Here is a 144179-nt window from a genome sequence, read left to right as displayed (position 1 = left end):
AGAGAAATCAAGAGCCAGAGTCAGATAAGGACTGGGTAAAAAATAATAGGATAGGCAAAAAGAAAAGTTAAAAGTAGCCGCCTTAAGGTTTTGTACTTGAATGCCCGGAGCATTTGAAACAAAATGGATGAATTAGTTGCACAGATAGATGTAAAGGGGTATGATATCATTGGCATTATGGCGACATGGCTCCAAGTGAGCAAGGATGGGAACTAAACTAGAAAGTAAACTAAACAAGAAAGAGTGCAGAAAAGATTTACTAGGACGCTACCAGGACTTGATGGTTTGGGTTATAAGGAGAGGCTGGATAGACTGGGGCTTTTTTCTCTGGAGCGTAGGAGACTGAGGGGTGATCTTACAGAAGTCTATGAAATAATTGACAATATCTTTTCCCAAAGACAGGGGAGTCTAAAACTAGAGGGCATAGGTTTACGGTGTAGAGATATAGAAGTGTCCAATTTTTCACACAGAATCGTGTTGAGTGTCTGGAAAAGCTGCCAGAGGTAATTGTAGAGGCGGGTACAATTTTGTCTTTTAAAAAGCATTTAGATAGTTACATGGATAAGATGTGGATAGAGGGACATGGGCCAAATGCGGGCAATTGTGATTAGTGTAGGGGTAAAAAAAAGGGTGGCATGGACAAGTTGGGCCGAAGGGCCTGTTTCTATGCTATAAAACCCTATGAGTCTATGACTCTATAAATATTGACGGCTCTTCAGTGTTTAGAAAGGATAGACCGCAAGGAAAAGGTGGTGGAGTTGCATTATTGATTAAAGATAATATTGATATGATATTGAGGAACTATATTAGCATAGATGATGTGAAATCTGTATGGGTGGAGTTAAGAAATAACCAAAGGGCAAAAAACATTGGTGGGGATAGTATACAGACCACCAAACTGAAGTGGTAATGTTGGGTAAAGCATTAGGCAGGAAATCAGACAGGCATGTGTCAAAGGAACATCTGGGATTATGGGTGAATTTAATCTGCATTTCGATTGGGGGAGTTAAACTAGTCACAGTACAATAGAGGGGGAATTTCTGGATGGCACATGGGATGGTTTTCTGGGGCAATACATTGAGGAACCAACAAGGAACAGGCCATCTTGGAATGGGTGTTGTGCAATGAGAAAAAATTAGTTGGCTTTCTCTATAAGATTAGCCAGGATACTAGAGAAAACTCATCTCCCCTTCTACTAAATAGCACTCAATAGTCGTTTATGTGCCCCTGAGAGGGCCAGGGCCTTAGTTTAACATCTCATCCAAAAGATATAGAATTGACTATTCAGAAAGACAAACAGGCTCTATCTTTTAGTACAAGCTGCAACTTAACACCTTGTGGCTGGACTCCTCCCCTGCGGTTTTAGAGTGATTTTGTTTTTTATGGGATATGGGCATTGCTCGAATTGAGTGATTTTCTAGACCATTTCAGAGGGCATTTAAGAGTCAACCACATTGCTGTTGATCTGGAATCACATGTAGGCCACAACAGGTAAGGACGACAGATTTCCTTCCCCAAAGGAACATTAACGAACTGGAGGGATTTTTACAAAAATCAATGCTAGTTTCATGGGCACCGTTACTGAGACTGGCTTTATACTCCTGATTTATTAATTGGTGAAACCATTGTCAATTGTCACAAAAACCCATCTGGTTCACTGGTGTTTCTTTAGAGAAGGAAATCTGTTGCCCTTACCTGGTCTGGCCCACATGTCGCTCCAGAGCCACACCAATGTGGTTAACTCTCAAATGCCCTCCGAAATGAATGAATTTTAAAAAACTATGCCACCATCTCCAGCCCCCTACCTGGTAGACCCAGTCATTTTATGACAAGAATTGATAGGAGAGGAAATTCAGGAAATCCCACTCAGACAGCTATTGAGGTACTCGCACAAAGAGTAGGGATGGTAAATAGTCCTAGTTGTACCAAAGATAAAGCTGTTACCCTACATTTGTTCAGTAGAATTCTATTACGTTGGTTGGTAGGGAATGATAAAACAAGCCAGCTCACCATTTTTTAACAAAAAAGAATTTGGAAGTGGCAGCATGGTGGCACAGTGGTTAGCACACTTGCCCCACAGCGCCAGAGACCCCAGTTCAATTCCTCACTTGGATCACTGTCTATGTGGAGTTTGCACATTCTCCCCTTGTCTGCTTGGGTTTTCTCCAGATGTTCCGGTTTCCGCTCACAGTCCAAAGGGTTAGGTAGATTGGCCATGCCCAAATTGCCCCTTAGTGTCGGGGTTATTGGCTAGAGTAAATGCATGGGGTTATGGGGATAGGACCTGGGTGGGATTGCGGTCAGAGTAGACCCGATGGGCCGAATAGCCTCCTTCTGCATTGTAGGGCTCTGTGAATCTATAGGAATTGAATCCAAGGAGCAAATTTCAGTTTGAACCTACACATTTGTAACACCCCAGCTCTGAAGTAGCAGCTTGTTTCCTAAATGGCAGAGAACTTGCTGACGATAGCACCATGATGAATTATCTCGACATGGTCCAACATTCTAAAGTACCGCGTGGGAATTTATGGGTGGTACTGATTACCCCTGATTATATGTGAAAGGAATTTCTTTTCCAACAAAATATATGAGGGAAAACAGATGCAGGGATTTGACAATCCAGTGAAAATCTCACAGATGCAGCATCAATCATTTACGTACAGATTTAAATAGAGAACATATAAAAGTGTACAAGAATGAACAAGCCACCAGAGTCTGAATGACCTATTTAGCTGCATTACAGGATTGTAATATCATGGAAGTTGGGGGTGTGGTAGAGAGAATAATTAGAAATAAATTGTCAGTGTCAGTGTGTCAAGAAAATGTTTATAGAATCTCCACAGAAAGAGGCCATTCGGCCCATTGAACTTGCACCGACAACAATCCCACCCCGGCCCTATCTCTGTAACAGGGAGAATGTGCAGATTGTCACCCACAGCTGGAATCGAACCAGGTTCCTGGCACTGTGAGGCTAACCACTGTGCCACGGTGCCGCCCAATAAGCCTGGTCAAAGTTTTATTGAGAAAGAATGATGATCTCAACCTCACACCGTTGAGCTACCATTCCACATCACTTCAGAACGGGGAAAAGATTGCGCACTCAATTCCTTGTTCCATCACTGATGCTTACATCATATCTAAAAATGTCTGGCATCGAGAGTGTAAGGGAGGAGGATGAATATTCTGAAAATCAGAGAACGAATTACAATTGATGCCATGGAGTGCAGGAGTGTCCAGAGGCCCAGTAGGCAAATCAGTCTGGATTAGAGTCTGGAATAGAGAAGGCCAAAGAATAGAAAGGACAATGAGATCTTAACTTGTTGAAACAGGAAATGGCATGATGAGAAGAAGTAGAAGTGCACTCATATGAACAAGAAGAAGACCATCAATTGAATGGACCAGGAATATTGGTCAACATTCTCTGAAAAGTCAAAAGCTACTCTACAAGGTTCTGGAGAGAACATGAAGAACCCAAATCCTATGTAACCCCCAAGGGAGATAAGAACGAGATCAGGGATATTGGTGAAACTACCACAATACTTACCTCTGTGAATCAGGGATCAAGACAAATGCTGGAATCTTATCACCAGTCATGCCGGTAGGATTTTCCCATCCTGCCACAGTGAATGGAGATTTGGCTGGACACCAAATTCTCCGACTAGTGAGAGAGTGGCGTGAATGGCAGGTAAGGTCGTGCAAGAGACTTCGGGGGAGATGTAGGATAAAATGAAGAGTATTTACAGAGTCAAAAAACTTGTGGGGCAATGTAGTATAAAGGATTGATTAGTTAGTTATATATATTACTGTTTGTAATATATATAAATGATTTGGAGGAAAATGTAACTGGATTGATTAGGAAGTTTGCAGCCGACACAAAGGTTGGTGGATTTGTGGATAATGATGAGAGCCATCAGAGGGTAGAGCAAGATATAGATCAGTTGGAGATTTGGGTGGAGAGATGGCAGATGGAGTTTGATCCGGACAAATGTGAGGTAATGCATTTTGGAAGGTCTAATACAGATAGGAAATACACAGTAAATGGTAGAGCCCTTAAGAGTATTGATAGGCAAAGGGATCTGGGTGTGCAGGTACACAGGTCACTGAAAGTGGCAATGCAGGTGGAGAAGATGGTCAAGAAGGCATACAGCATGCTTGCCTTCATCGGCTGGGGCATTGAGTTTAAAAATTGGCGAGTCATGTTGCAACTTTATAGAACCTTAGTTAGGCTGCACTTGGAATATGGTGTTCAATGCTGGTCACTATACTACCAGAAGGATGTGGAGACTTTGGGGAGGGTACAGGAAAGATTTACCAGGATGTTGCTTGGTATGGAGAGCATTAGCTATGAGAAGAGGTTGGAGAAACTTGGTTTGCTCTCACTGGAGCGATGGAGGTTGAGGGGAGGCCCGATAGAAGTCTACAAGATTATGAGGGCATGGACAGAGTGGATAGTCAGAAACTTTTTCCCAGGGTGGAAGAGTCTATTACTAGGGGGAATAGGTTTAAGGTGTGAGGGGCAAGAGATGTATGAGGCAGATTTTTTACACAGAGAGTGGTGGGTACCTGGAACTTGTTGCCGGGGAAGTAGTGGAAGCGGATACGGTAGTGACTTTTAAGGAGTGTCTTGACAAGTACATGAATGAGATGGGAATAGAGGGATATGGTCCCTGGAAGCATAGTGGGTTTCAGTTAAGTCAGGCAGCATGGTTGGTGCAGGCTTGGAGGGCCGAAGGGCCTGTTTCTCAGCTGTAATTTTCTTTGTTCTTTGATTTATGTTAAATATTTAAATATATAGGTCTACATCATCAGTGACGCAGGATCACAGAGCACAGAGGGAGATAGTTATATGTAAGCATCACGCAGAGTCTACCTTGTAAAATAACTGGCATAATGCTCAATAAAATATAGACTTTGTTAACAGTATCACCTCAGTAAGCCCAGATAGACAACTACTATTGCTAAAATCCAAACAACCATAATGGAAAACAAGTAGGCACTTGTACAAGAGGAATGGCGTACTGTTGGAAGTGTAATCTTTCAGATCAGGCACTAAATAAAGGCCCGAATCTGGTTCCAATATAAAATGACATGATTTAAAGAAGAGCAGAAGAGTTTTCCCAATGTTCTGGCCAACACTCAACCAACTCCTAAAACTGAAAATCTGCTCACTTCTTCCATTGTGGACCTTGTTGTACTGAAACTGGCTGCCACCTTTCCTACAATACCAAAGTGACAACACTTTGTATGTACTCCAGCTGCTGTAAAATGTATTAAAATCCTAAGCTCAGGAAAGATTATAATAGTTACACTTTGTCTACACCCTTCATTGCTGTTCTGAGTACGCAGCGTTTCCTCAGCTACGTTAACATGTCCGATTCTTTCCGACTGAAAGTGGGTGGCCCAGTAGCTAATTCAATGGTATGGTGGCACAGTGGTTAGTACTGCTGCCTCACTGTGCCAGGGGCCCAGGATTGATTCCTGATAACATCTATATGGAGTTTGCATGTTCTCCCTATGTCTGTGTGGGTTTCCTCCGGATGCTCCTGTTTCCTCCCACAGTCTGAAAGATGTGCTGGTTAGGTGTATTGGCCATGCTAAATTCTCCCTCAGTGTACCTGTGATGATATCAGCCAGGCTAATGAGGTTGGCTTGCTTAAGTATGAACTACCTGATGAGTCCTTTGGGATGGCGGCCTCCTTGTTAACCTGCTCTTGGGCCTGGCGAGGCGCGCCATCAACAGGTCTAGGCATCCTGACTGTCTGCTCCTCTACTGTGGCTACATTTGCGGCCAGATGTCCCTGGAGAGAGAGCATGCAGTGTCCATGGGCACCGTTGACGCCTTCCGCGCCCGCTGGGCACCGCAGAGACTGGGTTGTCTTATAAATTCCGAAAATCACATTTTAATTTGATGTTTTAAGTTTCCCTTGTATTTTGTCTTTTATTTTGGGTGGGTCCCCCTCTTTTTGGGGAGCTGCCCCTTTAAGGTTGCCCCTGAGTTAATTTGATTTTGTCTAATTTGTTGATACCAAAAAGAACTTCCTGATGAGTCCTAATTGAAGGTTAAATCAGGGAGGCTCATGCTCCCTATTTAAAGCAGGTGTGTCAGCCTCCCAGCCTGTATTCAGCAGGGAGCAACTGGACAGCTGGCTGTGTACAGATGTATGGTGTAAATAAAGTAACTTGGTGACGGGACTTTTGCCTCTGTGGAGTTACTACAGTACCCAAACAGGCGCTGGAGTGTGACGACTCGGGGATTTTCATAGTAACTTCATTGCAGTGCTAATGTAAGCCTACTTGTGACGCTAATAAACAAACTTAAACTTAATTTTTGCACAAATTGCAAATTAGTCCTTAAATTGGAGATCCATTTATAACTATGGCTTTCAAGAAACTGTGCTCACTGTCTGAAAATGCGGCTTAAAATTTAGGATCCTGCAAAGCCATTTCGACAAATTGCACAGAGCCAAGAAGTTGTTGGAAAAAAATAATGCCAATAAGCTGATGTCATCAACAAAGTCATTGCCAGTTTGGAAATAGATCTTGCATGAAATTAATGAATATCAGTTTTAGTCAAATTGCATATTGTATGTGTAAATGTCATAGAATCCCTAGAGGGCAAAAGGAGGCCATTTGGCCCATGACTCTGCAGTGACCACAATACCACCCAAGACCTATCGCTGCAACCCCACATATTTACCCTGCTAATCCCTTAATCTTGGCACACTGAGGGAGAATTTAGCATGGCCAATGCTAATTCCTTAATCTTGGGACACTGAGGGAGAATTTAGCATAGCCAATCTGCCTAACCTGCATGTCTTACGGACTGTGGTAGGAAACTGGAGCACTCGGAGGAAACGCCACGCATTCACGGGGAGAACGTGCAAACTCTACACAGAAGGTCACCTGAGGCTGGAGTTGAGCCCGGGTCCCTGGGGCTGTGAAGCAGCATTGCTAACCACTGTGCCACTGTGCTGCCCAATGTCTGTAACACTGTGCTGCCCTAATGTCATTCAGCAGCTTGTTCTTTCGAGGATGGTTATAAACTCAAAACAATATTAATAGTTTGTTTGATGATTATTACCATGCATGAAAGGTCGGATAGATTGGGTTGGATGCCTAAGGTACAAATAACTAAACAATAATAAACACTTTCAGATTTAACCCCACAATGTAATCAATCCCCTTTTCTGTGCAATGAACAGAATGCCACATTTAATACCCCTGTATTGTAGAAATTAAAACATTCTTGTGTGCACTGATTTTTTGCAAATATCAATGGTTTAAAATAAAGTCGTGAATGTCTGTGTGAAATGCTTACAAAAGATCATACTCCAAGTATTTATGGAGGTGAGTTTGATATTGAGTAATGTTTAGGTTAGTTTAACCATTAGTGTCACAAGTAGGCTTACATTCACACTGCAATGAAGTTACTGTGAAAATCCTCTAGTTGCCACACTCCAGCACCTGTTTAAGTACACTGAGGGAGAATTTAGCATGGCTAATGCATCTAGCCAGCACATCTTTTGGACATGCAAAGAAAACCCATGCAGACATGGGGGGAACATGCAGATTCCACACACATCGTGACCCAAAACCAAGAATTGAACCTGGGTCCCTGGAGCAGTGGGGCAGCAGTGCTAACCACTGTGCCATCCCCTATTGAGTAAAGGTATAAAATGAGTGTTAAGTCAGCAGCCTGCTTACATCTCTCCTCATTTGCGATTGTGTTGATTTCAGTTGGGAAAGTGAGACAGGCTGGAGCACTCGCTATCCCGCTCCCATTTCACATTATCACACAAACGAAATGATCCAAGTGTGTTCATTTGTGAATTTGTCGAGTGGTACTTCTAGCATTTCCACATTCAACACTTAACATTAGATTCCTCTTAGAACAGAATAGAATAGACTAGAATCTCTACAGTGCAGAAGGAGGCCATTTGGTCCATTGAGTCTGCACCAACCACAATCCCACCCAGGCCCTATTCTCATAACGCCACATATTTACCCTGCTAATCCCCTGACACCAAGGGGAAATTTAGCAAGGCCAATCAACCTAGCCCACACATCTTTAGACTGTGGGAGGAAATCAGAGCACCTGGAGAAAATCCATGCTGACATGGGGAGAATGTACAAACTCCACACAGACAGTGACCCGAGCCAGGAATTGAACTCAGGTCCTTGGAGCTGTGAGGCAGCAGTGCTAACCACTCTTCTTGAACAAACGATTGAATATAAACTTTGTTGACACACAGTCTGTGCTGTACAATAAATTCAAGTTTGAAAGCTGAGAATGATTCACCGTGACTCACACGCATGAGTCAATGTAATCAGAAACTCCAACAGTAGAAATCCTACAGTTCGAAACTGTAGCATCATATAAATGATGCAGCTAGACTCCGGTCTATTGAGGTTAAAACAAAATATTGTGGATGCTGGAAATCTGAAATGAAAATAGAAAGTGCTGGAAAAACTCAGCAGGTCTGGTAGCATCTGTGGAGAGAGAAACAGAGTTAATGTTTCGACTCTCTGTGTGACTCTCTTTCAGAATGGAGTTGCTCCAGAAGTGACAAATTTCTTAAAACAATTGATGTAACATCAAGTTGTTTTTATATTTAGAATCATAGAATTCCTTCAGTGCAGAAGGAGGCCATTTGGCCCATTGAGTCTCCTCCAACTTTCTGACAGAACATCCCACCCAGGCCCTACCCCTGTACCCCATGTACTTGCCCTGTTATTCCTCCTAACCCACACATCTTAGGACACTAAGGGGCAATCAGGCATGGTTCATCTTTCGAATTGTGGGAGGAAACTGGAGCACCCGGAGGAAACTCACACAGACACAGGGAGAATGTGCAAACTCCACACAGTCATCCAATGTCTGAATTGAACCCAGGTCTCTGGCACTGTGAGGCAGCAGTGCCAACCACTGTGCCACCCCCTCCTTGAGAAGTGAGTGATGGTGACATGATTATTGCCTTGGGAAGGAGATTGTTGTCCTTCTCCTTGAATCACGGCATGATTTGTGCTCAAGTTCCTCTCACATCTCCAGTCTCTAAGCCAAAGAATCATAGAGTCCTTACAGTGCACAAGGAGGCCATTTGGCCCATCAAACTTGCACCAGCAACAATCCCACCCAGGCCCTATCCCCATAATCCCATGTATTTACCCTGATAATCTCACTGACAATAAAGGGCCATTTAGCACGGCCAATCAACTTTTGAACTGTGGAGGGAAACCGGAGCACCTGGAGGAACTCATGCAGACATGGGGAGTGTAATCATTCCACAGAAGCAAAAGTCCCGTCACTAAGTCACTTCATTCACACCATACATCTGTACACAGCCAGCTCCCCAGTTGCTCCTTGCTGAATGCAGGCTGGGAGTCTGACACATCTTCTTTAAACGCTTCCTGATTTAACCATCAATTAGGACTCATCAGGTATCTCTTTCAATACCAACCAAATAAACTAACTCAAATTATCTTTGGAACAAATTAAGAAACCTCACAAGTTAAGTTTGCTTATTAGTGCCACAAGTAGGGTTATATTGACAGTGCAATGAAGTTACTGTAAAAATCCCCTGGTTGCCACACTCCAGCATCTGTTTGGGTACACTGAAGGAGAACTTAGCATGGCCAATATACCTAACTAGCACTTCTTTCGGACTATGGGAGGAAACCCGTGCAGACACGGGGAGAACGTGCAAACTCTGAACAAACAGTGACCCAAGCCGGGAATCAAACCTAGAACCTTGGCCCTGTGAGGCAGCAGTGCTAACCACTGTGCCACAGTGCTGCCAGGACCCATTACGTAGTTCTTAAATATGATCTATGTCCCCAACTCAATATTTAGAACATAGAACATTACAGCGCAGTACAGGCCCTTTGGCCCTCGATGTTGCGCTGACCTGTGAAACCAATCTAAAGCCCATCTAATCTACACTATTCCAATAACATCCATTTGTTTATCCAATGACCATTTAAATGCCCTTAATGTTGGCAAATCCACTACTGTTGCAGGCAGGGCATTCCACGTTCTTACTACTCTCTGAATAAAGAACCTACCTCTGACATCTGTCCTATATCTATCACCCCTCAATTTAAAGCTCTGTCCCCTTGTGCTAGCCATCTTCATCTGAGGAAAAAGGTTCACACTGTCCACCCTATCTAATCCTCTGATCATCTTATATGCCTCTATTAAGTCACCTCTTAACCTTCTTCTCTCCAACGAAAACAGCCTCAAGCCCTTCCTCATAAGACCTTCCCACCATACCAGGCAACATCCTGGTAAATCTCCTCTGCACCCTTTCCAATGCTTCCACGTTCTTCCTATAATGCGGCAACCAGATCTGTACACAATATTCCAAGTGCGGCTGCACCAGAGTTTTGTACACCTGCAACATAATTCCATGGCTCCAAAACTCAATCCCTCTACCAATAAAAGCTATTCACATCGATTCACATAAAATCGTCCCCTCTGTTATTTTCATGAGAATCAGGGTAATCTGTTCTGAATCATGGCATCTCATACCTACCGATACTAACAGTCACCTACCATAGGCTGGATTTTGTCCGACCATCAATGTGTCTACCCCAGTAGGCCGGGAAGAAGTTGGGAATCAGGAGCTGTTTCCCAATGCCGGAGTTCTGGTGCGCAGCCTCCCTCGTGATTCTCCAAGACTCTCCGCCATCTTACCCACACTGACAGGCCCCACAAAGTCTAATGTCATGGGCAGAATTTTCCCAGCTTGCCCGCCACAGGAATCATAACGGGCGGTGGGGGGGGGGGGAATGGTTTGTTGGAGGGTGGGGTCTGTGGGCCATGCAAAGGTCCACTGACCTCAGGCAAGGGGGGGGAGCACAACTGGAAGATTCCACCCCAGGGCTGGAATTTTACCACCCTGCCCATCAAGGAACTGCAGCAGGTGAGGGGCAGGCAATGGAAATGTCCATTAAATCCCACCCTATAGCTCAACTTACCAACAGCCAGCCTAAAAAACAATAGCCAAATCCTTGTAATTCCTCAAGGATTCTGGTGTATATCCCACCTGGTTCACACCCTCTGCAGATATTTAATCTTTCCAGTTACAGCATAACAAACTCCTTCCCAATGTTCCTCTGTGCATTACGGATTACTTGGCCCCATGTGCAATGATTGGAATTTCCTCCTTTGTGGCAGCTGATATGAGCATGTTTTTGGTTGACTGTTGTTTTCGCTATTTCTTTGACATAATTGGGCTTTCACCCAACACCTTATTCATACTCACAAGGTGGCTTCCAGAACAGTTCACCTCTCTCTCTGAATTGAGATTTAAACAACCCACGGGGATTTTAAATGGTTTCCAGTCAAAGCTTGGACAGGAGATGGGAGGAGCTGCCAAACAAAGTGGTGGTGGTGGGGGGGAGGAGAGTGGGGGTGGATGATGGTTGGAGTGGGTGGTGGTTACCTAGTTATATGTGTCTCCAACACATATGACTTTTCTTGTATTGACTTGCAGCCTTCAGCATTTTACGTACCGTTGAATGGATTCAAAGCTTGCCTGCAGCACCTTACTCAGAAAGCCAGTGCCTTGTGCCCATGTATTTTTGCGATGCACAATGACCCTTGCTTGACCACAATAGAACTAAAGATGTCTGTTCATGAACCAGGCATTTTTTGTGATGGAAAGTTCCCATTAAAGTTTCCCCCATGCTAACTTCTCTTCAAGTACATCGATACTTCATGAACACCTGAGTTCACCTCAGGCTCCATAAATATTTAACATTTAGCAAAGTACTTTGCACTTTAAGGGATGGGGATTGGGGAAGAGACAGTATCATAGGGGTAACCCAGAAGCCCAAGACACCACAACTATCATTGAAACCCATCAGGTTCACTTAGGAAAGGAGACCTGCCATCCTAACTTCATCTGGCCCACCTGCGACTCCAGCCTCACATCAATCTGGTTGACTCTTTACAAGGGTGGCACAGTGGTTTGCACTGCTGTCTCACTGTACCTGGGACCTGGGTTCAGTTCTGGCTTTGGATCCAAGGATCCACACAAAATCTTCCGTGTGGATTTTACACATTCTTTGCGTGTCTGCTTGGGGTTTCCTCTGGGTGCTCCGGTTTTCTCCCACAGGTTAGGTGGACTGACCATGCTAAATTGCCCCTTAGTGTCCAAAGATGTGTAGGCTAGATGGATTAGTCATAGTAAATGTGTGGGTTTGTGGGGATAGGCCGGGGGGAGAGGGCCTGGGTAAGGTACTCTGTCAGAGACTTGGTGCAGACTCAATGGGTTGAATGGCCTCATCTGTACTGGAGGGATTCTATGTTTCTATCCTCAGCAATGATGTGGAAAGCCATTCAGTTCCAGGGAAATCAGGGACAGGCCATGCATTCTGTCCTTGATTGCCAAAAATGCCCACACCTCATGAAAGGATAAAAAAAATATTTTCAATGTCAGACTCATCAAAGTTAACCATGACCATCGCTCTTTCCCAATTCTTTCATAGCCTGTAACCTGTAGGGATAATTTAGAAAAGTGTTACATCAGCTCAAAATGATTTTCATACAAGTCCCTGATTTGTCTCTGTGTTATGATTGAGAATTCCAAAACTAATACAGGGAAAATTTGTTGTAGACTTGTGGAAAGAAAACTTCACTGGTCAGAGTTTTCCATAAATTCCTGACTGGAAATACATCGGAATGTGACCTGAGGTAAGCCATGAAATGCCTCAACGAAGTTGCAACCAGTGGAAAAGCAAGAATCTTTTCCACACTGAGACCTCACATTTTAATAATGACCAATAATGTCCTGACTTTAACCTAATCCGTCTGGTGAGGTTCAGGTCAGACATATCATTGAAGCTAACCCCTAGAGTTTCACACTATCCTTCTCTTTAACCTCTGCTGGTAGCCTTGGCTAAAATAGCAGTGAACTAAATCAAAGAATATCTGAATCCTATCATTCTATGGTTTGATGTGTCAATGAATGGGTCCCTCATGGTCTTCTCATCTATACTACCATAAGATTCCAACATGACACGTTCGTGTATGGAAAATCTCAATTAAGCACAACTCAAAGTTTACAGTTTATTTATCAGTGTCATAAGTACGCTTACATTAACACTGCAATGAAGTTACTGTGAAAATCCCCTAGTCACCACACTCCGGCACCTGTTCGGGTACACTGAGGGAGAATTTAGCATGACCAATGCACCTAACCAGCACATGTTTCAGATTGTGGGAGGGGACCGGAGCACCTGGTGGAAACCCATGCAGACACAGGGAGAATGTGCAGACACCGCACAGACAGTGACCCAAGTTGGGAATCGAGCCTGGGTCTCTGGTGCTGTGAGGCAGTAATGCTAACTACTGTGCCACCGTGCCACCCATATCCAAGGCTGTGAGTAATTTTAATACTATTCACCTTGTGGATTGTGGGAGTGGGGCACTGAGTGGGAGAGGCAGAAATGGGAGGATGGTGGGGGAGGGGTATGCTGGAGTGGGTAGGCAATGCCTCAGGTTTCTTGCATCCGGCCCCCCCCCACCCTCCCCAAATGAATCCTCTTACCAATGGAGCAGTCTGCATGGATACCAATGAGATCTGACCTTTATTTTGACTGTTGGCTGACTAGGAAACCTGCGGAGGATTTCCCGTTACACCAGCTCAGGGCTGAATATCATCATCCCCTTAGAGGCAGAACTTATTTTCCTTCATTCGTGTGGGCCAGGATAAGCAGGTGCTCCTTCAGCACACCACATGGAAATCTGAGGCCAGCTCTACCGCCAGGCACTGTCCCCTTCCCAACTAGGAGACCTCTGAAGACCAACTCCATCAGTTACCGTTTCAAGCTACTCTAACACCTGGAGTCGGCCAGTAGGATTTACAGGAGATCCAGAATCCTCAAGGAATGAAGGAGGAGTGGTGATTTTATTGGTTGATATTTTTTGGACGTCCAACAGCAGGTAGGAAATCAACTCTGCAATTTCTCAGCAGAATCCTACAGACGGTTAAAATTCGGTCCCAGCTCTAACACAATCTACCTCAGATACGTGGACAATAAAGGGTCTGATTTCTGATGTGATGTTCACTTTTTCCACAAGCTCCTATGATTTCTGAGAATCCTGGCTTTATAATACTCTCAGTCTGGTTGACGGTTTACAGCAGTCATTCAGAAGTCACTGGCAAATTCCTCACCCTTCAGAAATATTGAAGAGGTAGCTTACTGTTCTATTGATTTTGATCCAAGGCATCTGTGGACTGATTTAAAAAAGATGCTCAGAACTGCCGAATGAACCAACATTGCACACATCTGATGTCAGAATGATGGCCAAAGCTTGACGTGAGGCTGTGATCTGGATTTTCCTCATCCATCTCGTGCTATTTTTTGCTGTGAAACAGATGGGCTGTGAAAGTATACAGTAGCACATTTAGTCCCAATGAATTTAGCAACACACTGTTCCTGGCTTCAACTACCTACCTTCTCCCAATAATACCATGTTCTTTTCTGTTTATTTACAATGCACAAAATAATGACAGATTGTTGCAGCCATTAGGTCCAAGTTTGGTTTTCCATCCAGAATAATCCCCTCTCCGATTGTAGTGCCTAATTGTTTCTTAAATGACCTGGGGGTTCTTTTTTCCTCCCTCACTGCTCTATCCAGGGATCCACTCCATTCGTTGGTTCCTCTTCCTTAGTCTTAAATAATATTTGGAGGAGCCTGTCTGTTTCAATTCATTGTGCCAAAGAACAGGACGCTCCATGGTCAAATGTAATACTTGGATTATAATATCCTGCCGGATGCTCTGGAAACAGAGGCTCCTTGCTTCCTTGCTACAAGAGACATCTTGAAAAAACCTCTTTTCCCAGTTTGATCCTAAATCGTATCTGACTGTCACAATTTGGTTCAATTTGCCAGACTCTGACTCTGTCTAACTTCCTGCTGCCTCGGAAAAGCAGCCAGCGTAATCAAGGACCGAGGGCATTCTATCTTCCATCTTCTTCCATCGGGAAAAAGATACAAAAGTCTGAAGACACGTACCAATCGACTCAAGAACAGCTTCTTTCATCAGACATTTGAATGGACCCTACATTGTATTAAGTTGATCTTTCTCGACATCCTAGCTATGACTGTAACACTATATTCTGCACCTTCTCCTTTCCTTCTCCCCCATGTACTTTATGATTTATGCTTTGTCTGTACAGCGTGCAAGAAATACGTATCCCAATGCATGTGACAATAATAAATCAAAGCAAATCATCTTTCTCATAAAATCAAAGATCTTGTGAACTTCAGTTTAAAGTTCATTTATTAGTGTCACAAGTAGGCTGCAATGAAGTTACTGTGAAAATCCTCTAGTAGACACACTCCAGCACCAGCTTGGGTACACTGAGAGAGAATTGAGCATGGCCAACGCACCTAACCAGCACGTCTTGTGGACTGTGGGAGGAAACTGCAACACCCGGAGGGAACACATGCAGACATGGAGAGAATGTGCAGTCTCCACACAGACAGTGACCCAAACCGGGAATTGAACCCAGTTCCCTGGGGTTGTGAGACATCAATGCTAACCATTGTGCCACCCCAATTCAATCCCTTCATGAAGCAGATGTGCAGTACGGAGCTTTCAATCCCAAGTTTTTCTCATTTGTTTCTCTAACACTCCGCTGCTGAAAATGTGAGTTGTGCAAAAACAGATTCTTAGCAACTTGGCACTGCATTGATGTTAATGAGGATTCGGGAGTTCACCTAATACATGGAGGATGTACCATGACATGAAGAAGTCAGCTGTAGGTTACTGGGGTAGTGTTGTTTGGGGAAGAGTTTTTGTGGGTTCTGCCAATCTCGGTGTAACTTGGGGGAAATTCCTGGGTCAACAGCAACAATGGATATTCCAGTTGTGACAGTGGCGTACAAATCTGACCCAAATTCATACACTTCTTTCCAATTCTCTTGAAATTTTTCTTTATATAGAATCAGGGAAATATAGAAATGCTAGACACTGAGATGAATTTATCCTGATATTTAGTGATGTGGTTTATGGTCTGTCCATTGGAAGAGGGGTAATATATTAATTTCCTATTGAAGTAAATGAAAATGAATGCCAGGAGGGATGCAAGTTCATTATTGCCCATTTAATATTATCGCAGAGTCAAAATTAGCACTGACATTCTTCATAAACAATTTCCATGTAGCTGACATGTGTGGATTGATGCATAGAATAGAATCGAATCATAGAATCCCTACAGTGCAGAAGGAGATCATTTGGTCCATCAAGTCTGCACCAACAACAATCCCACCCAGGCCCTAAGCCTGTAACCCCATGTATTTAGCCTGCTAAACCCCCTGATAATTAAGGGGCAGTTTATCATGGCCAATCCACCTAACCCACGCATTTTTGGACTGTGGCAGGAAACTGGAGCTCCTGGAGGAAACCCACACAGATATGGGGAGAATGTGCAAACTCCACACAGACAGACACCCAAGGCTGGAATTGAATCCAGGCCCCTGACGCTGTGAGGCAGCAGTGCTAACCACTGTGCCACTGTGCCATCCATACTCTTATAATCTCCACAAATGTGCCAGTTGTCAAACTTTCTGTGGGACTTGACAACATTCTGGCAATATCACTGAAGACTTAAGCTCCAAACCCGGCATGCCACTATCCAAGTTGTTCCAGTACAGCTACAACATTGGCATCTACCTGGCAGTGTGAAAAATTGCCCACTTATGTCCTGTCCATAAAAAGGACAAATTCAACCCGGCCAATTACTGCCCCATCAGTCCACTCTCGATTATCAGCAGAGTGATGGGAGGGATCAGCAACCATGTGGCATGAAGACAGCAATAACCTACTCACTGATGCTCAGTCTGGGGTCCGTTAGGATTATCGGCTCATGACCTCATTACAGGCTTGATCCGAACATGGACTAAAGAGCTGAGCTCAAGAGCTGAGGTGAGTGACATTAAGGTTGTATTTAACTGAGTGTGATAACAAGGAGCCCCAGCACAACTGGAGTCAATGGGAGTCAGGAGAAAAATCCTCTGCTGGTTGGAGTCATACTTGGCACAAAGGCAGATGGTTGTGGTTGTTGGAAGTCAATCATCTCAACTCCTGGACATCACCTCTGGCCTGGGCCCAACCACCTCCAGTTGCTTCATCAATGGCTTTCCCTCCATCAGAGGTGGGGATGTTCGTCAATGATTGTACAATGTTCAGCACCATCCATGACTCCTTAGGTACTCAAGAGTCCGTGTCCAAATACAACAAGACCTGGAAAATATCCAGGCTTGGGCTGCTAAGTGGCAAGTAACATTTGTGTCATGCATGTTCCAGATTTCCAGCGGCCTCAACATTTTTGCATTTGTGCTGTTCAACAAACCTGCTCATTGCTGCCATCTAGTGATGAAATTGAAAAGACTGATTTGTCTGCCATGGGCCTGACCACAAGTGGTGGGTGGAAATCGAGAAAGACAGTATAATGTTCAGAGATAACTTTGTAAGTGCTGTAACTTTGAATAAAAATGTGTGAAAGTGAGTCATTTTAGCAGTCTGGAGACTTGGGAAAAATGGAGTTATCATGGTCAACAAATGTGTTGGAGCGGCAGTGTGTACCACCCACCACACTGCAGGAATTCACCAAGGCTCCTTAGACAGCACCTTCCTAACCCACAACCACTACCATCTAGAAGGACAATACCTGGGAACACCACCATCTGCAAATTCCTCTTCAAGCCACTCACCATCCTGACTTAGAAATATATCGCCATTCCTTCACTATCGCTGGGTCAAAATCCTTAGACTTCCTCCCTTCTACCACAGGGACTGCAACAGTTCAAGAAAGCAGCTCATCACCGTCTTCTCAAGGGCAATTAGAGAAGGGTAACAAACACTGAGCTAGACAGCAATGCCCACATCCCTTGAATGTATTAAAAAAAAAGAACAAATGGAATAGTTTGGATAAAGTGTGACTGGGGTGCAGCTGAAATGTACTGGAACAGCTGTATTTATACTGCTGATCTTGGGATGTTTAATCTGGACAGCATGATTAACATTTAATTCAGTCTTTAACATTGGAAATATTCGATTAGCAGATTTATTAATATTTCTGACAGAATTGTGGACTTTAGTGGATATAAACTATGCTAGAATGTTGATCAATATTCAGAATCAATATTCCCATTTCAAATACTTCTATAAGGGGGATACAGGGTAAATATGTGGGGTTACAGGGATAGGGCCTGGCTGGGATCATTGTCGATGGGCCAAATGGCCTCCCCCTATACGGTCGGGATTCTATGATTGTCTAAGTTGAAGCGAGTTACTGGGATAGCAGTAATAAGTTTGACTAATGCCAAATACAGCCACTACTTTGACGTCAGCTACAAAATGTGAACATCATTAGCATTACCTTGCGAGTGTTTTTTATTACATTTGGTTTTTGGGGCACTCTATTTGAACTGTGTTTTTGTACGAACTCTTGTAATTAGCAGTAATCTTGAATTGTTTAGCAATCCTTGCATGAGCTGTTTGCACCTACAAATCCACACAGCTGTGATCTGTGCAGCAGATCTGCTTTTCTGGAATGGTCCACAATATGTTCGGCCACCATGGAGCAGAAGGAATTCATTTGCATCCAATCAAAGCTCATAAACCCTGGCAGTAATTTAATTGTGACTGGTCTCCATGCCCTCGTTTCACAGAATCATAGAGTTCGTATGGTACAGAAGGAGGCCATTCAGCCCATCGAGCCTGCACCCACAACGATCCCATAAGGCCCCATTCCCATAACCCCAGATAACCCCCCCGACACTAAGAGGCAGTGATAGTAAGGCCAATCAACCTAATCCGCACATCTTTCATAGCCGGTTATACCTAAGAAAAAAAGCAAAAGCAGTCCCCATTCCCAGATTGTTTCTTCCAGCGGCAGCCCAGGGAGCATCTGGGGGGAGGCAGTGGCAGTGGAGTAGCTGGGGGTGGTGGTAGTGGAGGTGGTGGAGGAGGTGGTGAAGGCAGCGGTTACAATGGGAAGAACCACTGGCCTGCAGGAGACAGCATCCATGTTGAACATCATCAGGTATGATCAATGGATGAACTGAAGCATGATGTTCAGGCTCTGACATCAGAAGGACACAGTATGGGAATGCAGCTTCTTCCTGGTAAGAAATTCTGGAAATCCGATGATTTTGATACTGATTTGATTTGATTTGATTTATTATTTGTCACATATATATTACCATACAGTGAAAAGTATTGCTTCTTGCGCGCTACACAGACAAGGCATAGCGTTTATAGAGAAGGAAACATGAGAGTGCAGAATGTAGTGTTACGGGGTGTAGAGAAAGATCAACTTAATGTAAGGTAAGTCCTTTCAAAAGTCTGACAGCAGCAGGGAAGAAGCTGTTCTTGAGTCGGTTGGTACATGACCTCAAACTTTTGTATCTTTTTCCCAATGGAAGAAGGTGGAAGAGAGAATGTCTGGGGTGCGTAGGGTCTTTAATTATGCTGGCTGCTTTGCCAAGGCAGTGGGAAGTGTAGACAGAGTCAGTGGATGGGAGGCTGGTTTGCATGATGGATTGGGCTACATTCACGACCTTTTGTAGTTTCTTGCACTCTTGGGCAGAGCAGGAGACATACTAAGCTGTGATAAAACCAGAAAGAATGCTTTCTGTGGTGTGTCTGTAAAAGTTGGTGAGAGATGCAGCTGACATGCCAAATTTCCTTCGTCTTCTGACAAAGTCTTCTGATACGAACAAGGATGGACCTGAAGGGATACTTCTTGGTGATCAATGGCAGGGCAATGTATGGGGAGGCTTCAAGTAAGGAGTTTTAACAAGAAGCAAACTTGGGTTAGTATCTTTTAATTGTCAAGGATTAATACCAAAATAAATGGAATTAATATTAACAAACAATCAGGTTTGCTTCTGGATACAGATGCTTTTTAAAGCACCCAGTTGCTCAGAGTGTATAGGTTTACTGACACAACCTCCTGAAATGCCATTCAGTTGGATCATATTGCGAATTCTAACAGTAAATATATTCAACATGTGGTGGGAGAACTAAGTGAACCACTTTAAAATGACAAGTTTTCATTGGAAATGAAGCTGTACTTGACCCTTTTCTTCCCTAAGCCTCATGTTTATACAAATGGGAAAATCCATCATGCTTATTTCTGTAAAGTTAAAAATGTCTCATCTAAAATCTTGAGGCTCCCTCCAAAGTTCTTGGTTGATAATTCATTGTCTTCCTATGTGAGGAAATTTTTAAGTTCTGTTTTACGTTTATTTTTCACATTCAATTTCAGGCCTCTTGTCCTTGTAACTGAAGCAATGTACTGAGCAGCACGGCAGCACAGTGGTTAACACTGCTGTTTCACAGTACCAGGGAACTGGGTTCGACTCATGGCTTAGGTTATTGTCTGTGTGGAGTCCGCATGTTCTCCCTGTGTCTGCATGGGTTTTCTTCGGGTGGCCCAGTTTCCTCCCACATTCTGAAAGACGTGCATTGACCTGAACAGGCGCTGGACTGTGGCAACTAGGAGAATTTCACAGTAACTTCATTGCAGTGTTAATGTAAGCCTTACTTGTGACTAAATAAACTTTAAAATGCAGCACCCTGAAAATGTACAAGGATTCCCCACACACAGATCACCAGCATTTGTCTCCACATTTAGTGAATTCAGAGTAATTGATGAGTTCAATTTAGAAGCATTTTCTCGCACAAGGAGAAATCTGAAACTCTCTTGTCCAAAAGGTTATGGATGTTGGCTTTTTAGACTTAAGACTGACAGACTTTTGTCAGGTAGGGTTATCAAGGGATATGGAGCAAAGTATCATAGAATCCTATAGTGCAGAAGGAGGCCATTTGGCCCATCAGGTCTGCACCGCCCACAATCTCACCTAGGCTCTATCCCCATAACCCCATACATTTACCCTAGCTAGTCCCCTGACACTAAGGGGCAGCTTAGCATGGCCAATCCACCTAATCTAAACGTTTCTGCAGGGTAAATGAACTGAAGTATAGATCAGCCATGATCTAATTGGATGGGGGAACAGGCCCGAGGGGGGTTGAATGGCCCGCTTCTGCTCCTAATGTGCCTATAGACTAAATCTAAACTGTTCTTTTTGCTGGCCAGTCCTCCTGTGTAATGACGTTTCTCCAATCATGGTCTGAGAGGATAAGCTGGGGTCCTGCCTCCACACAGCTCATACCCATTCAGACACGATCATGCCACACAATATTTTTCACCCTAACCTGGAGCAGCTAAGATGAGAATATCTCTCAAAAGGCGGAGGGCTCTGAATTTAATGGTTAGATGTCCTCAGCTGCAAAGACATCTCTGTGGACACGGGTCTCCAGATTCCCGCAAGAGATGGTTGGGAAGGAGGTAGGGGAGAAGAGAGAGAGGAGGGGAATGATGTTATTTTCTGACTGTCCTTTCCTGCTCTTCGAACTGTTGGGTGTTCCAGGTGAGGTGTGACCAAAGATACAAAGACAGTCACCCTGACAGTATCAAAGACAAGTCTCTGGGTTTATTTTTGCTTTTACAGGTTCTAACAATGACCTTCACAGCCCTGGGTTAAGTTGGAGATCCCACCTAGGATTATTCCTGCTCTGGCCATGCATCCCTTCCCCCTAAAGGCACAACACAGTACAATGTAGGTACACTGCACCTGTTGTGTGTGCTTTTTAAAATTTATTGATGGGATGTAGAAGGAACAAAGAAAATTACAGCACAGGATCAGGCCCTTCGGCCCTCCAAGCCTGCATTGGTTTTGCTGCCTGTCTGAGCTAAAACCCCGTTCCAGGGGCCATATTTGTCTATTCCCAACCTAATCAAGTATTTGTCCAGACGCCCCTTAAAAGTCACTTTTGCATCTGCTTTCACTACTTCCCCTGGCAGTGAGTTCCAGGCACCCACCACTCAAGTGTAAAAAACTTGCCTCGTTCATCTCCTTTAAACCTGGCCCCTCGCACCTTAATCCTATGCCCCCTGGTAACCGATTCTTCCACGCTGGGAAATAGTTTCTGACTGTCCACTCTGTCCATGCCCCTCATAATCTTGTAGACTTCTATCAGGTTGCCCCTCAACCTCTATCGTTTCAGTGAGAATAAGTCAAGATGTACCTTGCTGGGCAGGCATTTTATTGCCCCTCCTTGAACTGACTGCATCCACTATACTACACTCTAAAGGGTTTTGTGTATGTTAGAATGTGAAATGCAATTGAGAAAGGTAACTAAACACTGAGCTGGATATTCATCGAAACTGGTCCTGCAGCTGTATTCAAAATTAGACCAGGGTAAATGCATGGCATAAGGGATAGAGCCTGGGTGGGACTGCTGTCAGTGCAGACTTGATGGACCGAATGGCCTCCTTCTGCACTGTAGGGAGCTGGTTGGTTGAAGTGCACCAGAAGCTGAATGGATAACAGGAGCTGGATCTGGATTCATCTACATGGGAATCAAGGGTTTGGGGCAACTGGAAGCAAAGTTGTGTTAAAGCCACAGTCAGATCAGCAATGATCTGATTGAATGGCAGAGCAAGCTCGAGTAGCCATATTGCCTATTTGTGCTCCTGTTTCTTATGTTCTCATGGGGGTGGGACTAGCAACAGTATCAGAAACAAGGGACTGGTGAGTGGCAGCATGATTTGGCCACCTGGAGGTTCCTCCTCCTCCAAGTCACTCAGTTGAGTTGGACATATTTCGTCATTCCTTCACCGTCGCTGGGTCAAAATCCTGGTGTTGCCTCCCTAACAGCACTATGGGTGCACTTACATCTTAGTGACCGCAGCAGATCAAGGAGGCAGCTCACCACCACCTTCTCAAGGGGCAATTAATGTTGCCCCAGCCAGTGACGCATGTAAAATGAATAAAAAGAAACAGAATGGAAAAAAATCTTGTGCAGTTTATCTGGGTTAAAAATATTGAATCTTTCCCCCAAACATGAACTAAAGTCCCTTTGGTGCAATGTGCAGAAGATATTAACGAGGCTGAGGCAGTCACTGAAATCAGTGTTATTGTCCGCACAGCGTTATAAATAACTAATGGAATATTTTCCTGTCAAAGAGCAACATTGCACAACACTGTTAAAATAAAATTTATAGTTTTTGCTTTGTTTAATGGTCACAGTGGGATTAGTTATAGGATACACACAAACTAACACTGCATTAGATTGTTGCTGCTCTTAATATTAATGACCCATGCTGCACAGATATCAGACAGTATTTGTAATCAGATGACAGCAATGGGTGTTATTATTTCACCCGGACCTTTCTGTGATTGTTTGGTGAATTGATTGGGCAGTAAAATATCACGCATGATTGAGAGGGAAGGTTAAGTAAGGGGAAGGTGAAAGGTGTCCGGAAACAGGAGAAGCAGCAGGGTCCGTGATTCCTCTCACTGACCCTGCTGGGTAGCATCTTGTTCCTTGCCAAAGGCAGATCATAGAATGATAGATACCCTACAGTGCAGAAGGAGGCTGTTTGGCCCATCAAGTCTGCACTGACAACAATCCCACCCAGGCTCTAACCCTTATGCCAAGCATTTACCCTGCTAGTCCCTCTGACACTAAGGGGCAATTCAGCATGGCCAATCCACCTAATTTGTACATCTTTAGAGTGTGGGAGGGAGCCGAAGTGCCCAGAGAAAGCCCACACAGACATGGGGAGAATGTACAACTCCACACAGACAGTGAGCTGAAGCTGGAATTGAGCCCAAGGTCCTTGGCACTGTGAGGCAGCAGTGCTAACCACTGTGCCATCGTACTACCCCTATAAAGTAATATAAAGTATTCATTTAATAAATGAACTAATTCAACACAGAACTGGATTAAACTTGGGCCTTCCAGCTCAGCAAAATGTTTGATGTTTATTCTGGAAGCGATTTAAAAACTAACAGTACAGAAGGAGGCCATTCATCCTCACATCCCTGTGCAGGCTCCTTAAGGAACAGTCATGCTTAGCCATGCATTCTTAGTATTTGCCTGTAATCCTGTAAATTCCTCATCCTCAACTGTCTGTGCAATGCCTTTTCCAAATTATTGATGAAATTTGCTTCCGCCACATTTTAAGATGGACTTTTCCAAATCCCAGCAAGGATTGTAAATATTTTAAACCCATTAAGCAAATTAGAAACAATCTCTTTGTTTAAATAGATGTAAACTGATATTAATACAAGTGGAATATAATGAAGGATTGGTGTTCAACAGTCTGAAATGTGACATCAACATGAGACAGGTCAATCTCTTTAATTCAAGTTATTCAAATGCTGGCATACGCCTAACGGCAAGTAAAATTGAAGAAGGCAATGGCAACTCTGCAATTTGGGCCCAGCTTACAGGATGCCCTGGTCTCTGGGAATCGATGACAAAGGCGATCTTTTCCTATGGCACCAATATCTCTTCAAAGCACTGAAATAGTCATTATCAGAAGTACTGACATTGCAATTTTATGATCCTAGGAAGACAGCTACCCTGCAGATAAATGCCACACTGAAGGTCTGGCAGAGCGCAAACTACAAAAAGTCAAACTGATGCATTTGCTTCAAAATCTTGGTCCATCACGCAATCAAACTCCTCCAACATTGAGCAGGATACATTAGCTTCAGTGGTTGGAATCATGTGTTTTCATATCTATCTATTTGATAGAAGATTTGTGATAGAGGCTAATCACAAGCCACTGGGGAAAATTTGGTAAAACCATTGACCAGTGCACTACCAAGATCATCACATCTCTTGATATCAAACAATTCAAGGTTGTGAATGTGAGATTAGGAACAACTCAAGTAACTTGATCATAACGGATGTCTGGGTTTGCCTAACCCAGTGAAAACTTTGAACTTGAAGATGTTTTCCGAATTGATCTGGTACTATTTCACTGAATCATAGAATCTCAACAGTGCAGAAAGAGACCATTCGGCCCAATAAGCCTACACCAACAACAATCCTACTCATGCCCTATCTTTGTAACCCCACGTATTTACCTGTAACACCAAATATTTAACCTGCTGGACCCCCTGACAATAAGGGTCAATTTAGCATGGTCAATCCACCTAATCCACACATCTTTGGGACTGTGGGAAAAAACCGGAGCACCCGGAGGAAATCTACAAGGTCACGGAGAGAACATGCAAACTCCACACAGACAGTGACCCAAATCAGGAATCAACCCCAGGTCCCTGGTGCTGTGAAACAGCAGTGCTAACCACTGTGCCACCATGCTACCTATGATCAGATTCATTCCAGCTCCTCAACCTTCCTAGCACTGCTGCCTGACAGTTTGGGTTTGATTCCTGTCTGTGTGGAGCTGCACATTCTCCCCATGTCTGCGTGGGTTTCCTCCGGGTGCTCTGGTTTCCTCCTGCAATCCAAAAGATATGCTAGTTAAATGAATTGGCCATGCTTAGTTCTCTCTCAGTGTACCCGAACAGGTGCCAGAATGTGGCAACTAGGGGATTTTCACAGTAACTCTATTGCAGTGTTAGTGTAAATCTACTTGTGACTAATAAATAAACTTTAAACTTTAAGAAGATCCCAAATTGAAGCAGAAATAACATCCAGGAATGACAATCTCACAGATTTCAGTGAGCAATCAAAGAAAACTCCAGACTAGGTCACCATTGCAAGATCTGGAAGTATCAACAGATTACATTTACAATTTAAGGGTTCATTGATTCATCAGCTCTTTACAATTATTTAATTATGATTAAGCAGGAACATGCATTGTAAGGGAGGAAAAGTACCTTTAGAAGAGAGGAGGGATGTTGTAATGTGTCTTTAAGGGATATCAGCATGACATCACCAGAAAAGAAATGTGTCATGCAATGTGGCCTTTGTTTCCCTTTTGCTTTGGGCAGAACATGGAACAATCTCTGATGTTTCCAAGTTATGCCTTTGTAAACTATTTCTGTGTGCTGAGTCTTAATAAATGAACTCACAATGTGTTTATGCAATCCCTTAGGAGCAATTAGATATTATATGATTATAATATAATGATATAATATATAATGATTATATCATTATAATAATTATACATGATAACTTGTTGTTATGATACTCCCACTGATAGCATTGCTTCCAAACCAGACTCAGAACCAGCTTCAGCTCCTACCCCATATTTGGTTAGAGGGTTTACTCTACATCCAACTTCAAGCCTAGGTCTCACTCCCCAGTGACACAAGATGCTGGAAATCACAACTCATAGTTAAGATGCTGTTTTCATGCAATCTCACTGAGAGGACTATAGAATCCCTACAGTGAAGAAGGAGACCAGTCAGCCCATTGAGTCCTCACTGACTCTCTGAGTTTGTCCTAATCCTGTGCATTTAGCATGGCTAATCCACCTAATTTACACATCTTTGGACACTTCAGCATGGCTAATCTACTTAACCCACACATATTTGGACTCTGGGAGGAAAACGGAGAACCCTGGGGAAACTCACACAAACATAGGAGGAACGTATAAACTCGACACAGACAATGATCCGAGGCCAGAATCAACCCGGGGTCCCTGGGCTGTGAGGCAGCAATGCAGCAGAAGAAGTTCTTGTAAAAATAAAAATCCAGATGGATATCTTTTTAAAAGTTATTTTATAGAATGTGAGCTTTCCTGGCTAGGCCAGCATTTATTGCCCAGCCTTAAATGCTCTCGAGAAGATGGCAGGAAGCACTTTCTTGAACAGCTGCAGTCTGTGTATCCTGGAACATCCACAGAGCTGTTAGGGAGGGAATTTCCAGGATTTTCACCCAGGAACAGCGAAGGACTAATGATGTGATTCAAAGAGAGGATGGTTGGTTGCAGGGAAATTGTAAGTGGTAGCACTCCCTTGCATCTACCACCTTCGAGATGGTAGTGGTTGTGGGTCTGGAAGGTGCTGCTGTAGGAGGCTTGTTGATAGTATACACTGCTCGCAAAGTGTGTCAGTGGTGGAGGGAGTGTCTGTTGAGTTAGTAGATGGAGTGCCAATCAAGTGGGCTGCTTTATCTTGGACAGTGTCGAGCTTCTTGAATGTTGGAGCTGCAGTCATTCAGGCAAGTGGAGAGTATTCCACTTCACTCTTGACATGTGCCTTTAGATGGTGGAAAGGTTTTGAAGAGTCAGGAGGTGAGTTACTCGTTGCAGAATTCCCAGCCCCTCATCCTCCCTTATGTATATGTATATGGCTGGTTCACTTCAGTTTCCAGTCAGTGATAACCCAGGGTGTTGATAATGGGTTTTCAGCAATGGTAAAGCCTTTGAATGTCAACTGTTGATGGTTAGACTCTATCTTGTTGGATATTTATGTGGCATGAATGATAATTGCCACTTACCAGCTGAAACCTGAATGAAGCTCCTCATGTCATTTGGGTTACTCACTACAAAAAGAGGCACAAATCTCCTGCTTCCAGCATACAGAGAACCTTTCCTTTCGCATGCCCTGTTAAAGATGGACATCTGCATATGACTTAATGCCAGTTGTCCACATCATTTGTACTAAATTGAAAACTAATACGATTGTAGAACCCCCCATCTGATAAGTGACTCAGAGCTTAGGTTTACCAAACATTCACATCACCTTGTAGCAAATCTGGAATAAAATAATTAATTATAATATCATTAACCAACCCAATTCCCCCACCAAATAGAACAGTTCATGAAGGTATTTGGATTTTTACTTCCAGTTTATCTGTTTTCTTTCCTGAAGATTGTGTCCCCAGCCGATTGTTATTCGTTATTATTTCCAAAATCCTCTTTTACTTGTTGACACAACTCTATCTTCCTGTTCTCCTTTATCATGCAAGTCTTAGCATTTCTCAACCATTAATTTATCGTTCTAGCTATTTCCAATTTTAGTCCAAATTGCGTCCATCTTTCTGATTGCTTTTACACCATTACTTACCAAAAAGATCGCATTCTACTTCACAGCAAAATGAAACTTCAGCTCCACGCAACCATAAACATTTCAGGTTAACACCTTTTAATTTCAGGCTAGAGATCAGCTATATGGGCAGCACAGTGGCATGATGGTTAGCACCGCTGCCTCACAGCACCAGGGACCTGGGTTCAATTCCTGGCTTAGGTCACTGTCTGTGCGGAGTCTTCATGTTCTCCCCGTGTCTTCATGGGTTTCCTCCGGCTGCTCCGATTTCCTCCCACAGTCCAAAAGACCTGTTGGTTAGTTGCATTGGTCAAATTAAATTCTCCCTCAGTGTACTTGAACCAGTGCCGGAGTGTGGTGACTAGGGGTTGTCACAGTAACATCATCACAGTGTTAACATAAGCCGACTTAATAAAAATAAACTTAAACTAAACCAGACCCCAAGTTGTTGGTGTAGTTAGGTTAAGGACAAATAACTTTTTTTTAAGAAGACAAAGTTTGAGACTCAAAATACCACTCAGTGAATAAAGCTACAATATCCATGAGTTTTGAACAAACATACATTTTACTCTGCAAGGTCAGACAGAGAAGGCAATTTATAGTATCTATTTTATACTCTAACATTCAGAGTCACTATGAGGTACATTTGAATTAACAGGCAAACTGTGGTCAAACACAGCATGCTAAACAATAGATGGCAAATGTGACCAGGATAGAGTCCACAGATTTCTCAGCACCCACACAGACATCAGTAAACACTGTGAATTTTCCTGTCCCGTCCACCATGGGAATCGTAACAGGCGGGGACAAAGATCTGTTGACTCAGGCAAGAAATTCCAGCCTTGGGGTGAGCGGAGTTGGAAAATCCCACCCAGAATATCAACCAATCTCACTGAAATTCCTTCTCTCTCATAAGGGACTCCAGTCTTCACCTTTGAAGATCCAAGCTGGGAATTCCCAAAAGTCATTCCAACTCAGATGGGATCAATAACAGCTCATTTCCCATGGTTTCAGTCACGTCTCCTGAGTTTCTGTTCATCTGGATTCACCTGTACTCTCTCAAGCACCAACTCACAAGCATAGCTTTATCTTTCTGGCTGTGTCAAACAGAACATTACTGCTCCAAAGGTATCCTTGTCCAAGGGCCCTCAGCATGCAATTAACAACCTTCTGTTCTCATCTTTGATCTTCAGGGCTTCTCCTCAGCCTTCTCCACCTGCTGCCTCAATGCTTTTTCCTGGAGCCAGTTTCAAGCCTCCTCTTCTTTTGACTGAACTGGAACTTTTTCCTGTGCCTGTCTCCTCTCTAGGGATTTTCCTCTGGGACTTCTTCCTGTCCACTCACCCTTTGGGACCTTCCCTTGTCCCCCCCCTCCTGCCTGAGACATTTGCCAGCAATGGCGCTCCACTCCTCATCACATGACCCTGCTTTTCTTGCCATTTTTCTTCATGTACAGGAATGCTGGGCCTAAAAACAAACTTTCCAATGTTGATCTGTGCATGTACAGCCTGCTCCCAGGCTGCACATGTGCAAAGGCTCCAAGGTCTGTTGGGAGTTGAAATTCCTGACCTTTGCTCTCAACACTGATGTAAGTTTGGTTTTTGTAACACCCCATGCTTGCTGGTACGTTTGGTCTTCAAGTGTTGATCTAATTCCTATTAAAATACTGTGAATCAAAAACAGATTCTGGCATCCACAGTATTTTACTGTGAATAACAGCTTTGGCCACTTCTTTCACATTCTGCGTTCAGGTAACTAATAGCTTCGAAACACCCATGTTAAGTTTCTGGAATAATGGCAATTTCTTTTCACAAGTTGTGCATTCCCCTAACCCCAATCCATTGCAATTGTACAAAAGCTGTTAAACTTATTTACCACCATCTGATTTAACTTTGTGATGAACAGCAAGTTCATTGCAAGGTCCGTTCACACTGAGCGTGGCTCCCCAACTCCAGCATCCAAGACTTGAGTGAAGTTTCCAACTCTGGGACTGTGCTACTTACCAAGCCTGCACCATGAAAGCTATTGGCCTGAACTTCCACACTGGGGAGCAACTTAATTTGCTGATGCACCTCAGGACCCTGAGGAAATACCAACGTATACAATAGGGTAACACTTCTGTGGGAAGTTTAAGCTTCGGACTGTTAGTTTTACTCTGCCCAGATTACTGTACTATTCCCTGCGACAGTGGAATCTGATGGCCATATCATTATCCGACACTGGAGGAGTGTCATGCTTGACAAATCTATTGGAATTTTTTGAAGATGCAACCAGTAGAGACAGAGCCAGTGGATGTTATTTATTTGGGCTTTCAGAAGGCAAAGTCCCACATGAAAGATCAGCATATAAAATTGGACCATATGAGATTAGGGGGAATGTATTGAGAGGATAGAAAACTGGTTGGCAGACAGGAAACAAAGAGTCGGAACAAATGGGTATTTTTCCAACTGGCAGGCAATGACTAGTGGTACTGCAGGAATCAGTGCTGACACCCCAGCTATTCACTATATATATTAATGATTTGAACTAATTGCAATATCTCCAAATGTGCAGATGACACAAAGCTGGGCGGGAGAGTGAGCTGTGAGGAGGATGCAGAGATCCTTCAGTGTGATTTGGACAAGTTGAGTGAGTGGACAGTATAATGTGGATAAATGTGAGATTATCCACTTTGGTAGCAAAAACAGGAAGGCAGATTATTATCTGAATAGATACAGATTGAGAGAGGGGAGTGTGCAAAGAGACCTGAGTGTCCTTGTACACCAGTCGCTGAAGGTAAGCTTGCAGGTGCAGCAGGTGGTTAAAGAAGACAAATGGTATGTTGGATTCCATAGCGAGAGAATTCAAGTGCAGGAGCAGGGATGCCTTGTTGCAGTTATACAGGGCCTCGATGGGACCACACCTGAAATGCTATGTGCAGTTTTGGTGTCCTTATCTGAGGAAGGATGTTCTTGCTATAGAGAGAGTACAGTGAAGGTATACCAGACTGATGCCTGGGATGGCAGGACTGAGGTGTGAGGAGAGATTGAGTCAGTTACGATCATGTTCGCTGGAGTTTAGAAGAATGGGGGGTGTGATCTCATAGAAACCTATAAAATTCTAAATGGGACATTCTAGTAAATGCAGGAGTAATGCTCCTGATCACGGGGGAAGTCCAGGACCAGGGGTCACAGTCTAATGATAAGGGGTAAACCTTTTAGAATTGAGATGAAGAGAAATATCTTCACCCAGAGAGTGGTGAACTTGTGGAATACACTAACAAAGGAAGCAGTTGAGGCCAAATCATTTTTCAAGATGGAGTTAGATATAGCTCTTGGGACAAAGAGGGGTCAAAGGATATGGGGGGGGGGGCGGGGTAGGTGGGCTCAGGCTATTGAATTGGATGATCAATAATGATTATCATGAATGGCAGAGCAGGCTCAAAGGGCAGAACAGCCTATTCCTTTGTTTCTATGTTTAAACTGCCCTGATTTTCCAGTTCTCTACCTGTCTAAACAGAAAAGTATTTTTATATTCTGAATTTCCCCTTGATAACTGATGGCGTAGTTTCCTAAACTTTTAAATTTGGAAATATTTCAATCCTTTGTTAATAACTTAGGCAGCAAAATCGCAATAGGATGAAAATAAAAGGGCTGGTTTATTTTCGCACGCACACACATTGATGGGAGGGGGTTTCAGAATGTCCATCCCTTTTAACACTCACACAGTAAGTGGGGAATAAGGGAAAAGAATAGGGTTCAGGGCACTGACACAATAAAAATACAAGTATCCAGCATCCGGAGTCATGAGTCATCTGAATGTTCCTTCCGAGGGGAGTTTACCTGATTGTTGGATTTGTCTTTCAGGAATGAGGCTGGAGTGACAGAAGGCACATAGAGTGAGTCACTCTGGATGCACGAGTTTGGAGGTTTCAGCAGTCGGCAGGTTTGATGATGGTCTGAGCTCTTTCTGCCACTGGTGTGAGGGTCGACAGCTCAAACTCTTGTCTGGAGTTCTGTTCACTTTGTTGATCAAAAGAGAACTGTCCAGGATAAGTTCCGTAAGAAGTCTCACAACGCCAGGTTAAAGTTGTGAGACTTCCTATTGTGTTTACCCCAGTCCAACGCCGGCACCTCCACATCAGGATAAGTTCCAACAGGCATTATCACAGTGCTGCTTGGAGAGAGAGAGGTCATGTAAACACTTCCTCAATGTTGGACCCAGGATATATATTCCCATGGCTGGGTTCTAGGGCCGGAATCTTACCACCGTTCGTGCTGGGGGGATTTTCCCAACCCGCCGCAGTGAACAGAGACGCCAAATGCTCTGACTTTGCTGCAACAGGAGTGTGGTGTGATCATCAGGTAAGATCACGCTCTTGATGTTTAATGGGAGTTGGGACTCCTTTCATTTTTGGAGACCCTGGTGTCAGGTTAACTGACTGTTCCTCCCTCCCTTTGCTGACTCTGGGTGTTAGGTCTGATAATGTTTTGACCATTAGCACCATGTATGAACGCTTGCCTTTGTGCAGAGGTTGCTGGTCCAGATTCCTTGTTACCCTGACGATGTTTTCATTGAAATTGCCGCAGGGCATCAGATGACTGGCTGAACTATGTGTCAGTTCTGCATTTTTCCATTTTTAACAGCACAGTAAAAAAAATTCTTCATAAAATATTCCAGTTATATATTTTCCATTACATCCCATGGGCAGCACAGTGGCACAATGGTTAGCACTGTTGCCTCACAGCACCAAGGTTCAATTCCAGCCTTGGGTCACTGTTTGTGCAGAGTCTGTATGTTCTCCCCTTGTCTGCGTGAGTTTCCTCTGGGTGCTCGGGCTTCCTCCCACAATCTGAAAGACGTGCTATTTAGGTGCACTGGCCATGCTAAATTCTCCCTCAGTGTACCCGAACAGGCGCCAGAGTGTGGTGACTAGGGGATTTTCACAGTAACTTCATTTCAGTGTTAATGTAAGCCAATTGTGACACTAATAAATTAATAAATAAATAATCTCAACTATGACGCCATGAAAACTTGTGCTGTTTGCCCTTTATTTACATGGGTTTTTACATAGATTTACTCAGAGCTTACCCACCAGGTGTAAAGCCTGTAAATCAATTGATAAAACCCTGATTCAGCTCACCCAACAATCCTCATCCCCCCGCCCTCCCTGACAGTGTTCATATCGTCCCCTCCATCCTCTCCCGCCCCGCACCCCCTCTCCATCCACTAGAATCAGAGAGCATAGAGGTTTACAGCATGGAAACAGACCCTTCGGCCCAACTTGTCCATGCTGCCTTTTTTTTAATCCCCTAAAATAATCCCAATTGCCCGCATTTGGCCCATACCCCTCTATACTCATCCATGTAATTATCAAAATGCTTTTTAAAAGACAAAATTATACCCACCTCTACTACAACCTCTGGAAGCTTGTTCCAGACACTCACCAACTTGTGTGTGAAAAAAGTACCCCTCTGGACACTTTTGTATCTCTTCCCTATCACCTTAAACCCTCTAGTTTTAGATTCCCCTATCTTTGGGAAAAGATATTGACTATCTAGCTAATCTATGCCCCTCATTATTTTATAGACCTCTGTAAGATTACCCCTCAGCCTTCTACGCGCCAGAGAAAAAAGTCCCAGTCTATCCAGCCTCTCCTTGTAACTCAAACCATCAAGTCCTGGTAGCATCCTAATAAATCTTTTCTGCACTCTTTCTAGTTTAATAATATCCTTTCTATAATAGGGTGACCAGAACTGTACACAGTATTCCAAGTGTGGCCTTACCAATGTCTAGTACAACTTCATCAAGACATCCCAACTTCTGTATTCAATGTTCTGATCAATGAAACCAAGCATGCTGAATGCCTTCTTCATCCCTCTGTCCACCTGTGACTCCACTTTCAAGCTATGAACTTGTACTCCTAGATCTCTTTGTTCTGTAGCTCTCCCCAATGTCCTACCATTAATTGAATAAGTCCTGCCCTGGTTCAATCTACAAAATGTATCACTTCACATTTATCTAAATTAAACTCCATCTGCCATTTGTCAGCCTATTGGCCCAATTGATCAAGATCCTGTTGCAATTGGAGATAACTTTCTTCACTATCCACTACGCCACCAATCTTGGTGTCATCTGCAAACTTACTAACCATGCCTCCTATATTCTCATCCAAATCATTAATATAAATATAGTATAATAACAGTGGACCCAGCACTGATCCCTGAGGCACACCACTGGTTACAGGCCTCCAATTTGTAAAACAACCTTTGACAACCACTTTCTGGCTTCTGTTAAGAAGCTAATTTTGTATCCATTTATACGCCTCACCCTGGATTCCGTGAGATTTAAACTACCATGCGCTATCTTGTTAAAGGCCTTGCTAAAGTCCACGTAGTCAACATCAACTGCATTGCCCTCGTCTGCCTTCTTGGTTACCCCTTCAAAAAGCTCAATTAAATTTGTGAGACATGATTTTCAACTTTCAAAGCCATGCTCACTGTCCCTAATCAGTCTTTGGCATCTCTAAATGCCTGTAGATAATGTCTCTCAAAATACCTTCTAACAACTTACCCACCATAGATGTGAGGTTTACTGGCTTTAGTTCCCAGGCTTTTCCCTGCAGCTCTTTTTAAACAACGGCACAACATTTGCCCCCTCCACTCTTCAGGTACCTCACCTGTGATTATCGATGATTCAAATATCTCAACTAGGGGACCCACCATTTCCTCCCTAGCCTCCCACAATATCCTGGGATACATTTCATCAGGTCCTGGTGATTTACCTACCTTGATGCGCTTTACGACTTCCAACACCTCTTTTTCTGTAATATGTTACACTCCTCAAGGTATCACTATTTATTTCCCCAAGTTCCCTAACATCTATGCTTTTCTCAATGGTAAACACTGATGAGAAATATTCACTTAGGATCTTACCCATCTCTTGTGGATCCGCACATAGATGACAGACATCCCCCAGCTAAGCTCACCATCCTTTCTGGCAATGTTCACTCCCTTCTGAAGATGCTTACTCTCCCTCCTGGCAATGTTAAACACTGACCCCACTCCCAGCCTGACAACGCTCGCCACTTTCTCCGACCCCAATAATGTTCACTCCCTTCCACATGCCGGAGATACCCACTCCCTTCTTGACAATGTGCAGTCCCTCTGCTGCCTCACATTCTGGAATCCCAGGCTCCTGTCCAGGCAGTGTCGAGACAGTCAGGGGGGTTGGGCAGGGGTGAATGTTGTTCTGGGTGAAGGAAGGTTGCCTAAGCTGAGAGTTGTGGGGGGGGGGAGTTGGTGAGCATTGTTGGGGGGAGTGAGTGAGTGAGAATAAACACTGTCGGATGTAAGGAGAGAGGTTGAGCATTGCTTGGGGTGTGAGGGTGGGGTATAAACATTGTTGAGGAAGAGGGTGGCTATGAGGGTGTGGAGCGAGCATCGTTGGTGGTGGATCACAGTTTGGGGATGAAGGAGGGCAAACATTGTTGGAGGTGAGGTGTTGTGAACATTTCTGAGGGGTAAGAGAGGGGTGGACATTATTAAGGTGAGGCTGAGCACTGTTGGGCATTTAAACATAGTGCAAGTAAATGAAATGAACACAGACCTTCCATTCATGATAAAAAACACAAGAGTCATATTTACCAGTTGGCTTCGACTCTGCTTGTCACCAGAACCCTGCTGAAGTCAGGACTGGAAAATCGTAAGTTACAATTGCAATCGTAGCGAGCACACCCACTCCATCACTGACAGGGAGATCTCCGACATTGTATTTTCAAGGGATGATGTGGGAAAGTGGAGAAGATCAGCTAACATTGAATAATGGAGCAGGCTTGAGGAGCCATATTATCTACTCCTGCTCCTGTTCTTACGTTGTTGTATTCTGATATTCAGAGTCTTGAATCTCAGCTCAAGGAATTCAGCAGTTTGAAGGATGGCCAGAATACCTCTAAATAAATGATTATGAATATTCCAGAGAATTAATTGCATGCAAATTTGGCAGATACTCCAATGGTGTTCCACTTCATCAGATTACTATCCAGGTGGTTCCGATGGAAATGGCCTCCTGTATCCATTTGATGCAGTTAGGGCCCAGGAGAAGTCCTGGGAAATTGAACATGTAGCAGGTTGGTGATTCCATGCTGAAGAAGCCATGGGAGCCAGTTACAGCTCAGTGCAGCCAGGAAACTGGAGTTTGGAGGAACCCAGGAGCAGTTTCAGTTTGGTGAAGCCAACAGCCTGCGAAAAAGCTGGAACAGTGCTGATAATAAGAAGCAGGAGTGCAGCTTTGTGAATCCTATGGAATGCAGTCTCTGGAGAGGAGTTTGATCATCGGAGGTGAGCAGTCATTGAGTAGCTGAAAGCCCTTATGAGGGAGCCAGAGATATGGAGATGCCAATGTTGGACTGGGTTGGGCACAGTAAGAAGTCTCACAACACCAGGCTAAAGTCCAATAGCTTATTTGGAATCACAAGCTTTCAGAGCGCTGCCCCTTCATTAGGTGAGTGGAGAGGTGGTTTCACAAACACAACATATTTGGGCAGAGACACAATTGCAGGATAATGGTTGGAATGCAAGCCTTTAGAGGTAGTCCTTTCAAGATCTTGTCTGCCTTCTTGAATCTTTGTAGAAACTTGTCTCCATTGATATGGGTGATCTTTTTGGAGACTCTCTCCACTTTGAGTTGGCAGCTTGCAGTGTCAGGGAGACAGAGTTAACACGATTTATGTGAATCATAGTGGTCTCTGACATCTGGGTAGATTGCTGAGAAAGCTACAGGTTTCATTTGGTCACATCTACCATTTAATGTGCAGTGTGGTGTGCTTGATTGCAGTTTTTTTATTCATTTATATTTACCTCATTAATTTTGAAGTTAGAATATAGGTAGACATTGTAAATTGCTTTACTGTTCTGACTTTGTATAATAATGTTTATTTTGTTTGCTAAAATCCGTGGATTAATCCCCTAGTGAGTAACTTGGATTTCAAATTTTGTCCACTTCAACCAAAAAGTTACTGGCCCATAACCAGATTGTAGCACATTGAGATAACCTTTCATTATTTTTTTCATTTTTACCTCTATCCCGAACAACATGACTTTTATTACATTAATTGGTTTTGGATCACGAAGAAAATCTACAAACGGCTCGTCTTAAAAAAGTTTTATGTTGTTTTTTATGTGTTTAAGACTAGTCATTAGTGTGAAGAATTTAAATTTCCCATAAATGCTGTAATGAGTAATGAAATACTGTCAGAGCGGCCAACTTTTCAAAGCTCAAGAGCCAGAAAACAGATTCGTATAATGATATGGGGCAGCACGGTGGCACAGACGTTAGCACTGCTGCCTCACGCTGCCAGGGACCCAAATTCAATTCCAGCCTCGGGTCACTGTCTGTGTGGAGTTTGTACATTCTCCCTGTGTTTGCGTGGCTTTCCTCCGGGTGCTCCGGTTTCCTCCCATAATCTAAAGGTACCCAGGTTAGGTGGAGTGGCCATGCTAAATTGCCCCTTAGTGTCCAAAGATGTGTCGGTTAGATGGAGCAGCCATGGTAAATGTGTGGGGCTACAGGGATAGGGCAGGGGAAGGAACCTGGGTGAGATAATCTGTCACGCAGTCAGTGCAGACTCGATGGGCCGAATGGCCTCTTTTGCACTGTAGGAATTCTATGATATGGAGCCACCCAGTTAAATGTAGCATCCTGGTGCTTCAAGTCTGTACATGCTAGGCCAGTATTTTTCCTGATTAACATTATTATAAAATTATACTTAACCCATTTACAAATGTTAACACTCACGTTAAAAACAAGAAGATAGAGATTTCTAATTCTCCAACATTGGATTATATTAGTGTGCTCTTGCTGGTGCTGAGCTTGAAGGTGGGAAGGGCATTTACCTGGGTTGAATGGTGGCGTCACTTTTCCACCTCCACTGCGTTTACATTCTGGGGGAGGAAGGCTCTTGGTCTACCTTCCTATCCTATCACCAACTGACGCCCTTCAATGACCAATTAATGACCACTTGAGGGCCTCGTCCTGCTGCTGCTGGTATTAACCGAGCTGCAGATGGGCTTGTCACCATGCGGTGAGTACAGCCAGCTTGGTGTGGGGCAGGAGGGGGGAAATCCCTCAATCAAAGGCATCAATTGCCTGATCAGGGGATCAGATATTGGAAAGGGGATGCCCATTGAGGCCCAAACCCCTGCACCCCTCTCTCTACACCGCCAATCCCCAAATCCACTCTCTGACATTACTTACCTGTGACCTGGGTCACTCTGCGATCCTTCTGGCAGCAGCCATTATGTTTAATTTTAATTAGCTTAAACTTAAGTTTAGTTATTAGTGTCACAAGTAGGCTTTCATTTACACTGCAAAGAAGTACCTGTTAAAATCCCTGAGTCGCCACACACCTGTTCAGGTACACTGAGAGAGAATTTAGCATGACCAATGCACTTAACCAGCACGTCTTTTGGTCTGTGGGAGGAAACTGGAGCACCTGGAGGAAACTCACACAGACACGGGGAGAACATGCAAATTCCACACAGGCAGTGACCCGAGCCAGGAATTGAACCCAGGCACTATGAGGCAGCAGTGTTAACCACCGTGCCACCGTTCCGCCCTCCTCAGTGGAGTTGCTGAGCTCCTGATTGGCCAGCAGCTCTTGGTAAAAAAGACCTCTGCCCTGGGATCTTGATTCAAGGGAAAGACTTGCCATTGGCCTTGCCAGTGCCTCATTGGTGTGGGATTTGGCTGACCTACCCAAAAAGAGTCAGCCTGGGCCTCTCGCTGGTTTTCTAGCCAGTAGATGAGACCTATCGCACCTCAATTAGATCCTGCCATTCTCTATTAGTCTTTATCCTTTTTTCTCAGTCTCTTTGTCTGACTGTCTTTTTTCATTTCTCTTTACTTCTCAATCCCACTTGCTTGCCTCCCTCTACTCTCCTATCTTATTTGCTCTGCAAATTCCTGTCTCTCCCTAATGCTTATTCTCGCCGTCTTTATAATTAACTCTATTTCATTTGTTCTTTCCTCCCCTCTCAGTCACTTCACCTTTTTACAATGTCCTTCTCTCCTTCCCTTCACCCTCGTCAATTATCCCTCCTCTTCCCTTTGCTTCCTTCCTTTAATTTCCTCCTATTTCCTTACGTTTCTCCTTTCTGCCTGACTTACTTTCCTTTTTCCTCTTTCTTCATTTACCTCTCTTTTCCCTTTCTAATTTTTTTCTGCCTCAGAGTTAGCAATTGTTTTGGAAACTCAACTCAACAAGGGTATGTGAACAGCAGGTCCCACTGGAGTGGCCTTGTTCAGTTCAAGGGAAATAAGGGATGGCCAACAGCGCCCATCGTAGTGGGTGGGTATCTCTGCTTCTAAGCCAGACACTCCAGGTCCCACCCCAGGATTTGATGGCCAAGGAAGACGCATTCATAACACAGCCGAACACGTTGAGTGTGTCCACCTTCCAACACACCAATGGCTGAAAGTAAGAGCGGCCAGGATTCCTGGTCAGCTATGTTTGCTGTGGAGTGGCACCCTGTAATCTATAAGCCCCGAGTGATAGACTAGCAATCTGTTCCAGAAATTTTTTTTGACACAAAACTGATTTAGTTTAATTTTACCCAGAACGTTAATACCTATTACTGAACTGCAGTTTATTAACATCAACAGGATAGGACACCAGTGCATGTGGCTCAGTCATGGGTATAATTAAAAGCAAACTAACTCCTGCACTCACTAATGAACTTGCTGGTGTTTAAACAGGTTGGATGACTGAGTGAATCCCTTCCCACTCTGAGAGCAGGTGAATGGCCTCTCCCCAGTGTGAACTCACTGGCAGCCTGTCAGTTCCCGGGAACTTTTAAAGCACTTCCTACATTCTGGGCATTTAAAAGGTCTCTTGTTAGTGTGAACTCACTAGTGTGACAGTAGGTTGCTGTGTGAATGAATCCCTTCCCACACTGTGAGCAGGTGAATGGTCTCTCCCTGGTGTGAACCCTCTGGCGTACCAGCAGATTGGATGATTGAATGAGTCCCTTGGAGGATGGCCTCGCTTCAGGGTGAACTTGCTGGTGTCTCAACAGGTTGAATGACTGAGCGAATCATTTGCCACACACAGAACAGGTGAACGGCCTCTCCCCAGTGTGACTGCATTGGTGTATTTCTAGTTTAGATGCTGCATGGAATCCTTCTTCGCGGTCACCTCATCTCCAGTTTTCTGCAGTATGGCTGCACTCGTAGTTTGCAAGGCCAGATGGAAGCTTCTGCCCACAGCCAGAACACGTGTATCTTTCTCCCCCACTGTGAAGGGAGTTTTTTTCCTTCCAGGTTTAAAATCCCTGAAATATTTGTACTGTTTTCAATTTTTAAATCTCCTGCTGGAGCCTGTAGCTGGAAAGATATCAGATGCACTCAAGTCAGGGAAAAATCTCACAGTCTTCAAATCTTCCTACAACTTGCTTAAAGAGTGTCTCTGAAACTCAGGCACATTACTATAGAATATAGAACATAGAATATGGAACATTACAGTGCAGTACAGGCCCTTCGGCCCTCGATGTTGCGCCGACCAGTGCAACGAATATAATGACCCTCTAACCTACACTATTCCAATATTATCCATATGTCTGTCCAATGGCCATTTAAATGCCCTTAATGTTGGCCAGTCCACTACTGTTGCAGGCAGGACCCTTACTACTCTCTGAGTAAAGAACCTACCTTTGACATCCGTCCTATAATTATCACCCCTCAATTTAAAGCTATGTCCCCTCGTGTTAGCCATCACCATCGAGGAAAAAGGCTCTCACTGTCCACCCTATCTAATCCTCTGATCATCTTGTATGTCTCAATTAGGTCATCTCTTAACCTTCTCTCTAATGAAAACAATCCCTCAGCCTTTCCTCATAAGACCTTCCCATCATACCAGGCAACATCCTGGTAAATCTCCTCTGCACCCTTTCCAATGCTTCCACATCTTTCTTATAATGCGGCGACCAGAACTGTACGCGATACTCTAAGTGCGGCCGCACCAGAGTTTTGTACAGTTGCAACATGACTTCATGACTCCGAAACTTTATCCCTCTACCAATAAAAGCTAACACACCGTACGCCTTCTTACCAACCCTATCAACCTGGGTGCCAACTTTCAGGGATCTATGCACATGGACACTGAGATCTCTCTGCTCATCCACACTACCAAGTATCTTAGAATTAGCCCAGTACTCTGTAATCCTGTTACTCTTTCCAAAATGAATCACTTCACACTTTTCCGCATTAAACGCCATTTGCCACCTCTCAGCTCAGCTCTGCAGCTTATCTATGTCCTAGTTATGAAATTAGACAAAAGCCTGCCGTAGTGTTCCACTAGGTGTAGGAAGAGAATTGGAATTAGAAAAATATGATAAAACATTCAGACTAAAACTCAATGATTTTTAAAAATCCTCCACAAAAAACCTTATTTATTTTATAGCTGGCTCATCCTGAATTCATTCAATTTATTGAGGAAGTTGGGTGAGGGGCAATTTGGGGAAGGAAATGTTCCTTTCTAATATTTTCACGCTGTAGGATTGGTTCTTGGGGCCGCACAGTGACACAGTGATTACCTCACAGCGCCAGGGACGTGGGTGCAGTTCCTGGTTTGGGTCATTGGGTGGAGTTTGCACATTCTCCCTGTGTCTGCTTGGGTTTCCTCCGGATGCTCCAGGTTTCCTCCCACAGTCCAAAGATGGGCTGGTTAGGTGGATTGGCCATGCTAAATTGCCCCTTAGTATCGGGGGATTAGCTAGGGTAAATATATGGGGTAATAGGGATAGGGCCTGAGTGGGATTGTGGTTGATGCAGACTCGATGGGCTGAATAGCCTCCTTCTGCACTGCAGAGATGATATGATTCTATGATTCTTACTCTGTTACAGGAGAGGAAGCTGGCTGCTTGGCGAGTGTTGGTGAGTAAGTATTTAAGGCCTTTTCTATGCCTAAAGTTTAATAAAATATATAAAAACGGAAAATAATTAATTGATTAAAATAGTTAATTGGTGAATTAAAAAAGATTAAGGATGGCAGGACAGGTGACCTATCACGGTTGCAGCATATGATGGCATTGTGATCCAGATTGAACACATCAGCAAGAAGTGTTTGCAGGTTGAGGAACTTAGCTCAGAATTATTGAGCTGGAGGCTAAGCTGCACGCATTGTGATAAATCAAGGTGGTGCAGGGGGCGGGGGGAGGAAGTTACCTGGACACTTTGTACTAGAAGGTGGTATTATATATTTAAGTGGTTGCATGATTGCTTTAAGAGCCAGTCACATGATTTGATGGTCGTGTCATTTGGGTGTTCCACGGGCCTCAGTTCCATTTTCTACTCTGTACAGGCAATAGCTCTGACATTTTGTTGTTGTTATTTTTAATCTACAAGTGCAAACCACATCTTTTTCTTTTTGTTTAAAACCTATAATCCCTAAAATAGTCAGGACATTTCAAAAAGAAAATTGGTGACAAAGAAGGGAGTTCAAATGAAATGCAAGATAATGCCAAATAATTAATCAAAAAGTCTCAAAGCAAGTGATAGCCTGAACAGCTACACGAGGGACATCATGGCGTAGTCTGGTGAATAAATTAGCATGTAGTTATTTTTGGTGGCTGGGTCTGGATGCTCAGACTGAAGAAGAATTGGGAAAGTGTCAATGTTGTGCATGAATAGGAAGCACACTACTGTCTCCTTTACACACTTGGGAGTGACCTGAATTGCCAGAGCACCAATTGCATGTAGGTTTTACTGGTGTTTGAGGGTTATATATTCTTAGTCATAATTGATGCACACTCAATGTGGCCTGAAATTGTTATCATGAGATCTACTGTATCTGAACAATCCATTGAAAAACTTGATGAAATTTTTGCAAGATTTGTTAAACGGAAACAAATTGTTTGAAATAATTCTTATAGTTTACTTCACAAAAGTTTGAGGATTATCTCAGAATAAGTGGTATTCAGCATATAGAATCTGCACCTTACCATCCATCAACAAATTGAAAAGCTGGAAGTTTCATACAATCCTTGAAACATTCTTTAAAAGCTTCAAGAGAGTGAAGTTTGTTATTGCATCCTGTGAATAGCTTTATGGCATCTTATAGAAACACTGTTCATGCAACTACCCAAAGTTTACCTGTATTGCTGTTCTTCAAGAGAAAGTTGAGAATTATGTTTGATTTGTTGTTACCTCCAGAAACGATAGGGATAGAGAGCACCAAAAACAATCTCAAGTTGCTCAAAGAGAAGTGAGGGCAAAACAACATTCATTGTTCAAGGAGATTTACTGTTGCTGCATATTTATGCCACCAGTGAGAAATGGCTACCAGCCTTAGTTTTAGCAAAAATGGGTCCAATTTCTTACACGGCTCAGTCTGAAGATGAACTAGTAGTTTAGCAAAACCATGTTATTGTCATTTCAAAATGATTTCTCAAAGTCCTCTCCAGAAGTACCAATTTCTTTAACTCTGAGTATTATGAATACTATTAAAGATTTAGTTGAATATGAGTTGCCTGATGATTATGTTTATGCTACTATATCACATCAGAATGATGCAGAATTAGTTCTAAGAGTGTACTGAAGTTCCAAATCATACTTCTAGGATTAAAGACATTAACACTGCAATGAAGTTACTGTGAAAATCCCCTCGTTGCAACGCTCCAGCGTTTGTTCAGGCACACTGAGGGAGAATTTTGCATGGTCAATGCATTTAACTAGCACATCTCTTGGACTGTGGGAGGAAACCCAGAGGCACTAGAAGATCAGCGCCTCAACTTCCGATTGGGCACTTTACAGCCTTCTGGATTGAACATTGAGTTCAATAACTTCAGAGTGAACTCTCTCCTCGACTTTCACCCCATTTCCATTAATTTTATTTCATTTTGTTTCATCTCATTCATCCATTTTATCATCCTTCTTTCTCACCTCCATTTTTCCACTTCCCCATTCCAGCTCTCCTTCTCAGAAATGAAATGATATTTCAATCAGTAAACTTCTGGCATTCTCAAACTGCCATGAGAAATGGTCATGCTACATTCTACAATGAAGCTCTCTGTGATGACTCTTAGCTACGTCACATTGCGTCATGGTACCAGCTCAGACACAACACAAAACATTTTACACATTATTACGTTCACAGTGAAGATTAAGCTCCTTCAGGCAAAACAAGCTTTGTCTAGTGTTCAAATGTTAATGAGGGGCAGGAGCATGCAGACACCGGGAGAACGTGCAGATTCTGGACAGACAGTGACCCAAGCTGGGTACTGATCCCTGGTGCTGTGAGGCAGCAGCGAAATCACTGTGCCACTATGCTGCCATGTTGGAGTAGTTCAGTCCGTATGAGTTTCAATGGAGAGAAGCTGAGGCAGCGACTGACATGGACACAGTGGCAGTAGAAATAAGGGGTCTTTGTGATGGAGTATGAAGTATAGCTCAGGGTTAGAAAGGATTCCGGAGGGGCAAAAAGTCTGCTTCAACCTGAGACAATAATAAGGAACAGGCAATGGAATCAATGGCAAGCGAGAAAAGTTTATGATGAGGCTTAAGATGGGTCTTTTTACAGATAACCTGGAGGACTTTACAATTCATCCAAGATTGGATCTTTGACAACTGGGTTGACAATTTTGCAGCACAGACAACTGGACCTGAGACGTGTATATTTAAAATAAAATTATCCTCATTGAGTGACATGGAAAAATTAATGAAAGCAATTTTGACCTTAAAAACTCCCCATATTTAAATGAAATCTAATAGTAGGTTCCATTGAGGTCATTACTAGACACTGTACATTGAGACGCCTCTCTCTATTTTATACACAATTATTCAAACCTATTACAAAATGAATCACTGCTGATTCAAGAAATGACCGAAGGCAACAAATGTCCATGAAAGGGCTAAAAATATACTTTGACTGTTTTTCAGTAAACACTACAAGGCACTTTAGCACATGTTTTTCTCCTAATCACCTGTCCCTCATTAACATTTGAACACTAGACAAAGCTTACTTTGCCTGAAGGAGCTTAATCCTCACTGTGAATGTAATAATGAGTAAAATGCTAGTGCTTGTGTCCTTGAGCTGGTGCCATGATGCAATGGTAAAGGGACAGGTGTTACTATGGGAAGGTGCTGTGGGCAGGAGTGAGGTGATGGGTGCGTTGGGTGCAATGTGACGTGGATAAGAGTCATCATGGAGAGCTTCATTGTAGAATGCAGCCTAAACACTGAGAATGCCAGAGGTTTACTGACTGAAATATTGTTTTATTTTTGAGAAAGAGAGCTGGAATGGAGAGGTGGAAAAATAGAGGTGAGGATGAAGAATGATAAAATGGATGAATGAGATGAAACAAAATGAAATAAAATTAATGGAAATGGAGTGAAGGTCGAGGAAAGGGTTCATGTTTTGAAGTTATTGAACTCAATGTTCAGTCCAGAAGGCTGTAAAGTGCCCAATCAGAAGATGAGGTGCTAATCTTCCAGTTTGCGTTGGGGTTCGCCAGAACATCATAAGGATATAAGAACATAAGAAATAGGAGCAGAAGTAGGCCATCTAGCCCTTCGAGCCTGCCCCGCCATTCAATAAGATCATGGCTGATCTGTCGCTGCTCAGTTCCACTTTCCCGCTTTCTCCCCATAACCCTCAATCCCCTCTCTTATCAAAAACCCATCAACCCGCGTCTTAAAAATATTTAGCGAGGCAGCCTCCACCACTTCAACGGGCAGAGAATTCCAGAGATTCACCACCCTTTGAGTGAAGAAGTTCCTCCTCAACTCCGTTCTAAACCGCCCCCCTTTTATCTTGAGGTTGTGCCCCCTAGTCCTACTGTCTTTTTTGAGCGGGAAGAGTCTCTCCACCTCTATCCTATCCATCCCATTCATCATCTTATACGTCTCAATGAGATCTCCCCTCATTCTTCTAAACTCTAACGAGTACAAGCCCAGTTTATTCAGCCTCTCCTCATAGCTCAACCCCCTCAACTCCGGTATCATCCGAGTAAACCTCCTCTGCACTCCCTCCAAGGCCAAAATATCTTTGCGCAGGTGCGGTGCCCAAAACTGCACACAGTACTCCAGCTGCGGCCTCACCAATGCCCTATACAGCTGCAGCAAGACCTCCCTACTTTTATATTCAATCCCCCTCGCTATGAAGGCCAGCATCCCATTCGCCTTCCTGACCACCTGCTGCACCTGCAAGCTGGGTTTTTGCGACTCATGCATAAGGACCCCGAGGTCCCTCTGCACCGTCGCCTGCTGCAGTTTTTCGCCCCGTAAGTAATAGTCCTTCCTACCATTCTTCCTACCAAAGTGGACCACCTCACACTTGCCAACATTAAATTCCATTTGCCATTTCCTGGCCCATTCGCCCAGCCTATCTAGATCCTTCTGCAGACTCTCCACACCCTCCGCACAATTTGCCGTTCCCCCAATCTTGGTGTCATCAGCAAATTTCGACACCCTACACTCGGTTCCCTCCTCCAGATCATCTATATAAATGGTAAAAAGCTGAGGCCCCAGCACCGACCCCTGGGGCACTCCACTAGTCACCATCCGCCAATCCGAATAGCACCCGTTGACCCCCACTCTCTGCCTCCTATTTGACAACCAATCCTCTATCCACGCTAACACCCTACCCCCAACTCCATGTCCCTCGACCTTCTGCAATAACCTCTTGTGAGGTACTTTGTCAAACGCCTTCTGAAAATCTAGAAAGACCACATCCACCGGCTCTCCTCTATCCACCGCCCTAGACACATCCTCATAGAACTCCAGTAAATTTGTCAGACACGACTTCCCTTTAATGAAACCGTGCTGCGTCTGCTCTATCAAGCAATTCCCTTCAAGATGCCTCGCAATTTCCTCCTTAATGACAGATTCTAACATTTTACCAGGACGGACATGTGGACAGGGTGGTCTGTTGAAGTGGTGAGTGACAGGAAGGTCTGAGTCCTGCTTGCAAATGGACCGAAGTTGTACAGCAAAGCGGTCATCCAGTCTATATTTGGTCTCTCAGATGTAGAGTAGAGTAGAGTGCATTAGGAGCAGCAAATTGAAGGAGATCCATGTGAAGTGCTGCTTCACCTGAAAAGGGTGTTTAGGACTTGGGACGGTGCGCAGGGAGGAGGTAATGGGACAGGTGTCACTATGGGAAGGTGCTGTGGCCAAGGGTGAGGTGTTGGATGTGATTGAGGAGTAGACCAGGGTGTCCAAATGTTGGCTTTATTTTCTCCCCACGGATGCTGTCAGACCCACTGAGATTTTTCAGCCTTTTCTGTTTTTGTTTCAGATTCCAGCATCCGCAGTATTTTGCTTATAACATGATTGAATCTTCTGAAGAGGTGATAAGGAGGATTGATGAGGGGAGTATATTTGATGTAGCCTATGTGGAGTTTAGCAAGACTTTTGATGAAAATTTAATGGAATCTAAGCTAACATAGCAAGTTGGATCCAAAATATACAGTAAATGGCAGAACTCTTAGGAATATTAGCGTACAAAAGGATCCGGGCATGCAGGTCCACTACTCCCTAAAAGTGGCAGCACGGTGGCCAAAGTGATTAAGAAGGCATTATAGCATGCTTGCCTTCATGATCTGGGACACTGAGTACAAGAGTTGGGAAATCATGTTGCAGCACGGCATGGCATGGTGGCACAGTAGTTAGCACAGCTGCTTCCCAGCGCCAGGGACCCAGGTTTGATTCCCGTCTCTGGTCACTGTCTGTGTGAAGTTTGCACTTTCACCCCGTGTCTGCGTGGGTTTCCTCTGGGTGCTCTGGTTTCTTCCCGTGCTCTGAAAGACGTGCTGGTTAGGTGCATTGACTGGAACAGGCGCTGGAGTGTGGCGACTAGGGGAATTTCACGGTAACTTCATTGCAGTGTTAATGTAAGCCTTACTTGCGCCTAATAGATAAATAAAAGCCTTGGTTAGGCTGCATTTGGAGTATTGTGTACAGTTCTGGTCACAATGTTAACAGAAAGATGTGGAAGCTTTGGAGAGAGTGCAATGAAGATTCACCAGGATGTTGCCTGGTCTTGAGAGGTTGAAAAAACTAGGATTGTTTTCAAAGGACAGACGGTGGCTGAGGGGAGACCTGATAGAGGCCTACAAAATGAGAGGTATAGGCAGGGTGGATAGTCAGAGGCTTTTTCCCAGGTTGAAAGTGTCAATTACAAGTGGGTACAGGTTCAAGACGAGAAGGGAAAAGTTTAAGGAATTTTTGTGGGGGAAGATTTTCAGGCAGAGAGTGGCGGGTGCCTGGAACGTGTGGCCAGAGGAGGTGGTGGAAGCAGGTACATTAGTAATATTTAAGAGACATCTGGTTAGGTCCTTGAATAAGGGCTGAAGGGCTTGTTCCTTTGCTGTACTTTCCTCTATTCCTTGTTTTTAAAGTAGACTCTGAGGCAGGAAGCATAGATTAATGGTAGATGAGTGTTTTGTGGTTGGAAGGCTGATTTCAGTGGGCTTCTAGGTGCTCAGTAATGAATCCCTTACATTTTGTGGAATATACCAGAGGTTTGGACCTGAACGTAGAGGATATGATTAAGATATTTGTAGATGATCGAAAAAGTGGTTGTGTGGTTGTAGAAGAAAGCAGTAGACTGTGGGAAGATATCAATGAACTAGTCCGGTGGACGGAAAAGTGGAAAATGATTGGATACCAGGAAGTGTGGAAGGACAGAAGGACCTTGAAGTGCATGTCCAAAGATCACTGAAGGTGGCTGATTGGGTAAGTGAAGTGGTACATGGAATATTTGCCTTTAGTAGTAGAGGTTTCAAATATAAGAGCAGGGAGGTTATGCTCGAACTGTACAAAACACCCTTTAGGCCACAGCTGGAGTACTGCATGCAGGTCACCGCATTATAGGAACAATGTAACATGGAGGGGGAGTAGTTTTCTAGAGACGTGGCCAGGACTGGAGAATTTTAGTTAGGAGGAAAAATTAGGTTGGTTGGAATTATTTTCTTTGGAATAAAGGAAGCTGAAAGAAGACCTAGCTGAAGTGTATAAAATTATGAGGGGGCTAGAAAGAGTGGATATGAAAGCCATATTCCCCAAGAGTTGTGGAGCCCATTACAAGGGAGGCATAGAGGGTTAGGGCAAGATGTAGAATCTTCAGAGGGGATCCGGGCGAATTTCTTTTCAGACAGAGGATAAGTAAAGTTTATTTATTAGTCACAAGTAAGACTTACATTAACATTTTCCACTTTTCTGTCCACCGGACTAGTTCATTGATATCTTCCCACAGTCCACTGCTTTCTTCTACAACCACACAACCACTTTTTCGATCATCTACAAATATCTTAATCATATCCTCTACGTTCAGGTCCAAACCTCTGGTATATTCCACAAAATGAGGTTTCTGTGAAGTTCCCGAGTCACCACAGTCTGGTGCCTGTTCAGGTCAATGTACCTAACCAGCACATCTTTCAGACTGTGGGAGGAAACCAGAGCACCCGGAGGAAACCCATGCAGACACGGGGAGAATGTGCAAACTCTACACTGGCCCAAGCCGGGAATTGAACATGGATCCCTGGCGCTGTGAGGCAGCAGTGCTAACCACTGTGCCACCGTACTGCCCCATAGGTGGTGGGAATCTAGAATTTACTGTGCACTTGACCCAGAGTTGGAAAGTGGGACTAAGCTGGAGGACCACTTCTGATATAATGGACTAAATTGCCTTTTTCCTGACTGTACATTTCTAGAATTCCATGATTTTTGAAAAAGTTCTTGCCTAGGGAGCATTGGTCCAGCATCACTTACGTATTTTCACCCAGGGTCACCTGCGATCTGGGTAAGCAGTTTAAAAGATTGCAGCCCTTTGGCCATGAGTTGTGTGCATAAATATCTCTGTAATCCGATTCACAGGAAATTTGAGCCTAACTTGAAATCAGCGCATGTTTCATTCTGACCTCTGGTTCAGATCCATGTGGAAACTTCCAAATTATTGTAAAACATTAAATGCGCTGCTCTTGTGAGAAGAAATCCAAATTAAACACAAAGTGAAACAAAACAATTCAAATATCAAAGAAACAAAACAATTCAAATATCAAAGAAACTCGTGTAATTGAGACCATGAAATATGCTGTGAAGTCCAACTCTCCAATATGTTATTAATTATTTAATTTCCCTATTTACCACAGACAGTACATCATAATTAGCTGATTAGAATGTAACCTTTTGCTACATTGGATTAATTAAGTGAGTGTTTAAGTGTATCTTTAAAACATTGATTGGAAGAGATTGATGGCTCATTGTAGTCCTTAGCTCAAACTGTAGCAAAACTAGTCATTGCTCCAAAATGTGTTGCAAGTAACTTGATTGTATTCTTATGAGGAATTTTATCCTGAGATTTTAACTTGTCTGAATATTTCTGATTCTGGCAATTCTGTTTTATTCCATATATAGAACATAGAATATAGGACAAATGATGTGTTATAACTCAGTTCTCTTTAGGAGAAAGCATTTTTGTAGCCCATTAGTGGAAACCTCCCTGCACTTTGCTCCCGCTCCCTCTAGGTGGTTTTCAGTGTGGATACAAATTCTGAGCATCAGGTCAGCTCCCCCTGCAATGCACTCTTGCCTTTGAGAGATCTTGCCAGAGGGAAGTCTATTGTGGCAGTGATGACCGGCCTTGCAGCCGCAGGTAGCCAACTAGAATCTTTTGCTGGACTAATTAGGGCCAAGTGCTGCTATGATTTTCCTGACATTGGGTGAAGCCCCAGCTGGGAAGGCAGTGGTGCAGTGGTCTTGTTACTTCACTAGAAATACAGAGACTCAGGGCAGAATCTGGGGATCTGGGTTCAAATCCCACCATGACAGATGAAAATCAATTGATGACCATGGAGCCATTGTCGTAAAAACACATCTGGTTCACTAATGTCTGTTCGGGAAGGAAATCCGCCATCCTTACCTGGTCTGGCCTATATGTGACTCCAGAACCACAGTTGACTCTCCAATGCACTCTGAAATGGAGGGCAGTTAGGGATGGGCAATAAATGCTGGCCCAGCCAGTGACACCCACATTTCGTAAACTAATAAAACAAGAGCTTGGCAGTTACCTGGTGGCAGCATCACTAAATCCTCCCATGCAAGGACCATTTGGATCAGAAGGCCACAGCCTCAGTGATACAGGATTCTGTGAAAGGTTCCACTTCCACAGCCAGGGTCTGCCATTTACAGCCATTCTTCTTTTTTAAATGTCCACACCACAATGGCATTCCCAAACAGCACTATAATGTACCCACACCACATGGACTGCAGTGGTTCAAGGATAGTAAGAGGTCTCACAAAACCAGGTGACTCACCTGATGAAGGAGAAACGTTCCAACAACTCGTGATACCAAATAAACCTGTTGGATTTTAATCTGATGTGCACACCCCAGGCCAATGCCAGCATCTCTTTTTTAAAGTTAAAGTTTATTTGTTAGTCATAAGTAAGGCTTATTTTAACACTGCAGTGAAGTTACTGTGAAATTCCCCTAATCGCCACCCTCTGGCGCCTGTTCGGGTTAAGGCACCTAACCAGCACATCTTTCAGAATGTGGGAGGAAACCGGAGCACCCGGAGGAAACCCACGCAGACATGGGGAAAACATGCAAACTCCACACAGACAGTGACCCAAGCTGGAAATCAAACCCGGGTCCCTGACGCTGTAAGGCAGCAGTACCAATCACCATGCTCACATCATGGTTCAAGAAGGTTTCTCATTCCCACCTTCTCCAGGGCAATTAAGAATGGTCAACGAATGCTGGCCTTGCCAGTGATGCCCACATCTGAGTCACAAATATAAAAGAAGAGATCTCTTCCATCTATGAGGAGATGCTGAATAAACTAGGATTATTTTCACTGGAAAGACGGAGGCTGAGGGGAGGCCTGATAGAAGGCTCGGGCTCCAGGTGAGAGGGGAAAGTTTAAGGGAGATGTGTGTGTGGGGGAAGTTTTTCACGCAGAGAGTGGTGGGTGCCTGGAATGTGCTGCTAGAGGAGGTGCTGGAAGCAAATACATTAGCAAAGTTTAAGAGGCATCTGGATGGGTACATGAATAGGGAGGGAATAGAGGGATATGGACCGACTAAGGGCAGAAGGTTTTTTTTAGTTTCGTTAGGGTATAATGATCGGCAGAAGCTTGGAGGGCCAAAGGGCCTGTTTCTGTGCTACACTTTTCTTTGTTCTTTGTTCTATCATAAGGCACCCTTGCTGTATCCCACTGTAATCCTGATGGAGCTGTTAGCCATCTGTGTCTTCCGGCTTTTTGAATGAGCCTCCTGCCTCAGAAACCTGTCCACTCTCCGCGGTAATTGGTTGGTGAACACGGAGGCAATCTTCCCTAAGACTAAGTTTCAGTTTATTTATTAGTGTCACATTTAGGTTTACGTTAACACTGCAATGAAGTTATTGTGAAAATCCCCTAGTCACCACACTCCAGTGCCTGTTTGGGTACACCGAGGGAGAATTTAGCATGGCCAATCTACCTAACCCACACATCTTTGGACTATGGGAGGAAATTGCAGCCCACAGAAGAAACCCACGCAGACATGGGGAAAATGTGCAGACTCCACACAGTCAGTGGCCCAAGCTGGGAATCGAACCCGGGTCCCTGGCACTGTGAGGCAGCAGTGCTAAACATTGTGCCACTGTACTGCCCCGCAGGCGGGCTGAACACACAGACACCCATAAATTGTCCCAAAGCCCCAGAACCTTTTCAGACCAGAAGCCTCTGCCTCTGGCCACAGCGGATATTGAACACTGAACATATGAGGCACCGTGGAGGTGATCACGTCATCTCACTTTCTGGCACAGTGCATCCAACCTACTGTGCTGCTGCTCTTCCTCTAAGCATGTCCGTTCTTGTACATCATGGCTTGCTTCTCTGTCTAGGAGAGGCTTGCTGACTCTTCAGTGAAAATAAGAACAAACTCACCTTTACATTGCATCTTTCACACCTCAGGAGATTCCCAAAGCATCTTTCATTAAATGGAATGCTGCTCTCAGAATCATAGCGTTTTGGGTAAGGGTTTTCAATATGAATTTCTGCCTAACCCTCAGTTGAAGGACATTCTCCTGACCTTGTACAAGAAAGGTCTGAGTGTTGCCGACCGCTGGATCTTAAACACTGAACCATTGTGATGTGAGGTAAGCTTTGCTTGATCAGCACTCAGTTATTTTCTTTTACAGTTTTTTTCAGTTATTAGCACTGGCCAGGAGACAGGAATTTTCTTGCTGCTTTCCTAACACTACAGCTCTTCTGGGGTTTAAGCAACAAGGGGGTGAACAGTTGCAGGGCTAAGGGTCTCCCTGAGGTGGAATGTTGAGAATTGGCAATAAAAGATTTAGCACATATTGGTTAGCAGAATCTTGTTTCCATTTCAAATGGGACTCAAGCCCACAGTCAGAGAAACATTGACCATGTGGTGATGATATTTTACTGCACAGCAGGGAAGGTATTCAGTTTATTTCAGTTGCCCCATCGCGGGAATGAACAGATGAGACAGTTTCTGCAGAATTGGGTCAAATCTACGAAATGCAATGTGGATCACTTTCACCTCATCAGTGGTTCGTAATGTTTTAGTTTCACCCAAAAGGCTTTTGCAGGTTAAACACATAAAGAGAAGACAGCCTTTTTGAAGTTTATTTATTAGTATCACAAGTAGGCTTATATTAACACTGCAATGAAGTTACTGTGAAAATCCTCTAATCTACACACTCTGATACCTGAGCAGTTACACTGAGGGAGAATTTAGCATGGCCAATGCACTTAACCAGCACGTCTTTCGTACGGTGGGAGGAAATCGGAGCACCTGGAGAAAACCCACTCAGACATGGTGAAAAGGTGCAGACTCCATACAGACAGCGACCCAAGCCGGGTTTGAACCCAGCTTCCTGGCACTGTAAGGCAGCAGTGCTAACCACTGCCATGTCTATTGCATACTGCTTCCACTTTTTGGTATGCAAGTAGTCCTGTATTTTAGGTTCACCAAGTTGACAGTCTGTGCTGCTCCTGGCATGCCCTCCTGCACTCTTCAAAAGGTTATTTATTAGTCACAAGCAAGGCTTACATTAACACTGCAATGATGTTACTGTGAAATTCCACAGTCACCACACTCCAGGTCAATGCACCTAATCGGCATGTCTTACAGATTGTGGGAGGAAACTGGAGCACCCGGAGGAAACCCATGCAGACACGGGGAGAATGTGCAAACCCCACACTTATAGTGAACCAAGCCGAGAATTGAACTGGGTCCCTGGTGCTGAGGCAGCAGTGCTAAAAAGTGTGCCCCACCATGTCGTCCATAAATTCAACCAGGATTGATTTATTGGCTTGACAGTAATGGTAGAGTGGGGGCGACGTCAGGACGTGAGGTTACAGATTGTGGTTGTATACAATTCTGTTGTTGCTGATGGCCTGAGGCACCTCACCCAGTTTTGAGTTAGATTTATTCTGAATTATCCCATTTAGCGCAGCAGTAGTACCACACAATATGGTGGAGGATATCCTCAGTGCGAAGGTGTGTTTATTCCTACATTACCTTTTGCGTCTAATGAGAACAAATCAAACATCCATCATAATGAAGTGCTTCGAAAGGCTATTCATGGCATGAATCAATTCCAGCCTCCTGGACTACCTGGATCAACTACAGTTTGCCTACCGCCGCAACAGGTCCACAGCAGACACTATTTCCCTGGTCCTGCACTCAACCTTGGAACACCTAGATAACAAAGACACCTGTGTCCGACTCCTATTTATTGACTACAGTTCAACCTTCAACACCATTATTCCTACAAAATTATTCTCCAAACTCTGTGATCCTGAACTTCCTAACTCATAGACCACAATGAGTAAGGATAGGCAACAACAACTCCTCCATGACCATCTGCAATGTCAGTGACCCACAAGGCTGTGTTTTCAGCCCCCTACTACACTCCTTATATACCTATGACTGTGTGGCCAAATTCCCCTCCAACTCAATTTTCAAGTTTGCTGATGATGCCACTGCAGTGGGTTGGATCTCAAACAATACTGAGACAGAGTACAGGAAATAGATGCAGAATCTGGTGAACTGGTGCAACGACATTAATCTCTCCCTCAATGTTAACAAAACAAGGAGATTGTGATCGACTTCAGGAAGCGTAAGGGAGATCATGTCTCTGTCTACACCAACGAGACGAAGTGGAAATTGTCCAGAGCGTCAAATTTTTAGGTGACCAGATCACCAACAAATTGTCCTGGTCCCCCATGCCGATACTATAATTAAGAAAGTCCACCAATGCTTCTACTTTCTCAGAAAGTAGAAGACGAAGGAAATTTGGCATGTCAGCTATGATTCTCACTAACTTTTACAGATGCACTATAGAAAGCATTCTTTCTTTCTTGTTGTATAACAGCTTGGTATGGCTCCTGCTCTGTCCAAGACCACAAGAAACTACAAAAGGTCATGAATGTAGCCCAATCCATCACGCAAACCAGCCTTCCATCCATTGATTCTGTCTACACTTCCTGCTGCCTCGGCAAAGCAGCCAGCATAATTAAGGATCCCACGCATCCCAGACATTCTCTCTTCCACCTTCTTCCATTGGGGAAAAGATACAAAAGTCTGAAGTCATGTACCAACAGATTCAAGAACAGCTTCTTCCCTGCTGCTGTTAGATTTTTGAATGGACCTACTTTGCATTAAGTTAATCTTTCTCTACGCCCTAGCTATGACTGTAAAAATACATTCTGCACTCTCTACAACACTGGCATTTACCCAGCAACGTGGGAAATAGTCGGTTTATGTTCTATCCATGAAAAAGGAAGATAAATCCAACCTGGCCAACAGCTGCCCCATCAGTTTACTCTCCGTCATCAGCAATGAAATGGAAAGTGTCATTGACAGTGCTATCAAGCAGCCTCTGGATTACTTGTCCACAGTGTTATCAGATTAAAGATTTTTCAAGATGGCGCTGGAGTGCCATGATCGAATGCATGGTAGCTAAATTGCTGATGACACAAAGATAGATAAGAATGTAGATTATTAAGAGGACATGAATCTACGAATGGATTTAGCTAGGTTACATGAGTGGGCAAGCATTTGACAGGTGGAATATAATGTGGGAAAATGTAAACTTGTCCAATTCAACAGGAAAAATAGAAAAGCAGAAATATTATTGAAGTGGACAGAGTCTGAAGAATTCTATGGACAGAGGAATCTGGTGTTCTGGTACATGAATTACAAAAAGTTAGCCAGCCGGTGATTAAAAATGCAAATTGAATGTTGGCATTTGTTGTACTGGAAATTGAATATAAAAGTGGGGAAGTGTTTCTACAGCTGTGCTGGACCTCAGTGACACCTTGGGCAGGGTTTTACCGTCTCCTCGACCCAAGACTGGAAAATCCCACCCGAGGCCAATGGAGCTTCTGATTGTCTGCCCCTCACCCACCACAGGAATCGGTAGAATTATCTGGAAAACTGTGTATAATTTTTGTCTCCTTACTTTTAGACAGAGTAAGACAGAGCACACTGATTTCTCAACAACCCACCCAGATCTCAGTAGATTGGTAGAATTTATAAGTTTATAGAATTTTATAAGGGATATGGGCCAAAGGCAGGTAACTGGGACTAGCTTAATTTACTGAGCACAAATTCAATATCCTGATCCCCCCTTCCCCCCATACCCCTTGATCCCTTTAGCCCCAAGAGCTATACCTAATTTCTTCTTGAAATTAGAGAACGTTTTGGCCTCAATTATTTTCCATGGCAGTGAATTCCACACATTCATAGACCCCTGCCCACCTCCATCCCACCACTCCCCCGCCCCACCCCAGGTGAAGAAATTTCCCCTCACCTCAGATTTAAAAGGTTTACCCCTTATCCTCAAACTATGACCCCCTAGTTCTGGACTTCTCCACCATTGGGAACATTCTTTCTGAATCTATCCTGTCTAACTCTGTTAGAATTTTATAAGTTTCCATAAGACCCTCTCTCACTCTTCTAAACTCCAGGAAATATAATCCTAACCGATTTCACCTCTCCTCATATGACTGACCTGCCATCCCAAGAACCAGCCTGCTAAACCTTTGCTGTTCTCCCTCCAAAGCAAGAATATCCTTTCTCAGTTAAGGACACTCAAACTGCACACAATACTCCAAGTGTGGCCTCACCAATACCCTATATGTGCCAACTCACACCTAATCTCAAATACTGTTCTACTACCTATTATTTCGGCTTTCTTAGCCCCTGCTTTTAACTGAAAGTCTTCCACTAATGTGGATAACCTAGCCTTGGTTAATTGTTGAAAATTGCTCAAAGATAAATGTTCCCTCTCCAGGACCGTCATAGCTATTGACAAAACCATTCTGCTTTCCAATCAGTATCGTGACATTCAACATGGAAACCTAACAACCTTAACCTCAGCAAGAACCAACAATGGTATTTGTCAGTGAATCTGAAATCTAGGACGTGACCCCAATTTATGCTATGATACTAGTCAGACCCTCAAATTTTTGGTCAGGTCCAGTTAGGGATCAATAATGTTTTGTTAAAATAGACAGAATTTGTTATTCGAGACACTTACTCAGTAAATAAACCTGCAACATTCCATGAATTTTGAACAAACAAACACAAACGTTACGGTGCTAGTTCAGAAAGACAAAAAATGTCTATCTTATACTGTAATGTTCAGGATTAATATGAGGTGCATATGAGGGCAGAAGAGTAACTAAGGAGAGAATAGGAACTCTTAAGGATCAACAAGGATCGATGTGCAGATCCACCAGAGATGGTGAGATCCTAAATGAATATTCCTCATCAGCATTCACTGTTGAGAAAAGCGTAGATGTTAGGGAACTTGGGGAAATAAATAGTGATATCTTGAGGAGTGCACATATTACAGAGAAGGAGGTGCTGGAAGTCTTAAAACAATCAAGGCAGATAAATCCCTGGGACATGATGAAGTGTATCCCAGGACATTATGGAAGACTAGGGGGGAAATTGCTGGTCCCCTAGCAGAGATATTTGAATCATTAATAGTCAAGGGTGAGGTGCCTGAACGTTGGAGAGTGACAAATGTTGTGCCTTTGTTTAAAAAGGGCTGCAGGGAAAAGCCTGGGGACTAAAGCCAGTGAGCCTCACATCTGTGGTGGGTAAGTTGTTAGAAGGTATTTTGAGAGACAGGATCTACAGGCATTTAGAGATGCCAAGGATTGATTAGGGACAGCATGGCTTTGTGACTGGAAAATCATGTCGCACGAATTTGATTGAGTTTTTTGAAGGGATAACCAAGAAAATAAATGAGGGCAGTGCAGTTGTTGTTGTCCACATGGACTTTAGCAAGGCCTTTGAAAAGGTACCACATGATAGGTTGTTGCATAAAGTTAAATCTTATGGGATCCAGGGTCAGGTAGCCAAAAGGATACAAAATTGGCTTGATGACAGAAGACAGAGCGTTTTTTTTAAACTGGAGGCCTGTGACCAGCAGTGTACCTTAGGGATCAATGCTGAGTCCATTATTATTTGGCATTTATATTAATGATTTGGATGAAAATTTAGGAGGCATGATTAGTAAGTTTGCAGATGACACCAAGTTGGGTGGCATAGTGGACAGTGAAGATTATCTAGGATTGTAATGGAATCTTGGTCAGTTAGGCCAGTGGGTTGACAAATGGTAGATGGAGTTTAATTTAGATAAATGCAAGGTGATGCATCTTGGTAGATCAAACCAGGGCAAGTCTTACTCAGTTCATGATAGGGCATTGGGGAGAGCTATAGAAAAAAGAGATCTAGGATAAAGGTTCAAAGCTCCTTGAAAGTGGAGTCACAAGTGGACAGAATGGTGAAGAAGGCATTCGGCATGCTTGGTTTCATTGGTCAGAACATTGAATACAGGAGTTGGGACGACTTGTTGAAGTTGTATGAGACATTGGTAAGGCCACATTTGGAATACTGTGTACAGTTCTGGTCACACTATTATAAAGAGGATATGATTAAACTAGAAAGAGTTCAGAAAAGATCTATCAGGAAGATACTGGGACTTGATGGTTTGAGTTATAAGAAGAGGCTGGATAGACCAGGACCTTTTTCTCTGGACCGCAGGAGGCTTAGCAGTGATCTTATAGAGGTCTATAAAATAATGAGAGGCATAAGAACATAAGAACATAAGAAATAGGAGCAGGAGTAGGCCATCTAGCCCCTCGAGCCTGCCCCGCCATTCAATAAGATCATGGCCGATCTGTCGTGGCTCAGTTCCACATTCCCGCCCTCTCCCCATAACCCTTAATCCCCTCTCTTATCAAAAACCCATCAACCCGCGTCTTAAAAATATTTAGCGAGGCAGCCTCCACCACCTCAACGAGCAGAGAGTTCCAGAGATTCACCACCCTTTGAGTGAAGAAGTTCCTCCTCAACTCCGTTCTAAACCGCCCCCCCTTTATCTTGAGGCTGTCCCCTAGTCCTACTGTCCTTTCTGAGCGGGAAGAGCCTCTCCACCTCTATCCTATCCATCCCATTCAACATCTTATATGTCTCAATGAGATCTCCCCTCATTCTTCTAAACGCTAACGAGTACAAGCCTAGTTTATTCAGCCTCTCCTCATAGTTCAACCCCCTCAACTCTGGAATCAGCCTAGTAAACCTCCTCTGCACTCCCTCCAAGGCCAAAATATCCTTGCGTAAGTGTGGCAACCAAAACTGCACACAGTACTCCAGCTGCGGCCTCACCAGTGCCCTATACAGCTGCAGCAAGACCTCCCTACTTTTATATTCAACCCCCCTCGCTATGAAGGCCAGCATCCCATTTGCCTTCCTGACCACCTGCTGCACCTGCAGGCTGGGTTTTTGCGACTCATGCACAAGGACCCCGAGGTCCCTCTGCACCGTCGCATGCTGTAGTTTTTCACCACGTAAGTAATAGTCCTTCCTACCATTATTCCTACCAAAGTGGACAACCTCACATTTGCCAACATTAAATTCCATTTGCCAGTTCCTGGCCCATTCGCCCAGCCTATCTATATCCTTCTGCAGACTCTCCACACCCTCCGCACAATTTGCCGTTGCATCAATCTTGGTGTCATCAGCAAATTTCGACACCATACACTTAGTTCCGTCCTCCAGATCATCTATATAAATGGTAAATAGCTGAGGCCCCAGCACCGACCCCTGGGGCACTCCACTAGTCACCAACCTCCAATCCGAATAGCACCCATTGACCCCCACTCTCTGCCTCCTATTTGACAGCCAATCCTCTATCCATGCTAACACCCTACCCCCAACTCCATGCCCCCTGACCTTCTGTAATAACCTCTTGTGAGGCACCTTGTCAAATGCCTTCTGAAAATCAAGAAACACCACATCCACCGGCTCTCCTCTACCCACCGCCCTAGACACATCCTCATAGAACTCCAATAAATTCGTCAGACACGACTTCCCCTTACCGAAACCGTGCTGTGTCTGCTCTACCAAACAATTCTCCTCAAGATGCCTCGCTATTTTCTCCTTGATCGCGGATTCTAACATTTTTCCTACAACAGACGTTAAACTAACCGGCCTATAATTCCCCGCCTTTTGCCTGCCACCCTTCTTAAACAACGGCATAACATTAGCCATTTTCCAATCTTCTGGCACTTCCCTGGAATCCAGTGACGTTTGGAAAATAATCACCAAGGCACCCACTATCATCTCCGCCATTTCTTTCAGGACCCTTGGATGCATTCCATCCGGTCGTGGGGACTTGTCCACAATCAGTCCCTCCAGTCTGTCGATCAGACAGATCAGCAAGCTAGGCAATATATTTTCCAAAGGTAGGGGAGTCTAAAACTAGAGGGCATAGGTTTAAGGTGAGAGGGGAGGGATACAAAAGGGTCCAGAGGAGCAATTTTTTCACACAGAGATGGTGAGTGTCTGGAACAAGCTGCCAGAGGTAGTAGTAGAGGGGCATACAATTTTGTCTTTTAAAAAGTGTTTAAACAGTTACATGGGTAAGATGGGTATAGGCAGATATGAGCCAAATGTGGGGCAATTGGGACTAGCTTAGGGGTTAAAAAAGGGGCAGCATGGACAAGGTGGGTCAAAGGGCCTGTTTCCATGCTGTAAACCTCTATGACTCTATGTGGATTAATGGGCAAACTGTAAAGTTTATTTATTAGTCACAAGTAAGGCTTACGTTAACACTGCAATGAAGTAACTGTGAAATTCCCCTAGTCGCCACACTCCAGCACCTGTTCAGGTGAATGCACCTAACCAGCATGTCTTTCAGACCGTGGGAGGAAACCGGAGCATCTGGACGGAACCAATGACGAGACAGGGAGAACATGCAAACTCCACACAGACAGTGTCCCAAGTCGGGAATCGAACCCAAGTCCCTGGCAGTGTGAAGCGGCAGTGCTAACCACTGTGCCATCATGCCGCTTTATGGATGAACACCCCACATGACATAATAAATGGCAAATGCAATCAAGACAAAGACACAAATTATTCATCAATTTGCTGAGGTGTCAGTAGCACTGTGAGTCAACCAATCTTACTCTAACCCAATCTCTTACACTCGCCCCAAGTCTGGAAAATCCCGCTCGAGGTCAACGGACGTTTCCGTGGTCCGTCAGTCACCCATTCCAATTCCATGGTGGATGGGGCAGTAGAATTCCAGCATCTGTCTTTCTCACAAAGAATTCCATGTCTTCACCTTTGAAGATCTAACCCGGGAATTATCTCCAAACGTCACTCCAACTCAGACAGCACCAATAATGACCCACCTTTCAGGGATTTAGTCATGTCGACTGAGATTCTATTCACTTGGAATTCCAAATCTGCGCCATGTGCCAACTCACAGGCTTATCTTCAGCTCTTCTGTCTTACTGAACAGAACACTACTCCTCCTTAGGGTTACCTTAGTCCCATCGGCCTGCAGCATGGAATGATCAACGTTCCACCAGCATCCTGGATCTTCAGAGATTCTCTTGAGAACCCCATCAATCACCAGACTCAGATGCCATCAACAATGCCCCAACTTGCAGGCTTTTCATCTTGTTTTCTGAGATTCCGTTCCCCTGGATTCCAGGGATTCCATTCCCCTGGATTCTAGGAATTCCATTCTCATAGATTCCAGGATTTCATTCCCCTGGATTCCTGAGGTTCCATTCCCCTGGAATCCAGGGATTCTGCTCCCCAGAGCTAAGCTCAAGTAGCAACTCATAGATAAAACTTTAGTGCTGGAGTTCTACTGTCTTGCCACAGAATTGGAGTGGGCATGGGGCCGGCCGTGGAATTGTCCGTTGACTTCGGGTGGGAATTTCCAGTCTTGCTTGAGTGAGGCCATAATATCCTGCCTCTGGCCATGCCTAACAGAGCGATACTGCTCCAACAGCCCCACAGCTCAGAGTCAGCAGCCTTTGGCTGCCAGCTTCAGTTGAAGTCTGCTCCCCACAGTATACATAAAATGGGGATACAATTATCTTCTTGCTTCCAGGTTAGACACACCTAGGAATCTTCATTTGTTCATTCCACTACAACTTCCATTATTCCAGCTTGGATCTCTGCTTTAACAGGCAGAGGAGCCTCCTTGCTTTTGCTCACCTCTTCTGATTACTGTTTCCATTGACCTCTTGGAAGAGGGAATCAGGAGAAGTGTTTGAGATTCGGTCAAGCCAATATTGTCCATTCTAAACCGTTAATGCCAGCTTCACTAAAATCACTCAACATTAACCACCATGCCTGATGTAGCGTTTCGTAAAATCTATTTCCACACTCAGTTTGGGTGTCCTCAACTCTTCATTGCAAGGAATCCTCTGCCAGGCTTTGTCTGGCACTGTGAAAAAAAAATTAAGCATTCCGGCATCTTGATTATTTTTGTGGAAATGCAGGACCCAATGTGCCAGGTTAAAGAGACAGAATCAGCAGAGTCTAATAAATACAATGGTGTAAAAATTCAACTGTTCCCAGTTGAATTAAGAACTTGATTATTGCTAATGATACAGTCCCTTGGTAATGCCTCAGTACATTCTTAAGTTGTCATGCTGTGGATATATGTATTCCTTAAATACTAGCTATTATACCCCCACATTAGTAAAATAAGGCTAATAATGCAGTTTAACAATCAGCCAGTAGTATAAATGTGATTTATGCAAACTATTAAAAGAAGAATTGGATGTTGTGCATTTCTACAAGAGCTATGGTCAAATATTACTGAATGCCTTGCCCGCAAGGGTACAGTATGAGTATTTTTTAGGTTTACAATTAGAACCAGTAACTGGGTCAGCTCCTCAGTCCAGATATTGCCCAAATAATGATACAAAATACTGCCAGTGAGATTATTGATCAGAAGCAATTCCTGGAACCCTGAAAGAAAACATGAAAAAGCTGAATATACAAGGCAAGTGTATAGGGCGGCATGGTGGCACAGTGGTTAGCACTGCTGCCTCACAGCGCCGTGGACCCAGGTTCGATTCCTGTCTTGGGTCACTGTCTGTGCGGAGCCTGTACCTTCTCCCCATGTCTGTGTGGGTTTCCTCTGGGTGCTCCGATTTCCTCCCAAAGTCCGAAAGGCATCCTGATTAGGTGCACTGGCCATGCTAAATTCTCCCTCAGTGTACCTGAACAGGGGCCCGTAACTTCACAAGCTTACTTGTGACACTAATAAACAAAAAGTGAGGGCAAGGGACAGTTGACACTTTGGCAGATTGTGTGTGGTCTCTTCATGAGTACCTAACATGTGAAGATACCTTCCTTGCATGTGGCGTTTCTCTAACCTCTCCAGATGTATTGGAGCTCCCTTTGCAATGGGAGAGAGGGCATTGCTTTAAGAAATTTGGCCTAGCCCCGATATTGAAAAAGAAAACAAACTACAGGGAGACATGGTGAAGAATAGGCTGCTTGCATCAACAACAATATGTATTCACCTAGCACCTTTAATGCAGTAAAATGTTCCGGGCCACTGAATTATCAAACCATGAAGGAGGTATTAAGGCAGGCTTGGCTAAATGGATAGGTCTTATCGAGCATCTTAAAGAAGGAGAGAGAGTGATAGAGAGTTGGAGATGTTTCGGAAGCAAATTCTGGAGTTTAGGACACAGTGATTAAAGTTAAGGAAATGGAAGAGGCTGGGACTGGAATAGTGTAGAGCTCTCAAAGGGTTGTAGGACTGTTGGAGGTTACAAAGATAGTTATTGGTGAGACAGTGGAGAGATTTGAAAACAAGCCAATATTGGATTGGGAACCAATCTAAGTCAGTAGGCACATGGCTGATAGGTGGACTTGCATTGGTGTGAATTAGGAGAGGGATAGCAGAGTTTGTGTTTAAGAAGCGCTATAGATAGGAAACAAACCAAGAGAGGAGCAGAATAGTCAGATGTAGAGTTAGTGAAGGCACGGTTTCAGCAACAGAAGCTGAGACAGGGCTGGTGATGGGCAATGTTACAGAGCAGCACGGTGGCACAGTGGTTAGCACTGCTGCCTCACAGCGCCAGGGACCTGGGTTCAATTCTGAGCTTGGGTGAATTGTCTGCGCAGAGTTTACACATTCTCCCCATGTCAGCATGGTTTCCTCCAGGTGCTCCAGTTTCCTCCCACAATCACAAAACTGTGCAGGCTAAGTGGATTGGCCATGCTATAGCGTCCCTTAGTGTAAGTCAGGTGGATTAACTATGATAAATACATGGGGTTGGGGGAGATAAGCCTGTGTAGGATGGACTTTCAGAGAGTTGATGCAGACTCGAAGGGCCAAATGGCCTCTTTCTGTACTGTGGGGATTCTATGGTTCTAGATGGGAAACAGATGGTGTTGGTTATGAGGCAGATAATGGAACAATGGGCAGGCTGCTGTTGAAGGATTTGAAAGCATGGCTGATGTTAGACTGTGAACCAAGCTAAGTCAGTGGGCACACGGCTGATAGGTGGAGTAGCCTTGGTGTGAATTAGGAGAGGAAGCAAACCAAGAGAGGAGTAGAATAGTCAGCTGTAGAGCTAATCATAGCAACAAAAACAGAAAATGCTGGAAAAACTCAGCAGGTCTGACAGCATCTGTGAAGAGAGAGTAGAGCCAACATTTCGAGTCTCAATGACCCTTCATCTGAGCTGATCATAGAATCCCTACAGTGCAGAAGGAGGCCATGCGGCCCATCAAACCTGCACCGACAACAATCCTACCCAGGCCCTATCCCTGCAACCCCAGATATTTATCCTGCTAGTCCCCCTGACACTAAGGGGCAATTTTGCACGGCCGATCCACCTAACCTGCACATCTTTGGATCTCAAAGGATCTCAGGGTTTGAATGGCTGCTGCAGTGCGGCTCAGGTGCTGGAAATGAAATCTGTAACACAATTTTTAAGACCTTAATGGTCTCAGCACACACCCGCGTGTAATTGTCAGGGCTACAGATATTTTCCTCACTGATTTATGCACATTACATGTAATGGCTGTCTGAGGCCTTGGCACCTGCCAATTTGTACTGCCTGCAGTGCACAGCTTCACACAATCACTCCCTAGATTGTTCCACACAATGGTGGAAGTCTGATTAGCTCATAATTTCCTGGCTGATCCTCTTCCCCTTTCTCGACCAGCAATATAAATTTGCAACTTCCAAGTCCTTTCACACAATTCCTGCTTCCAGAAAATTTGGAAAATGATGGTTGCTGTCTGCATTATCTATGTTCATTTACATTTGGAATGGATATCTTCTGGGCTTGGGAATTGCTCCATTTTTGATCCCATTAATCTTAAAAACAGTTTCCTTTTGAATATTTCTCTCCAGTAATGAATTTTCCGCAACTCCTCAGCTTTGTCCCACTTTCCCCTTCCTCTGTAATTCTGCGTTGAAGTCCTTATTGCCATCAGTCCTTCACTCACAGTTCAAGGTGATCTTCTTTCACTTTCAATGGTTCTTCCTCTGCCTTGAAAAATAGATTCATACAACAATATGGTGCAGAATGAGATCATTTGGCCCATTGAGCCTGTGGCATAACTTTTAAAGATAAATTCAATTGGTCCCACTCTCCAGCTCTTTTCCCTACAATTTCCCCTCCTTCAAATATTTATCAATCCCCTTCCTAGGACAAAGAAGGAATAAAGTACAAAGAAAAGTACAGCACAAGATTTGATTTGATTTGATTTATTTTTGTCACATGAATCAGCATACAGTGATAAGTATTGTTTCTTGTGTGCTACACAGACAAAGCATACCATTCATAGAGGAGGGAAGGAGAGGGTGCAGGATGTAACGTTACAGTCATAGCTAGGGTGTAGAGAAAGATCAACTTTATGCAGGGTAAGTCCATTCAAAAGTCTGACGGCAGCGAGGAAGAAGCTGTTCTTGAGTCAGTTGGTATGTTATCTAAGACTTCTGTATTTTTTTCCCAAAGGAAGAAGGTGGAAGAAAAAATGTCCGGGCTGCGTGGGGTCCTTAATTATGCTGGCTGCTCTTCCGAGGCAGCGTGAAGTTTAGATAGAGTCCATGGGTGGGAGGCTGTTTGCGTGACGGATGGGCTACATTCACAACCTTTTGTAGTTTCTTGCGGTCTTGGGCAGAGCAGGAGCCATACCAATCCATGATATAACCAGAAAGAATGCTTTCTATAGTGCATCTGTAAAAATTGGTGAGAGTTGGAGCAGACATGCCAAATTTCCTTAGTCTTCTGAGAAACTAGAGGGATTAGTGGGTAAATATGTAGGGATATGCAAGTAGGGCCTGGGTGGGATTGTGGTCAGTGCAGACTCGGTGAGCCAGATGGTCTCTTTCTGTACTGTAGGGATTCTATGATTCTAGAGACATTACCCCTCATCGAAGATCTCTCTAGTGGCCTGGTTATTTAAATGACATATTAATCGCAGGTGCCATGGACGAGGAACATTCACATAATCTGAAGGAGACACTGAAGAGGCTGCAAGAATAAGGTTTGCAAATTAAGAGAGATAAATGTGAATTTTTCAGAGACTCAGTGGAGTAGCTGGGTCATGTCATCGACGGTGAAGGGTCGCATAAGGCTCTGAAGAAACTGGATGTGATCATGAAGGCCTCAGACTGGGGAACGTGTCTCGGCTGAGGTCCTTTCTGAGACTGATCAATTATTACGACAAGTTTGTGCTGAACCTAATGAGGATATTTAAGCGTCTGCACCAACTGCTGGTGAAAGTACGGACATGGCGGTGGACACCAGAATGTGAGGAGGCCGACTGAACAGCAAAGGGGGCGTTGAAAGAATCTGGGGTGTTGATACACTTTAACCCAAAATTACCTTTCCAGTTGGCTTGTGATGCATCACCATATGGAGTGGGAGTGGTTCTCTTCCACATGATCGATAATGGGGAAGATCAGTCCATCGCGATTGTGTCACAATCACTCTTGAAGACAAAGGGAAATTATGTCCAAATTGAGAAGGAGGCACTGAGTATCATTTTTGGGCCAGTGAAATTCCACTGATTCCTGTACGGCCAGAAATGTATCCTATTAACGGACCATGGAGCACTCACAAAATTTTAGGTCCCTAATCGGGCATTCCATCAATGGTGACCGCAAGGTTGCAAAGGTGGGCTTTGACCTTGTCAGCACGTTAGTATGAGATCCGTTATCACCAGTCGGAATAACATGCCAATCCCGATGTGTTATTGAAACTGCCTTTACCAAGGAACAGCGAGGGTTACAAGGAGACGATGAAGACAATGTAGAGTTCCGACTACTGCTGTGGATGTTAAGCAAGCCAGAAGAAAAGATGCCATATTGAACTAAGTGATAGACTTTGTCCGGAGGAGAATGATTTGTCATGGAGTTGGGGGTAGGGTGTTAGCGTGGATAGAGGATTGGTTGTCAAATAGGAGGCAGAGAGTGGGGGTCAATGGGTGCTATTCGGATTGGCGGTTGGTGACTAGTGGGGTGCCCCAGGGGTCGGTGCTGGGGCCTCAGCTATTTACCATTTATATAGATGATCTGGAGGAGGGAACCGAGTGTAGAGTGTCGAAATTTGCTGATGACACCAAGATTGGGGGAAAGGCAAATTGTGCGGAGGGTGTGGAGAGTCTGCAGAAGGATCTAGATAGGCTGGGCGAATGGGCCAGGAAATGGCAAATGGAATTTAATGTTGGCAAGTGTGAGGTGGTCCACTTTGGTAGGAAGAATGGTAGGAAGGACTATTACTTACGTGGCGAAAAACTGCAGCAGGCGACGGTGCAGAGGGACCTCGGGGTCCTTGTGCACGAGTCGCAAAAACCCAGCCTGCAGGTGCAGCAGGTGGTCAGGAAGGCGAATGGGATGCTGGCCTTCATAGCGAGGGGGATTGAATATAAAAGTAGGGAGGTCTTGCTGCAGCTGTATAGGGCATTGGTGAGGCCGCAGCTGGAGTACTGTGTGCAGTTTTGGGCGCCGCACCTGCGCAAGGATATTTTGGCCTTGGAGGGAGTGCAGAGGAGGTTTACTAGGCTGATACCGGAGTTGAGGGGGTTGAGCTATGAGGAGAGGCTGAATAAACTAGGCTTGTACTCGTTAGAGTTTAGAAGAATGAGGGGAGATCTCATTGAGACGTATAAGATGATGAATGGGATGGATAGGATAGAGGTGGAGAGACTCTTCCCGCTCAAAAAAGACAGTAGGACTAGGGGGCACAGCCTCAAGATAAAGGGGGGCGGTTTAGAACGGAGTTGAGGAGGAACTTCTTCACTCAAAGGGTGGTGAATATCTGGAATTCTCTGCCCGTTGAAGTGGTGGAGGCTGCCTCGCTAAATATTTTTAAGAAGCGGGTTGATGGGTTTTTGATAAGAGAGGGGATTAAGGGTTATGGGGAGAGGGCAGGAAAGTGGAACTGAGCCACGACAGATCAGCCATGATCTTATTGAATGGCGGGGCAGGCTCGAAGGGCCAGATGGCCTACTCCTGCTCCTATTTCTTATGTTCTTATGTTCTTATGTCACAAAAAGGACCCAGAGTTGAGGCCCTACTTGAACCAACAGTGGAAAATGTCGGTACAGGGTGGCTGCTTATTGTGGAGTAGGCGGGTTATTATCCCAACCGCGTTGAGGAAGAAGGTGAAAAAGAGTGAAGGGCACAAGATGGACCTCAGATCGCTCGAGACTACAAGATGAATGCAACATACATAACCTACTCCCCCCACCACACCAGCTGCATGCTGTGCTGTGGGACTTATGGCCCTTCATCCCAACAGACTGAAGTTTGACCAAGGGAACGATGAGAGGCCGGGAGGAGCTGATGAAGACAAAGGGGGCAGTGTGAAAGGGGGGCTGTGTAAGGGCTGGGAGTAGGAAGGAAGGAGAAGCAAACGTGCAAGGAGATGGGTGAGAAGGATGACCAATGGAAGACTGATGGGAAGGAAGCTAGACACCAACAAGGCTGCATGAAATGCTCACATGGGGCATTACGATGGCACAGTGGTTAGCACTGCTGCTTCGCAGCAGCAGGGACCTGGGTTCAATTCCCGCCTTGTGTGAAGTCTGCGCATTCCCCCCATGGCTGCGTAGGTTTCCCCCGGGTGCTCCGGTTTCCTCCCACTGTATGAAAGATGTGTTGATTTGGTGCATTGGCCATGCTAAATTCTCCCTCAGCGTACCGAACAAGCACCGGAGTGTGGCGACTAGGGGATTTTCACAGTAACTTCATTGCAGTGTTAAGGTAAGCCTACTTGTGACAATAATAAATAAACTTAAAAAAACTTAAACAAACAAGGAGTCAAAGAGATATCACTGTTTCCTAAAAGGGGCTGCACAAAGAGTTCAGGTGGGTGGGTGGAAATCCACATGGGGTTTGAGCGCAAACAACTGATGGGCTCAGGGAAAGGTTGGGAACAACAATGACTTGAACCAGAACACCTGCAGGGATGCTTTCTGGGAGATATGAATTACCCATTTACAGTGATTAATGACTCCAATACGCCAGCCTCAGACTCATGCTGAGATAAAGTACCACGCTGCTTGCAGCTCCACACACTCCCTCATTCAGCAGACTATCGGACTTCTGAAGATGTGATTTAGATGCCGGGACTGCTCCGGTGGCTGTCACAGTGGAGAGGGTTTCCTGCATGATCACAGTTTGCTGTGTCCCTCACATCAAACTGGCTGTGTAAAGTGGTGAACATCACCCGCCATCAGAGGATGAAGTGTGAGCCACACGACAGATGAGATGCTGGTGGTGTGAAAGTGTATATATCATCTGCAAATGGATGTAAGAGATCCCTGAAGAGAGTAGCTGAGCACACAATGCCATGATGAGAGTTTGATTGTGGAGGGAGCTGAGAAAGCTAATTTATCCACTTCCTGCACTGCGTGATGCTTCTGGCACGGTGGCCAGTCACACTGATTGCCTGGGCAACAGTCCCCCAGATCGGAGGTGTGAGGTCCATTTCTTTCCTGAAACCAACCCTGGGATAGGGGACATGTCTCTACACCCACATTCCTGGAATCAAGGCTTTGAGATTATGATGGTTGAGTCGGGGTACAGACATTTTCTTGAGGTTACTACCCTTTCGCCTCTGCATTGTTCCACCTTCTTCCATCAGGAAAAAGAGACAAAGTTTGAGGTCACGTACCAATCAACTCAAGAACAGCTTCTTCCCTACTGCTGTCAGACTTTTGAATGAACCTGCCTCATATTAAATTGATCTCTCTCTACACCCTAGTTATGACTGTAACACTATATTCTGCACCCGCTTCTTTCCTTCTCTATGAATGGTATGCTTTGTCTGTACAGCACGCAAGAAGCAATACTTTTCACTGTATACTAATACATGTGAGAATAATAAAGCCACATCAAATTGGACATCTGTGATGGTCTTTTGAAGACTAGTGGGCTGGAGAAAGTGACACGAGTGTATTGGACTGATGTTTATGTATTGTTCCCAAACCATCGAACCGGCTAGCTAATGACGATCAGGCAAATCAGCTCCCAACCAGGTGGTTCACAGAGATTCTCGCACTCGCATAATTAATAAGGCAGCAATCCTGAATTGCGGCCGAGGGGAAGATGCTGCCAGAATCACCCGCCACTACATTTAGGAAAATAAACTGGGGACTGCCTAAGGACTGGAACAGCCACATTGATAGGTGCATTGTGTTTTAAAGAAAGCAGGAGGTTATAAATGGTTGCTTATCTGTAAATATCTGTGAACAGCTGAGACCTCATTGGCCAGGAACTAATTGTTTCGTGTAAATGTTCCAGGGGCCACTTCTCACAGTTGCCCTGGAGGACCATGTAAAAAAGTTAAAAAAAAGTTTATTTATTAGTCACAAGTAGGCTTACATTAACATTGCAATGAAGTTACTGTGAAAATCCCCTAGTCACCCCATTCCGGTGCCTGTTTGGGTACACTGAGGGAGAATTCAACATGGTCAATGCACCTAACCAGACTGTGAGAGGAAACTGGAGTATCCGGAAAAATCCCATGCAGACACGGGGAGAATGGGCAGGCTCTGCACAGACTGTCACCTGAGCCGGGTATCGAACTAGGGTCCCTGGCGCTGTAAGGCACCAGTGCTAACCACTGTTCCACCATGCTGCCATATGATGTGTAACAAAACCTAGTGACTAGTGGCATTCCTCAGGGATCAGTGCTGGGACCTTTGCTGTTTATAACATATAGTATATATATATATATATATATATAATAAATAAATGATTTGGAGGTAAATGTAACTGGATTGATTAGTAAGTGTGCAGACGACACAAAGGTTGGTGGAATTGTGGATAGCAATGAGGACCAGCAGAGGATACAGCAGGATATAGATCAGTTGGAGACTTGGGCAGAGAGATTGCAGATGGAGTTTAATACGAACAAATATGAAGTAATGCATTTTGGAAGGTCTAATAAAGATAGAAAATATACAATAAATGGCAAAACCCTTAAGAGTATTGATAGGCAGAGGGATCTAGGTGTACAGGTGCACAGGTCACTGAAATTGGCAATGCAGTTGGAGAAGGTAGTCCAGAAGGCATACGGCATGCTTGCCTTCATTGGCTGGGGCATTGAGTTTAAAAATTGGCAAGTCATGTTGCAGCTTTAGTGAACCTTAGTTCGGCTGCACTTGGAATATAGTGTTCAGTTCTGGTCGCCACCCTACCAGAAAGATGTAGAAGCTTTAGAGAGGGTACAGAAAAGATTTACTAGGATGTTGCCTGGTATGGAGGGCATTAGCTATGAGGAGAGGTTGGAGAAACTTGGTTTGTTCTCACTGGAATGATGGAAGTTGAGGGGCAACCTGATAGAAGTCCACAAGATTATGGGGGACATGGACTGAGTGGATAGTCAGAAGCTTTTTCCCAGGGCAGAAGAGTCAATTACAAGGGGCATAAGCGTAAGATGCAAGGGGCAAATTTTTTACACAGAAGTGGTGGGTGCCTGGAACTCGCTACCGGGGGAGGTAGTGGAAGTGGATAAGATAGTGACTTTTAAGAGGACAAATACATGAATAGGTTGGGAATAGAAGGATATGGTCCCTGGAAGGGTAGGGGGTTTTAGTTCAGTTGGGCAGCATGGTCGCTGCAGGCTTGGAGGGCTGAAAGGCCATTTCCTGTGCTGTAATTTTCTTTGTTCTTTGTTCTTTGTGAACGCAATTCAAACTAGCCCTTTAAGAGACAGCATGGCAAATATTAAACATTAGAACTCCCACCTTTCCAAACTCAAAGCATGATAGTTACTAACATCTGGGATCCAAAAGACAACAAAAACACCAGACAGGTGTCCTTCCTTAAAGGACACTGGTGAACCAGATGGGTTTTTACAACAATTGATGATAGTTTCTTGGTTAACATACCTGAGATGAGCTCTCAATTCTACTTTTTTCAAAAATAATTGAATTTAACTTTCACAAAGCTACCTTTGTGGGAATTGAATCCATGACCTCCAGAACCTGAGTTTTTGGATTACTTCTTTTTATTATTAATTATTATTAACAATATTATTATTTGTCCATCATTATCTGTTGTGCCACCGTCTCGCCCTCCCTCTCGCTGGAAATAGAGCTAAAGATTTAGAAGTAAATGACAACAAGGCTCACAACCTGATTATTGCATTTAATGTTGCCAACCTGCGACCTTGCATCTCCTTTCTCCTGCCTCTGTTAAAGCCACAAGGGGGGGTGGGTTGGATGCGGGTTCAAGTCAGGACTTTGATTTTTTTCTCTTAAGACGTTCGCCCCTCCCTCCTCCCTGCCACTGGTGCCAAAACCCCTCCCACAGAAATTGTTGACTGCAGGCTGAATTTTACACATTTGCACTCAGGGAGAACGAACCTGATTACTGTAAGTTCAAGATTGTAAAACTTAGGCTCTGCAGATGAGAGAAGGTTTAGCACATCAGCCAGCCAGTGATTTTCTTGCATCCTGCCAGGAGTGCAAGATGGGGAATTGGAATAAAGTACTTGTCCAGGGAAAGTTTCAGTCGAAAGGCTCATTAACTCACTGGACTACTCAGTCTTGTTATTATTGGGATCAGTCATCAAGCTGAGCAGACAGTATGGAGTCTGCATGGGCAGATTTTATAATTAAAATTGTCGAAAAATGGCAATCCTCCAATAGCTGTTATTCAATAAACATTTTTTTGCAATTGAAACAAGCTCGCCTGGCATCCCTTCCCTCTCAATGAGGAGCCGCTAGTTGAGTCGTGTACACTGTTAGGTTATTTTAAACACAATCCATTGCCAGACATATGGAATCATTAAGTGATTTTAGCATTATTTACTGCTGAGCTTTAACAACAAACCTCTTCCATGGCATATTCCACTTTCCTAGAGACTTCTTGTTTTAATATTTTAGGAATGCATGCCAAAGAATTTCCCTGTAATCCCGCACTGACAACATTCCCAAATATTAGCTGTCTTCTGTGAATACTGTCATATGTCAGAGACATGGAATGCAGCATGAGTTGACATCTGGTCTTGGCTAAAAAGTGACAAAATCCAGGAGTAGCCTTCACATAATCGAAAAAGTTGTTAAGAGTGTAGAGAATGGTATCAACGCATTTATCTATTCAGCTTAGCTGATCTGCAAGTCTCAAATATTGGGCTGGATCCTCCTAGCACACTTGCAGCTGGGGTTCTCCGATCCCGCTACAGTGAACGGAGACTTGCCTGAGTGCCAAATTCTCTATTCTCGCTCGCGGCGGCAGTGGGGTGTGAACTTCTGGAGAATTCCTTCCATCTTTTTTGCAATTACTTCCACCTTGGACCTCAAACAATGATGAGACAGAGTACAGGAATGAGGTAGAGAATCTGGTGAACTTGTGCGATGACAATAATCTCGCCCTCAGTGTCAACAAAATGAAGGAGATTGTCATCGACTTCAGGAAGAATAGTGGAGAACATGCCCCAGTCTACATCAACAGGGATGAAGTAGAAATGGTCGAAGGCTTCAAATTTTTAGGTGTCTACCATGCCGACACTACAGTTAAGAAAGCCCACCAAATCTTCTATTTTCTCAGAAGACTAAAGAAATTTGGCATGTCAGCTACAACTCTCACCAACTTTCACACATGCACCATAAAAAGCATTCTTTCTGGTTGTATCACAGCTTGGTATGGCTCCTGCTCTGCCCAAGACTGCAAGAAACTACAGAAGGTTGTAAATATAGCCCATCCATTGACACTGTCTGCACTTCCCATTGCTTTGGCAAAGTAGCCAGCAGCCATAATTAAGGACACCACACACCCCAGACATTCTCTATTCTACCTTCTTCCTTTGGGAAAAAGGTACAAAAGTCTGAGGTCATGTAACAATTGACTCAAGAACAGCTCCTTCCTGCTGCCATCACACTTTTGATTGGACCTACCTCGCACTAAATTGATCTTTCTCTACACCCTGGCTATGACTGTAACACCACATTCTCGTTTCCTTCTCTATGAACGGTATGTTTTGTCTGTATAGCACGCAAGAAACAATACTTTTCACTGTATACTAATACACGTGACAATAATGAATCAAATCAAATCTAACAGGCCATTCGGCCTCACAGCCAATTCAACGAGATCAATGTTGATCTCTACCTCAACTGTGTTTATCTGTCTTAGCTCCACATGCTTTGATTACTTTACCCAACAACAATCAACTGGTTAGTGCACTTGTGTCAAATTCACATTGGTTCTTTAATAAAGTCACTTACACTCTGTAGCTACTACACTCCAGTCCTGAGGTCTTGATCAATTGGGCTGACAAATGGCAGATGGAGTTTAATTTAGATAAATGAGAGGTGATGCATTTTGGTAGATTGAACCAGGGCAGGACTTATTCAGTTAATGGTAGGGTACTGGAGAGAGTTACAGAACAAAGAGATCTAGGGGTACGGATTCATAGTTCCTTGAAACTGGAGTCACAGGTGGTGGACAGAGTAGTGAAGAAGGCATTCAGCATTGGTCAGAACACTGAATGCAGAAGCTGGGATGTCTTAATGAAGTTGTACAAGACATTCATAAGGCCACACTTGGAATACTGTGTACAGTTCTGGTCACCCTATTATAGAAAGAATATTATTAAACTAGAAAGAGTGCAGAAAAGATTTACTAGAATGCTACTGGGACTTGATGGTTTGAGTTATAAGGAGAGACTGGACTGACTGGGACCTTTTTTTCCCTGGAGTGGGTGATCTTATAGAGGTCTACAAAATAATGAGGGGCATAGGTCAGCTAGATAGTCAATATCTTTTCCCAAAGGTAGGGGAGTCTAAAACTAGAGGGCATAGGTTTAAGGTGAGAGGAAAGAGGTGCAGAAATGTCCAGAGGGGTACTTTGCTCACACAGAGGGTGATGAGTGTCTGGAACAAGCTGCCAGAGGTAGTAGTAGAGACAGGGACAATTTTGTCTTTTAAAAAGCATTTAGATAGTTACATGGGTAAGATGGATAAAGGGATATGGGCAATTGGAACTAGCTCAGGGGTTTTAAAAAAAGGGGCAGCATGGACAAGTTGGGTCGAAGGGCCTGTTTCCATGCTGTTAACCTCTATGACTCTACGAGGTTAATGAGAGATAATCAAGTAGGCCATGTTCTACTGACTCCTGATGGGAGGGATTCACCTAGGTCATTGGACCGTTCATGTGTCTTTGCATAGATATGTTGACCAATTAGTAATGTGGCAGCTACAGGAGTTATAGTGGGGGGACTGGGCAATGTGTAAGAAGCTGGCCCTTGACTTGATCCTCTTTGTTGCTGGCTCTTTTTGGAAGAGAGGATGACAAGGGTCACTGATCCATTTTGTCTAGCCTACACTTAATGTAAATTTGCTCCTGTTTATGTGGAGAGTGGGGGAGTAATACCGACAAGCAACCACAGATCATGTACTTGGGTAAGTTTCCTGCAGCCAGTACTAACTCTACAGGATGTGTTGGAGGACTGAATCCAATTTCTTGGCATGAGGAGAATATGTCCCAGACAGGACATTTTCAGCTGCTGAGTTGCACTGGGCCAGGGCAGTTGTTTGGATAGAGCAATTCTCATTAACATGGTAGCAAAAACAAGTCCAAAGATGTGCGGGTTAGGGGGGTTGGCCATTCTAAGTTGCCCCTTAGTGTCAGTTTCCCATTCAACCTGGATCAGCTTCCCCTAAAATGTGATATCTGGCTGCCACGTTCACCTTTGCTTTGAGATCTTTGAACCTTAGAACGTGATTTAGCATTTTTCCAAAGTGCACTGGATTAAGATTGTGTGCTGACGTTCTAATGTACCAACCTGTATTAAATTTTCCCTTTGCATCCATATTCCTGCAATGACAAGAATTGACCTGTGTCTTTTCAGGGTTGGCCTGTAGATGGTTAAGGATGTTGTGTAACTCAAAGGGGATTTTGGTAGCAAGTGCATTCCTGTGCACCTGCTGTGTTTGTCCTTCTAAGTGGTGAAGGTTGCAGGCTTGAGGGGTGCTGCTAAAGAAACTATGAGAAGTTCATGGAATCATAGGGTGAAATGTTGCCATTCTGTCCACCACAGAAATTATAGTGGGTGAGACAGGACTATGCAAAGGTCTGTTGTCCACGGTGTGATTTTCCAGTCTTGGGGCAAGTACAGCTGGAAAATCCCACCCATAGAATCTCTACAGTGCAGAAGAGGCCATTCAGCACACTGAGTCTGCACCAACTCTCTGACAGAGTATCTTACCCAGAGCTGTGAGGCAGCAGTGCTAACTACTGTGCTGCCCCATCATGCATATAGAATAGAGCCTTAGGATGTGTTGCTGGAAACTAATTTTTTGTGAAATAGTGGGGTTTTCAGACTCATGGAATCATAGAATCCTACAGTGCAAGAAGAGGCCATTCGGCCCATAGAGTCAGCACTGATCACAATTCCACCCAGGCCCTTATCCCCATTACCCTATACATTTACCCAAGCTAGTTCCCCTGACACTAAGGGGCAACTTAGAATGGCCAACCCCCCCTAACCTGCACATCTTTGGACGTGTTTTTGCTATCATGTTAATGAGAATTGCTCTATCCACAGACACATGCACCGACAGCCCTATGAAGAGGTCGACTTTAAAGAATATCCAGGAATGTGGCAGCTCCAAAAGCATTTGATAATATTCTGCACAAAGGGATAACTCAAAGTTGTGGTGACTGCGGGTATTCCCTTTGCAAAGCAGAAGAAATTGCCTGGAGGATGTGAAAAAGAAATACCCACCCAGGAAGTTATGTCTGAGTAAGACAAAGTGTCTGAGGTGGAGGACTTCAGTGTCTGATTCTGCATGGGGCGACTCTCATTTCTAATTAACATCAAAGGATTGGATTCAGAGACAAACCAATGCAGAAAATATCAAACTAGGATGGGTAGCATGGTGGCACAAGGTTTAGCACTGTTGCCTCACAGTGCCAGGGAGCCAGGCTCAATTCAGGCCTTGAATTCTGTCTGTGTGGAGTTTGCACATTCTCCCCTTATCTGTGTGGGTTTCCTCCGTGTGCTCTGATTTCCTCCCACACTCCAAAGATGTTCAGGTTAGGTTGTTTAGCCATGCTAAATTGACGCTTAGTGTCAGGGGAACTAGCTAGGGTAAACTTGCAGGTTCAAGGGGATAGGGCCTGGGTGGGTTTGTTGTTGGTGCCTTAGTAATGCCCATGTGCCTCGATGGGGCTAGCGAGGGAACAGAGCTGCCGGCTTTCTTACTAGGCCTACAGAGTCCAGAGCCTGTGCATTGTCCTTAATAGGACGGCAAGTCAGTTGGGGCACCACCCCCTGAAAGATTGTGACACCAGTCTCCGGTGAGGTACAGGCTTGGCGGGGGGTGGGGAGGGGGGGGGGGGTGCGGGTTTCAAATGGCCTCTTTCTGTACTGTAGGACATTCTATGATTCTAAAAAAAAAGATCGAAAGAGGTAAATCAGACGTTTTAAAACGAGCTGGAAAAGACACATAAGTGGATAGAACAGCAGCAAATCAAAATTACCTTGACACTAACAACTGATATTTATATTGCTCTTTCAGCGTGCTTCAAATTACACTGAACATTACAGCTTGGAAGCAGGCCTAATGCACCACACAAGCCTCCTCACACCTTGTTTCATCTGAATTTGATGCACTGTAAAATATTACATACAGAAAGGACAAAACAGATGACTCACTTAGCCTAGTGTTGAAATAGCTAAGGATATCATGGAAAGGGAGCAGTCTTAGAGGAGTGTTAAAAACAATGCTGGGCAGCCAATAAGGTGTCAAACTGCAAAACTAAAGGGTCAAAAATACGTCAGAAGAGGTGATTAGCAAATGTAAGATTGCACCTTGAATACTAACCACCGGGATACAATCGGAGTGGGGGTGGAGGTGGTGATATTCAAATACTGGAGGCTATCCGAGACTTGAGGCTTAGCTTTGCTGTCAGCAGTCTGAGTAATGGCTGGAATAACTTGGGGTTTTCCAGCCTGCACAACAGTGACTAATCATCATATGTGAAATGTTTTGAGACCTTTCTGAGAGATGTGATCCGGCCCTGTCTAAACAATTATTTTTGAAGCATGGCTTATTGGTGGACGTAATAGAACGTAGAAGCATAATGCTGTGGATGCTGGAAATCTGAAATAAAAACAGGAAATGCTGTAAGTATCAGGTCTGGCAGCACTTGTGCAGAGAGAGAGAGAGGCGTAGTTAACTGTAAGTTAGCAGCATTGATGGAAGGTCTTCAAACTGAAATGCGGGGCAGGATTTTCCTGTGGGGTTTGGGACCTGAATTTCAGGACCACATTAAGGTTCCGAGCCTGTGCTTCACCGGAGATCGGTGTCGCAGTCTTTCAGGGGGTGTTTCTCCAACTGACTCACCACCCTATTAAGTGTATAGGCTCTTGACTCTGTAGGCCTAGCCAGAGGGCCAGCAACTCTCCTTCCTCAATAGCCTCACCGAGGTGCATGGGTACTGCCAAGGCAGTTTGGACACATCGAGGGAGCTCAACATGGAGGCATCCTTGGTGGTGTGGATCCAAATCAAAAATTATCTCTCCTGAAAGATCATAGAATCCCTATAGTGCAGAAGGAGGTCATTTGGCCCATCGAGACTACACTGAACACAATCTAACCCAGGCCCCATCCCCCATAACCCCATGTACTTAGCCCAGCCAATCCCGCTGACACTAAGGGGCAATTTACATTGGCCAATCCACCTAGCCCGCACATTTTGGAGTTTGGGAGAAAACCCACGCAAACATGAGGAGAATGCGCAAACCCCACACCGACAGTGACCCAAACCAGGAATCAAACCCGGGTCCCTGGCACTGTGAGGCAGCAGTGCTAACAACTGTGCCACAGTGCTGCCCATGCTGGGTTTTTAATACAGAATGTTATTTCACTTATACCAGTAGCACATAGTCTCAAGAAAGCACCAATAATATGACTGCATAGGCAAAAAACAAAACATGTTTTGTAAGATATTGAAATATGTTGTGTGAGACCCACTGATAAATTTGAAAATAAATTTAAGTGGGCCAAAGATTAGAAATGATTTTGGTGATTTGAGGGTAACATCTTGGAGCATGGTAAAGCACAGTGTTGAATGTCTCAACTTCTGTTTTGGCATTCGGGACCTTTTTGTTTACCCTTCAATGCTTAAGCATAATGGTCGTAGCAGACCAGATATGATGCTGACCCAGTTGTTCTCTATGGAGCTGCTGGGGTTGCATCTGGTATAGTTGCCCCAGGTATTCTGGCACAGGGAAACACAGCTGGAAACACATTTGCTTGGCCAATAACCTTTCCAGCTGTGTTACAAAGAATTCAATAATCTGAAATAAGAAAGAGAAGCGATTAACATTTTCTTTGAAAGCAGTGTGAGTGAGTTACCACACATCTGTAACACAATCAGCTGAGTCTTAAGCTTGCGATGCAAGAGAAGCGGGCGGTGGGTGGGGTGGAGGTCGGTGGAGGAAACTCAGAGCTCAGTGCAGTGAATCCGTCAATAGCTTTTCAAGATGTGGAGATGCCGGTGTTGGACTGGGGTAAACACAATAAGAAGTCTGACAACACCAGGTTTAAGTCCAACCAATTTATTTGATAGTAAACTCACAAGCTTTTGGGGTTTGTTGTAAAGACTAGTTAGATTACTAGTTGTAAGGTTAGTTGTAAAGACTCGCATTCTAATCAGTAATCTGTAAACTGTCTGTGCTGTTGTATGCTCTGTCTGAGGCCAGAACTCTCCATTCACCTGACGAAGGGCAAACACCGAAAGCTTGTGAGTTTACTATCAAATAAATTGGTTGGACTTAAACCTGGTGTGGTCAGACTTCTTACAATAGCCTTTCAACCCAGCCATTGTATTAACAGCCGATTCCCAGGTTTCCTGGCAGATGAGCACGACAACAATCTACATGACACCATTTCAATCCCAGTATTTAAAGGGACACTCCAGGTTTTCAATACAAAGGGGTTTGCAGTTGGGAGCCAGAGAGAAGGAAGGGTCATGCGTGGAGCTCAAATGCCAGAAGGTCAAATGTCTGTGCCTCTGTTCAATGACAGGAGGTACAGCCTGAGACAGTGAGGTTCTGAAGAGGTGCACTACACTCTAGTGACAGCAGGAAGTGGCTCACTGGGGTAACAGAAGAAGTTAACAACAAGATCATGGTACCATTATTCTGGATATGATGCACGAAGTTCATTGAGCTAAACAATGCAGGAAAGATGAAAGCAATAGTGTAGCTGATGTAACACCAGCTACATCCTGATGTTGAATTTGATTTGATTTGATTTATTATCGTCACATGTATTAACATAAAGTGAAAAATATTGCACGGTATAGAGACAAAACATTTCGTTCATAGAGAAGGAAAGGGAAGATTGCAGAATGTAGCGTTACAGTCATAGCTAGGGTGAAGAGAAAGATCAACTTAATGCATGGTAGGTCCATTCAAAAATCTTATGGTATATCCAGGGTGTGTGGGATCCTTGATAATGTTGGCTGCTTTGCCGAGGCAGCAGGAAGTGTAGACAGAGTCAATGGATGGGAGGCTGGTTTGCATGATGGATTGGGCTACATTCACGATCTTTTGTAGTTTCTTGCACTTTTGGGCAGATCAAGCACCATACCAAGCTGTAATACAACCTGAAAGAATACTTTCTGTGGTGCATCTGTAACAGCTGGTAAGAGCCGTAGCTGACATGGCAAATTTCCTTAGTCTTCAAAGAAAGTAAAGGCATTGGTAGGCTTTTTTAACTATAGTGTCAGCATGGGGGGACCAAGACAGGTTGTTGGTGATCTGGATAGACAAAAACTTGAAACTCTCGACTCTTTCTACTTTGTCCACATTGATATGGACAGGGACATGTTCTCCTCTACGCTCCTTGAAGTCGATGACTATCTCCTTTGTTTCGTTGACATTGAGGGAGAGATTATTGTTGCCACACCAGTTCACCAGATTCTCTACCTCATTCCTGCACTCTGTCTTGTCATTGTTTGAGATCTGAACCACTATGATGGTGTCAGCAAACTTGAAAATCGAGTTGGAGGGGAATTTGGCCACACAGTCATATGTGTATAAGGAGTACAGTAGAAGGCTGAGAACACAGCCTTGTGAGGCAGCGGTGCTGAGCATAATTGTGAAGGAGGTGTTTTTGCCTATTCTTACTGATTGTGGTCTGTGGGTTAGGAAGCTCAGGATTCAGTCAGAGAGGGAGAAGTGGAACATATGACATATGACATATAGAACAAATGACAGAGGTAGAGATCCTGAGGTGGTCCTCCAACCATATAGTAAGTGCAGGGGAGCAGGCTCTAGAATTCAGTGGAATTTCAGCAGGCCAAGCTATCAGAGATGGAGAAAGGAAGGCCTCTCAGCTACCTGGTGACACAAATAAATATTAATCACCTGCGCTACAGCACTCCTTCATGTTGAAATGATATCGACAGCAAGTAAAATACAATCATGTGCATAATGATAACTTCAACCATTCTTACCTGGTCAGGGACAGGAGGGTGTGACTGTGAGTGAGGCATAAAGGGATCCAAGGAATAGCACTGCTGGAACCTCAGTCTTTGTCCCTGCCCAAAAGATATGATCGAGATTCTTGCTTCTTGTTTCTTAGATGAGAGAGGGGACTCGAGGATTGATGAGCAACTGACCATGGCACTGTGGTTCAGGGAGTTGTTCAAGTGGGGGGTGAAAAGACAAATGTAGTATTGGTTGGGGATTGTATAGTCAGGGGAATAGACGCTGTTCTCTGTAGCCAGAATTGAGAATCTCAAAGACTGTGCTATCTGCCTGGTGCCAAGGTTCGGGACATCTGTTCTGAGCTGGAGAGGAACTTGCAATGGGAGGGGGCAAGATCCAGTGGTCATGGTCCATGTAGGCACAAAGGTAGAACAAGGAAGGAAGGTCTGCATCAGCAGTTTGAGGAGTTAGGCACTAAATAACAGGTAACGATGGCATAGAATAGTGAAGGGAACTTGACTGTCATGGTGTGACAGGTTGGTGCAGGAAATGTAAACAGACATATGTAACACAGAGCAAATCCAGAGTTGTAAACAACTGTAAAAAAATCAAAGGTCCTTCATCCAGGACCTGATGAAGTGATGCTAGAGTTTTAATGGAAATGGCTGCAGAGATAGTGGACTCATTCATTGAAATTTTTCATAACCTGATGAAGGGGCAGCGCTCCGAAAGCTTGTGATTCCAAATAAACCTGTTGGACTTTAACCTGGTGCTATGAGACTTCTTACTGTCTTTACCCCAGTCCAACGCTGGCATCTCCACCTCATAAAAACAAACAGTAAAAGCTTCTATATATAAATTAGTAGGAAGTGGGAGGCTAAGGTATATGTGGGACTTCTACTGATGTAGTCTGGTGAATTGATAACAGCAAACAAAGAAACGGCGGATATGATAAATAATCTTTTTTGCATCATCCTTCACCATGCAAGATATTGCAAATGTCTCCAAGTTATCAGGTGGGCTGATTTCCAACAATGTGGTAAAACTTACAAAGAAATCCCAATCACAAGGGATAGAGAATTGGAGAAACTCAAAGGGCTAAAAGTGATCAAGTCTCCAGGAGCTGATGAACTGCATGCTAGAGTTTTAATGGAAGTGACTGCAGAGACAGTGGAACCATTGGTTGGAATCTTTCATAAAGCTCACTGAATTCTGGGATGGTGAAGGTTGGAAAATAGTCAATGTAATACCCTTGATCAATCGGGGGAAGAGCAGAACGCAGGGATAGATCAGTTAGTTTAGCATCTATTATTGGCAAGATGCTGGAGTTAATAATCAAAGAGGAAACAGCTAAATCATTTAGGAAAGCTGAATATAATCAAATCTGGTCAACATGATTTTATGAAAGGTATATCATGTGTGGACTTTGCACATTCTCCTCGTGTCTGCGTGGGTTTCCTCCGGGTGCTCCAGTTTCCTCCACAGTCCAGAAGATGTGCAGGTTAGGTTGACTGGCCATGCTAAATTGCTCTTAGTATCCTGAGATGCGTAGGTTAGAGGGAATAGTGGGTAAATATGTAAGGATATGGGGGTAGGGCCTGGTTGGGATTGTGGTTGGTGCAGATTTGATGGGCCGAATGGTCTCTTTCTGTGCTGGAGGGTTTCTTTCTATGATTTCTATGTTGTATAAATTTACTCAAATTCTTTGAGGATACAACAGGAAGCATAGATAGATGGGAACCTGTAGATGTAGATGTAATGTATTTTGATTGATGTAGTGTAGATGTAGTGTATTTAGATTTCCAAAAGGCATTTGACAAGGTGCCACATAAGAGGCTGCTGCATAAAGTTAAAGCCCATGGAATTGGAGGAAGTGTGTTGGCGTGATGAAGAGGCTGCCAGCGCTCCGAAAGCTAGTGGCTTTTGCTACCAAATAAACCTGTTGGCCTTTAACCTGGTGCTGTGAGACTTCTTACTGTGTTTATTCCAGTCCAACGCCAGCATCTCCACATCATGTCAAAAAAAACAGGGAGTTGGAATAAATGGGTCCTTTTCATGAGTGGAAAGATGTAACGAGCGGAGCACCGCAGGAGTCAATTCTTGGCCCGCAATAGTTCACTATTTACATTAATGACCTGGAGGAAGGAATAGAATATAAGGTTTCCAAATTTGCCAATGATATGAAGATGGGTGGAAGGACATGTTGTGATGAGGATATTGTGATTCTGCAATAGAATATGGTAGACTGGGTGGCTGGGTGGAAAGAACTTGAAAGGAAAGATTTACAGAGCTATGGGGGAAGAGGAAAGATGGTGGGGTTAATTGCGATATCTTTTGAAAGCCTGCATGGATGCAGTGAGTCAGTTGCTGCCCTTCTGTGCTGTCCAATTCTATGACTCATACTAAATGGGATATGTGTTTCACAAAGTAGGCCACTTTGCAGGACTTTCTTTAGCTCAACAGCTTGCTTTGAACAGAAAAGCATTCAGGTCGTAATCAGAGATCAGTGAATGCTTCGAAGAGATTGACCTCCTCAAACTAACCCTTGGACTTCGTGGTTGTTACCCAGTGACCAAGAAAATGATCCCTGGGACTAAGGTCTTGGGAGCATGGGTGAAAAGTAGTAAAGAATACGGGTGGTTGTTGAGAGGGCTTTATAATTAAGCCTGCTTATTTGATGGGACAGGGCAGCCAAGCAGTTAAAATAGCAGTGGTGTACTTAGTGCTGCGTTCCTGGGTATGTTCTTGTCACTATTTTCATTTCTGTGTTTCTTGGAAACCTCAGAGATACTAGCACATGTATTGACTACACAAATATTTAAATGCCATAGGTCCTATAACATAGTTAGATCACTGATCATCGTAAGTCGAGCGCAGTAAAATCTGGCGGCAGCAGGAGCTACGGCCAAAAGAGGCCAAGAAGTGTTTTTATTTGTAATCCAGAAGAAGTGCGAGTGCTTTCCATGGATCCATGATGTAACCTTGGGCCTTGCCAACCCTGGGGATCTACCCTACCTCCCCCAATTATAATGTTTTCCTGACAATTACCCACACTCTTCATTACTTTCCCCTCATGCTCCCAAAACCTTAGTTCCAAGGACCATTTTCCTGGTCACTGGGTAACAACTTCTTGCCATCTGAAATCCCCCTTCCTTTCCAATTTAAGAGTCCGAGGATTTGGAAAATCAATGATTACATGCAAATCTGTCTTCATGCTTCTTGTTGCTGGAATTATGTATCTGAGATTGATATTTGATGAGGTCATGCTTTATGTAACAGTGAGAATGATTAATGAAAATGCTTTTGGGGGATTAGTTTAAGCATCTGGTTTTAGCTCACAATAGAATATCACTGGCAGTCATTGTCAAGCAGTCTTGCCAAGCTATTTTCTCATGTCTGGCCTTGAACTTTTACTTTACTACACTAAACGTTGGTCACACAGTTTACAAGGAGCTCTTGACAGTGTTTAATGGTTAGCAATTTCGGTAATCAATCGATACATGGAACACAGAGGCTGCAGTGTGTGCCAACACAGTAAAACATGGAAGCTTTGAGATAGTATCACAAGAGTGAAACGTTAGTACTTTATCAACACCATCCATTCATGAGCTATTCTCTGCTTTGGATACAGTCCATTGTCTTTCATAGATCATCATAGAAACACTACAGTGCAGGCAGAGGCCATTCAGCCCATCAAGCCTGCACCAACAAAAATCCCACCCAGGTCCCATCCCTGTAACCCTAGGTGTATACTCTACTAGCCCCCCGACATTAAGCGGCAATTAGGTATGGCCAATCAACCTAATCTGCACATCTTTGGACTGTGGGAAGAAACTGGAGCACCCGGAGGAAAGTCACACACAGAGAGAAGGTGCAAAGTCCACACAGACAGTCACCTGAGGCTGGAATTGAACCCGGGTCCCTGGCGCTGTGAGGCAGCAATGCTAACCACTTCATTCCATATTCACACTTAATCATTACGTACTTCTTGATCATCCAACTTTTTTGGACTTTCTGGCAAGGATACTGGGACAAAAAGTGATTGACGCAAAACTCCAGCGAATCAATCACTTGATTTGGCAAATAATGATGTTTGCCACATCATTTGGCAAGCAGCGAGTTTTATTTTAAGGTTGCCCATAAACATGCAAGCATCAGTGTGAAATTAATACCTGATATGTTACTCTCACACCCTGGCTATGACTAACACTACGTTCTGCACCCTCTCCTTTCCTTCTCCCCTATGTACTCTATAAATGGTACATTTTGTCTGTACAGCATTCAGGAAAAATACTTTTCACTGTATGTACGTGACAATGTTAAATCAAATCAAATCACCAGATGCAATACTAAATGATTCTATTCAAAGTCAGAAATGATGCACAAATTGTCCTCAATCCAGTTATCCTCATTGCTGTCTTGCCCACACAGAATCATAGAATCCCTACAGTTCAGAAGGAGGCCATTCAGCCGACAACAATCCCACCCAGCTCCTATCCCCCTAGCCCCATGTATTTACTCTGCAAGTCTCCCTGACATTAAGGGGCAATTTAGCATGGCCAATCAATCTAACCCTTTGGAGTGTGGGAGGAAACCGGAGCATCCGGAGGAAACCCATGCAGACACAAGGAGAACGTGCAAACAGCCACCCAAGACTGGCATTGAAACTGGTCTCTGATGCTGTGAGGCAGAAGTGCTAACCACTGTGCCACTGTGCTGCCCCGATGACTGGATCATTCTGTTTCAAAATCTCTCCTCCATTAGTCCGCCTGTATGGGACTGGTTTCTACTCTTGCCTATCCAGCTGCAGCCAGAGAAACTCCCGCAATGGTTTCTCATTCTGCTCCCATACCCCTGGAAAGCCCCTAAGGAACTGTCCGTGATCCCTTCTCTTTCTCACTGACATGCTGCTCCCCGGCAACATCTTCTGAAAACACATTGGTTCCACATGCAGGCTGCAATATGCATTCCTGTATCAAAAATCACCTCTCCCGTTCTCTCCACTCTGATTTGTGATTCTGCTTGTCAGACACCCAACCCTGGATTAGTTGCAATTTCCTCCAATTATATATCAGGACATCCAAAGTTATTGTCTTTAACATCCATCACCAACTCAAATGCCTCAGATTCCACCCACCTCCCAGGACATTGCCCAAGCTGAACCAGGCTGCTTAAAATCTCAGAGACTTTTTGACCCTAAACTGAGGTTAGAATCATAGAATCCTACAGTGCAGAAGGAGGCCATTCGGCCCATCAAGTCTGCTCCAACCACAATCCCATGCAGGCCCTATCTGAGATCATCACGAGGAAGACCTATTGTTACAATCATTCTACGGAATCCTAAATCGAAGTAACCACATTTACCAAATAACCTCGAAATGAAGGAATTACCAATAAGATTTCACTTTTGGTAACATACAAAATAGGAGAAATAGGCCATTCGGCCCCTTGAGCCTGCTCTGTCATTCAAAATAATGATGATCTCTTTGCATTCCCATCTACCCCAATGATATTCCACCTGATTTGCGTGAGAGCCAGAAAGATTAAGAAACTGAAGGCACTTAGTGGGCATGAGTGAATACAGGCATTAGTGTTGATAGGTCACCTTTGTATTGAATGTTTTGTATTAAATGTCACTTTGTTCACTCCAACTTGTCTGTTTGTACCATCAAGCTTGGGGAACCACTGCACTCACCCAGTGCCTCATCCCTGTGGAGTGTGTGAATCCACAGTAAGAAGTCCCACGATACCAGGTTAAATTCCAACAGGTTTGTGGCATTGCAGTGTCCCTCCCACACCAGTAACGCCATTAAAAGGTGCTGCTACTGGCATGCTTCCCCCATCCCCATTGTAGCCCATCCCACACCCCATCCATAGAAGGTTGAACTCCCCACCCCTCCTCTATCAAAGCACACCACCCTCATGTCTAAAGCTGTTCTCTAGAGATCACGAGGGCAAGGGCTGTCTATGTGATGCCAAGCTGTCCAGCTCGGCTGTAAGGTGGATGTGAACACAAGGATCGCTGACATGGGTGGGGCCTGTAGTAGCTGATGCTGCACATTCTACATTTCTGAGCCCTACAATAAGGCCATTTGATGGCAAACACATTAAGCTCTCTGTCAGGCAGGAGTCAGACATATCGCTGAGGATAAGAGGGGCATCGCTCTGTCCTCAATACAAATATTCATCATTTTCTGCAGAATCCAGCCAATAGTTTCTGCAGATTCTGGCCAACAGTTTTAGTTTTGGGGCCGCACGGTAGCACAGTGGTTAGCACTGCTGCCTCACAACTCCAGGGACCTGGGTTTGATTCCTGGCTCGGGTCACTGTCTGTGTGGAGTTCGCACACTCTCCTCGTGTCTGCGTGAGTTTCCTCCGGGTACTCCGGCTTCCTCCCACAGTCCAAAGATATGCGGGTTAGGTTGATTGGCCATGCTAAGAAATTGTCTATTAGTGTCCTGGGATGTGTCGGTTAGAGGGATTAGTGGTATAATATGTAGGGATATAGAGGTAGGGCCTGGTGGGATTGTGTTTGGTGCATACCCGATGGGCCAAAGGGCCTCTTTCTGCACTGTAGGGTTCTATGATTCTTTCTATGATGGCCTGCTCATGACACTTGGCAACGACATGGGAGCACACTGTTGGCACCATGTCACTGGTTAGATGTTAGACCCCATGGTGAGAGAGGTGGTCGATCCTAGTCCTATTCTTCCCTGAACCAAAGTGCTATGAGACCCTCCCTAGCTTTTTGGCACAGTCAAAGTAAATGCTAAGCAATTTAAGAGTCAGCCACATTGCTGTGGGTCTGGGGTCTCATGTAGGCAAGACCAGGCAAGAATGATAAGTTTTCTTTCCTGAAGGACATATAGGTTTTTATGACAACTTCTCTTATTTTGTACATTTTGTCTCCTATGAATTCCCTGGAGACCTTGGTTGCTACATAGAATCCCTCACAGTGCAGAAGGAGGCCATTCAGCCCATTGTACCAATTACAATCCCACCCAGGCCCTATTCCTGTAAGCTCACACATTTACCCTGCTAATCACCTGACACTGGGGTCATTTTAGCATGGTCGACCAAACTAACCTGCACATCTTTGGACTGTGGGAGGAAACCGGAGCACTAGCTGGGAACCCATGTAGACACAAGGAGAACATGCAGACTCCACACAGGCAGTAACTCGAGGCTGGAATTGAACCTGGGTCGCTGGTGTTGTGAGGCAGCTGTGCTAACCATTGTGCCACCTGAAGATGTCAACATTGAAGGATATTTGGAAATCAGTCTAGGCACATGACGTGCGTCTTCAGGATGTCCATGCCTTGTTTGATAATACATCTGCTGATGATGTGGCACTCACTGCCGTGTTGATGGCATTGTTTCTTTGAGCCTCTGACAAATGCCCTGAGCCATGTATGAAGTGGGTATTCTTTGTAGCTGAGGAGAAGTTCGGTAAGTTAATGGAAAGAGTCCTGAGAAATAGGATTCATGACCATTTGGAAAGATACAGCTTAATCCGGGATAGTCAGCACGGTTTCATGAGGGGTAAGTCCCTCTTTGAGGAGGTAACGAAGTGTGTAGATGAAGGTAGAGCAGTTGATGTTGAATACATGGACTTTAGTAAGGTGTTTGATATGGTTCCCCAAGGTAGGCTCATAAAGAAAGTAAGGAGGTATGGTATAGAAGGAAATTTAGCCAATTGGGTAAGTAACTGGCTGTCTCATAGAAGGCAGAGGGTGGTGGTGGAGGGAAAATTTTCAGACTGGAGGCCAGTTACCAGCGATGTACCACAGGGGTCAGTGCTGGGTCCTCTGCTATTTGTGATTTTTATCACTGACTTGGAAAAGGGGGCTGAAGGGTGGGTTAGTAAATTTGCTGATGACACCAAGATTGGTGGAGTAGTGGGTGAGGTGGAGGGCTCCTGTAGGCTGTAAAGACACATTGATAGGATGCATAGTTGGGCAGAAAAGTGGCAGATGGAGTTTAACCCTGATAAATGCAAGGTGATTCATTTTGGCAGGACAAACTTGAATGTGGATTACAGGGTCAACGGCAGGGTTCTGAAGAATGTGGAGGAACAGAGAGATCTTGGGGTTCATATCCATAGATCTCTGAAGGTTGCCACTCCAGTGGATAGAGCTGCGAAGAAGGTTTATTGTGTGTTAGCATTTATTAACAGGGGGTTTGAGATTAAGAGCCATGGGGTTATGCTGCAACTATACAGGACCTTGGTGCGACCACATTTGGAATATTGTGTGCAGTTCTGGTCACCTCACTATAAGTAGGACGTGGAAGCATTGGCGAGACTGCAGAGGAGATTTACCAGGATGATGGCTGGTTTGGAGGATAGGTCTTATGAGGAAAGGTTGAGGGAGCTGGGGCTTTTCTCTTTAGACCGGAGGAAGTTGAGAGGTGACTTAATAGAAGTTTATAAGATAATGAGGGGGATAGATAGAGTGGACGTGCAGAGACTATTTCCTTGCGTGGATGTAGCTGTTACTAGGGGGCATAGCTATAAGGTTCATGGTGGGAGATATAGGGGGGATGTCCGAGGGAGATTCTTTACTCAGAGAGTGGTTGGGGTGTGGAATGCACTGCCTGCTGTGATAGTGGAGTCGGACACTTTAGGAACTTTCAAGTGGTTATTGGATAGGCACATGGAGCACACCAGAATGATAGGGAGTGGGATAGCTTGATCTTGGGTTCGGACATAGCTCAGTACAACATCGAGGGCTGAAGGGCCTGTACTGTGCTGTACTGTTCTATGTTCTATGAGACACCCCTTAATGTTGCTTAAAGAAATTGAACTACTGAAGGATAAAAACATCATTTTCAACTCCCCAGGGATACTCCACAGACCTACACAAGGATTTTGCTGTGATTGCCTACCAGCTGCATCCATTTCGACAGAGTGGGAGGTCCTGCAGTTGACAGATACTCTGTTTGATCTGTGGGTGGCCTTTTGGGTGGCAGCTGTGAGGATGGAGTGTGTTGTGCTACACTTCCATGAGATCGAATGACTCCACAGCATTTCCCCTGTGTGTTCACCTTGTTTTTAGTGCTGAGTGTTCAGGAATTCAAGAATCCTGCAGATCAGTGTCAAAATCAAAACTGCGTTGAAATATCACTCCAGCTGCGCGATTAACATGCGAATTGGCAACATGGCTTCCTAATGGGATTGCTCAAACGCACTGCAGTGTGTGGAATTATTTCTGAAATGTAGATGAAATGGGATTTAGATGTTGTTGTGCATAAGTCACAAAAAGTTAGCCTGCAGGTGCAGTGTGCAATCCAGAAGGCTATTGAAATGATAGCCTTCATTATGGGAGGAATTGAACATAGAAATATGGATCTTATGCTTCAGTTAAAGAGGGCATTAGTGAGACTATTTCTCAAATACTGGGTGCGATCTTGCTGGCATTCATGCCAGACTCCCACCGCAGCGAGGTCAGAGAATTTGGCAGCCAACCAAGTCTCCATTTATTGCAATGGGATGGGAAAATCCCACTGGTGTGAGCGGTGGTAAGAGGTCTTTAACTAGTGGTGTTCTGCAGGGATCAGTGCTGGGGCCTCTGATGTTTGTAATCTATATATAAATGACTTGGAACAAAATGTAACTGGTCTGATTAGCAAATTTGCGGATAATACTAAGATTGCTGGAGTTGCGGATAGTGATGAAGATTGCAGGATGTAGATAGGTTGGAAGATTGGGCGGAGAAATGATAGATGAAATTTAATCTGGACAAATGCGAGGTGATGCATTTTGGTAGATCCAATTCAGGTGGGAGTTATAAAATAAATGGCAGAACCATCAGGAGCATGGACACACAGCGAGATTTGGGAGTACATGTCCACAGATCTGGGAGTACAGGTCCACAGGTGGAAAAGGTGGCGAAGAAAGCATACAGCATGCTTGCCTTCATCAGCCGGGGCATCGGGTATAAACCAAGATTGGTGGAACGGCAAATTGCGCGGAGGGTGTGGAGAATCTGCAGAAGGATCTAGATAGGCTGGGCGAATGGGCCAGGAACTGGCAAATGGAATTTAATGTTGGCAAGTGCGAGGTGGTCCACTTTGGTAGGAATAATGGTAGGAAGGACTATTACGTGGTGAAAAACTGCAGCAGGCGACGGTGCAGAGGGACCTCGGGGTCCTTGTGCATGAGTCGCAAAAACCCAGCCTGCAGGTGCAGCAGGTGGTCAGGAAGGCTAATGGGATGCTGGCCTTGATAGCGAGGGGGATTGAATATAAAAGTAGGGAGGTCTTGCTGCAGCTGTATAGGGCATTGGTAAGGCCGCAGCTGGAGTACTGTGTGCAGTTTTGGTCGCCGTACTTACGCAAGGATATTTTGGCCTTGGAGGGAGTGCAGAGGAGGTTTACTAGGCTGATACCGGAGTTGAGGGGGTTGAGCTATGAGGAGAGGCTGAATAAACTAGGCTTGTACTCGTTAGAGTTTAGAAGAATGAGGGGAGATCTCATTGAGACATATAAGATGATGAATGGGATGGATAGGATAGAGGTGGAGAGACTCTTCCCGCTCAGAAAGGACAGTAGGACTAGGGGGCACAGCCTCAAGATAAAGGGGGGGCGGTTTAGAACGGAGTTGAGGAGGAACTTCTTCACTCAAAGGGTGGTGAATCTCGAATTCTCTGCCCGTTGAGGTGGTGGAGGCTGCCTCGCTAAATATTTTTAAGACGCGGGTTGATGGGTTTTTGATAAGCGAGGGGATTAAGGGTTATGGGGAGAGGGCGGGAATGTGGAACTGAGCCACGACAGATCAGCCATGATCTTATTGAATGGCGGGGCAGGCTCGAAGGGCTAGACGGCCTACTCCTGCTCCTATTTCTTATGTTCTTATGTTATAAACGTTGGCAAATGATGTTACATCATTGGTTAAGCCACATTTGGAATACTGTATCCAGTTCTGGTCGCCTCACTACCAGAAGGACATGGAGACATTGGAGAGAGTACAGGAAAGGTTTACCAGGATGTTGCCTGGTATGGAGGGTATTAGCTATGGGGGGGGGGGGGGGGGGGGGGCGTCTTTTGGGTGAGGGTATTAGCTATGAGGAGAGATTGAATAAACTGGGATTGCTCTCCTTGGAAAGATGGAGGCTGAGAGGCGACCTGATAGAAGTTTATAAAATTATGAGGAGTAAAGATAGGATCTACAGTTGGAAGCTTTTTCCCAGGGCAGAAATGACAATTACAAGGGGGCACCAGTTCAAGATAAGGGGGAAAGGGTTCAGTGGAGATGAGCAGGGAAAGTTTTTTACACAGAGAGTGGCGGGGGCCTGGAATACACTGCCAAGTAAGGTGGTTGAGGCAGACACATTAACGACATTTAAGAATTATCTGGACGGACACATGAACAGATGGGGAATAGAGGGATACAGGTGGTTGGTCTAGATAGGACAATGTGATTAACACAGGCTTAGAGGGCCAAAGGACCTGCTCCTGCATTGTATTGTTCTGTTCTTCTTCTTTATTCTGGCTACAGTATATAGTTTTCATCTCCTTATTTAAGGAAGGATGTAAATGCATTGGAGGCGGTTCACAGGAAGTTTACTCAATTGATACCTGGAATGAACGGGTTGTCTCATGAGGATAGATTGGATAGGGTGAGCTTGTTTCCACTGGAGTTAAAGAGTGAGGGATGACAGAATTGAAGTTTGTAAGACCCTGAATGGTTTTGGTGAGCTGGATGTTGAAAGTATGTTTCCTCTTGTGAGTGAGTCCAGAGCTAGGGACACTGTTTTAAAATGAGGGATCATCTTTTAAAACAGAGATTAGGAGAAATCCTTTTTCTCAGAGAGTTGTGGGACTTTGGAACACTTGGCCACAGAAAGCAGTGGAAGTGAGGTCACTGAATATTTTTAAGGCAGAGGTAGATAGACTGTTGTTGGAAAAGGGAATCAAAGGTTATCAGGCGTAAATGAGGAACAAACAGATCAGCCATGATCTTATTGAATGGCAGAGCAGACTTGAGGGGCCAAATGGCCTCCTTGCACTCCTATTTTGTATGTTCATATGGAAGTCTTTCTGGCACCTTGCCAATTTCTCTGGTTGCAATCTTGTCATCATCCACCTTGTTAGAATTCTCCTTAATCAGTGACATTCCCACAGAAAGCAGCATTTTCTGTTTTTATTTCTGATTGACAGTATCTGCAGTGTTTTGCTTCAATGATATGGAATACACATAATGGAATGTGGGCATGTATGTGGTTTAAATCAACCTGTTATTTCCACAGACTGTGTCTTATCCATAACCTATCCAGATCACTCACTCATGTGTTTTACTTGCCCTTTGTTATTGTTTAACTGATATATATTACTTCATGGGCAGGATTTTTACGGTCTCCTGCCAGTGGGTTTGAAAGCAGGGGCTGGTAAAATACATTGTGTGGTCTGCCTATTGCCTTTTCCCCGCTATAGAATCATAGAATCCGTACAGGAGGAGGGCATTCGGCCCATCGAGTCTGCACCAACCACAATCCCACGAAGGGGCAATTTAGCATGGCCAATCCACCTAACCCACACATCTTTGCACTTTGGGAGGAAACTTTGCACTTTGGGTGGCATGGTAGCACAGCTCCAGGGTCCTGGGTTCGATTCCCGGCTCAGGTCACTGTCTGTGTGGAGTTTTCACATTCTCCTTGTGTCTGGATTGGTTTCCTCCGGGTGCTCCGGTTTCCTCCTACAGACCAAAGGTGTGCGGGTTAGGTTGATTGGCCATGCTAAGAAATTGCACCTTAGTGTCCAGGGGGATTAGTGGGTATAATATGTAGGGATATGGGAAGAGGGCCTGGGGTGGGATTGTGTTCGGTGCAGACTCGAAGGGCCGAAGGACCTCTTTCTGCACTGTAGGGTTCTATGATTCTATGATGAAACCAGAGCACCCGGAGGAAACACACACAGACATGGGGAGAAGGTGCAGATTCCGCACAGTCAGTGACACAAGCTGGGATTCGAACCTGGAACCCTGGTGCTGTGAGTCAGCAGTGCTAACCACTGTATCGCTGCGCCCTTCCGAACTGTCTCCTAGTACAGCCACTTAAGTGCTTCATTCCACTCCACTGCCATTTACTGTGCTGGGGAGGTCATGCCAAGTGATTCGCTCAGCAGTTTTAAGTGCGCAGGTTGGTGTTGGACAAAGGGTGCAGGGGGGGTACCTATTTTCAGGAACTGCTGTGCTTTTCAAAGGCACTCCCCAACCCAAACACATATCTCTGTTACACCCTATCCCACTGCCATTCAGACCCGACTCCCTCCCTACTGAGGCCTGAAAGCCAGGCCTTGCTGATCTCCTGTGCACATGTCCATCCTTAGCCTTTTGCAATGTTCCAGTGAACCCTAATGTAAACTGGAGGAACAGCACCTCATCTTCAGACTGATCACTTTACAGCCTCCCAGAATTAACATTGCATTCAACAACTTTAGAGCATGAAATCTCCCCTTCACCTTCGCCCCATTTCCATTTATGTTATTTCATTCCTTATTTTCATCTTATTCATCCATTTTTATTACTTTCTATTCTTATTTTTATTTTTCCATTTTTAAAATCTCGCTTTCCATCTTGTTTTCCAAGCCCCCTGTCTCATCCCACTAGGGCCAAATGCCACATTCCTCAGGTTGTCCTCTGACACTTTACACCTTTGTTCTGCGACTTGCGCATTCCAATCTCTTAATAGACACCATTCTCAGCCTTTATCATCAGCATTAACACTCCCTTTATCTTTTTGTCGATGTCAGTCCTATTAATTATATTCCCACATCTTCATAGTATAAATTTGTCCAATTTTCCTTGTCTTCTTCTGCTCTGATGAAGGGTCATCCTGACTCAAAATGTTGGTTCTGTTCTCTCTCCACAGATGCTGTCAGACCTAATGAGATTTTGCAGCAACCCAGCTTGCAGGTGCAGCAGGTGGTCAGGAAGGCGAATGGGATGCTGGCCTTCATAGCGAGGGGGATTGAATATAAAAGTAGGGAGGTCTTGCTGCAGCTGTATAGGGCATTGGTGAGGCCGCAGCTGGAGTACTGTGTGCAGTTTTGGGCGCCGCACCTGCGCAAGGATATTTTGGCCCTGGAGGGAGTGCAGAGGAGGTTTACTAGGCTGATACCGGAGTTGAGGGGATTGAGCTATGAGGAGAGGCTGAATAAACTAGGCTTGTACTCGTTAGAGTTTAGAAGAATGAGGGGAGATCTCATTGAGACGTATAAGATGATGAATGGGATGGATAGGATAGAGGTGGAGAGACTCTTCCCGCTCAAAAAAGACAGTAGGACTAGGGGGCACAGCCTCAAGATAAAGGGGAGGTGGTTTAGAACGGAGTTGAGGAGGAACTTCTTCACTCAAAGGGTGGTGAATCTCTGGAATTCTCTGCCCGTTGAAGTGGTGGAGGCTGCCTCGCTAAATATTTTTAAGAAGCGGGTTGATGGGTTTTTGATAAGAGAAGGGATTAAGGGTTATGGGGAGAGGGCGGGAAAGTGGAACTGAGCCACGACAGATCAGCCATGATCTTATTGAATGGCGGGGCAGGCTCGAAGGGCTAGATGGCCTACTCCTGCTCCTATTTCTTATGTTCTTATGTTCTTATGTTCTTTGTGGAGTGCCTGTAGTACCAGCAGTGGCCACTGCTCATATCTGGCGCTGCGGGGTCTACAGGGCTGCTGGCCGCCCGATTGGCCAGCAGCTCTCTGAGGCGGGACTTGCTCCCCAGATGGGGGTGGAAGTCTTGTCCTTAGACAACTAATATTCAAATGTTAAATAGCTGCAGAGCAGCTGGTATGGACATGGATGTCTTTCTTCTCCTTTGACTCTTTGGGTTGCCAATGCCAGCGTTGGACTGGGGTGGGCACAGTATGAAGTCTCACAACACCAAGTTAAAGTCCAACAGGATTATTTGGAATCACGAACTTTTGGAGCACTACTTCTTCATCAGGTGCTGAAAATATCGATTTCATCTGGTTGAAGGGTGTAGTCCGACCAAGTTGACAGTAGACTTCCCTGCAGTGGCACGGTTTTCGACTGTGGTACACCGGGAGGCTTGGTTGCTGCTGGCAGTGATACCAAGTTTCTCAAGTTTCATGTTCTAGGTGTGCAAGTAATATTGTTGCCTCATTTACTTGGCACTGTCCCGCAGCTGGTCTACTACATCCTGAGCGCAAGTTGAGAATATGGACTCTATCTTGGTTTCTGGGTTGTGGCATCGTTTCAGCGATTCTTCGCCGTAAATAAAAGAAAGAAAATGTCATCAATGTATCTGATATATAGGAAGGTCCTGTGCAGTGATGAGGTCTGATTTGAACTTGTGCATAAAGATGTTGGCACATAGAGATGCAAAATTTGTCCCCATGGCTGTTCCATGGGCCTGGATGAAGAACTGGTTGTTGAAAGTGAAGACGTTGTGATCCACGATGAAGCGGATGAGTTGTCGAATTGTGTTTGGAGATTAGCAGTTGTCACTGTTAAGTATTGAGGCTGTTGCAGCAATGCTGCTGTCATGTGGGATGCTGGTGTAGAGTGCCGAGATGTCCATTGTGACTGGTCCTCACCTGATGAAGGAGCAGTGGTCCTAAAGTTCATGATTCCAGAAAAACCTGTTGGACTTTATAACCTGGTATTGTGAGATTTCTTATTTTTTGGATTGTGGACGGGAAACCCTGGGACAGATGGTGTTTTGACAGTACTCAAATAGTTTTGGCAAAATTGTATGTTTTGAACTAAATGTTAGCAATGGAAAATGTCACAGTTAGACAGCTTTAAATTCATAGAGTGTTTTTCTTAAGGTTATAATCGAATGGAAAGCAGCCCAGCAGATATAAATTCTCTTGATTGGATTTGCTTCTTTGGAATTTGGCCAAATGTGTATAAATTAAAACCTTCATCAATTAAAGAGAGAGTTAATGTCAAGGAGGGGAAAAAATATATTTTTTCGCCAAAGGTTTTAAGGCTAGAATTTTCTGGACTTTCACGCCAGCAGGATTTTCCAGTCCTGCTAATGGTGTACCCAAGCCATCAATTGCTTTCACATTTATGTGTTGAGAACTGAGAAATGCCACATAAATCCCCTGTGGATCCCTGGACAAATCCACCGGGACAGAAATTGATATTTGGGGACACTGGCAGAGTATGTCCCCCTCGTCTATGTGGCATTAGCTCCTCCTGCAGAACCTGACAGATCCAAATGATGTGTAGGTCAGAGGGATAAATAAAGGGGCTGTGAGGCTAGGGCCTGGGGTGGGATTGTTGACAGTTCAGACCCGATGGACTGAATGGCCCCTTTCTGCACTGTAAACATTCTATGTTTCTATGATACAAGCTACCACACCTCTTAACCAGCCTTGTCTCTGGCTCATCTCCAGATAGACAAGATAGAATTGCCTCCATATGATGGGTCTGACCTCCCCAATGGGCTACATGCGGCACAGTGGATAGCACTGCTGTCTCACAGCGCCAGGGACTCGGATTCAATTTCCAGCCTCTGTCTGGGTGGAGTTCGCACATTCTCCCCGTGTCTGATTGGTTTCCTTCAGGTACTGTGGTTTCCTCCCACAGTCCACAGATGTACGAGTTAGATTGATTGGCCACGATAAATTGCCCCTTGATGTCAGGAGGATTAGGAGGGTAAATATGTGGGGTTACAGGGATGGGACCTGGGTGGGATTGTTGACTGTGCAGTCTCGATGGGCCAAATGGCCTCCTTCTGCACTGTAGATTCTATGATTCCATTAACCTCTGGATGCTGCTGGAGTTTCGTTGGGCCACAGCCCTCAGGTCTTGAAGCTGGGCTGGGTGGCACTGGGCCCTTCTTCTCCTCAATTGTGACATGGCCATCAAGAAGGCAGCATCGAGCGCTGGATCCAGTATTGACAGAGAAAGAGCAAATCCACTGGATTCTACTCCATAGATGAGGGCAGAATTCTCTGCAGACAACTGTGTTAATTTTTAATGTTCTATCAGCACTTGTCTGCCGGGTTAACTTTTTAATGCTGTTTCTCTTTAGTATGGTGTTTTATTCAAAACTGACCACCCTTGCATGAGCAGAATCACCAGTCTAACTTAGCAAATAGCCCAAATCAATAACAAATTCAAACTAACAACATTGTTGGAACAGACATTGTCACTGGAATATTGAATTGTGTGTTATTTCTTCATGATACTAATTTTAGGAACTTGGACTCAAATCTAAATATAAACCTATGCATAAACTTGTGGATCTAACACAGTAAAGCACGCTTTAACTTAAAAACACATTAAAATTAAATTTGATGGATTTATTCTAGGGAAATACAGACAAAAAAAAACGATATGACTCAGATACAGTTGGGCTTGAGATTTTGTATAAAATAGAACTGGCCTCAATTTAGATTAATTGGATTCCTTTGGAGGTTCCAAAATCCTCCCATTTCATTGCCATTCAGACTTTTGATGACACATTCTGGCTAGGGCAAGTAAATACAAGTTTCCAGATTAAATAAACATCTCCCCAAATGGTTCCTGGCACAACTGGAGAGCTGACTGCCGCAATAAGTGTCTCTGCCAATGGAGATTGATATGCAAAGGTTCACGTTGAGAAACAATTTCACCTGACCATGTTAAACAATATTTATCCCTCAATCAGTATCACAAGAAGCAGATTATCTGCTCATTATTACATTGCTGTTTCTGGCAATTTGCTGCAGCCTAATTAGTTGCTGCATTTTTTTTAAGATGAAGAAAAAGACCTCTAATTATATTGTGCTTTTCATAACCACCAGATGTCTCAAGGTGCTTTGTAACCAATGTTAAAGCTTATTTATTAGTGTCACACGTACATTAACACTGCAGTGAAGTTACTGTGAAAATCCCCAAGTTGCCACAATCTGGTACCTGTTCGGGTACACTGAGGGAGAATTTAGCGTGGTCAATGCACCTAACCAGCATGTCTTTCAGGCTGTTTTTAACTGGAGGAAACCCACGCAGACATGGGGAGAATGTGCAGACTCCACGCAGACAGTGGCACAAGCTGGGAATTGAAGCTGGGTCCCTGGCGCTGTGAGGCAGCAGTGCTAACCACTGTGCTACCGTGCTGCCCCCATGTTCTTTAAAGTGTGGCCACTGTTGCAATGCAAGACTCATGGCAACCAATATGTGCACAGCAAGCTCCCACAAACAATGTGGTAATGACAGATAATCTGTGATGTGATTGAAGGATAAATATTGACCTGGAAATCCAGGGACAGTTCCCTTGCTCTTCTTCAAAATAGTGCCATAGAATCTTTGTAGATTCCATGGCACTGGAAATCCACCTGAGCAGGGCCTCGGTTTAACATCTCACCTGAAAAGATGGCACCTCAGACAAGGCAGTGCTCCCTCAGTACTGCACTCAAGCGACGGTATTGATTTTCATCCTCAGCTGTTGGAGTGGATCCTGAACCTAGTGACCCCGAACCAAGGGCAGTATCAATGGAGCCAGGCTCACACTCTAACAAAGTAGAGTGAATATGCATTACAACAGTGACAGTTCTTCAAAAGTAAAGGAACGAATTCTTCACTCGGCGCACAGCAGGAAAGCCAGAGTGCAGCTTTCCAGCAACACAGCTGAGTTTTCCCTGCAAATAATCTGGCACATTGTGCAGACAATGTCAAAAGGCATGGTCCACGCTGTCATGATGGTTGGGCGGAAATGATAAAACTGACTAAGCTAGCTCCATAGATATTGGGATACCTGATCTGTGCTTAAAAAAAATACAACCCTCACCCCCACCATGAGAACACTCCACGCATGGGATGGGGGCAATCCACCTCAAACAAGCACTAAGGCACATCTCAACACACATAAGGGGAACACCCTTCCAATGGAGCTCCCCAGGGAAGCTCCTTTTGCATTGCCTCCTGGCAATGCCCTTTGGCACTGCCAAGGGTCAGTACCAGGTAAGTGACAGACTATTGCCCAAGTATGTCCCTCTCCTTCCTGGAGATATACTTACCTTTGCGTCCCTGGCAGGTTCCTTTGCCTGCTTCACATTTTTCAAAAGCTGTTGTAAACATTGAGCAAGACTGGAATCGATGTGAATCTGGGGGGAATCCCTCCATTAGTTGGAGTCATTCGTAGTTCAAAGGATTATGGTTGTGATGGTTGGAGGTCAATCATCTCATCCCCAGGACATCACTGCCAGAGTTCCTCAAGGTGATATCCTAAGTCCAACAATCTTCAGCTGCTCCATCAATGAACTTTCTTCCATTATAAGATCAAAAGTGTTTTCAGATCACTGCACAGTGTTCAGCATCATCTGTGACTCCTTAGTCACTGAAGCAGTCCATATCCAAATGCAATAAGGTCTGGACAATATTAGGCTTGGGCTGACAAGTGGCAAGTAACACTTGCACAATTGCCAGGCAATGACCATCTCCAACAAGTGAAGGTCTAATCATCACCCTTTGACATTCAATGGTATACCATCACAAAGCCCTACTATCAATATCTTGTGGGTTACCATTGACCAGAAACTGAACAGCCATTTAGAGACTATGGCAGCTCACAGGCTAGTAATCCTGTGGTGAGTAACTCACCTCCTGGCTCCCTGAAGCCTGTCCACCAGCTACAAGATACATGTCAGGGGGGTAATGCATTATTCTCCACCTGCCTGGATCAATGCAGCTCCAATGATACTGAAGAAGCTCAACACCATCCAGGACAAAGCCGCCTACTTGATTGCTACCCATTCCACAAAGATTTAATTTTTTGCCCACTAACAAACAGTGACAGCCATGTGTACTGTCTACAAGATTCACTGCAAGAACTCACCAAGTCTCCTTAGACCGTACCTTCCAAACCCACATTCCCATCTATAAGGACAAGATCAGCAGATACTTGGGAACACCACCACTTGGTGGTTCCCCTCCAAGTCACTCACCATCTGAAATACGTCAGTGGAGGCTCGTGTCCCTTCACTAGATTCCCTTTTATTTACAAGCTCTTCATTGAGTGTTACAAGTTCTGAGTCAGCATCCAGAATGCCAGAGACCTGACACTCCCAGTTACACATAAACAAAGGTTCCCTGATTGGGAAAGCAATAAAGAGCTCAATCAGGGGTTTATTTTGCTTATTACAAATATGTTATTACAAAAACAGTTACAAATATTCAAAATACAAAAATGAAAGATACATTACCAATGGCTAACACTATTCATTTATCAATAACATAAGAACATAAGAAATAGGAGCAGGAGTAGGCCATCTAGCCCTTCAAGCCGCCCCACCATTCAATAAGATCATGGCTAATCTGAAGTGGATCAGTTCCACTTTCCCATTTTCTCCCCATAACACTTAATTCCCATGTCTATCAAAAACCTATCTACCCGTGACTTAAATATATTCAGCGAGGTAGCCTCCACCACTTCAACGGGCAGAGAATTCCAGAGATTCACCACCCTTTGAGTGAAGAAGTTCCTCCTCAACTCTGATCTAAACTGCAGCCCCCCCCCCCCCCCCCTTATCTTGAGGCTGTGTCCTCTAGTCCTGCTATCCTTTCTAAGCGGGAAGAATCTCTCTACCTCTACCCTATCCATCCCCTTCATTATCTTATACATCTCTATAAGATCCCCCCTCATCCTTTGAAACTCCAACAAGTACAGACCCAGTCTATTTAGTCTCTTTTCATAGTCCAACCCCCTCATCTCCAGTATCAGCCTAATGAACCTCCTCTGCACTCCCTCCAAGGCCAATATATCCTTCCGCAAGTGTGGCGACCAAAACTGCACACAGTACTCCAGCTGCGGCCTCACCAGTGCCCTGTACAGTTGCAGCAAGACCTCCCTGCTTTTATATTCTATCCCCCTCGCTATAAAGGCCAGCATTCCATTCGCCTTCTTGATCACCTGCTGCACCTGCAGACTGGGTTTTTGCGACTTGTGCACAAGGACCCCCAGGTCCTTCTGCACTGTAGCATGCTGCAGCTTTTTGCCTTTTAAATAATAATCCCTCCTACTATTATTTCTGCCAAAGTGGATAACCTCACACTTTGCTAACATTATACTCCATCTGCCAGGTCCTTGCCCGCTCGCTCAGCCTATCCAGATCTCCCTGCAGACTTTCCACACCCTCCATGCAATTTGCTTTTCCGCTCATCTTCGTGTCATAACCTATCATAACCTACAATTACTATCTTCTGTTTAGAAAGGGTTCATTGTCACTTGTCGTTTTCCAGGGCATTGCCCTCTAAATACATCTCAATTTACAAAGAGCTCAGTCAGGGTGTTCATTTTACAAGAGGCCAACCTCAAAGGCCTCTTCTTTTTGAAGACATTACACTACCCTGTCTTGGAAATACATTACCGATTCTTCTTTGTTGCTGGGTCAAAATCCTGGAAACACCCCCCCCCCCCCGCCGCCTCTCTAAAAAAGCATCTATAATTAGGAATGGCTGATGACATCCACATCCCATAAAAGAATTAGTGCCCTCGGTGATGTGACCACCAATGAAGAAGAATTTCTGTTGTGGGAGGAACATATGATGGGAAAGCTCTTTAATTATATTATAACACATGCAAATGATTATCCTTTCTGGTTTATGTCACCGGCATGGAGTGAGGAAAATCAGAACACCAGATCTTGTTGGCCAGATTCTTCTTTTCCGAGTAGCGTGGGATTTTGCTCTTACGTCACCGTGTGCCATAACGTATGTGGGTGCAAAATAGCTCCTAAAGTCCTCCACTGGCTGCAAAGCATTCTGAGATGTCTGGTGGTTGTGAATGGCACTATGTAATTCATTCACATCCCTTAAAAAATAACTGGACGAGTACTTGGAATGGCGTAACATTCAAGGTTATGAGCCAAGTGCCGGCAAATATGATTAGGTGGACAGGTCAGACCCTTTCATGTGTTGGTTCAGACTTGATAGACCAAATGGCCTCTTTTGCACTGTACGATTTTGTCATTCTGTAATTGTGAGTCATTGTTTCCTTCTTTCTTGCCCATTATCGTATATCATTGCTACAGTTAGTCAGAGAAAGCTAAACGCTCTCCCAAAAACTGATGCAGCATAACTTGCTTACAAAGAAATGTATTTATTTAACTACTGATATGGAAGTTCCAACATTTAGATTGTTATTTGTTACTGCTGGTTGCTATGTTAGTTGGTGTTCTAGTTGTCATATAAATTATTAGATATGCAATGGTGGCATCTGATCGCTACATATTTTTCTAATTTGAAGCAACCAATATGTTTATGTATGGTTGCTAAGATTTACAGTATTCTGCAAAAACAAACATTTTGATGCGGCTGGATTTGGGCTGGGTGCTTTTTTCCAAAAATAAATTGGAACATGGAAAACCATCACCGTTTTTTTTTCAAAAATATACTTTATTCATAAAAAATTTCAAATAAACTGTTGCAAATATACATGGCTTTGAATTGCGAACAGTGCAGAATCAAAACATTTTTACATTTTATACAAATTACAGTCAATACATTTCAATACTTAAAGCTATATACATGCCTCATTAAATTACTGTGTGCCGTTATTGCTCAGATTGGCACACAGTTATGCAGGTCGAGGGTATTCTGCAGTTCCCAGGCTCTTGGTCTGCCTCCATTAAAAGGCCTTATAGTGTGGCCTTTCCCCATTGTGCCTTTGCGGTGGCTGCCCCAAGCTTCAGCGTGTCCCTCAGCACATAGTCCTGGACCTTGGAATGTGCCAGTCTGCAACACTCGGTCGAGGGCAGTCCTTTCAGCTGGAAGATCAGCAAGTTTCGGGCAGACCAAAGTGTGTCCTTCACCGAGTTAATGGCCTTCCAGCAGCAGTTGATATTTGTCTCGGTGTGCGGCCCCGGAAACAGCCCGTAGAGCACAGAGTCCCGCATCACTGAGCTGCTCGGGATGAATCTTGACAAGTACCACTGCATCTCACTCCAGACCTTCTTTGCAAAGGCACATTCCACAAGGAGGTGTGCGACTGTCTCATCAGCCCCGCAGCTGCTTCGAGGACAGCATACGGTGATGTTGAGACCTCGAGCGTGCATAAAGGATCTGACAGGGAGTGCCCTTCTCACCACCAGCCAAGCCAGATCTTGGTGCTTGTTTGTCAGTTCTGGTGATGAGGCATTCTGCCAGATGACACTGACAGTCTGCTCAGGGAACCATCCAACAGGATCTGCCATCTCCTTTTCTCTCAGGGCCCCAAGGACATTACGTGCTGACCACTGCTTAATCGCTATGTGGTCAATTGTGTGTTTGCGGAAGAATTTCTCCACGAAGGACAGGTGCTGCGGTACAGTCCAACTACTCGGAGCGTTCCGCGGCAGTGTGGCCAGACCCATCCTCCACAACACTCGGGACAGGTAGAACCTCAAAAAGTAGTGGCACATGTTGTTAGTGTACCAAGGATCTACACACAGCTTGATGCAGCCGCACACAAAGGTGGCCATCAGGATGAGGGCGGCATTGGGAACGTTTTTCCCTCCGTTCTCTGGAGATTTGTGCATTGCTTCCCTTTGGACACGATCCATCTTTGATCTCCAGATAAACTTGAAGGTGACCTGGGTCACTGCTGCAGCGCAGGATTTGGGGATAGGCCACACCTGCGCCACGTACAACAACACGGACAGCACCTCGCACCGGATCACCAGGTTCTTTCCTGTCATGGAGAGGGAGCGTTGCTCCCACCAGCCCAGTTTCTGCCTGGCTTTTGCGATGCGCTCGTCCCAGTTTTTGGCACATGCCCCTGCTGCTCCAAACCACATCCCCAGCACCTTCAGGTAATCTGCCCTGACAGTGAAGGGAACAAAGGATTCGTCGGCCCAGTTCCCAAAGAACATGGTCTCGCTCTTACCCTGGTTGACTTTGGCTCCCGAGGCCAGCTCGAACTGCTTGCAGACATGGAGGAGCCTGCGAACAGACGAGGGGTCCGAGCAGAAGACAGCCACGTCATCCATGTACAGGGAAGCTTTGACCTGCGTGCCTCCGCTGCCTGGGATTGTCACCTCTTTGATGCCTGGGTCGCTTCTGAGGGCCTCGGCAAAGGGTTCAATGCAACACACAAAAAGGACGGAGGAGAGAGGGCAGCCCTGTCTGACTCCAGACCTGATTTGGAAGCTATCTGTTTCCCACCCATTGACTGAAACTGCGCTACTGATGTCTGTGTAGAGCAGCCGGATCCAATTGTGGACTCCCTCCCCAAAGCCCATTTTGGAGAGCACATCCATCATGTAGCTGTGCGATATTCTGTCAAACGCTTTCTCCTGGGCTAGGCTGATGAGGCACGTATCCACCTGCCTGTCCTGCATGTAGGCGATCGTATCCCTGAGTAGCGCGAGGCTGTCAGAGATCTTCCTGCCGGGTACAGCACAGGTTTGATCAGGGTGGATCACTGACCCCAGAGCAGACTGGACCCGGTTGGCGATGATTTTGGCCAGAATTTTATAATCCACGTTCAATAGTGAAATGGGTCACCAATTTCGAATTTCCTCCCTTTCTCCCTTCTGCTTGTAGAAAACCATCACCGTTAAGTCTTCGTCACATACCATCCTGACATATATCACTGTTCCTTCATCATTGCTGGGTGAGAATCATGCTCTCCTCTACTTTACAGCACAGTGAGAGTACCTTTGTCCACACAGACTGCAATAATTTGAACAGCAGTTTATCACCACCTTCTCAAGGGCAATTAGGAATGGGTTGTTTTCTCTGGAGCAGAGAAGACCTGATTGAGGTGTTTAAGATTATGAGGGGCATGGACAGAGAGAACTGGAAGCAGCCATCCCCCTTAGTTGAACAGTCAATTGTGAGGGGACAGAAGTTAAAAGTGAGGGGTGGGAGATTTAGGGGGGATTTGAAGAAAAACATTTTTATCCAGAGGGGGTGACAGTCTGGAATGCACTGTCTGGGGAGGGGGAGTGGGGTGTGTGGTGGAGGCAGGGTGCCTTACATCCTTTAAAAAGTACCTGGATGAGTACTTGCCATGTCATAACATTCAAGGTCAAGTGCTGGCAAATGGAATTAGGTGGGCAGGTCAGGGCTCTCTTTACCATATCACCATCCTGTGCAACAGCAACAAATGCTTCCTTCCCAGTGCCCTATAAAAGCAAAATATGGCAGATGCTGAAATCTGCAACTAAAACAGAAAATGCTAGAAAATCTCAGCCGGCCTGACAGCATCTGCTGGGAGAGAATAAAGCCGACGTTTAGATGATCCTTCGTCAGCTCTGACAAAAGGTCACCTAGACTTGAAACATTGGCTCTATTCCCTCCCCACAGATGCTGTCTGACCTGCTGAGTGTTTCCAGCATTTTCTGCCTTGGTTGCCCTAGACACTCTTTCCAGGTCAAATAGTGATGCACTTATATTTCTTTTGATTTTGTGTTTGACGTTCACAATGCAGTCTGCTCTGCACTCACAGATTGGGTAACTGTTCTGCCGAACATCTTTGCACTTTCCACAAGATGTCCTGAAGGAATTTACCAAGGCTCCTTTAGCAGGGCCTTTCAAACCCCTGCTCCTATCTAGAAGGACAACATCACCACCTGCAAGTTCCCCTCTGACCACCCTGACTTGGAAATGTATCAGTGGAATTCCATCCCTCACAGCACTGTTGGTGTACCTACATCTTGGGGATCGCAGCAGTTCAAGAAGGCAGTTCACCCCCACCTTGTCAAGGGCAACTAGGGATGGGCAATAAATGCCCATATCCTGTGAATGAGTTTCTGGTTTCCTGTCACTGTAATTCTTCACCTTACTCCAATCCTGACCGTATCCCCTCTCCCCTGCCCAGCCTCCTATAAGCTTAAGTAACAGAATCTCAGCATTCAGTTAGACACTTTACAGCTTTTTCAACCCAAAACTGAATTCAAAAATATCAAATCATGAACACTGCTTGTATTTATTCAGATAACTGATGTTAATGGTTCTGTTCTTGCCTTTCACACTTATTTTTGTTTATTTACTTTTCATATCACCGTCCCACGTTTGTCTTTTTCATTCTACAGGTCTTTTCTGTCAGAGGCACAGTGGCACAGAGGTTAGCACTGCTGCCTCACAGCGCCAGGGACCCGGGTTGGGTCACTGTCTGTGTGGAGTCTGCACTTTCTCCCTGTGTCTGTGTGGGGTTCCTTTGGGTGCTCCGGTTTCCTCCTACAGTGGGCTGGCTAGGTGCTTGGCCATGCTAAATTCTTCCTCGGTGTGCCCGAACAGGAGCCGGAGTGTGGCGACTGGGGGATTTTCAAGTAACTTCATTGCAGTGTTGATGTGACTAATAATTGTGCCTACTTGTGACTAATAAATAAACTTCATTTTAAGTTGCTTAAACCCTGTTACATCTTTTAACTTTTTCTAGTTCTGATGGGCCGTCATTGACCGAGTCCGTAATGCTTGTTCTCTCTTCACAGATATGTCCAGTATTTTATGTTTTTATTGCAGATTTTCGCAGAGTTTTTTTTGCTCAAATATGAAGCGTTTTCCCGGGTTTGGGCATTTTGGGACAGTTTGAAGTCATGTGTCAGCAAAGGTCGGTACACACACAAAAAAAGCACAGGATAATAGAGGTAAACAAACCCAAAGCGATCGATCTTTCGTGCACAGAATTAACATCTTCCTGTGAAATCCTAAACCTGAACAAACGTCACTCAGCACGGGAAGAGGATGAGACTGGCCAGGTTAAAGGCGGAAGCCAGTTACAACACGGTGTAGGGTTGCTTTAGGGAAGCGGGGGTCTGCATCGTTAACAACGAACAGCAGAGGTATCCGCTTGGGTTTTAATAGCTTCTCGTTGCCTCACGTATTCCCTTCTAGGACGTAAGATTAGTTTTCCGAAAGTGGAAACCAACTCCGCAGATTTGTTTTAAGATTACAGCACACATAGATGTAACACATTTTGACCAGCCTCAGTGTTACAGTGGCAATGTCACACTCATTTGCTCCTCATCACGTGCGTGTCTCCTGGGAACTCAAAATTAATATTGAAGAAGAAAACACGTCTGTGTTTATATAAATTAAAAACGGAATCCTGTTTTTTTTAAACTCCACAGATTGAAAATCATTTTGATTTGTTCAACTTACACCTCAATTCACATTTGGACTTGTGCAGAGAGTCAGACTGGAACAGTTGAATCTACAATTAAATTACACTTTCTCATCTATCCATATTATGTCTTATGTCTAGGCGTTTAGATTCGCTTTGACTTGGTGTTAACTCTTAATTTGTTTATATTCAACATATTGGAGTAATTCAGGAAACCGGTAATCAGGGACAATTTAGGGTCGAGCTAAAGGTCATACACTCTCAGTGGAACTTTACATGATATAAAATAAATTTAAGACCCGATGGAAGTCTGGCTAGTTAATAGCCAGATGTGTTAATGAATTCCGCCCCCCCCCCTCCAACTCCCCACTTATCAGTCGGATTCCAGATTTAATCACTGGTTCCTGTAACAGATGACTGGTCTCAGTCGGGGACAGGAGTAAAGGTCTTTTAATTGGTATCGGGAACTCGATCTGAGCGCGGAGCAGAGGTGGGAGGGAGGGAGGGAGGGAGCCAGGATTTCTGCTCCTGCTTGCCATCAATTGTCACCTCCCCTCCCAGGGGAAATCTACACCTGGTGAAGCTTGTTCAGGAATGAAATCAGATGCGGTGCCCTTTATGATGAATTCCTAGACGAGTGAACTGCTGGCCTCGGGTGAGCCAGTTTATCAGGAATTTGCTGGGGAGCAATGTCAGATATGGCCCTTGCATTTGCCACTTGAATGAATCTTGACAAGAAATCACATTTTGGTCCCCTTTCCTGGTGTAGTTTTGACAGCTCGGTGCTCTGAGATCAGGAGCAGATAGATAAAAGCAAATTACTGCGGATGCTGGATAATCTCAGCAGGTCTGACAGCACCTTAAGGAAAAAAAGAGCTGACAAATCTTTATCAAGGCTTTGACAAAGGTTCAGCTGGACGCGAAACGTCAGCTCTTTTGCTCCTTTACAGATGCTGTCAGACCCGCTGAGATTCTCCAGCGTTCCCTTCTGTTTTGGTTTCAGATTCCACAAAGGGTTTTCCAGCATTTTCTCTTTAGGGACAGAGAGGTGCTAATTCATCTTAACTTGGTTCGGCGCCCGCCTGGCTGCTCTGCACTCTCGATTTGAGAGAATGAAGTTGCTAAGTTATAGACTGACTCAGAATCACAGAAGGAGGCCATGCGGCCCCGTGTGCTGAAAGTGGGGTTTCAGAAGCATCGATTGGCGTGCTCCCGTTAGCCGAGTGAATTCTCCAAGGCTGCTGGAACCGATATCACATTGGACTTGACGGTTTGCAGAATTGATTTGTGCTTTTGTTTTAGGAGGTACATGTAGTTCCTCCGCTCAACTGAGCGCTTCACTGTGAAACTCATTAGCTCCTGCAGCCGGTTCTGTAACCCTATATTCGTAGAACAGCATCACATCAGAAATGTGGCAGTTTTAAGGCGGTAACTAACTGCTCTGGACGAGTGATGATCTATTGCAGTTGGGTGATTTTACGTCTTTTTTTTACAATCTCTTGTTTAGACCTATCAGTGTCAAGGATGTTTTGGACAAGGCACAAAGCGGGAGAAATATTATGCATCCAAACATCTTTAAATGGATCTAATGGCGTGCCCACCCTTCAGTGCGAGGTCGAAAGGTTACCATAATCGTTCGGCTAACGCCGAAGCATAAATAGCCAGTCTGTTGGAGTGGATCACCGCAGAGGTCCCACTCCCAACACAGCTCAACACCTGCCCGCAGTGACAACCCGCTCACGGCTCTACATTCAGTGAGTATTTACTGCCCTGCTGTACCAGAACAGACACCGCTACACCAGTTAGCCTGTATTTTCAGCTGATTTCCCTCACTTGCTGATTTTTTTTCTCTGTTTAATCTCTACGCTCGCTTTTGAGGGGAAAGTGTTCCACAACTTACTGCAAACAAGGATTGACTTCTCCTTGTGTTAATCTCCCGTATTGATTAAAATAAAATTAACAGCAGTCTCTGCTCTTCAGCAGGGCGAGTTAATTTAGACTTCAGCAATGCAACATTGAAACATTTCGTACAGTGCAGTACAAAAGTCAGCGACTGCTGTGACATGCAAACTCTCATTCTCGGAATTTTACATTTGTATCTTTAATGACTCTTGTGCACACACTAATCCTGTTTGTTTTTTATGTCCCTCAGAAGCAGTTATGGCGATGTATAAAGTACTGGGGACATTCTTGGTCACAGTGCTGAGCTGCGTGCAGTGCCTCCCCCTGGACGAAGAGGCCCTTTGTATGGCCGGGGAACGAGCCAAGTACAGCCTCATCTTTACCGGCAAGTGGAGCCGCACCGCCTTCCCCAAACAGTACCCGCTCTACCGACCCCCGGCGCAGTGGTCGCCTCTGATGGGTAAGTGCGTGTGTGTGTCTGTTAGCTCCCCCTCTGATGAGTGAGTTTGTGTGTGAGCTCTCCCTCTGATGGGTAAATGTGTGTATGTGAGCTCTCCCTCTGATGGGTAAGTATGTGTGTGAGCTCTCTCTCTCTGAGGGTAAGTGTGTGTGTGAGAGCTCTCTCTCTGATGGGTAAGTGTGTGTGTGTGAGCTCTCTCTCTGATGGGTAAGTGTGTGTGTGAGAGCTCTCTCTCTGATGGGTAAGTGTGTGTGTGAGAGCTCTCTCTCTGATGGGTAAGTGTGTGTGTGAGAGCTCTCTCTCTGATGGGTAAGTGTGTGTGTGAGAGCTCTCTCTCTGAGGGTAAGTGTGTGTGTGAGAGCTCTCTCTCTGATGGGTAAGTGTGTGTGTGAGAGCTCTCTCTCTGATGGGTAAGTGTGTGTGTGAGAGCTCTCTCTCTGATGGGTAAGTGTGTGTGTGAGAGCTCTCTCTCTGATGGGTAAGTGTGTGTGTGAGAGCTCTCTCTCTGATGGGTAAGTGTGTGTGTGAGAGCTCTCTCTCTGATGGGTAAGTGTGTGTGTGAGAGCTCTCTCTCTGATGGGTAAGTGTGTGTGTGAGAGCTCTCTCTCTGATGGGTAAGTGTGTGTGTGAGAGCTCTCTCTCTGATGGGTAAGTGTGTGTGAAAGAGCTCTCTCTCTGATGGGTAAGTGTGTGTGTGAGAGCTCTCTCTCTGATGGGTAAGTGTGTGTGTGTGAGCTCTCCCTCTGATGGGTAAGTGTGTGTGTGTGTGAGCTCTCTCTCTCTGAGGGTAAGTGTGTGTGTGAGCTCTCTCTCTCTGAGGGTAAGTGTGTGTGTGTGAGCTCTCTCTCTCTGAGGGTAAGTGTGTGTGTGAGAGCTCTCTCTCTGATGGGTAAGTGTGTGTGTGTGAGCTCTCTCTCTGATGGGTAAGTGTGTGTGTGTGAGCTCTCTCTCTCTGAGGGTAAGTGTGTGTGAAAGAGCTCTCTCTCTGATGGGTAAGTGTGTGTGAAAGAGCTCTCTCTCTGATGGGTAAGTGTGTATGTGAGAGCTCTCTCTCTGATGGGTAAGTGTGTGTGTGTGAGCTCTCTCTCTGATGGGTAAGTGTGTGTGTGTGAGCTCTCCCTCTGATGGGTAAGTGTGTGTGTGTGAGCTCTCTCTCTGATGGGTAAGTGTGTGTGTGTGAGCTCTCCCTCTGATGGGTAAGTGTGTGTGTGTGAGCTCTCCCTCTGATGGGTAAGTGTGTGTGTGTGTGTGCCTGTGTGTGTTAGCTCCCCCTCTGATGGGTAGGTGTGTGTGCGTGTGTCTGTGTGTGTGAGAGCTCTCTCTCTGATGGGTAAGTGTGTGCCTGTGTGTGAGAGCTCTCTTTCTGATGGGTAAGTGTGTGTGTGTGTGCCTGTGTGTGTTAGCTCCCCCTCTGATGGGTAGGGGTGTGTGTGCGTGTGTCTGTTTGTGAGAGCTCCCTCTCTGATGGGTAAGTATGTGTGTTTGCGTTAGCTCTCTTTCTGATGGGTGTGTGTGTTAGCTCCCTCTCTGATGGGTAACTGTGTGTGTGTGTTAGCTCCACAAATACTGCCCGCTCAATCTGACACGCTTTATTACATTTCTTTACATTCTTCTCACCCAGCCCGTCAAAGGCGCATGAGGATTGTCCCCCTCCCCCGGCACTGCGTCTAAAACCAATTTTAAAGTTAACTTTTTAAAATAAAGAATCCCCTTCAATTTTCATTGGCTCCAATAAACCCTGATGTAAGTGCCACTTTTCAAATGGATTTTGGTGATCGCACTGCCTCCTGGCGGACACCAGCTTGGATGGGGAACCGCTTCCTTTTCTCAGTTTTGAGGCTTCAGTTACTTTGTTACGTTGAGAACGGAAGAGTTTTTCTTTAATCGACCGAAGGATGATACTTCCAGGGAAAGTGTTTCCTTCTATTCGCAGCCGCACTTGTCACTCTGCAAATCATTGTAATTTTAATCGTTCCTTTGAAATCCTAGAACGGTTACAGCATTCGGCCCGTCCTATTTGTGCTGGCCCCTCCGAAGCAACAGTTCTGCTTGTGCCCTCTGCCTTGCTGCCTTTTTTCCATCTGTAGCCCTGACACTTTATCATTTTCAGATAATGATGCAACCGCTTTTTGCATGCCCCGATTGACTCCATCACACCCTCAGTTCCTGCATCCCAGGATTTATTTCCTTCCTGTAGCCATTTCTGTTTTAATTGCCTTCAATCTGTATCCTCTGATTCTCGCATCGTTGGGAACAGTTTCTCCCTATCCATTCAGTCCAGATTCCTCACGGTTTTGGAATACCGCAGTCAAATCCTTTCCCAAAAGCCCCAGCTTTTCCAACCTATTGAAACAACCATAGAACCATTGGAAGTTGCAAAGTGTAGAATGATATTTGTTGCTTTATATTAATGAGAAGTGTATTTATTGCTTTGGGATGACTTTTTAAAAAGTAAAATTAAAGGAACCAGTCACTATTTGGTACAGCCATTAACCTAGTTATCCTTGGGACACTCAATGTAACTGTTTGTATAAACGTGGCACAATGGTTAGCACTGCTGCCTCACCGAGCGGGGGACCTGGGTTCTATTCAGTGCTTTAGGTCACTGTCTGTGTGGAGTCTGTGTGCAGCCTCCGGGTGCTCTCGTTTCTTCTCATAGTCTGAAAGACGTGCTGGTTAGGTGAACTGGCCATGCTAAGTTCTCCTTCAGTGTACCCAAACAGGCGCTGGAGTGTGGCGACTAGGGGATTTTCACAATAACTTCATTGCAGTGTTAAATGTAAGCCTACTCGTGACACTAATAAATAAACTTCTGGTTAAACCTGAGAAAGATAAGCATCACTTTTAGCAATTGTGGGGGCAGCAAAGCACTGAGACTCCAGGGCTGTACTGCACTGGTCAGATGTGTTGTCTTTCGGATGACACATTAAAACCAAGGACTCTTGGGTGGATGTAAATATTAAATATTCAAAAATCCATTTAAATGGAACAACATCCATTTTAATAAGGAAGGGAGGGATTATTTGGTGAAATCTAAAAAAAGTTTTATTTATTAGTCACAAGTAGGCTACATTAACACTGCAATTAAGTTACTGTGAAAATTCCCTAGTTGTCACACTCTGGTGCCTGTTTGGGTACACTGAGGAAGAATTTAGCATGGCCCAATCCATCAAACTAGCACATGTTTTGGATATCAATGCTTTCAATTAAAAATGAGGAAGGGAAAATGTTCTTTTGAAAAAAATGTTAACTCTAAAACTAGCTTCAGAGGTACTCAAGCCCATCAGAAAGTTCTTGACACTATTTTGAGGAGTATAGGAGTCAGCCCTGGTCTCCTAGTTGTAGTATAAAGGGTTAATATAATATACTAATGAGTGATGTAGATGATGAAGTATCAGTTATATCAAACTGTCATGTGCTGGACTCCTAAGGGAATGGAACGCACTGCATTCAGGAGCAGCACGCCTGCTCTGTAACTGTTAATAGACTGGTTTAAAGCAAGTACCAGAGTAAGATTGCCATCTGATTGGGAAGATTGGTCATGCACACCTGTAACCCCAGGGTCCGCAGATTAAGGCGATAGTACAAAACTTTAGCCATTATTTTTATCCCTCAAACGTCACAAAATAACAGATTTTCTGGTGATTATCACCTTTGTGGGGAGAACTTGCTGTTCACAAACTGGCTGCCACATTTCTTACAACAGTGACTACATTCTGAAAGTAATTAATTGGCCCTAAAGCACATTTGGACACCCGAGATCATGATAAATGCATGTGATTTTATTTATCATTCCTACATAACATATTTTACTTCATAATGGGAATAGCATTGATAAGCGACCTTTTGGGTGTATTTTTATCCCTTTCTTGCTGCATTTGTACTTTGCTTTGACCTCTGACCTTGTTTGTCCCAGTGATTGTTGTTGTCAGTTATAGTATCACTTGAATTGTTTGTCCAATTTCCTTCCTTCCGGCTTTCATTCCCTTTGGGATAAGTGAATCTCTCACATCGCAAGGCTTTTCTCAGGAACACCTGTCTTTCAGAAGTTCATGGCCTTTCTTTATTTCCAAAAATATTGTTGGATAAAAATTGAATTTGCTTTCTTCTATTAAAAAATGCAATATGTGGAGTGAGACCATTTACTTTTGAGACAGTGGCCGTAAAATCATTATATCATCCACAGCTGAGGCTGAATGAAAAGATTTATTCCACCTTGCCTGTGACTGAATGGATTTTGCAGCTTTGCCTTCAAAGTAGAAGAAAATGCTCCATGCTCATCATTTGTGCACCCTAAAAAACTTGTTTTAAGCCCTGGATTAGTTGTTGACCTTGACTCAGTAGCAGTGCAGGAGGAGGTTCCTGGCTCACTATAGGATTTGATTTAATGTGGGTAATTCAGTGTAGTACCAAGGGCACACTGCATTTTCCAAGGTAAGATGGGTGAGATTTTGTACTGCTTCAAAATTAACTCATCGGCTGTGAAGTGCTCTGTGATGAGCTGATGTCATGAAACGAGTTGCACAAATCTTTCCTTGGGAAGCAGGGGAAGAAAGTGCTGATGGCTATTTTGTAAAGCTATTCTTAGTGAATGAAGTAAAGTTTTAAAAGTAAAGTTGACTTGTTAGTCACAAGTAGGCTTACATTAACACTGCAATTAAGTTACTGTGAAAATCCCCCAGTCGCCACACTCCGGCGCCTGTTCAGGTACACTGAGGGAGAATTTTAGCGTGGCCAATGCACCTAACCAGTATGTTTTTGGACTGTGGGAGGAAACCGGAGCACCGGGAGGAAACCCACGCAAACACGGGAAGAAGGTGCAGAGTCCGCATAGAAAGTGACTCAAGGTGGGAATTGAATCCAGGTCCCTGGCGCTGTGGGGCAGCAGTGCTAACCACTGTGCTGCCCATCTTAAAGACAGCCTATTTCCCTTAGTCAGATAAAAACTGGCAGCCTGGCATAGCCTCATATTTCTGCACTATCGGACAGGTTTTGAATTTACAGAATGATCATCAAGTTTTTTTTTTACACATTGTGAACAATGTGTATCTGATGGTGGATTAATGCTGTTTCTTTTTCCCGGGATTGCAGTATCATGTAATATATTGGAATAATACTGAGTAATTTATGAGGAGATGATGGTGTAGTGGTAATGTCACTCGGCTAGTAATCCAGAGGGCCAGACATAATGCTCTAGGGACATGGATTCAAATCCCACCAAGGTTGGAATATAAAAGCTTGTCTTGTTATTAGTGACCATGGGATCATTGTAAGAATCTATCCAGTTCACTAATGCCCAAGAAAGTCTGCCGTCCTTACCTGGTCTGGCCTATATGTGACTGCAGACCACTGGTTGACTCTTAACTGCCCTCTGAAATAGCCCAAGTAAGACATTCAGTTCAAGGGATGAGCAACAAACTTGACCTGGCCAGTGACACACAAATCCCATGAAACATTACATTATACTGTTTCCTCTGGAGCACAGCATTACGATTTCACATCATTGAATCACTGAAACAGTTTTTTTTCCCCTCTCTTCCTGAAACAGTGGTCAGCCACAGCAGCGATTACCACATGTGGCGGGTGGGTGAATATGCCAGCAACGGAGTACGGGAATTTGCGGAGAAAAGTGAGGCGTGGTCTTTGATGCGGGAGGTGGAAGCATCAGGCGAGAAAATCCAGAGTGTCTACGGAGTTTTCTCAGCACCAGCTATTCCAAATGGCGTAGAACAGACTTCAACGGAATTTGAAGTGCATTCCAGGCATTCTCTTGTGAGTAAAAGAAAAGTACTGCGGGTACTGGAAATCTGAAATGAAAACAGAAAACGCTGGAAAAACTCAGCAAGTCTGGCAGCATCTGTGGAGGGAGAAACAGTTAATATTTCAAGTCCAAAGATGGATTGATCAAGCAAAATGTGTTGGGTAATGGGATCAGGGCAGGAGTGAGGGATACAGGGGTGGGGGGGGCGGAGTGGTGGTGCTGTAGTGACCTGGATAAAATGCTCTTTGGAATGTCAGTGCAGACGTGATGGCCTAATGGCCTCCTTCTGCACTGTAGGGATTCTATGGTCCGTATCATTCTTCTTTAGCTCTGAATAAGTCATATGGACTCACTGTTAACTTTGTCTCTCCACAGACGCAGCCAGACCTGCTGAGTCTTTCTAACATCTTCTGTTATTTTCTTGTGTGAATCCACTTAGCTGTATTACTTAGCCATCAGTTAGTCTGTAACTTGACCTCCCTGGGAAATGTTCCATCATTTCTGAATTAACATATTAATATAAATTAATGAACTTGGGGAATTATTTATTTTTAAAATCATGTTATTCCTGGGAAATGTGATTTGTCCTAGAATAGTATGGAGCCATTTGGTCCATTGTGTAGATGCTGCCCTCTGGAAGGACAATCCAGCTAGTTTCTCTTTCGCCATAGCTCAGCAAAGATTTACTCTTCTGATAATTATTCAATTCTCATTTGAAAGCCTTGATTGAATCTGCTTCTACCACATGTTTGCAAGGGATCCAGAGATCCAAGCTCTGGGTACATTGGTTCAAATCACGTGATGGCAGCCAATTAATAAATCTGGAATATAAATCTCAGTAATGGTGACCGTAAAACTATGGTTGATGGTTAAAAACCCATACGGTTCATTAATGTCCTTGAAGAAAGGAGATGTGCCATCCTTACCTGGTCTGACCTAAATGTAACTCCAGACAGAGCCACAAGAATGTGGTTGGTTCTTAATTGTGCTCTGAATTGGCTGAGCAAGACAGTCAGTCCAAGGGCAATATGGGACTGGTAATAAATACTGGCCTTGCCTGTGACAGCCACACCCCATGGAAGAATAAAGAAAAAAAATCAGTGTACACAATGAGTGGCCAGGTTACTGTCACTTGTTTCAGATCATTACCAGTAATTAACATTATTCCAAGTGTATGTATTCATCATAAGGTATCACTTTGTGCAAAATCAGTTTACCCACTTATTGGTACATAGAAACATAGAAGATAGGAGCAGGAAGAGGCCATTCAGCCCTTCAAGCTTGCTCTGCTATTCGTCACGATCATAGCTGATCGTCCAACTCAATAGCCTAATCCTGCTTTCTCCCCCTAACTTTTGATCCCATTCACCCCAGGTGCTATGTCCAGCCACCTCTTGAATACATTCAATATTTTGGCATCAACTACTTCCTGTGGTAATGAATTCCACAGGCTCACCACTCTTTGGGTGAAGAAGTGTCTCCTCATCTCCATCCTAAATGGTCTACCCTGAATCCTCAATCTTTGACACCAGATGTTCTGCTTTCCACTTCTCAGTAGATGTTGCTTTGACTTTTACGCCAACAACCAATCAGCTTTGCTGCTCTGTTACCCTCTGCTAGAGTAGAAATGAGGGGACAATAGGAGTGTGATGTCCCTGCAGAGAAAAGATCCATCAGTAAATCAGTGCGGCAATGCAGGCCAGGAGATTCCTTGGATTTTTTCTGAGTTAATTGGTTTCATAAGAACATAAGAACATAAGAAATAGGAGCAGGAGTAGGCCATTTAGCCCTTCGAGCCTGCCCCGCCATTCAATAAGATCATGGCTGATCTGTCGTGGCTCAGTTCCACATTCCCGCCCTCTCCCCATAACCCTTAATCCCCTCTCTTATCAAAAACCCATCAACCCGCTTCTTAAAAATATTTAGCGAGGTAGCCTCCACCACTTCAACGGGCAGAGAATTCCAGAGATTCACCACCCTTTGAGTGAAGAAGTTCTTCCTCAACTCCGTTCTAAACCGCCCCCCCTTTATCTTGAGGCTGTGCCCCCTAGTCCTACTGTCCTTTCTGAGTGGGAAGAGTCTCTCCACCTCTATCCTATCCATCCCATTCATCATCTTATACATCTCAATGAGATCTCCCCTCACTCTTCTAAACTCTAACGAGTACAAGCCTAGTTTATTCAGCCTCTCCTCATAGCTCAACCCCCTCAACTCCGGCATCAGCCTAGTAAACCTCCTCTGCACTCCCTCCAAGGCCAAAATATCCTTGCGTAAGTGTGGCGCCTAAAACTGCACACAGTACTCCAGCTGCGGCCTCACCAATGCCCTATATAGCCGCAGCAAGACCTCCCTACTTTTATATTCAATCCCCCTCGCTATGAAGGCCAGCATCCCATTAGCCTTCCTGACCACCTGCTGCACCTGCAAGCTGGGTTTTTGCGACTCATGCACAAGGACCCCGAGGTCCCTTTGCACCGTCGCCTGCTGATTATAACATTATTATTTTCCAATAATTACTTCTATGATCTGTAATTGGCATAGGCATGAATAACTGAGAAGCAAAGGGTAAACAGAAAGCTACTTGTGTTGTTGGGTTTTTTCCTGCCTTTGTTTATGGCAGATCATTTAGGACATACTTGAGAATTTGAGCGGAAATGAGCTAGGTTCTCTCCAAATAGAATCGTTTTCTGTATGGAAGCTTTTGAACAGCTCCTTGTGGTGACTGGGTCTCTAGGAATAGAACAGAAACTGTTAATGTGCGTGTTATACACTTGAGGAGTACACACAGCTGAAGATAGGAAGGACAAGGGATTGTGGATTGAACAAGACCTATTGCTGCTGTTTGTGTTGCCAGGGCCCACTATTTAAAGGGATCGGAAAAGGGGGTTTCTGGCAATTCTGTGCCATGGACTGTCATGATCTGAATGAAAGTGGGTTCATAGATGTGCGCCTTGTTGGTGGTAACCATGTCCATGGATTTTGGATGAAATACAACTGCTGGTGATTGGAACTCCAGGGTTGAAACAATTGATTGGCTTGTCTGAGATCTTGTATGCAGAGGCCAAGTTGGAAAGACTGTTTGAATGTACATGGTACCTTATTTGTGCAGGAAGTAATGCAAGTGCTTGTAACTGTGAGGCGTACCTTTGGTGCACAGACTAATTAAAGTGAAATTTACCTCTTTTTGTTTGAAATAGTTATCACCATCTTTTCTAGCACTTCTTGGAACAAAATCCTTAACTATTTTTGTACCCTCTGGACGTAGAATACCTCAGTTCTTTAGAATCATAGAATTCCTACAGTGCCGAAGGAGGCTATTCATCTCATCAAGTCTGCACTGACTCTCTGAAGATGCATCTTAGCCAGGTGCACCCCCTGCCTGTAACCCCGTGCATTTACCATGACTAATCTACCTAACCTACACATCTTTGGAGTGTGGGAGGAAACCGGAGCACCCAGAGGAAGCTCATGCAGATGTGGGGAGAATGTGCAAACTCCACACAGACGGTCATCCAAGGCCAGGATTGAACCTGGGTCCCTGGCGCTGTGGGGCAGCTGTGCTAACCACATTCATGGGATGTGGGCATCAATGGCTAGACCACCATTTACTGCCTATTCATAACTGCCCTTGAGAAGGGAGTTCCTTCTCCAATTGCTATAAGTGATGTGATATAGGTACACCCACAAATGTGAGTGAGGGAGTTCCAGCAGTCTCACTCAGTTATAGAGAAGGAACATCAATATCATTTCAAGCCAGGATGGTGTGAAGTTTAGAAGAGAACTTGCAGCTGGTGGTGTTTCGATGCATCTTCTGTCTTTATCTACTATATGGAAGGTGCTGTGTAAGGAGCCTTGGAGGGTTCCCGCAATGCATCTTACAGATGGTACATCCTGTAACCACTGTCAGTTGTAGGGAGTGATTGTTTGTGGATGGGGTGCCAATAAAGTGGGCTGCTTTGCCCTGGATGGTGTCGAGTTTCTTGAATGTTGTTGGAGCTGCACTCATCTAAGTAATTGGAGAATATTCCATCACGCACACCTGTCTTGTGCCTGGTAGATGGGGGAGTCAGGAGGTGAGATGTTCTCCACAGGATTCCTAACTTTGACCTGCTCTTGTAGCTGCAGTATTTGTATGGCAAATACAGTTCAGTTTCTGTCAACAATAAACTCCAGGATGATAGTGGGGATTCAGCAACGATAATGCCATTGAATATCAAGCTGCCAAGGTACAATGGTTCGATTCTGTCTGGTTCTAGATGGTCTTGCCTACCACGGGGGAAATTTTCCCAGCCACTGCACTGATTTTGGGGTGCAGTGGGGCGGGAGACTCAAGTGAAGGCAGTTTAGCAGGCTCCCTGCTGGACGCCACTGCTTCCACGTCTCCGGCTGCTGGATTTCCAGCACCGTCAGCTGCGCAGAGCTGCGTAATTTATTTAAATTAATATCTTCATATAATTTTAATACCATTAGCGGACCCAGGACTGAGGTCTCCGGGCCTGCCAGCCTCTTCCCCCGCTCCACCAGGAGTATTTCACTCCAGCAGGGTTTAATATAGCTCCCCACCTGCGGGGAGCTAGCAGCCCAACTCCACTCGATAAAAGGGGTGCAATCAATGCCTGCTGGAGGTCGGGCATTGGGGGTGCCACTTTGGCAGTGCCAGCCTGGGCCTCCTGGCACTGCCCAAGGGGAAAAGTACCAATGTCCAGGGGGCTTCCTGACATTGCCCACTGGGCAGTGCCTAATGGGGCAGGGACTTATGGATGGCGGGCCCCTTGGGGGGGGTGCTTTTGGAGAGGGTGGGAATCCCGCTGCCATTCTATATTTGGGTTGAGTGACAGAGGAAGGGAGGACAGCGATTGGGGCTGGCCATCTGGGGGAGTAGATCAGCCTGCTGTGAGGTGGTGGGGGGGGTCATGACTGCAGGGAAGGGGCTCCCAGACTGGGGGATCATTGAGGCAGGCGGAGGGTGTTGGGGGGGGGGGAGTTGAGGATGGCCCAGACATGTTTGGGGTCCATGGGGTTGTGGCATGGCCAGTGATGCAGGGGTTGCGGGACTGGCCAGTGATCGAGCTGCCCAGCAATAGGGAGGCTGGCAGATAGGGGCCACTGCGCTTGCGCCGATCTCAATGCTGACAGATCGACTTATACGCAGTGGCCATTCAGCGCTATGCTGCTGGTCTCTCCAGTAGGCCCTCCCACTGGTTTATGGGCCGGTTCACACTTGTGTGCTCTGCAGTGCACAGAGTGTGGGAGATTCATTTTGAAACTCCCGCTGACAAAACCAGTGTGATTTACTCTAGCTTTTACATGAATTCGATACTTAGAATTCTTTTGGGAGAATTGTCTCCCACATGCCGTCATGTTGTCAGTCCAAGCTTGGACATTGTCCAGTCTTGCTGCATTTCCACAAGGACTGCTTCAGTCTCTGAGGAGTCACGAATGGTGCTAAACATTGTGCAATCATCAGTGAATATCACCACTTCTGACCTTATGATGGAAGGAAGGTCCGTGATGAAACAGCTGAAGATGGTTGGGCCTAGCACACTGCCCTGAAGGACTCCTGCAGTGATGTCTTGGAGCTGAGATGATTGACCTCCAACAACCACAACCTCCTCCCTTTGCGCCAGGTATGATTCCAACCAGCAGATAATATTCTCTCAGATTCCCACTGATTCCAGTTTTGCTAGGGCTCCTTGATCCCATACTCGGTCAAGTGCTGTCTTGATGTCGAGGGCTGTCACTCTCATCTCAGCTCTGGAATTCAGTTCTTACCCAAGTCTGAACCAGGGCAGGGGTGGGGAGGTGGCTGGGAGAGAGTCGGGTGAAAGGAAAATTATAAGGGAGAAGGTGGTTCCGAGGGACACTTGTGGGTTGAACTGTGTCTGTTTCAATGCTAGGAGTGTGGCAGGGAAAACGGATGAGCTTAGGGCCTTGATGTTTGTGAGGCAGTTAGATGTGGTGGCTGTAACGGAGACGTGGTTACGGGAAGGGCAGGACTGGCAGCTGAATGTTCCTGGGTACAGGTGTTTTAGGTGTGACAGAGGAGGGTTGAAGAGAGGTGGAGGGGTGGCACTGTTAGTCAAGGAAAACATCACAGTAGTGCAGAGGGAGGACGATATGGAAGAGATAGGGATTGAGTCGCTGTGGGTGGAGTTGAGGAATAAAAAGGGAGAGATCACATTGCTAGGGGTGTACTATAGGCCACCCAACAGCCCAAAGTCAGTGGAGGAGGGAATTTGCAGGGGCATTTTGGACAGGTGCAGGAAGAATAGAGTGGTTGTAGTGGGTGATTTTAATTTTCCTGGAGTGAATTGGAGGGGGCCTAGAGCTGGGGGTACGGAGGGAGAGGAGTTTGTGAAATGTGTTATGGAAGGGTCGCTAGAACAGTATGTAACTAGCCCGACTAGGGGAGGGGCTATACTGGATTTAGTGTTGGGAAACGAGCCGGGGCAGGTGGGTGAGCTAGAGGTAGGCGAACATGTGGCAAACAGTGACCACAAGTCCGTCTACTTTAGGATAAAAATGGAAAGGGACGAGTGCCGTCCGAACGGGAGTGTGCTGAACTGGGGAAAGGCGAGCTATGGCAGGATTAGGAGGGAGCTGCAGCAAACTGATTGGGAGGGACTGTTAGCTGGCAAGTCTACGGTTGGCAAGTGGGAGGCTTTTAGGGACAAAATGAAACGGTTGCAGGGGAGGTATGTTCCGGTTAAGCGAAAGGATGGGAAAGGTAGGATTAGAGAGCCGTGGATTACGGAGGATATTGAAGACTTGGTCAGGAAGAAGAGGGAGGCGTATGTTAGGTCAAAACAAATGGGTACGGAGAGTGCGCTGGAGGAATATAGAGAGAGTAGGAGGGAGCTAAAAAGGGGAATTAGAAGGGCGAAGAGAGGGCATGAGATGGCTTTGGCTGGTAGGATTAAGGAAAATCCAAAGGCATTTTATTCCTATATTAGAGGCAAGAGAGTAGTTAGAGGGAAAATTGGTCCTCTTAGGGACAAGAGTGGAGAGTTGTGTATTGAGTCGGAGGGAATGGGGGAGCTCCTGAATGAATACTTTGCGTCGGTATTCACGAAGGAGAGGGGTTCGGAATCGTGCGGTCTCTTGGAGGGAGCGGAGGTTCAGTTGCAGGATATAGTTATTACGAGAGAGGAAGTGCTAGGGCTTTTAGGTAGCGTAAGGACGGATAAAGCTCCGGGGCCTGATGGTATTTATCCCAGGCTGCTTAGGGAGGCGAAAGATGAAATTGCTGGGCCTCTGGCGCACATCTTTGTCTCTTCTTTGGACACAGGTGAGGTCCCAGAAGACTGGAGGGTAGCAAATGTGGTCCCGTTGTTCAAAAAAGGTAGTAGGGATAACCCTGGGAATTATAGGCCGGTGAGTTTGACGTCGGTGGTAGGGAAGTTAATGGAAAAAATACTTAGGGGTAGGATGTATGAGCATTTGGAGCGTTGCGATCTGATTAGGGATACGCAACATGGCTTTGTTAGAGGGAGGTCTTGCCTTACGAATCTGGTGGAATTCTTTGAGGAGGTGACAAAAACGGTTGACGATGGGAGAGCCGTTGATGTCATCTATATGGATTTCAGTAAGGCGTTTGACAAAGTCCCTCACGGTAGGCTGGTAGAAAAGGTTAAGGCGCATGGGATACGAGGCCAGGTAGCTAGGTGGATTGAGAACTGGCTGGGAAATAGGAGACAGAGGGTAGTTGTGGAGGGGACCTTGTCGGGCTGGAGGCCAGTGACCAGTGGTGTGCCGCAGGGCTCAGTACTGGGACCTCTCCTCTTTGTAGTCTACATAAATGACTTGGAAGAGGGAGTAGGTGGTGTGATCAGCAAGTTTGCTGATGACACCAAGATGGCAGGGTTGGCGGGTACGGAACTGGATTGTCAGGTGATACAACAGGATATAGATAGGTTGGTGCAGTGGGCAGATAGGTGGCAGATGGCATTTAATCCTGACAAATGCGAGGTGATGCATTTTGGACGGAATAATGCAGAGAGGAGCTATGTGATAAAAGGTAGGCCGATTAGGAGTATAGACATACAGAGGGACCTGGGAGTGCAGGTTCACAAATCCATGAAGGTTGCGTCACAAGTGGAGAACGTTGTTGGGAAGGCTTATGGGATGTTAGCCTTTATAGGAAGGGGCATAGAGTATAAAAGCTGCCGTCTAATGCTTCAGTTGTACAGAACGTTGGTTAGACTGCATTTGGAGTACTGCGTCCAGTTCTGGTCACCTTACTACCGGAAGGACGTGGAGTCTCTGGAAAGGGTGCAGAGGAGGTTTACCAGGATGTTGCCTGGCATGGGGGGACTGGGTTACGAGGAGAGATTGAAGAAACTGGGGCTATTCTCCTTGGAAAGACGGAGATTGAGAGGGGACATGATAGAAGTATATAAGATACTGAAGGGAATAGATAGAGTTAATAGTGAGAGACTGCTCCCTAGACTGGGTACGAACACGAGAGGTCATCATTTAAGGGTGAGGGGGGGAGGTATAATTTGGAGGTGAGAAGAAGGTTCTTTACGCAGAGAGTTGTGGGGGTCTGGAATGCGCTACCGAGTAGGGTGGTGGAGGCAGGAACGTTGGACTCGTTTAAGATGCAGTTAGATAGGCACATGAGTGAAACGAGAATGGAGGGATATGGTAGGGGCTATTAAATAGGGTTAAACCTCGGGAGACACCGGAAGGGCAGGCTGCATGATTAATATTTTTTGTCTTTATTCCACAGGTGGAGGTCCACCTCGTGTCAAGCGAAGGGCATGCACATGGCGGGTCGTGCGTGGGCTGCTCTTGGAAGTCCAGGAGTGGCCTAGTACTTCATGTCGGTGTGTGTGCTTGATCCTGGACCGGTAGACGGGCGCCGCAACAGCTCAGTGACTAGCACTGCTAGCTGTGCAGATACATGGATTTGGGCCTGTGTCTGTGGGAGTTTGCGCATTCTCCCTGTGGTTGTGTGGGTTTCCTCCGGGCGCTCCGGTTTCCTCCCACACCCCAAAGATGTGCTCTTAGGCTAATCGGTTTTTACCAAATTGACACTATTTCTTCCCTGAATCTGACTGAGTAGGGTCCCATTCGTAGACATGCAGGGTAGAATAGGTGTAGGGTGATGCGGCGGCGCGGGCTCGTTGGGCTGAAGGGCCTGTTTCCTGTGCTGGGTTGTTCTTTGTTCTTTGTTCAGGGCTTTAATGAGATCATGAGCTGAGTGATTCTGTGAAACCTCAACTGACCGCCAGTCAGCAGGTTGCACAATATCTGGAGCTCCGTGTACAGTACTGGTCTCCTTATTTAAGGGAGGCTGTAATTACATTAGAAGGGGTGCAGAGAAGGTTTCCTAGACTATTACCTGGACAAGTTGTCTTATGAGGAAAGGTTGGACAAGTTAGGCTCATATTCAGTAGAATTTAGAGTGAGAGACTACTTGATTGAAAACTTCCAGATCCAGAGGAGTCATATTAGGGTGAATGTAGAGAGGACATTTCCCCTTATGGGAGAACTGAGAACTAGGGTCAATATTTAAAAAATAAGAGGTCGCTCATTGAGACTGAGATGAGGTGAATTTTTTTCTGAAGGTTGTGAATCTTCCTCAAAAGGCAGTGGAAGCAGAGCCTATGAAAATTTTTAAGGCAGAGCTATTCTTGATTAACAAGGGAGTGAAAAGTTATCAGAGGTTAGGCAGGAATATAGAGTTGACGTTAATATCCAATCAATTATGATCTAGTTGAATGGCAGAGCAGGTTCAAAGAGTTGAGTAGCCTACGCCTGCCCCTAGTTTGTATGTAAGCCAGCACCAGCTAATAGCATTGTTGATGACCACTTCCACCACTTTACTGATGATCAAGAGTAAATTTATGGGGTGGCAATTGGCTGGGTTGGATTTGTCCTGCTCTTTGTGTACCACAGTGTTAGGGAGAATAAACTCAATGAATCATTCAATGCTCAAGCCTGATTCAATCGACGAACAGTTTATTGAAATACGCTAGCGGGGCAAAGCCACAGGGGCTGACCAAGTGCAACTCCACCGAACTAAGAAAATCATTAGTTCTTATGCAGTTACTGACCCCATCCCAGCTGGGTACAAGCTAATCATAATGGTTATAATTACATCTAGATCCAATGAAATTAGTAACTAGGTTGTGATCAGCTCGTGGACATTCCTGGAACATCCTAAGACATTTACTCAGTGCCTTATCGACTGTCACAGAGCCTGCACAATGAATCTCTCTTCTCAGGACATTCCTATCTCTGCTTGTCTCCTCTGCTAGCAGCTGCCTGCTGATACAAGAGGTTCCTACTAGGCAAGTTTAATGGCCTTTAACTGTGTCTTTAATGACTAAGTAGTTTTAAGAATGTGATCAAGTCTGCTAGCTAGCTAACCCCATGATGCCTCTCAAACCATTATTCTCCATTTTGATTAGCATTGTGTATTGCTAGTCTGAAATGGAATATATATATATGTCTTCAATACTCTTACTGGAACATTATCAGGCCAGAGCCTCTGAAGTATCCAGTTTCTTCAGCTGTTCCTTGATATCACATGGAACAAATCAAATTGGCTGAAGACTTGCATCTGTGATGCTCGGGCCTCTGGAGGAGGACAAGATGGATAACCTCATGTTATCTACGTTAAATACCATCTGCCAAATTTTGGCCACTCACCTAATCTATCCATGTCCATTTAGAAATTTCTTATTTTCTTATTGCAACTTGTTTTCCCACCTATTTCAGAATCAACTGCAAATTTGGTTACAGTACAATTTATCCCTCCATTCAAGACATTGATATAATTGCAAATATGGGGCCTGAGGACTAAACCCACACCACTAGTTAAAGCTCACCAAGTTGGCAAGTTCAAAATACATGTTCCCTCTGTTCTCGTTTAAATACACCCCAATAATAGAATGATCCATCCCTTGTTTTTTGTTTCATATGTGCACTGTTCTTGTATAATTAGTAAAGTATTTTGGGGAAAGATCACCTCAGCCTGGCAGGGACAGTTTACCCAGTTTAAGTTTTTTAAGAAAAGTTTATTGTCACAAATCAAGTTACATTACACTGTAATTAAGTTACTGTGAAAACCTCTAGTCGCCAGAATCTGGCGCCTGTTTGGGTACACTGAGGGAGAATTTAGCATGGCCAATGTGCCAACGTCTTTCGGACTGTGGGAGGAAACCGGAGCACCTGAAGGAAACCCATGGAGACACGAGGAGAATGTGCAGACTCCGCACGGACAGAGACCCAAGTCAGGAATCAAACTCTGAACACTGGCTCTGTGAGGCAGCAGGGCTATCCACTGTGCTGCAAAGAGGTGGAAGCAGTAGCCATAGGTTTTCCCACTGAAGTCTCTGAAAACAATCAAATGTTAAATGGGAATCCATCAAGCTCCGTTTTGAAGGTGAATTTATCAAGTCTTTACCCTGAAATTAAACATGACATAAATCCTATAATTAAATTTAGTGCTGATCTGTGCGGCCATTAAATTGAGACACGGATGAGGCATAAGAAGAGACTCTCTTTCCTGGAAAAGTGTAATATCTTTCCAAGAATACCAAAAATTTACAATACTATCAAACCAGTCCTTTATGAAGAAAAAAATAACTGTGTTGCAATGTATGAAAGTAAAAGGGATGAATAAAAGTTCTGTATAGGTACAGTGGGAGAACAGCCAAGGTATTTATCCATCTGGTCCAGTGCAGATTGTAGTCAGTGGCAAACCATCACCCCTCCCCCACCCCGTCAACCATTCTTGGGGTTACCATTGACTAGAAACCAAGTAGCCACTTAAATACAATGGCTACAAGAGGACTAAGAGGGCTGGGATTCTCTGGAGCGCAACTGATCTCCTGACACCCCCACACCCTCAAAGCCTATTCACCATCTATAAGGCGTGTGATGGAATACTCCCCTATTGCCTGAATGAGTGCAGCTCCAACAACACTTCGAGAAGCTCAACACCTACCCAGGACAAAGCCGCCCACTTGATTGGCAACCCCTTCCACATCCGCTGATGGAGGGAGTGAAGTGTACCATCTACAAAATGCACTTGCAGCAATTCACCAAGGTTTCTTTGACAGTACCTTCTGGACCAGTAACCGCTACCACCTAGAAGAATAAAGGCAGCAGATGCCTAGGAACACCCTCCAAGCCACCTGGAAATATATTGACGTTTCTTTAATATCATTGAAGTCCCTCCCTAACAACACAGTGGGTGTACTTACACTACTGAGGCTGCAGCAATTCAAGAAGGTGGCTCACCACCAACTTCTCCAGGACAACCGGGGATAGAAAACAAAACTGCTGGCTCAACCAATGACACCTACATCCTTTGAAAGAATAATAAAAGAAACACTCTGACTGGTGTATTCCAATGCAATCCTGAGTGGTCCCCACATTCTACTCTCCAAAATTCTGTTGCCCGTATCTTAACTTACAGATTCCATTATCGATCACCCCTGTGTCGCTGACTTACATTGGTTCTCAGTCAGGCAGCTTGTTAATTTTAAAATTCTTATTATTGTTTTCAAATCCTTTCATGGCCTCACTGCTCCCTATCGCTGTAATTTCCTCCTGTCCTCCAACTCTCCAGGATGCCTGTGCCCCTCTCACTCCAGCCTCTGGAACAGTCTAGTTTTTAACTGTTCCACCAGTGATGACTGTGCCTTCAATTGCCTACACCCCGAGACCTACACAGTAATTTCCTCCCTCCACTTCTCTGTCTCTGTGTCTTACATCCCTCCTTTGAGACGCACTCCTTACAATCAACATCTTGACCAAGATTTTGGCCATCTTACCTATGAGGGGCCTAATTTTTCACTACTGAGGGTCAGGAAATTTCTCAACTCCGCAGACCCACCTTAGTGCTTCGTCAGACCCAACTATTGTTCTGGGGGCAGGAGGTTGCAAATGGTATCAGACTTGCTGCCTCCAAAAGCAGATCAGAAGTGGCCACGAGCGTTTTCGCAAGATTTTTTTGTTTGAGGTCCTTGTGACCACTTTATTTAGTCTTTCTGCTAGAACAATGGTCCCAGATCAATTCAGGTGAAGACCATACCAGCGGTACAGATCCCTCCTGATTGATGGGGCTACCACTGCATCAGTCATCTGCTCCTTTGGGTTAGAGCAATCTGAATCAAAAGACATGTCACCCCATCACCCCCATTAGGCAATCAAACAAAATAGAGGTGGAAAAGAGTTGGAGTCACGAACTGAAAATATTGAATATTGTCAGCCAGGAAATCTTTTTCACGATGATTCTAATGCTGTGTGAAGCACATCTCTGGGAGACATTTTGCAAAACAAACAGAACAAAGATATTCAGAGAATAAAATCAAATGAAAGTAACTGCGTGGGACAGTGATGCAGGGCAAGGGAAAGTTGTTGGTGCAGCAGGAACCAAATTTTGACTGCTCTTGGCACAGTTGGTGTTAATTTGGAGTAAGCCTTCTTTTGAGGCTAATTCTCTCAGTGAATTCAGCACACTGACTCCAGGTCAACTGGTGGACCCAGCATCGTTCCAACATTAAGCCAAACACAAGACAAAAGAGAATAGGCAAAAAGAACTGAATGCAAAAAAAAATTAAAAACAGAAAATGCTGGGATATATTACACTTTCATTCATCACATCTTGATGTTGTTTTCATTTCCCCTTTACTACGTACCCTATCGACTGCATGAGAACTAGCTGAATAAAACCTCAACATGAATCAATTAGCACTATGCGCAGTTGAAATGTTTGTAGTGCATTGCCATCAGCCTGATGCTCATGGTTCTGCTTGCACTGTCACAGTACATTAGAATTCACCAAATTCTTTGTGCTTATTCCTAGGTATCGTTCATGGTTCGTATTGTACCAAGTCCAGATTGGTTCGTAGGCGGTGACAGCATCAACCTGTGTGAAGGAGATAAGTGGAAAGAGCAAATTTCTATAGATCTGTACCCTTACGATGCTGGTACTGACAGTGGGTTCACCTTCTCTTCTCCAAATTTTGCTACTATTCCCCAGGAGGTTATCACTGAGGTAACAATATATTGAAAGGTTAAGGCTTTAATAGGAATTTGGTGTATGTTGTCATAGAATCCTAGCATCCCTATAGTGCAGAAGGAGGCCATTCGGCCCATCAAGTCTGCACGACTTTCTGACAGAGCATCTCACCCAGGATTACCATCCCCATATTCCCATAACCGTGCACATTTACCATGGCTAATCCACCCTTTTATTATTAGTGTCACAAGTAGGCTTGCATTAACACTGCTGTGAATTACCATGAAAATCTCCTAGTTGCCACACTCCAGTGCCTGTCTGGGTTCATTGAGGGGGAATTTAGCATAGACAGTGCACCTAATCAGCATATCTTTTGGACTGTGGGAGGAAACTGGAGCACCTGGAGGAAACCCATGCAGACATGGGGAGAATGTGCAGATTCTACACAGACAGTGACCCAAGCGGGAATTGAATCTGGGTGCCTGACTGCTGTTAGGCAGCAGTGCTAACTATTGCACCACCCGTGCTGCCAAGAAGAGGGGGAGCAGCAGACACCTGTGGCATCAGTTATGCCGAGCTTAGTGCTTATTGGATAGGGTAGCATGTGTCTGTGATCCTGTACCCCATAACCCTATCACAAGTCAATGCAAGTAGGAGATGAGGGACTGTGGGTACTAGTGGGACTATACTCTATGACATGTCAGATGCAAGGGGAGGAATTTTGACCATAATGCTTTTTTCTTTGGTTTGCAAATATTCATCTGTGAATCACAAAGTGTTGGTTTAAATTATATGGTAAAGAGTTATGATTTAGTGTTAATACATCTAAGCCACAATAAATCTAGTAATATTAAAGCAACACTTAACTGGCAAGGAAAATACAGTTCCATGTGCAAATGTGAAGTATAAAGAAATAGAGGGTATGTTGGGTAATTGCAATATAATGGGTCATGAAAATTGCCACTAATCTGACACTTAACATGTTGTATGTGCTTCATCACTCAGATAACGTCAAGCTCACCAAACCACCCTGCAAATTCGTTTTTTTATCCCAGACTGAAACAACTCCCTCCCATAGCCAAAGTATTACTGACAAAGCTGAAGGACAACCGCTTAATTGGGATTTTGCCAGCTACGTCCAACCTTATTCCCATGGGCAATGAGATAGATGACTCTGTGTCAGGTGAGTTGAACATTTCCCATTAAAATCTACATAACTCACAGTGATGTTTTATTTTTGCCTACATTGCTCAACACTGGTTGATCTGAATTCCAGATTTCCATGACATTTCTAGGCAAACCTAGAGTAGGACAATAAAAAGGACAGGCAGAATAATCTGAATCCTTCAGTGCTATTATCCATGTAATTTTCAACTTCTGCTTTTGGCCAAATGTTCATCCAACTCCCTTATTGTTTTCTAAAAAGGAGATAAATCAATACAAGATTTGATCTGATTTACTACTGCCGTATGTATTAGTATACAGTGAAAAGTATTATTTCTTGCACGCTATACAGACAAACTGTACCATACATAGAGAAGGAAAGAAGAGAGCACAGAATGTACTGTTACAGTTATAGCTAGGATGTAGAGAAAGATCAGCTTAATGTGGGGTAGGTCCATTCAAAAGTCTGATGGCAGTAGGGAAGAAGCTGTTTTTGAGTAGGTTGGATTTGATCTCAGATTTTTCTATCTTTTTTTCCAACGGAAGAAGGGAGTACATCCAGCGTGTGTGGGGTCCTTAATTTTGTTGGCTGCTTTTCCAAGGCAGCTGGCAGTGAAGACAGAGTAATGGCTGGGTGGCTGGTTTGTGTAGTGGACTGGGCTACATTCATTGAGTAGTGGTTATAAGCAGAGCAGGAGCCATACCAAGCTGTGACACAACCAGAAAGAACACTTTCTATGGTATTTCTGTAAAAGTTGGTGAGATAATCCAAACCCGATCCTCTTTGAAAATCTGCAAGAACAAATCTCCTAACCCATCCAGGCTGACCCTTCTGCTGTTGGTAGGGAGAGATGATGGCAAAGTGGTAATGTCACTGAACTAGGAATGCAGAGATCCAGGCTGATACTCTGGGTGACATGGATTTGAATTCCATTGTGGCAGCAGGTGGAACTTAACTTTGGAATATCAAGCTACTCTCAGTAATGGTGACTGTGAAGCTTTGTTGTAAAAAGCTATCTGGCTCACTAATGTCCTTTAGGGAAAGAAATCTACTGTTCTTACCTGGTCTAACCTATACATGACTCCAGACCCAGAACAATGTGATTGTCTCTTAACTGCCCTCTGAAATGCTGGCCTTGAAGGCAACACCCACATCCCATGAAAGAATTAAAAAATCCATACTTGACTGTCTCAAATCAATGGCTGCTTTTACTTCCCCATAAATTAAATACACTGATCAAATATCTTAACTCAAAATCCCCTTTCCAAACAACCATTGTTCAATCAAATTATTTCTTTAAAATTGCCAACTGCTCCAGGATTAATTACTCACAACCTGCTTCACATATCCTTTATGGAAGAGGGAAATCATCAGCACTTAAGATCTATTATCTAAACTAAATGTACCACTGTGCCATCGCATCACCCTAGCAAGACTTTTTGCCTCTTTTGTGATCTTACCAGCTCGCCACAATGATCGAACAGTGGGATGAGACGGTGAGGTCGCCTCCTCTTAGTTTTAACCATTGTAATTAATTAATTGCCATGGTTTCTTAAAATAAACCTGGTTGCATTTTACATTAAAAAATTTGAAAGAGATGTATTTGCCTTCATTTGCTGCAAGAACTTTTCTAGTCTGTATGATTGCAACTAGTTGATCTGTTTATTGCAGAAACCCCCTTGGACTGTGAGGTTTCCAATTGGTCATCCTGGGGCTTGTGCGTGGGGAAATGCACGGAGATGGGGGTGAAGCGTCGAACTCGCTACATCCGACTGAATCCTGCCAATAGCGGTAATCCGTGCCCAGAGCTACAGGAGGAGGAGCCATGTGTGCTGCACAACTGCGTCTAACCGTGACACTTGGTGACAGTAGACCACATTGGCATCTTTTGTTGAATTTAAATGGCTGGATCTCACCAAAGGTGGATCCCCATGCAATAATTAATTCAACTAATTGTTATTGATTCAGGGTTTCAAATGACAACTCGGCTGACAGTCATTCCGTGTAAATGCTGGTGCTTTTTCTATCAGTTTGATGTTGACTAAATGGAGACATAAGTTTTCCTCCACCTCATTTATCATCAATATCTTAGCGCACAGCAAATTACTGTAAGCAATGATTCAAAACCATTCTCAGCAGTAATCTAATCTCTTGAGTAAACTCTTAGATTAGACTGCAACCTGGAAATCACTCCTAGCATCTTGCATTATTTATACTGTGTACATTTCAATTTAACACAAGCTCTTGAGTTTTTTCTGCCTTTGGTATTGATGCAAATTGCAACATTTGAATGCCTTCCAGGTTCTTGATCCGTGACGGTATTTGTGAGAGAAGATTAACAGTGTTTAGAATGAACGTTTTTAATCACCTGAATTTAATTGCCTGGCATGTTATGTGCAGTGGCTAATTAATAGCTTTTAAAGAAAATAATGATGGAAACTGATTTGAAAATGGCGGTGGTAATTTGTATTTTGTGAGTGTGTTCTCATTCAAAAGCTGTCTTGTTGCACAAACTTAGCAAGCGAGTGCGTGGTTTCAATGTATCATGAGAATATGCTATCCAAAGACTTTGTAGATCAATGAACATCGACTTTTATCGCAGTGTCATTCTGAAAGATTACATTACCCACGTACACAACCATTCCCTGGGAAAGAGGGTACATTGTTAAGATTATCTGAAGGAATTATGTAACAGATAGCTGTATCAGTTTACCCAGTTCAATCTTTTGCGTCCAATTGGAATTAAACATTTCAATATTGTGCTTGGATTAAGGGAACTGTTTCAATTCAGTTCGAGTTTTCCCTTTGAACGTCTCTACTGAGTGGGGAAATCTGTTTCAATAGGTTGTTTGTCAGAATCGGTTTCCTTTTCCTTGGCTAGAGGCACCCTTGTGGAGGCTGACCCAAGTTACCAGACAAAAATTGTGGAACAGGTTTTTAGATGAGTAGGGTAGGATGGGATGGGGTGGGGAGAGGTGGCGGTGGTTTTGGGTTTGATGTATTTGTCTGGCTTCCTGACCCACTTCCCGCCAGCAATTATAATCCAAACAAAGATGTTGTAGGACTGGAGTCCATTACAAACTATGAAGAGGTGATGGCCTAGTGGTATTATCGCTAAACTATTAATCCAGAAACTCAGCTAATATTCTGGGGGACCCAGGTTTGAATCCCACCATGGCAGGTGTTGGAATTTGAATTGAATGAAAAATATCTGGAATTAAGAATCTACCGATGACCATGAAACCACTGTCAACTGTTTGAAAAACCCATCTGGTTCATTAATGTCTTTTTAGGGAAGGAAATCTGCCATCCTTACCTGGTTTAGCTTACACATGACTCCAGAGCCACAGCAATGTGGTTGACTCTCTCAGCTGCCTTGTGAAATGGTCTATAGCAAGCCCAGTCAGATCAAGGGCGACTAGGGATGGGCAATAAATGGTGGCCAGCCAGTGATGCCCATGTCTCACGAAGACAGTGAGTTTCCTCATTTATGAATGTGTCACTGTGGGTGGCAAGGTGGCACAGTGGTTAGCACTGCTGCCTCACAGCGCCAGGGATCGGGTTTGATCCCCGGCTTGGGTCACTGTCTGTGTGGAATTTGCATGTTCTCCCTCTGTCTGTGCGGGTTTCCTCCAGGTGCTCCGGTTTCGTCCCACACTCTGAAAGACATGCTGGTTTGGTGCACTGACCCGAACAGGCGACCAGGGGAATCTCACAGTGACTTCATTGCAGTGTTAATGTAAGCCTTACTTGTAACTAATAAATAAATACACTTTTTAGTTTTTGCTTTTTAAAGGTGTTTTCAAGGCTTTTTAAAATTAGTGTAGACTCTGGGTGGCTTTTCATCTTCGAGTCAGGCCGTTTCTCAACTTCAGGCTTCTGCCTCCTGCTGGCTGTGCCAATTTTCACAGCGGGAATGGGATGAAGGGAAGTACCCTGCTGCTGCAAGCAGGCCTCAGGCAGCAGTGGAGGCAGGCCAGACTAGGTAAAATGGCAGATTTTCTTCTCCCAGTGGGACATTAGTGAATCATTTACTTTTTATTGACTTTGCTAGAGTGAAAGGCTTCTGGACATGGCAGTCACCAGTAAATGTGCCATTAGGGGATAGTGAACCAAATAGATCAGAAACACTTGAGTCCAGGCAAATCCTTTTTTTGTGATTACAGCTGATCTTTATTTTCACAAGGTTCATGTTCTTTATCCATACGTAAAACATAATTACGATGGGAGGGTATTTCCGGACCCACTGCAGTGTGCTTTCTGGCAGCAGAATTGACTCGCCATTGGCTACTGGCAGGATCTCCTGGTCCTATCGAAGTCAATGGTATTTTGCATGGTCTGCCTTCACTGCCACTGGGGAACTCACTGCAGGGAGAGGGTCACCTTTGGGACTGGAAGATCCCGCTGGCAGTAAGGACCAGAAAATCCCACCCTATGCTTACTTCATAGCTTCGTATAGTAAGTTTGCTTTTTTTAAAAATCCCTTGATACAAATTTCTGTTCACTAAAATTATAATGTCTCGTTTGAAGCAGGTATGCATTGGCATGGTTTGGATAGTAACATGTTCTTGTTTTTGTGTGTGTACATGCATGTACATTATACATTAGAAAAGCCCATCTCCCTCATCAAGGCCTTAGTATAAGTACTGTGTGCTGTTACCAGAATGATTCCCCACAATCTGAAGGGGTCAAATTGAGTCGAATTTACACAAAGTTGGTTTGTACATCACTTGAGTTTTGGAAGTTTAGGGTGATTTAATGGAGGTATTTATAATAATTTGATCATGAGAGATCTTCAACTGGGCAAATATAGAAAGCACTAGGCCATTTAGGAGAGAAATCAGAAACCACTTTTCACTCGATTTGAGGAAAATTAAACCTCGCTGCCCAAAATACTGTGGATGCTGGGTCAGTTGCGATTTCTATGCTAGTGGGTTGCAGGTGATGACTGTATTCCAACTTGGTGACATTGTAATGTTTAAATCAGCCTTCCATAGTGCTTGTGGAAACCTGAATCATATATAAGGGTTTCCATCCAGGTCACCCAAAGCTCAGAAAACTTTGCAGCTAAACAGTGATTGGGGAAACCAGCTACACAGCATAGGTATTCTTTAATTCAATCCTGAGGAGACCAGGAATAGCCAGGTGTACTTTTTCCATCCACTCAGTCTGATCTCCTGTTGATCTTTGGTGCTGTGATGGGTCATTTCTCACAATCCCCAATCTTTCTCTCCCTCCTGCTTGTTGGGTTGTGAACCTCGCTCCACCCCAGAGCTCTGCACTTCCCTTTCCACTTGCTGGTCTCGTCACCAACCCTTGACCTTTACTAGTTTCTGAGCACTGGTTCCAACGATCCCCAAGTCTGCCCTCTTTCCCACTGACTTTCCTGACTAATGGCCAACACTGGGAAATGGAATATTAAAATGCTGATGCAACTGTTATATAACATATATGTTGCTGTTATATAAAGTGGTATCTTCACACCCCAGGCTCTGTAAGATCCCATGTCACAGCCCAACTCCCTCTCTGTCATAAGAGTTGTACATCAAAGAGGCCTTTGGACCATCACATCTGCACCAGCCATCAAGCACCTATCTATTCTAATCCCATTTCCAGCACTTGATCTGTAGCCTTGTTTGCCACTGGCATTTCAGCTGCTCATCTAAATGCTTCTTAAATGTTGTGAGGGTTGCCACCTCTACCAGCTTTTAGGTAGTGAGTTCCAGATTCCCATGCCCTCTGTGTGGGGAAAGAAACATTTACTCCAGTATTTGCCTGTGTACAGGATGGGGCAAATGAGAAGGCATCATCTCAAAATTAAGAGCTGGGGCCCCTTGGGAGTAAATATAAGTGACACATTTTCATGCAATGGGTAGCTGAAATCTGGAACTGTCCAAACAAGGTCTGGATGTTGGGTGAACTGGAATGTTAAGTAAGGGAATCGAGAGATTTGGAATAAAGGGTAATGAAGAAATGTGGGTACATCAGAGTTGAGATAAAGACCAGACATTTTAGGGATGGGCAGTAAATGCCAGCCTAACCAGCAATGTCCACATCCTGTAAATGAATTTGAAGAAATGATGTAACTGAGTGACAGTACAAGGTTGAGAGGCTGAATGGCTAATTTCTATTCCCAATGTTCAACTGAGCTTTTTTTAAAACAATTTATAACACCGAGTTACGCTGCGCTCATCAAAATTTGCATAAAACAGAATCCGCAAAATGAACTTGCACTTGTTTATTTGAATTTGACCGTGGTGCATTTTTTTTATATTCTGAAAGGACTACTAGCTTATATCACTATAAATTGCTAATATCCTCTGCCTGCACAGCCTCTACTTCACAAAGGGATTATGTTGCTGTTCGTTCTCCATTTTCCTACATTGTTTCCAATGAACATGCATCTGTATATAGTTGACTGCTTGTATATTGTTGTATTTAATTCTATAGTTGTCTAAACCTAATACCTTTTATACTTTTGTATCAAATTAATTAAAGGAGAAAAGTGTTTCAGTTACTTATTCTTGTTATAGATTGAGTAAATACGCGTTCTGGACAGAACTTCTGGCTCTTTTTTAATTAAAATATTCCTTGCTCATTTTTGTGCAAGCAATGATTTCATTAATTTGCCTTCAGGACTTTTCTATGCTGGAACTTTTAATTCTCCCCCACCCTGCAACTTCTTCCCAGCACAAAATGGGTGGACTTTGTTTAAGTGAGAAGTGAAAAAGCTAAAAATCAAAGATAGGAAACCTCTTGAATCTTTTGGTTGCACTGGAGGAGGCAACCAATCCACTCTATGTATTTGAAGTTTATTTATTTGTCGCAAGTAAGCTTACATTTACACTGCAATGAAGTTACTGTGAAAATCCTCTAGTCGTCACACTCTGGTGCCTGTTCAGGTACACTGAGGGAGAATTTAGCATGGCCAGTGCACCTAACCAACGCATTTTTCAGACTGTGGAAGGAAACTGGAGTACCCATGCAGACACAGGGACAACATGCAGGCTCTGCACAGACAGTGACCCAAGCCAGAATCAAACCCAGGTCCCTAGCACTGTGTGGTAGCAGTGCTATCCACTATGCCACCATGCTGAAAGTATGAAATACTTTCATATGACTCTTAAATTTTAACAATGTTAACCATAGCTGATTAAGTTTCTCTGATCTCAGGAAATGCAGCAGGTAAAAGAACTGAATCCATAAGCAAAGTGCCCCCTGCACTGTTCCTTGTCACTGTTGTCAGGCAGGAACACTTCATCCAAGCCCAACAATCAGCTCAGTAAATTCCCACTCCCGAGATTGAAAACCCTGCTCACCATCTACTTGCTGGCAGGATGGGGGTCCTGTGTTACATCCCCGCCACTGTAATTGCATCCCTTCTGACCACCACATTGCTGCCACTGCCTCTCTGTCTCCTCCCCACAATCAATAAAACCATCAACTTCCTAACCCAAGCTCCACTACACCTATTGCTTTTGGCTCCGATCAGCCATGATCTTGAGTAGTAGCGGTTCGCTCATTACTGGCATATGGGTAAGATGGGTATAGAGGGATATGGGCCAAATGTGGGCAATTGGGACTAGCTAAGTGGTTTTAAAAAAAAGGGCAGCAAGGACAAGTTGGGCCGAAGGGCCTCTTTCCATGCTGTAAATCTCTATGACTCTATGACCTGCTAGCTGTGGGTGGGAAAACTACGCAAACGAATAAAAAGGCATTTTAAACTTCAGGACATTCAAGAAACCATACTCCCCATCTTAAAACAGCCTCCCACCAGCACCCCCGCAGTAGCACCCCCCATCTATAAACAAATACTTGATCCTATTCCACCTCTGTGAGGGCCTTGGTTGGTTTTGGTTTTACGTCCTATTCTTCCTGTCAAGCCCTGGCAACGTTTTAGGAAATGGCCATTGAAATATCATTGGCCAAGCCCATATTCTCATGTTCTGTAATACATAAGAACATAAGAAATAGGAGCAGGAGTAGGCCATCTAGCCCTTCGAGCCTGCCCTGCCATTCAATAAGATCATGGCTGATCTGTCGTGGCTCAGTTCCACTTTCCCGCCCTCTCCCCATAACCCTTAATCCCCTCTCTTATCAAAAACCCATCAACCCGCGTCTTAAAAATATTTAGCAAGGCAGCCTCCACCACTTCAATGGGCAGAGAATTCCAGAGATTCACCACCCTTTGAGTGAAGAAGTTCCTCCTCAACTCCGTTCTAAACCGCCCCCCGTTTACCTTGAGGCTGTGCCCCCTAGTCCTACTGTCCTTTCTGAGTGGGAAGAGTCTCTCCACCTCTATCCTATCCATCCCATTCATCATCTTTTATGTCTCAATGAGACCTCCCCTCATTCTTCTAAACTCTAACGAGTACAAGCCTAGTTTATTCAGCCTCTCCTCATAGCTCAACCCCCTCAACTCCGGCATCAGCCTAGTAAACCTCCTCTGCACTCCGTCCAAGGCCAAAATATCCTTGCGTAAGTGCAGCGACCAAAACTGCACACAGTACTCCAGCTGCGGCCTCACCAGTGCCCTATACAGCTGTAGCAAGACCTCCCTACCTTTATATTCAATCCCCCTCGCTATGAAGGCCAGCATCCCATTAGCCTTCCTGACCACCTGCCGCACCTGCAGGCTGGGTTTTTGCGACTCATGCACAAGGACCCCGAGGTCCCTCTGCACCGTCGCCTGCTGCAGTTTTTCGCCACGTAAGTAATAGTCCTTCCTACCATTATTCCTACCAAAGTGGACCACCTCGCACTTGCCAACATTAAATTCCATTTGCCAGTTCCTGGCCCATTCGCCCAGCCTATCTAGATCCTTCTGCAGACTCTTCACACCCTCCGCGCAATTTGCCGTTCCACCAATCTTGGTGTCATCAGCAAATTTCGACACCATACACTCGGTTCCCTCCTCCAGATCATCTATATAAATGGTAAATAGCTGAGGCCCCAGCACCGACCCCTGGGGCACTCCACTAGTCACCAACCGCCAATCCGAATAGCACCCATTGACCCCCACTCTCTGCCTCCTATTTGACAACCAATCCTCTATCCACGCTAACACCCTACCCCCAACTCCATGCCCCCTTACCTTCTGCAATAACCTCTTGTGAGGTACCTTGTCAAACGCCTTCTGAAAATCAAGAAAGACCACATCCACCGGCTCTCCTCTATCCACCGCCCTAGACACATCCTCATAGAACTCCAATAAATTTGTCAGACACGACTTCCCCTTAACGAAACCGTGCTGCGTCTGCTCTATCAAGCAATTGCCCTCAAGATGCCTCGCTATTTCCTCCTTGATGACGGATTCTAACATTCATTGGTTAGTATGATAGATCCCAGAGAAGAAACAAGCTCAACACTGATTTTCCCTTTCTGAAAAATCCATCATTGATGCGTAGAAAAAAGTAATCCTTAGCGTAGGAATAAATTGTGAAAGGCAGCAAAGCCCATCAGTTTTTGATCAGTGCCACATCTTTTAAATTGACAAGCAAAGAATATATTCCCGAAAGCTTAAAAATACATGGTGTGGGACTGAGCCACTCCAAACAGGAAAGGACCAATTGCAATGTGTGGTCTGATCTGAGTCAGGGTGAAAATAGAGTTACAAGTTTAACAGTCGACCAGGTTTCATTCCTGCCTCGTGACCCTGACTAGAATGACAGGTGTCTGATGTTAGATCTTTCATGGCCAGGTGAATGACTTCAGTATTGGACAGTTCATCAACACTCAGGGTAAGATTTTAACTCATTCGATCCCCACTCACTCACAGGATTAAAATCTTGCTCTTGTTGACATTAAGAATGAAAACTGCAGCAATTCATGGAATGGTTACAGCACAGAAGGAGGCCATTTGGCCCATTAAGCTTGTATTGGCCCTCTGAAGGAGCAACTGATCTAGTACCACTGCCAATCCCATGCCTTTTCCCTGTAGCCCTACAAGTCTTCCTTTTCAGATAATGATCCAGCTCCCTTCCGTCACTTGACCCTGTTTCCACCACACTCCCAGCCAGTGTAATCAGCTCCTAACCAATCACCGTGTCAGTTGTTGGGAGAAGTTTTGAACTTTAAAGCTTATTTACTAGTGTCACAAGTAGGCTTATATTAATACTGCAATGAAGTTACTGTGAAAATCCCCGAGTCGCAACATTCTGGTGCCTGTTCAGGTACACTGAGGGAGAATTTAGCATAGCTAATGCACCTAACCAGCACATTTTTCATACTGTAGGAGGAAACCAGACACAGATAGAATATGCAAACTCTGCACAGACAGTGACCCTAGCCAGGAATCGAACCCGAGTCCCTGGTGCTATGAGGCAGCAGTGCTAACCACTGTGTCATCATGCTCCCAGAGGATAACCAATTAAATCTCATGCTTGGTAAAGAGGAAGAATAAATGCAAACACATTGGGATCTCTTTTCAATAAAAACTATCTCAATATTTACAGATTCTTTGCATTAACTCTTGCTATTTGGAGGGATTCCATTTATGGCCATGATTCTCCTGATGGGTCTCTAAGTCCCCCTGCCAGCGGAAATACATGAGTGGTTTCCACTGGCACTAGCAGTGTCTCCCAGGTGGGATTCTCCCACCTGAGTGATGCAAATTGGTGGGAAACACTGGCTGTTCAGAGATTGGGCACTGTTTTAAAGGGATCACAGAGAGGCCACCCCCATTCTGTCCACAATGGGAATGGCGATCCCTCACAAGCAAGGGAGCACCCCAAACCCTTCAGCACAGAGGGGCATCCTCCCCTGCCACAGAAGAAATGCAGGCATATGGGTGACCCTTCGCCGAACCCTCCCACCTCCATCTGAGGCCCTTAGCTGCTTTGTAGCTGCCTTTCATTGACAGCTTTATTGTCAACTCGAACAGCTGCAGGCAAGTTCAAAGCAGCTAAGTGCTTTCAGTTCCTTTTTTCACAAATTGGATGGGGGTGGTGGAATGGTATTTCAGATGCACTTAACTGTGAAGACAAAGATAAATAAACATTGCTGTCTGCCTGCTGAGTAAAATACATTGATCTGTCAAACAAAGGCTTGTTAAAGCCACTGGACTGAGAAACTGAAAGAACTCAAAGCACCTCAGAGGATTTACAAGGTTATGTGCTTCCTAAGAAGACTCAGAGATTAGAAATAAGAGCTGTGCTAAAAAAAACAAAGCTGAGTGAGCAGATGTTGGAGAAAGGAATCTCTCCATTGACACTGACATCTCCTGTCAGTCAGGAGACTTATAAGCAATCTTTCCATACCTGCAGCTTCTGACAGAGAGAAGAGGAATTCCTTCTGCAGAATGGAGTGTTTGCTGTGACTTGGAAGCTTGCCAGTCGTCCAGGGGGTGTGGCGATTAAAGTGACCAACCCACTTCAAATTTGTTACAGTCCACAAACCAGAGTGAGGACATTGATCAGAGAGATGCCTGAAATCACATGCCAAAAGTGATGTTTAGGTTTCCTGGACTAGAGGGACAGTCTAGACATGAGACACCCATCCCAGTGGAAGACTGTAGGTCAACCCCTAGCCCCCATCCTGAGCCCATTCAAACCCTAGGACCCTTGGAGAATCCCCCCCGCCCTCTGCATCCTGGCAGCAGCAGATGGGCATGTGGAGACTGCACTTACTTCCTTGACCCACCCTTGTAGTACAACATGCCAGGTCCATGATTGTTATGACCTGCACCAAAGCCCAGTTGCTATGGAGAGGTGGGAGAATGCCAAGAGGGCAATGAATTGGCATGAATGCCCCACTAATCACATGCAGATTAGCATTATTAATGGGATATCTGCCCACGCTGGGTGCCTCCACTGGCTGGTTC

At 44.6% G+C, this 144179-nt stretch overlaps 1 protein-coding gene across 2 annotated transcripts; it reads left to right on the top strand.

The window, feature by feature from the left end:
- Positions 1–52926: 52926 nt before the first annotated feature.
- Positions 52927–138956, top strand: spon2b (spondin 2b, extracellular matrix protein). Of its 2 annotated transcripts, none has more exons than XM_080199495.1 (7): positions 52927–52956; positions 110597–110843; positions 111242–111451; positions 117000–117223; positions 131038–131229; positions 132199–132376; positions 134030–138956. In XM_080199495.1, exons 3-7 carry the CDS (start codon positions 111250–111252, stop codon positions 134206–134208), a joined length of 975 nt encoding a protein of 324 aa, XP_080055621.1. In that variant the 5' UTR covers positions 52927–52956; positions 110597–110843; positions 111242–111249; the 3' UTR covers positions 134209–138956. The 2 variants fall into 2 exon arrangements, with proteins under 2 accessions (XP_080055621.1, XP_080055525.1); XM_080199399.1 differs by lacking the exon at positions 52927–52956 and adding an exon at positions 109656–109744.
- The last annotated feature ends 5223 nt before the right edge of the window (positions 138957–144179 follow it).

This window comes from Carcharhinus amblyrhynchos, chromosome 1 (genome assembly GCF_965287045.1).
Source record: "Carcharhinus amblyrhynchos chromosome 1, sCarAmb.v2.hapA, whole genome shotgun sequence".
NCBI classification, from domain to species: domain Eukaryota; kingdom Metazoa; phylum Chordata; class Chondrichthyes; order Carcharhiniformes; family Carcharhinidae; genus Carcharhinus; species Carcharhinus amblyrhynchos.
The sequence above is the reverse complement of the archived record's forward strand: the minus strand, read 5'-3'. Positions and strand labels throughout refer to the sequence as shown.

Bases quoted from the DNA above. Each gene is read 5' to 3' on its own strand.
- spon2b (XM_080199495.1), top strand. From the start codon at position 111,250: ATGGCGATGTATAAAGTACTGGGGACATTCTTGGTCACAGTGCTGAGC. The intron at 111,452-116,999 runs GTAAGTGCGTGT...TTCCTGAAACAG, and splicing joins GCAGTGGTCGCCTCTGATGG to TGGTCAGCCACAGCAGCGAT. The intron at 131,230-132,198 runs GTAACAATATAT...TTCATCACTCAG, and splicing joins CCCAGGAGGTTATCACTGAG to ATAACGTCAAGCTCACCAAA.